This window comes from Sminthopsis crassicaudata, chromosome 3, assembly GCF_048593235.1.
Source record: "Sminthopsis crassicaudata isolate SCR6 chromosome 3, ASM4859323v1, whole genome shotgun sequence".
NCBI classification, from domain to species: Eukaryota; Metazoa; Chordata; class Mammalia; order Dasyuromorphia; family Dasyuridae; genus Sminthopsis; species Sminthopsis crassicaudata.
Genome location: NC_133619.1, coordinates 569,722,849 through 569,867,027, shown reverse-complemented (window position 1 = coordinate 569,867,027; position 144,179 = coordinate 569,722,849). Strand labels below are relative to the sequence as shown.

The 144,179-nt window shown below is 36.3% G+C and overlaps 3 protein-coding genes across 5 annotated transcripts; 1 reads left to right on the top strand and 2 right to left on the bottom strand.

Annotated features, from left to right (window-relative positions):
* Nucleotides 1-36,923: 36,923 nt before the first annotated feature.
* On the bottom strand, nucleotides 36,924-54,701 carry THSD1 (thrombospondin type 1 domain containing 1). The gene is made up of 4 exons (XM_074304812.1): nucleotides 54,322-54,701; nucleotides 47,094-47,244; nucleotides 42,313-43,275; nucleotides 36,924-37,778 (listed from the first exon to the last, which is right to left on the bottom strand). Exons 2-4 carry the CDS (start codon nucleotides 47,149-47,151, stop codon nucleotides 37,522-37,524), a joined length of 1,278 nt encoding a protein of 425 aa, XP_074160913.1. The 5' UTR covers nucleotides 47,152-47,244; nucleotides 54,322-54,701; the 3' UTR covers nucleotides 36,924-37,521.
* A 2,959-nt stretch (nucleotides 54,702-57,660) lies between these two features.
* On the bottom strand, nucleotides 57,661-102,210 carry VPS36 (vacuolar protein sorting 36 homolog). Its single transcript, XM_074304813.1, has 14 exons — nucleotides 102,013-102,210; nucleotides 94,198-94,266; nucleotides 90,654-90,724; nucleotides 84,383-84,497; nucleotides 81,825-81,914; nucleotides 80,762-80,848; nucleotides 73,071-73,103; nucleotides 72,716-72,793; nucleotides 71,387-71,521; nucleotides 70,344-70,409; nucleotides 67,458-67,522; nucleotides 63,053-63,137; nucleotides 61,841-61,917; nucleotides 57,661-60,251 (listed from the first exon to the last, which is right to left on the bottom strand). Exons 1-14 carry the CDS (start codon nucleotides 102,106-102,108, stop codon nucleotides 60,158-60,160), a joined length of 1,161 nt encoding a protein of 386 aa, XP_074160914.1. The 5' UTR covers nucleotides 102,109-102,210; the 3' UTR covers nucleotides 57,661-60,157.
* Nucleotides 102,211-119,268: 17,058 nt separating this feature from the next.
* Nucleotides 119,269-143,529, top strand: CKAP2 (cytoskeleton associated protein 2). 3 transcript variants are annotated; one of them, XM_074304808.1, is made up of 9 exons: nucleotides 119,269-119,430; nucleotides 121,403-121,487; nucleotides 124,677-124,761; nucleotides 124,892-125,781; nucleotides 126,789-126,996; nucleotides 132,192-132,362; nucleotides 135,612-135,681; nucleotides 139,527-139,809; nucleotides 142,675-143,529. In XM_074304808.1, exons 1-9 carry the CDS (start codon nucleotides 119,373-119,375, stop codon nucleotides 142,934-142,936), a joined length of 2,112 nt encoding a protein of 703 aa, XP_074160909.1. In that variant the 5' UTR covers nucleotides 119,269-119,372; the 3' UTR covers nucleotides 142,937-143,529. The 3 variants fall into 3 exon arrangements, with proteins under 3 accessions (XP_074160909.1, XP_074160912.1, XP_074160911.1); XM_074304810.1 differs by lacking the exon at nucleotides 119,269-119,430 and adding an exon at nucleotides 119,595-119,656; XM_074304811.1 differs by lacking the exon at nucleotides 121,403-121,487.
* Nucleotides 143,530-144,179: the final 650 nt, after the last annotated feature.

The following is a 144,179-nucleotide window of genomic DNA, read 5'->3' as shown; positions in this document are numbered from 1 at the left end:
GAGTGCTAATCAATTAGGGAACACATGATATAGATAGATTGTGATAGAATTCTATTTTGCTATAAGAAATGCTGAGCAGGTTGCTCTCAGAAAAACCTAGAAAAATTTACATGAATCAATGCAAACTGAAATGAGCAGAACCAAGATTATACATAGTAACAATAATATTGTACAATGAAGAATTATGAATGACTTAACTATTCTTAGCAATGCAATGATCCAAGAAAATTCCAAAGATCTTATGATGAAAAAATAAGATCTATCTCTAGAGAAAAAAATTAAATAAATGTTTACAATTGTATTTAAATAGAATGGGGAGTGGGAAAGGGCAATAAAATATTAAATTTTCAAAGTAATTTTTTTGGACTTCCACTGCCAAGAAGTTAAGTGAAGAAGTAACCCTCTGAAGCCCTCTCAAATTTCCCCTAAACAATTAGAGAACCACTTCAGAATTGATCTAGGAGCAGGAAAGCAGCTTATTAGTATGACAGAGGTCTGTCTCCTAGGCAGGAGCCTCCTAGACAAGTTAGCAGTCTATGTAGCACAACAAGGCCCCACCCCAGCATAAGCCATCAGTGAGATTTGACCCCATTTCTGACAAGTAATGAAGATCTTCTCTGGGAACCCCCAATAATGGAACTCTGCCCTTGGGGTCTACCAGGTGAAAGACTGTTTTCCTAGCAACCCTCTGAAGTCTTCCCAAATTTCTCTCTAAATAACTAGAAAACCATTTCAGAAGTCAAGAGGTAAAAAGCTGGTCAACATCCTTCAAGAAATTATCAAAGTAAACTTGGTAACTTCCACATTAAAGAACCAGAGGGCTTGGAATATGATATTTTGGAAAGGAAAGGAGTTAGCAGTACAATCAAGAATCATCTACCCAACAAAATTGAATATAACTTTGCAAGGGGAAAATAGATATTTAATAAAATAGAGGACTTCCAAACATTCCTAATGAAAAGACTTGAGATGGATTTTTTTAAATGCCCTCTAATTATAAGAAAAGGGGGGAGGGGGAATATAAAAAGAAACAAGCAAGAGAAAACATGAGAAATTCAAAAAAGGTAAAATTGTTTATATTGCTATATGGCAAGATAATATTTGTAACTCGAGAATTTTATTACTATAATAACAATTAGATGGAGTATATATAGACAGAGGGTGTGGATATAAGGTGACTTTCATGGACTGATGTGCCCTCCCAAAAAAAAAAAAAAAAAAAATGAGAAGGTAATTAAAAAAAATGTGCTGGAAAAAGAAAGAAAGAAGGAGAAGGTTGAATGGGGTAAATTAGTCCACATGAAAGAGGCATGAAAAATAGATATTATAATAAAAAATTAAGATACATATGGGAAGTAAACATTTCAACCTTTAAATAACATTTTTTCTTCCATTTACTTTTTGATGCTTTGCTTAAGTCTTGTATTTGGAGATCAAATTTTCTGTCCAGCTCTGGTCTTTTCATCAGAAATTAACGAAGATCCACTATTTCATTAAATGTTCATCTTTCCCCCTGAAAGACAGTTTTAATTTTGTTGACCACTTGAGTTTTGGTTGTAATCCAACTTCCTTTACCTTCCAGAATAACATATTCTAAGCCCTCTGATTATTTAATATAGAAACTGCTAGGTCTTGGGTAATCCTTATTGTGATTTTTTAATATTTGAATTGTTTCTTTCTGGCTACTTGCTTTTCTCCTTGATCTGATAATTCTGGAATTTAGCTACAATATTACTTGGATTTTTTCTTCTTGGGGATCTCTTTCAGAAGGTGATCAGGATTCTTTCAATGACTATTTTGCCCTCTGATTCTAAGATATCAGGGCAGTTTTAAAGATGTTGTCTAGGTTCTTTTTTTTTTTTTTCATCATGGCTTTCAGGTAGTCCAATAATTCTTTGATTATCTCTCCTGTATCTATTTTCTAGGCCAGTTATTTTTCCATTGAGGTATTTTATATTTTCTTTTCTTTTTTTCATTAAAAAAATTGCTTGACTAATTCTTGATTTCTCACTAAGTCATTCCCTTCCATTTGTCCAATTCTAATTTTTAGTAAATTATTTTCTTGAGTTAGCTTTTTTCCTCCTTTTACATTTAGTTAATTATGCATTTAAAAGGGTTGTTTTGTTTAGTGGATTTTTTTTCCATTTTGCCAATTTCATTTTTAAAGAGTATTTTTCTTCAGTATATGTTTTCCATTTCATCAAATTTATTTTTTAAGGAGTTGTTTTCTTCAGTCAATTTCTGTACTTCTTTTTCCAACATGTTTCCTCTCCCCCCCAAATTTTTTTCCATAACTCTCCTACAATGCTCTCATTTCTTTTCCCCATTTTCTTCTCTCTCTCTTTTTAGGTCCTTTTTGAACTCTTTTGAATTGAAGATTAGTTTGTATCCCCATTTGAGGTTTTATCTGCAGGCATTTTGCTTTTGTGGTCCTTCTCTGACTTTGTATTCTGGTCTTCTCTGTCTCCAGGTCAGAGCTCTTTTTGCTTTTTTTTGCTCATTTTTAAAAGTTGAGGTCGCTCTTAGGGCACAGGGAAGATTGTCCCAAGTTTTCTCTGCAGGGCAACACTGTGCTAGGGCTAAGGCTTTCCCACTATTCTGAGTGGCCTGGTCAAGTCCTGCCTATGATGCTGGGGTTCAGAAACTCCCATCTTCTGTGGTCATACTGGAGGTCTCACAGCTGGTCTGCTGATCTGGCCTTCTGAGTGCCCAACAACCCTGTATTTTGGCTAAGACACCACACCAGGCTGGTTTCCCCCCCCCCTGCCCAATTGAAACAGACCTTTCCTGAAGTCCTTTCAAGATATCTTTAGCTGAGAAATTATTACACTCCAAATGTTTGTGGGTTCTGTCACTCTAAAGTCCATTTAGATTCTTGATCTAGTGTTGATTCTGATGGAAAGCAGGAAGAACCTGTTCTGTCTGCTTTCTGCCATCTTACCTTCACCCACCTATATTTTCAATATTTTATTCATATATAAGGCTGAATACATTTTTCCCCTCTATCTTTATAAAATGTACTATAGGGTTGACCAAAGGCTCCAGAAGCCAAATTTCATTTCCTTTCTGTCACATTTTTAACCAGCTATTCAATTTCTTGGTCTTGAGCTTTTTTTTTGAAGACCCTAACTTAAATCACTGGCAGCAATGAAGATATCACCTATGTCTTCAAAATAATGTTTCTTTCCAAGTATCTCATAATTCACAGAGGTTTATTTCACCTCTAGGAGTTTATTCTCACATGAACCACAAGCAATGGCTGAGTCATCTAATTTGATAGGTTTGGGGAGACTCTCTGTCATGTTACAGGTACAGGTATCAGGAAAATAACGTATCATATCATTTGGTCATATCAGGTAAATGTATGGCAGCTTCAGCATCACTCAGTAGGGATCCATGAATGACTAAGACTTTTCTCTCCTTATGATAAGTCCTGGATGTTTGTTGTCTCTCTTGGAAAGACCTATGGCTTTTCATCACCATTCTTTGAAGCGTAAGAACCTTCTTCCTTCTCAAAAGACCCCAGTCCCAACTTTTATGGAGGATTTGAAAGCTATTATATAATAACAACATTTCAAGAAATTGGTGAAAAAAATGTAATTTTTTTGTAAATGTTAAAGTATTATATCACCATCAACTATCATTATTATTTCAACAGTATTTTTAGACCATATCTATAATCATCATGAGGACCTCTGAGAAGGAAAACTCTCTCTAACAATGCAGATTGTCACCTGAGTGGCCTTGGCCACTGAGATTTGCCCAGGATCACTCAAGCAGTATATGTCAGAGTCTCAACTTGAAGCCAGATATTCTTCTTGCTAAGACCAGCTATTAATAATAATTAAGATTTATATAGTGCTTTTGCCAAGTGATTTACATACATTATTTCATTTGAAACTCATAGCAACTCTAGGGTGGGGGGGAAGGAAGGTCCTCATATTAGACCTTTTTTTATAGGTAATGAAATTGAGACTGAAACAGGTTGAATGAATTGCCCATTGTCTCACAAATAGTAAATATCTGAGGCAGGATTTGAACTTGAATCTTTATGATTTCAAGGCAAGTGTTCTATTCATTATGTCAGGGATGTCTAGTATCATAAACATCAATATTAAAGTATCATGATAGAATGAATAGAAGTCAGCCAAACCCTATCATGTGTTTATAGGCAGCATAAGATGACTCAGGAGAGTACAAGAAATGAATTTGAATGCAAGAGAGAACATAAATGCTATAATGATGTCCCAGAAGAGATGAGAAGGAAGGAGAATAAGGATATGAATGGAGAAGTCAGTTTTGTCAATTAAGAATGCTTTAAGAACAGAGCAAAATCAATCAATTGGTAATTTTTTATTGAGTACCTACTATCTGTCAGACACTCTTCTAAATGCTGAAGATACAAATGAAGGCAAAAGAACCTTTGCCCTTAAAGAGTTCATAATTTAATTGGCAGAAATAAGTGAGGATTAAGAATTTGATGAGTAAATAATAAGAAAACTCATCATAAACAGGCATTACTTTGTAAGTAAAAGAAACAAAAGTCATCTGCTCATAAAGAAAGGGATGGAATTAAATTAAGGGTGTAAGCAGAAGGGACAAAGTCTAAACAACTATATCCTGAAATACTTTCCCTCTTTGGTTTTCTTGTGTAATATATGTAGCTGCAAAGGACATTTAAGACATTGATTATCCAAAGAATAGAAAGGTATTCATCCAGTCCCTAAAGTTTTTCCTTTTACAGTGAGACCAACCTACATTTTCTAAACATGCAGTTTTTACAAGATTCAGGGAAATCTCTTTATCACCTTTGCTTGATCATTTACAGAAACTATGAGTGTACACTTAGATTTTGTTCCAAACTCTCTTCTTTTTGTATTCTCTGGGTGTCTGAGAAGCTCCCCGAAGTTCAATCAACCCAATGCAGACAAATCTCTATATTGAGCTCTAGTCTCCTATTTACTCTCAGATAACCAAATGCCTTCTAGACACTTTGAATTAGATGAACTTTATGACTGGGGAGCAGAGATGAAGATAACCAAACCCATAATATTATAGAAAAAAATCTGTACAGTTAAGACTATAACCTGGAGATTAAAGACATAATAGACTTTGGATCCTCCTTAAAAATGAAGTTTCTGGGAAAAATGAGTCAATTCGAGGGAGAAACTACAGGCATGGAACTTCTAATGCAAGAAATAATCAAAAAAAGATTTCTAGGGCATAGGAGAAGGCAAGATTCCAGCCAACCTTTCCAGAATTAGACATTATTCCTTCCATGTACTAAAATTTCCAGCCAAAACAGACTAGCTTGCTGTTCCTTAGACATGAAATTCAACCTCCTACCTTATTTTGCACACTCTGTTCCTATGCATGCCCTTGTCATTTCTATGTCTTACAATTCTTAGTTTTTTTCAAAATTCAGTTCGTGTTCCCTCCCACATGAGGTCTTTTCCAATGCCCACAAATTGTAATTCTCCCTTTCCAAAAAATTTTTTTTTATTTACTTATTGTATATATGTCCATGTCATTTCTCTTTGTGCTCCTAGTATTTATTGTCTGTCATGCAGTAGGCACTAAATAAATGTTTATCAATTGATTGAAAAACATTCAATTCTAATGGAATTTCTTTTAATGTAACTGGAACATCTTCAATACCCTCAATGTTTGCTGGAACTGAGCTACTCAATTTTTTATCAATTCTGTTGCAAACTCTTATGGTTTACTTGCTGTAACAAATAACTTTTTTATATAGGACTGCCTTTTCTTTCTCCTTTCGAACTTTTTGTCCAGGTATAGTAATCTGCAATTGCCAAGTTCCTGCCAAAGCCCTAATACAAATAGTGGCTACTTATTCCTAGTTAGGGGGAGGAGCAAGATTTTGAAGTACCACCTCACACGTCTCAGATTGGCTAAAATCACATGAAAAAATAATAATAAATGTTGGAGGGATTATGGGAAAACTGGGACAGTAATGCAGAGTTGGTGGAGTTGGGAAATGATTCTATCATTCTGAAGAGCAATATGGAATTGTGCCCAAAGAGCATGAAATTGTGCATACCCTTTGACCCAGCAGTGCCATTTCTAGGCTTATATCCCAAAGAGATCATAAAGGAGGGGAAAGGACCCACATGTGCAAAAATGTGTGTAGCAGCTCTTTTAGTGGTAGCAAAGAATTGGAAAATGAATAGAGCTGCCCATCAATTGGGGAATGGCTGAACAAGCCGTGGTACATGAAGGTAATGGAATATTAATGTCTTATAAAAAACGATGAACAAACTTATTATAGAAAGGTCTGGAAAGATTTACATGAACTGATGCTGAGTTGTTTAAACAATCAGACTCAGGAATACATTGTACACAATAACAGCAAGAATGTGCAATGATCAGCTATGAATGACTTGGTTTTTCTAAGTGATTCAGTGATCTAAAGCAATCCCAATAGATTTTGGACAGAAAATGCCATCTGCATCCAGAAAAAGAACTAAGAACACTGAATGTAAATCAACAAATGCTATATTCACTTTTTTAAAATCTCTCCCATGGTTTTTCCATTTTGCTCTGATTTTTTTTATCCCAACATGATTAATAAAGCAATGTGTGTTAAAAAAATAATCAATTAATTGAAAAAAAAAAGAATATATTGGAGTGAGAAGATGAAGAAAGCAGGGAGACCAATTGGAGGCTATTGTGATTTCATTGCAAGATAATTTTTACAGCTTTTTCTGTAAAAAGGTGGTCTGACAAATATATCTAACCAACTTCTTTGATTTCTCCTTTTCACTTTTTCCCCCTCACTTCTGATCAAACATCATTAGCTCTCTCCTGCTTCTTGCCTCTTGATTGTGCCATCCAAATTGCCCAAGGTCACTTGGCCAGTAGAAAGCAAAGGCAGGTCTTCAGAATCCTCGTATAATCTTTATTATTAGCAATGTTGGACAATTACTTGATGAAGTGAATGGAGTCATTGATTCAGATTTAAGAAGATCTCAATTCAAAACTTGCCTCAGACACCTAGTAACTGTGTGACCCTGGACACATCACTTAACCTCACTCTCTACCTCAGTTTCCTCATGTGTAAAATGAGAATAATAATAACAGCACCTTCATCACATTATTGTCGTGAGAATAAAATGATATATGAAAAACACTTTGTAAACCCTCAAGTATCAATTATTTTAATAATATATTAGCAACTTAAATATTAGCTATTAGAAATCTTTAAAAATCAGTCCTTTGAAATGAATTTAAATGGACACAAAGAAAATAATTCCAAGAAATCATGGAGTTGGCTAGAAACAGGACCTAAGCACTACTCTTTTCCTAACTACAATTACTACCTATAATACTTGGTCAGTTCATCTTTCTAGACAAAATGTCTTTATCTATTTAAACTAGATTAGTTTATTCCAGTTTTTAAATTTGGCATTTTATAAGATTAAATAAGACTAAGAGAATGCTACTTTTTAAAAGGAAGCAGTATGACATATGAGAAAGATAAAAGAATAAAGACTCTGAAGAAAAAGTTGGAATCCTTACTACTTTTTCAGTCATTTTTCTATGTTCAACGCTTAGTGACCTCATTTGGGGTTTTCTTAGCAAAGATACTGGAGTGATTTCCTATTCCAAATCATTTTACAAATGAAGAAACTGAGGCAAAGAGGGCTAAATGATTTGTTCAGGATTAGCAAATAAGTGTCTGAAGCCAAATTTGAATTCAGAAAGATGAGTCTTCCTGACTTTAGGACCAACATTTCCACCTATCTGCTCCATTAATTCCTTTTGGTGATTCAATTCAATAAGCAATGATTAAAACATTGCTTATATGGCATCACTGTGCTAGGTATTAGAATACAAAGATGAAATAGAACAAGCATGCAAGGAACTTTATGTTCTATTTGGGGAAAATCATGAGTATACAGATGAGTAAATATAAAATATAAAAAAACTAATGGGAAATCAAAGAAACACAACTGGGGACATTAGAAAAGGTCATTAATAAAATGTGGTGTCTGAATTGTACTGTGAAGGAAAGTAACTATTCTATGAGGCACAGTTGAATTCCAGATTTATTTTTTGTTTGGGATTTTTGTTCTTTGTTTTTTAGTGGTGTGATCTGAGAGACAGAGGGCAGTCTGCTTAAAAGCACAAAAATGGAAAATAGAATATTGTGTAAGGGAATAGCAAGCCAGTCAATTTAGCTATTACTGACTATTCACGAAATCAGTTTACAAAGAGCAAGATTGTAGTATTGTTTTTACACACTAGATATGAGGAATTTCTCAATTCAGATTCCTTAAGAATCAAAAAAGAATCTTACCTGATAGAAATTTATTAATGTGCTAAGGAAATGTGCTTGCTGGTAGCATTTTCAGCTTCCTATGGGCAGAGAATTTGGTTTATGTGGCATTTTCAGGACAGAGTACATAACCAATTATGAGCATTTTGCAGCATTTCATTGGCCCAAAACCTGATAAGGAAGTTGGTGTGTAAATTCCCTAGGTGTGTGTTAGTTACATGTATGACATAGTACAGGACCATTTGCTTTAAGCCTAAAAAGGAATTAGATAAAATGGATTTTCTTATTCGGTTCACCAAAGAATGGAGACAGAAGGTACAATTCAGACAGATTTAGAGAATTTAATTTGTGCAGAATGAATCATCCAAATAGTCAATTGGGCTATCTGTTGTCTCAATTCTCATCTAGCTGTTAGTCCCTGAATGGGTGTTGCCCCAGACAAACTGAAACCTGAGAAAGATCTAATTTGGAAAGACCAAGGTCACTCACTACATCCTGGGCCATTACCCATCTCAACTTTTGTCTTGCCATAGGACTTTGATAATTCTGAAAGGGAGAGTGAGGCTGTTAATTGTGTTCAGTTCTGCTTTATTTAACTGCAAGTTAAGACATCACCTTTGTGATGTCATTGATCCTCTTCTAAATAGAGGAGGAGCAACAACATTGTGATAACAAAATTGTTTTTCTTCCTCACCAGAGACTTTTGCATTATTTACTAGACACAATAGTGAGCCTTCGAGGTTTCTTGAGAAAAGGAGTGATATAATCTGTTTTTTCTGTTAGGCATACCAGTTTGGTAGATGTTTGGAAGTAGAACAATCTGGAAGCAGGAAAATCAATTTGAGGACTACTAAAATAGTACAGGCTGAGGTAATGAAGAGCTGTACTATTGGAATGACTGTGTAGAAACAATGGGATTGATGAAAAAAAAATGGGGTTAAAAGTGACCGAATTTGGCAACTGATTGGATATGGAGGAAACAGTAAAATAGAAAGAAGCGCCCTGAGGAGAGAATATATTGATTTTGAGATTCATAAGGGTCATCCAGGATTCAAATGTCCAATAGACAATTGTCAAGACAAGCTTGAAATTCAAGAAAGAGAAGGCTAGATATATACCTTTAGGAGTTGTTTATTTAGAGTTAATAATTTAATCCATAGAACGGATGAGATCATTAAATGAAAGATATAGATATATGGGTAGATAAAGAGAAGAGATCCAGGATGGAACACAACTGCAGAGAAACATAGATGATGCTCCAGCAAAGGAGACTGAGAAAGAAATATCATACACATAGAAAAGGAAATTTTAAACTTCTTTGAGCTTCATGTGCAAAATGAGAGGATTAGACTAAATAATCTCTAAGGTCTTAAAGCCTCTGATGTCAAAAGTCATTTACTCTAGTCCTTAACTGAATTATGAATCACTTCTAGGAATTCCTCAAAAAATGGTCATCAATCTCCATTTACACATCTACCATAAATAATAATAATAAATAGCGAATATTTATGGCATTTTAATTTTGAAAAGCACTTTGCATTTTTAGTGTTCAGTTATTTTTCATTTATATCCAATTCTTCCTCACCCCATCCAGAATTTTCTTGGCAAAGATACTGAAATAACATTTCTTTCTCCAGCTTGTTTTACAAATGACAAAACTGAGGCAAATAGGATTGAGTGAATTGCCTAGGGTCACACATTTAGTAAATGTTTGAAGCCAGACAAGAAGGAAGAGGAAGACAAATCTTCCTGACTCCAAGCCAGGTATGCTATCAGCCAGCTGCCTGTGCTAGCACTTTGTACAGATTATCTCAAAAGATGTATCATTCTCTAGAAGTGTCACCGTTCCCTAAAGCTGTGATATATCTTTTAAAATATATGTTTGGAACTAAAATATTGCCAAGATTTGAAATTATCACTTGAAAAGTTAAGTATATGAAATAATTTCATAGGAAGTTCTTTCTTATAACCAATGTTTTTAAAATACCACATTTTTAGCTTAGTACAAAAATTTAATTTACTGAAATTCATTGTTTACCTCTCTGATACCAGTCAACTCTAATTCCCTACAATGATGTTTAGCTAGAAGGGAAGGTCACACTAGCTTTACTTTGATATCTGATTTGTCCAGATATACACTTTCCCCTTTTCTGTAATGTTGATGGGCATAAGCATTTGAAAAGACTACTGTGTTTCTCTCCAGAATTTCTTCTTATGAGCTATCTAAAGCCTCTCATTCAGGTCTATACTGAATTAGGCTTTGAAAGAAAGGCCTTAAAACTCTCCTGCCCTTCCTATGAGATTCAAGAGTAAGCTTTGGTTGCTTGTCACTGAATACATGCTCTCTCAGGCTTATCCCATTTTCAATCATTTATTAAACAACACTTAATTATTCTTAAATAGTGAAATGTTCAGTAACCAAATTAGTTTTAAGACCAGAACTGTGATTTTATGGGAATAGAAAAATCTCAATGAGGGTACTCCTTCCACCAGGTTGAAGATTGGTATTTGCTCTGTATCCTGAGCAGCATGTTGACTGAAAACCAAAAAATTAGATTATTTATGTTCTATTCTATTTTTATTTATTTTGTTAAGTATTTCCTAATTACATTTTTAACTGGTTCCCAAAGTGATCTGGTGTAAGAAAGCTGTGTGTTAAGACTTGCTAGAGGTCACATGGCCAGTATGTATCAGAAAACAGATTTAAAAGAGGTTTTCCTGGTTCTGAGCCTGGCTCACTATTCACTAAGCCATGATTGTCTCTCAGCAATTGTATCACCAAGCAAATGACTTCAGATTCTATTCAGGCTGACTCCACATTGAGGATCTTTATCATCAGTCCTGATAGATAATGCCCATCACAAAGAACATCAAGAAGCGGGTCCATGGGGATGGTCGTCAGTTGGGGAATGGCTGAATAAATTATGGTATGTGAACATGATGGAATGTTATTGTTCTAAAAGAAATGACCAGGATGCTTAAGGAAAAACCTGGAAGGTCCTCCATGAGTCAAGCAAAGTGAAATGTGCTGTGTATATAATAGTGGCAATTTTGTAGAATGATCAGCAATGAATGACTTTACTATTCTCAGAAACACAATGATCCGACTACTCTGAAAGACTTATGATGAAAAGTGCTATACATACTCAGAGAAAGAACTGATTGTGTCTGAATACAGACTGAAGCACAGCTTTTTTTAACTCTTTTTTTCTTGAGTTTTTGGGGGTTTTGTTTTGTTTTGTTTTGTTTTTTGCTTTTTGTTTTTTGTTTTTTTGGAGGGGGAGAGAGATCTAATTTTTTTCACAAACCTGACTTTTATGGAAATATTTTGCATAATTTACATGTGCTTTCTCAATTGTGGGGAGAGGGAAGAGAAGGGAAGGATCTGGAACTCAAAGTTTTAAAAACAAATGTAAAAATTGTTTTACATCTAACTGGGGAAAATAAAAATATTAAATAAAAAATAAATTTTCTAGAAAAGAAAAAGAAGAAGAAAGAAAAGAAGAAAGAAGCAGAAAGAAAAGAAGAAGGAAAAGAAGAAGAAAAAGATGATGATGAGGAGGAAGATGAGGAGAAGGGTGAGAAAAGAAGAAGTTGTCCATGGTCAGCTACTAGGAGAGCAGAGAGTTCTACCATCATGAGTCAAGTTTTCTCTTTTGCTTTTTAAAAAAATTTTACAGCCAAATCCTCCTTCATTATGAAATAGAATTAAAGACATTTAAAGCTCTCCACCTGAAGATCCACCTGAATCGATTCTATCTTTCCTGCTTTATTATATATAACTCCCCTCCATGCCCTATGCCATCCAGTGAATGTGTCCTTAATATCCCTCAATATCCAGATTTTGATTTATTGACCTTGGATCTTTGCATTGACTATCCACAGCACCATGAAAGTATTCTTCTCACAGTCCTACCTCTTACTCTCCTTCAATACTTGGAGTCTATGAACTTTTTGAAAAAAAAAATTTTTGATAATTATATTTCAATATGATTGGTTTCCTTTATAATATTATATTTTTATTTTTAAGCATTTAAAAACATTATTCTGGCAAAGCATTCATAAGTCCAGATTGGCAAAGGAATCGAAACAGGTAAAAAATTTAAAATTCCTTGGGATTTTTCTTATGAAGCTTTTTTCTGAAGCCTCTAGCTGCTAGCTCTAACACTCTCTCATCCTCATCTTGTATTTATTTTGCTTATATTTATAAATATCGATGTATGCACAGGCTGTCTCTTCCAATAAAATATGAAATTCTAGAAGTCAGGAACATTTTCACATTTTTCTAACATGTGGCTTGGCACAGAGTAAGTATTTATTAAATGTCAATTGATTAAATTGTTAATTGATTAATTTATAACTGTGGTCTAAACTATTTATGAACAATTTGGAATGATCATTTTGTTTCTCCATCTTCAGGCAATGTGCTTTGAGATCATTTGTTTTAGTTTGTTGGGAACTGTCCATTGTATTTAAACAAAATATCAAAGAAAAAACAGAAATATTTTTATCTAAGTTGCTGGGTTATTATTTTTTTCAAAGCCTTTCCTTCAAACTAAACCAATGGGTGCTTATCCGAATTGCTTTTATCCCTAAAGGAATACCTCCTAATGGACCCATAATCTCTTCATAAATGTGTTTTTAAGAACATATCCTATTCCTTAGGTTCAATTCAAATGGAACCATTTCCATTTTCAGCCTCAAAACAAGTGCTGTTCTTTTCCTTAGTCTGGCTCAGCTCCAAGAACAACCGCTATGACAGCCTGAGCATCTGAATAGGTTCTGATGTACAGTAGACAAGACTGTAATGATATTCCAGGCTTCTGTAAACTGCAGCTCCTCCATCCTTAAAAAAAGGATAAAGATGAATTATACTGTATTTCCTCCAGACAACTTTTCAAAGACGAACGATTTTGATTTATGATGCCCTTCTAAACAACAACCTTGCAATGCCTTTTACTTATTCACACATAAGACTTATTGCAGCCACATCAAGATCCACATTAAAAGTTCAGTATATATGCCTATTTATGGGATGATGCTACAAGCTTAATATGTCTGTGCATAGCCCTATACTGCAGCCAGGTAGTATAACATCAGAAACTTTGCCCTAGCATTTAGCTTTTATTACCACCATATCCTATTTGTGCTTAAAGAATCAAATTGAGGGGAAAATGATATTTGTTGGCATTTATATCTCTATATTTAGATACAACCATCCCAACACTCTAGCCACGAGTTTCTAAATGACTTGGTAAAGAGTTCTAATGACTTGACTCTGCCTGTGCTGCACTTACAATAAGAGGAATTTTTTTCATTTTTTCATTATTATATCTTTTTATTTACAAGATATATGCATGGGTAATTTTTTTCAGCATTGACTTTGCAAAACCTTCTGTGCCAACTTTTCCCCTCCTTCCCCCAACCCCCTCCCCTAGATGGCAGGTTGACCAACACATGTTAAATATGTTAAAGTATATATTAAATATAATATATGTATACATATTTATATAGTTATCTTGCTGCATAAGAAAAATCAGATTTAGAAATAAGGTAAAAATTACCTGAGAAGGAAAACAAAAATGCAAGCAGACAATAACAGATAGAGTGGAAATGCTGTGTTGTGGTCCACACTCATTTCCCATAATTTTTTTTTTTTGCTGGGTGTAGTTGGTTCTCTTCATAATTGAACAAATGGAACTGATTTGATTCATCTCATTGTTGAAAATGGTCACGTCCATCAGAGTTGATCATCATAAAATATTGTTGTTGAGTATATAATGATCTCCTGGTCCTGCTCATTTTACTTAGCATCAAAATATGTAAGTCTCTCCAGGCCTTTCCGAAATCATCCTATTGGTCATTTCTTACAGAACAATAATATTCCATTACATTCATATACCATGATTAATTCAACCATTCTCCAATTGATGGGCATCCATTCATTTTCCAGTTTCTGGCCACTTCAAAGAGGGCTGCCACAAACATTCTTGCACATACGGGTCCCTTTCCCTTCTTTAAGATCTCTTTGGGACATAAGCCCAGTAGTAGCACTGCTAGATCAAAGGGCATGCACAGTTTGGTAACTTTTTGGGCATAGTTTCATCTTGCTCTCCAAAATGGCTGGATTCTTTCACAATTCCACCAACAATGGATCAGTGTCCCAGTTTTCCCACATCCCCTCCAACATCTAGCATTATCTTTTCCTGTCATCTTAGCCAATCTGAGAGGTGTGTAGTGGTATCTCAGAGTTGTCTTAATTTGCATTTCTCTGATCAATAGTGATTTAGAGCACCTTTGCACCTTTTCATATGGCTAGAAGTATTTTCCTTTTCTTCTTCTGAAAATTGTCTGTTCATATCCTTTGACCATTTATCATTTCGAAAATGGCTTGATTTAGTAAGAGGAATTTTCAACATGGATATGAATCAAGAAAATCTCAATGTTTCCCAATACTTTTTTTTTTTTTTTTTTTTTTTTTTTTTTTTTTTTTGCTGAGACAATTGAGGTTAAGTGATTTACCCAAAGCCACACAGCTAGAAAGTATTAAGTGTCTGAGGCAGGATTTGAACTCAAGTCTTCCTGACTTCAGAGCAGATGCTCTATCCACTGTGCCATCTAGCTGCCCCTCCCAATACTTTTTAATCAGTGGATTCTTTCTCTATATTTAAATACTTTTGTGTGTTTATTCATTCTTCTAGCCTTACCTGTTGAATTGGGACTTTACATTGGATCCTGGCTTCTGGAGAGAATGTTTGAGCTTTGTTTGCTACTCATAGTTATTCTTCAGTATCCTGCTTCTCTTTTCTATGAGTGAGTGCTGTGTACTTCAAGGATCTTAGACCTGGGACCTAAAAGCTTTCAGTGTACCCAGAGCTCAATGACCCAAGGCAAAGATGATCACTGACTCCTTCTTGTTCTGAGTTTTGCAACCCCCTGAGTGTGTGACATAAAGATTCTCATCATCCAGAATTCATGGCAAAGTCCTCAGACAGCTTTCAGCACAATCCAAATATCAAGACTTCTCTACAGATACACGCAATAGATCAAGCAATTTTTAGTCATCTTTTGTGTCAAGGATTCTCTTTTGAATGAATGCATAAAATTAAATACAAAGGATTCCAAAAGAAATCAATTATTCATAAATAATTATCAAAATATATTTTAAAATATATTCAGAAATGCCCAAATAAGAACCCCCACAATAAAGGATCATAAAATCATTAGAATTCAAGCTGGAAGAGACTGAAGGGGTCTTCTGGTCCAATCTCTTAATTTTACATTTGAGCAACTCAACAGGTGAGGACAAGTGATAAAGTCACATAATTAGAAAATGGGAGTGTGGGGGTGGAGCTCATGTTCTCTGACTCTGAATTCAGTTGTATATCATACTACAGAAAGAGAGGCGGGGGGAGGAAGAAAGCCAACTGACATCCCTAAAGCATTACTAATCTGTCTCAAAATGCTGTCTGTCTCCTGGCTTTCATGTGTTCCCTTTTCTCAATACAACCACTGCAGAAGCTATCCTGTAAGAAGCATTTTAAAAATACTAACCCAGTAAGGAACTGGAAATTGAGTGAAAATTCATCAGTTGGGGAATAACTGAATGGTATATGAATATAATGGAAAATTATTGTTCTATAAAAACAATCAGCAGGATGATTTCAGAAACAACTGGAGAGACTTACACGAACTGATGCTGAGTGAAGTGAATAGAACCAAGAGAACCTTGTACAGGGCAACACAAAATTATGTGATGGTAAACTGTGATGGACAGGACTTTTTTCAGCAATGAGATTCTTCAGGCCAATTCCAATAAACTTGTGATGGAGAGAGCCATCTGCATTCAGAGAGAACTATGGAGACTGAACATTGATCACAACATAATATTTTCACCTTTTTGTTTATTTGCTTGTTTGCTTATTTCTCATTTCCCCCCTTTTGATCTGATTTTCTTTGTGCAACATGACAAATGTGGAAATATGTTTAGAAGAATTGCACATGTTTAACCTGTATTAGATTACTTGTTGTCTGTGGGAGGGGAGTGAAAAATTTGAAACACAACATTTTGCAAAGGTGAATGTTGAAAACTATCTTTGCATGTATTCTGAAAAATAAAAAAACTATTATTATTATTACTTTTAATACCAGCCCAGGGATCCTGAGTCTCCATGCTCATATCCATTGCCTACAAGGAGTCTGAGAAGGGAAGAGAGACTGATGCACTTGTCAGCTATGTTGGCAGCACCTGCTGACTATGGGTTCCTATAGTTCAACTGTCCTGCCTGGTTTAATGACTCTATATCCTGAGCTTTTATTATCTTTTTAAATTCTCCAATCTCTCTCATGGATTTCTTCATTCATAGCTCATTTTTCTCTGTGGGTTTTATCTCCAGGGAAAGCCTCACACAGCAGCAGATTTTTTTCCTCATTGCTGTAGAAAAAAGTCCATCATTCAAGTGCCTCCATGAACTTCTGACCCTTCACTCCATAAAAGTTATGAGATCACTCATTCTACTTCTTTAGGATGGGAACACTCTGAGCTGAGTTGGTATGTTTTACACTGTGAAAGAGAAAAAAGAAGAGAAAGATCCACTTTGTAATCTTCATGGTTGCACAGTCCGTATCATCACTTCCCTATGAGTTCAGCAATGCAATTGGGAGAACAAAATAAGGAATAAGAATAAGAATAAGAAGCAAGAATGGCTGAAGAAATTGGTAAGCTTGTCTCCATTTTCAGGGCTTCTGAAAAGGCACAACTTATTAAATGAGAAATGGAGAGGAGAATTTAGCATGGGTTTGTGCCAGTTCGAAGTTTCCCCTGAGATTAAGTAGTCTCAGTAATTGTCTCTCATATTGAATCAGCTCCAATTACTCTGTTATACTTGAAATGGGGGGTGGAGAGAGAGAAATCAGGCAATTTCCTACTGGGAACAAGGGCTTTAAGAAATAAAGCCATCAAATTGTCTTATTATAAAGGATCCTTAAGACGTACTAACTACCCTTAAATATAAAGCATCATTTATAATATCAGCAATCTGCTTCCTCCAAACTAACTTTTGCCTGTTGACTGAGACCCTCTCATTTTTCAAACCTAAGACTAGAAAGGATTCTAGAATCTATATAGTCCAATCTTTTTTTTTTTTCATTTTGCAGCTAAAGAAGCAGGAAGTTAGGGATGTGATGTGACTTAGCCAAATTCATATTGGTAGGCAAGGTTTGAAACCCATATTCTATGATTCCAGAGACAATATCCATTCCAAGTACCAAGCTGACTACATGAAAAATAATGAGTGTGTGTGTCTGTGTGTATTACACAATGATCTCCATTGTCTAACTCAGATCTATAACACATACAGAATCTTGCACAGTACTTTGCACACAGTCAATGCTTAATAAAATGCAAACCTCAAAAAGAAGTCAGAAACAACTGGCAAAATTAGCCTCCTTATTAAGCCTGTGCAGTTTCACTATTCACTTAGGTACCCATTTAGAACTCACGTGTCTACCACTCTAAGCATCCATTCATTTTCCTTTTACCATTTTAATGCACATATACTCCCTATATCAGTCTGTCAAAATGCTGCTCTCCAGTTGTTTCATATATGAGTATCTCTTTTGGTCTATCAGACTCAATTTCTCTGGACCAGAATCTATCTTCTAATTCCTGATACTATGTGTTGCCAATGGTAAATGTTACAGACTGACTTGTTGAAAATGAACTGGCTTCCTACAAACTAAAGAAGTAGTGATTTCTTTTCAGTGTCTGAGAATGGCAATGCTTAGGGCTTTTATTTTAATACAATCCAAAAAATACTTTTATGCCAGGCATTGAACTGTTCTGAGAACAAAAAATAATAATAATCATGGGAATCCATCTACATACCTAATTGGGAGCAAATAGGCAATACATATTTATTTGCATATATCTGTATAATAAATATAAAATAACTTATTTTAGGAGATTGCCCTTAAGCCTTGAAGGGAAGTAAGGATTCCGAGAAGTAGAGATGAAGAGTAAGACCATTCCAGGCCAGCACAGGCAAAGGGACAATAATGAAAGATGGAACCTAAACAGAGAACAAGTATGGCAATCTGGCTAGCAAAGTAATTTGAATTCATTTCTGGTAGGTTGGAGTCCAGTATGAATGACAAACAAAATGATTTGAAATTCATCCAAATGGTGAGAGGGAATCCATTTTATAAACAGATTTACAATATTATATCAAACATAAAGGGAAGCTCACAAACCACTGGCACCAATCCACACCTTTATAGGTCATTTGTAAAGTTAATAGGCCTCCAAAGTTATGGTTCTTCCATGAAGTAGAAAGAGGACAGGGAGAAAAAGGAAGGAAACAAGCATTTATTAAGCATCCACTCAATGCCAGGTATTGTGCTAAAGGCTTTTCAAATATAATTTCATTTGATCCTCACAATACTCCTGAGACTTGGTACAATTATACTATTTCATTGTAGAAAAACTGGAGGCTGACAGATTTGTTTGTTTGTTTTTAAATAATATTGTATTTTTCCCTCAATAACATATTATAGACAGAGTTTAAGTGACCCTCAGGGTTATATCATTATTAAGTGTCTGTGGTCAAATTTTGAACTCTGATGTTCCTTATTACAAGCATAGCACTTTATGCATTGTTCCTCTTAATTGCCAGGGGAAGTGGGGAGGGAAGAGAGAGATGGAGAGATGCTGAGAGAAATCAGTTTGCCTTGTTTCTGAATCAGAAACAAAAAAGAAAATCTTATAAAAGAAGCCCATGTCAAATATAAATATAGCACATCACAAATTTAACATATCTATTACACACAGTCTGTGCAAATTGTGGTGACAAAGTAATAGAGGAGGTTCAAATAAAATAAGAATAAAATTAAATATTACCTACTCTCATTGAGTTTTTGAACCTACTTCCAGATAGAAGTCAATTTCTTAAATTCTAAGGTTAAATTCATTGTGTAAAAGAATAAATAAACAAATAAATTAAAAATAAATATTTTAAAACTTCTTATGTTTCTTAAAGGTACAGCTGTGTCATTAAATGTAGATTAGTGCAAAAGAGGATAATAGGATTGAGAGATATTTGGTAATAGAAATAATCCTGGTTTTTGAGCCAAAAAACCTGGATTTGAATTCCTACTCAGCTACTTACTCAGTAAAAATGTAACAAGCACTACGGAGTACCAGACACTGTATTAAAGACTTGACCTATCTAGATCTGTTTTTTTTTTTTTTTTTTTTTTTTTGTCTACAAAAAAGAAAAATTGGATTAGATCATCTACTCTCAAATTTTTTGATCTCAGCATTCCTTTTATTTCTTAATGAGGACTCCAAAGAACTTATATTTATATGAGCTATATTCATTGAGATTTATCATAGTTAAACATCATAGTATTAGTTTTGACCTTGGATATTTCCTGCATGGATCTTGGGGATCCTCAGGAGTCCTTAGATTGGGTTATTGATCTTTCAAAAGATCCTTTACAGCTCTAAATTTTAGGATATATAGTGTTTAGGATCATAAGGCTAAAAAAAAAAAAAAAAAGCAATTGATTTATTTTATTGTGCCCTTATAGGTTAAAAAAATCTTTCTGGTGAAGCAAAGGTCAAAACTTTTGTTGCCTGTTAATTTTTTTTCTTTAGACATAGAATCAATCTTCAAATCTAGCCAATCATTTCCTAAATGCATACTTCTAGTTACAGGAAGAACTGGATTAGAGCATGTGACCAATTGGTGAATATAAATCCATCATTGAAAATGGGAAGATGACATCAAAAGATATATCTGACTCCAGAATGTCATTTTGAATATTGAAAGCAGTATATAATTACATAAAAAATATTACATGTCCTTCCATTTTCTCTCTTACATTCTTAACACAAATTTAAAACCAAGAAGTTGAGTCAATGAGATAGTAGGGAAATTGGATATGAGATTTCACTATCACTTGAGGAAATCTCTTCCTGAGCAGCAATTAATGAGCCATAAAACTAAAGGTTTAAACTCAAATGAGCAATTATATGGTAGGACACACAGAGAAAGACCTTTGTCCTAAATTATTTCCATAGAGTAATCTAGTAGTACTAATGTAATGTTCTCTATCAGAAGACAGGCTTTAAAATATGCCTGACCTTAGATAAATCCCTTAACCTTTTTCTACTTTAGTTTGCCCATCTATAAAATGGAGGTAGGTGGCAGAGCGGATAGACTATTGTGTCTAGAGTCAAAAAAGACTCATCTTCCTGACTTCAAATCTGGTCTCAGATACTAACTAGTTATGTGACCTTGGGCAAGTCATTCAATCCTATTTGCCTCAATTTCCTCATCTGCAATATGAGTTAGAGAATGAAATAGGAAATCATTCTAGTATCTTTGCCAAGAAAGCTCCCAATGGTGTTGCAAAGAATCAAACACAACTCAAAGTGACTGAATAACAAGAACAACAAACAAAAAACAAAAATGAGGAAAGTACTCTCAACTTAATTTTATTTCACAAAAAAAGAGAGACAAAGAAACAGAGACAGAGAAAGACAGAGAAACAAACACACAAAGAGAAACAGAGACAGAGATACAGAGTCAAAGAGAAAGAGTGAGAGAGCAATCTCCACAAAGTCAAACTTTCTAAAAAAATTAAAAGACAAGGAGACCTAAGAAAGGAACAATATACAAGCAGACACAAAAGCAAGGACAATTGCTTTGCTTTTTTTTTTCCATTATGTTCATGTGGTTTGGATAATTATGCAAATGTGAAAATTAAAGAAGGGATAAGGCAAGAATATACACTACTCAATGACTGCAAAACAGTAAAATAACATATCCTAGGCATTTTCTAGTTTTTTTACACTTTATTCTTAAACCCCTACTATATATCTTTTTTATAGTACACATTTGTATGGTCAGATTAAATTGTATATATACATCTGAAATAAATAAAAACAAGTTGCTATCAACAATATCATAATATCAATTCTGTTGCCAAATCCAATTTTAACTTTTTTTTTCTAACTGTGAATAAAGATAGTATAATTTTTGCAATTCTATACATTTTTATGCTATAATGCAACCACAGCTAGTAAACTAGTAAACCATTTTTTCAAAAAATTTTGCATGATTCAAATAATGTAGTTGATTTTTTTTTCCTTTCAATAAATTATCCAGATTTTTTACCCAATGGAGTCATTTTCTCTATTAGTTTTGTCTTATCAGACACAAATTATACTGTGTTATTTGTGTTTTTTACTTACCTTATTAACATTTCCCCATCACATTTTAATCTGGTTCAGTCTGAATTCAAGTTGATAATTAAAACCATGAAAGCTGAAATGGTTATAATAAAGGAAAAGTATAGTTAAGAGAAGAGATCCCAAGATAGATTCTCAGGGAATACTCAGAGTTAAAGACATGACATGAATGATAAAGCAATGAAGGAGGCTAAAAAGGATTCATCAGATAAGTAGTAGTTAAATATAGAGAGAGTAGTGTCACTAAAATTCAGAGAAGAAAAAGAAAATTGTCAAATTTAGGATAGTTTGAGAAAGATTAGGATTCCCACCTACCCATACCCATGGCCCATCCCAAAAATTGGCAATTAAAAGATTAAAAAATTGTCAATTAAACAATGAAAAGATCACTGGTAACTTTAGGGAAAGCAGTTTTGTTTCAGAGATGAGGTCAGATGTCATATTGAGGCATAAGTGAGTAAGGTGGGAATAGAGTCAGCAAGTATTAAGAATTTTTTAAAGAAGAAGGGGAAGAAATATATAGGATATCTTGAGATAAGGTGTAGTGAAATTTGGGATTTGTTTGTTTGTTTGTTTTTGAGTAGGAAAATTTTAGACCTATCTTAAAGCAGAAGGGACCAGTTCAAAGAGGTTAAAATTTTAAGAAGTAGAGGATGATTGAATACAAAATTTATTGGAGCTGATGATCGAGGATAGAATTAAATATCTATGTAGACATATGGGTCTTGGGTCTCAAGCTTTGTCAAATTCTGGGGTAAGGGAAGAAAGAGTGGGAAATATCAAGAGTTTTTAAGATGAAGAGAGGGGAAAAGAAAGAGCTCTTGTACAACATCTTCACTTTTTTTTATTTCAGAATCACCTTGACTTGGGCCTGGGAATGAGAGTGTGGCTTGGGCCACATGAATGGACAAGGTCCTTCCTGCTGGACTCAGTTTACCCAGAAAATCACCTGATGCACAAGCACTTTTTTAGTCTTGCTAGCAGAATCTCCAGGAAATTGCCCCCAGATTATGAATAAGGGCAATCATGCTCGGATTGGTCACAGGAGGGACGTCCACAGCTGGCTGCTTAGGACACCCATTCACAACAAACAAATCTCTTCTAGAGGAAGACAGTTTCTAAGGGGAGTAAAGCCTTCCTCTGCCACGGGGCTCTGACCCAACTGTGAGTCACTCCTCAGAGGATGATGCTTTGGGTTATTTTCTTTGGCCATAAAATGTCAAATGCCCCAGGCTGGTATTTTCCTAGAATGCCTGCTTGGCAAAGCCAGGGCGTGGCATTGGACTCAGTTTCTCTGAGAGTGCCTTCTTTCTAAGATGACTAGTGTGTAGTCAGCTTGTTGACTGAACAGGTCAAATGCTTCCCTGCTTGGTCTGGGTGAGGGAGAGTGTTATAGGAATCGGAGGCATCATGTCACAAAAAGGAACCCTTGTTATTTCCCTACTTAGAATTGGCCTTTTGAGAGTGACCCCTGAGGTGGCTACCCTTTTAGGAGGGTGGGCCATCTAATTTCTCCCTCTCTTGTTAGCAGGGGGACCTGTGCTCTTAGCACTGGGAGTCCTGGAGTCTCCAATGGGAGATTCATTGAGCAAGATTGACTTGGCACTGGAGGCAGAGGGTGACCTCCTCAATGGAGACACTTGCCAGGACAGAACTTTGGGAGCCTTGGCACTAGGAGAGAGAGAGAGAGAGAGAGAGAGAGAGAGAGAGAGAGAGAGAGAGAGAGAGAGAGAGAGAGAGAGAGAGAGAGAGAGAGAGAGAGAGAGAGAAAGAGAGAGAGAGAGAGAGAGAGAGAGAGAAGGGAGCTGGGAAGTGTTCACTAATTATTTTTTTTTAATTAAAGCTTTTTATTTTCATATGTATGGATAATTTTTCAATATTGACCCTTTGTAAAATGTTGTGTTCCAATTTTCCTTGTTTTCCTCCCACCTCCTCCCCTAAATGGCAAGTATTAGATTAAATATATAATATAATATAATAATAAATATAATATAAATATATATAACACATAATGTATAAAATAATATAAATATATATTAAATATATAGCATATGGATTAAATATATTGGATTCAATATATAGTAAACATGGTAAAAATATATGTTAAATCCAATATATACATACATATTTATACAATTATCTTCTTGAACAAGAAAAATCAGATCAAAAAGGAAAAAAAATGAGAAAGAAAATAAAATGCAAGCAAACAACAGAGAGAGTGAGAATGCTATGTTGTGATTCACACTCAGTTCCCACAATCCTCTCTTTGGGTGTAGATGGCTTTCTTCATCACAAGACCATTGGAACTGATCTAAATCATCTCAATGTTGAAGAGTCAAGTCCATCAGAATTGATCTTTGTAAAGTCTTGTTGCCATGTATAATGCTCTCCTGGTCCTGCTCATTTCACTCAGCATCATTTCCTATCAGTCTCTTCAGGCTTCTCTGAAATCATCCTGTTGGTCATTTCTTACAGAACAATAATATTCCATAACATTCATACACTACAATTTATTCAGCCATTCTCCAATTGATGGGCATCCACTCAGTTTCCATTTTCTGGCCACTACAAAAAGAGCTGCCACAAACATTTTTGCATGTGGGTCCCTTTCCCTCCTTTATGATATGCACAGTTTTATAGCCCTTTAGGCATAGTTCCAAATTGCTCTCCAGAATGATTGGATCCAGAGTTCACAACTCGGCCAACAATTTCACTGATTAAAAAAAAAAAAAAAAAAAAAAAAAAAAAAAAGACAGCCAGATTACCCATGGGCTCATCTTCCTCGGTCCCTTACCATTAGTGTTGGTGCCACCTATGTTCAACAAATAGGATGCTATCCTTCAACACCAGGTGCCACACAGAGCTGAGGGGAAGCCTGGGTCCTATCCTCATGGAACTCAGTGTGTAGTGAGGAGTAAACCCCCAGCTGGAGAACCTCAATGCCCAGGGTTACATAATAACCAAATACCAGCAGGGCAGGAAGGTGCCAGAACGGATGCCAGGGGGTGAGTGACTCAGGCCTGTGGTGTGGAGTACTAATAACCACATGGCTATTTGTAATACTCATCTGTCAAAGGAAAACAATAGGGAGAGAGGTGCTGGTGTATACTTCAAATATAATTAGACGTCAGGCTCCTGGCTGGAAGATGGAATTGGTGCCAGGTCTCCTGACATTTTTGCAGAAAGATCCAAAGGACCTGGGATAGGTCCAGGACCCCTGCTCCAAAGAGGCTGATGGCAGCTAGGAGACTCTCTATTAGCTGTGGCCTGGACTTAGGGTCTTGGCTGTAAATGGTGGTGCACAAGTGTGAGTGTAGATGAGTCACTTCTGCCTCAGTTTCCCCCCTTGTAAAAGGAGAGGGTTGGAACAGAGGCTGTTCAGACCTCAGCTCTAGGGCTAAGAGCTCATGCTAGACATCATCAAATCTATTGAGTGTTTTACAGAGAGGGAAGACCTAGAGAGTGATGGGATTTGTCCAGAGTCATTTAACTTAGCAAATGGATTGCAAACCCCGGCAATGATTAGAATCTGGGTTCAAATTTGCTTCTGCCACTTCTTGCCTAGGTAACCTTGTTTTTTCTCAGTTTTCTCGTCTATTAAATGAGGAAATTGGACAAATAGCCCTTTGAACCTGTGGTCACTGTGTGACTTCCAAAGTGCCCCGGGTAAAGGTCATTTTCAGGTCCCATTCCTCAGTGGCGCCCATCTCGAGGGTGGCCCCGGGTGGGGGTAGCAGAGGTGGACGCCAGTACCAGGTGGCTACGGGACCCCAGAGATCCCTTAGCTCTTGGCTCAGGGCTGGGGTTTCCTCCCCCCCCATTTGTATCTCCTGCAAAAAATGAAGTCAAACAGGTTCCCCTGGCATGGCAGACAATAGGCTGGGCCTGAAGGGCTGGGTCGGATCCTCAGGGTTACCCGCGGGTCAGAGCTCCGAGGAGCTGGCATGGGACCTGCCCCTAGGCGTCCGGCAGAGGCCAGGCCAGGCGGGTGGGAGAAGGAGGGGAGAGGAGGGGCGCCGGAGCCCAGAGCCCGCAGCCATGCTCCCCTCCAACACTTCTCTCTCTTCTCCTCCCCCGCTCCCCAACACACATCCCCGTCTAAGGGCTAAACTCAGGAGGCACAGAGTCTACCCCGGGCTGCCGGGTGACCTGGGCCCCGGCCCTGGAAGGCCGGTTCTCGTGCTCTGGACTCCGGTCCTAAGGCCGTGACCCTAAGTGAAGAGCCACCCCCAACTCTGCGATCTGTGTCCGCCGAGCCATTCCGGGGCGCGGGGAGCCCACAAAACGCAGGGCCAGCGCTCTGGCCTGTCACCAGCAGAGTAGCGCTGGGGAAGGACTCCAAACACTGCGGGACACTTGGGGGTGGTGGGGAAGACCCAAAGGGGCGGGCACGTGGGGCGGAGCCCCAGGAGGAGGTCTTAGGGGCGGGGCCTTGGCGGCCACGGGATGGGGGCGGGGCGGCCGAGGTCGCCCAGGTGGGGACAGAGTGACCCCCGACGGAGGGTGCGCGTCACTGGCTGTCCCTGGAGCGGCTGGACGCTTTGAAATCGTCTGAGGCTGTGGCTGGAGGGCAGGAGCGGCTAGCCCGGCCCCGGTCCCGGCCCCGGTCCCAGCCCCGGCCCCAGTCCCAGGCCTGACTGAGTTTGGGACCCCGGACTCCGGGCTTTAGGATGGAGCGTCTGGCAACCCCGCGAGCACTCAGGTACGGCCAGGGCAGAGGAGGCGGAGGCGGGAGGGGCAACCCTGACTCCGTGGCTCCGTGTGCGCTCTGGGCCGAGTCCGAGGTCGCACTGCGGCTCTGGGCGCTCCGGCTTGGCTTCCGTGCGTGGCGGTGTTTGGGTGCGCGCGTGTTCGGGGGCGGATTGGGGAAGAGGGGCACCCTGCCCCGGGCACGTCTCCAAGGGACAGCCAGCCTGAGCACTCCCACCAAGGGGGACTTTAGCGCTCTGCTCTTCCCAGTCTCAGTTTACCCAGTTATCCATGGAGAGGTGTGGGTCAGCCTGTGCGCCAGCAGTGCGCTAGCAGACACACTCTGGTCCCGGAGCCCGCGGGCACCGAGCCCTGTGGGAGGTGAGGAGGGGTGCTTCTGCTGCCTCGCTTACGAATTGGGTTCCCTGGGTGCCAGCTCCCTGCGAGATCCCACATGTGAACCAGGCCAGGAATCTCCTCGCTAGCACGTAATCTGGGGCTTGAGACCTGGTAAATAGGTAACTGATCAGATTCCCCAGCCCGCCCTTCCCCTTCCTGTAATTGTGAGAAGGGGCAGGGGGCCCGAACAGCCCTTGAGTTCAAAAGTCGCCTTGGCCTGGGCAGAATGTGTGTGTGTTTGGAATCTGTGAGTATGGGGATGGGGATGGGATTCACCCCACCTGCTCCCAACCTCAGTTTCTGTATCTGTGAAATGGGAGCATTTCCCATTTCTATAGCAATGTCTTCCTGACCAATAGGCCCCCTCGGCCTTCAGTCTTCCGAAGACCTTAGATAATGCTTTCATGATCCTAGACAGAGGTCCTTCTCTTGGATCCCCATTTTCAGATGGGGACACTGAGGCACACACAGCAGCAAAGGAGCTTTCACCAGGGTTCCCCAGTCAGGATGGGCCTAAGGCCAGATTCTAGCCCCTATCTGGCAGTGTCTTCGTCTACCCTGTTCCCTTATCCCTACCCCGTGACTGCTTTCAGGGTTCCCTTTAATTAAGAGAAAGGGGGTCTGACTCCTTTCTAGCCAAGTTCTAGGGAAAGGCTTTTATGCCTCCTGAATCCTTTTATCAAGGAGAGTATGCTTCTAAGGGATGTTAGGTACTTAGAGCTTTGGCCCTGAGTCAGAAAACTTGAAGTTCAAATTCAGCCTCAGACCATTTTAGCTGGGATTCTGGACAGGTATCTCTACCTCTGTCTGCCTCAAGGAACAGTGATATAACATCCTCTCCATCCCATCCCTGGGTGGTCTGAGGACAGAATGAGAGTATTTGGGAAGCGCTTTGCAAACCTTAGGACCTACTATATAATGTCAAATATTAAAGTTACTCTTCCAAGTCTCAGAAGTATAAGTCTGGGAGAGCATCAGCTTCCTAAAGGCAGGAGCCCACCACCTGCCTCAGTGCCAGGCACAGGGAGCCTCCTAGAAAGCTTTGCTCTGACATCAATTGTGCATATCCTGAATGCTCCTCCCAGCCTCTCCCCCAAGGGTGCCTCAGCAAAGTCTGAGACTTTGTTTATAGCTTTCCTGAGCCTGGTGGAAGGCCACCCATTGATCATATGAGCACATTGAGACCTAAGGAATTAGGAAGGAATCTTTGGAGGCCTGAGAATGTTCCTTTCCTCCTGACTTTTGTAGCCGTGAATGACTTTCTCTTGTTGACCCCTTCTGGGACTGGAACTCTGGCTTGAGGCTAGAGAAAGATTTAAGGTGTGGCCTTTAAGACATAAATAGAAACAATAAATCTTCTCCAGAACTGAGCCTTCAGGTTTGGCTTGGTTTGCTTTGGTGTTGGTGGCAGTTGGACTGAGCTGGTCTGAAGCTCACTTTTCCATCTAGGAAGAAAAAGCTTTAATGGGAGCTTCTAAACTGATTCAGATTTGAGATCTCCTTTAGGTGGTCATTCTCTCCAGTCAAGCATATCACTATCCATTCCATCTGCGGAAGTATTTGGCTTCCTAGAAAGCTTGGTAGATAGGAGATTGTGTGGAAAGCCTGCTGGAATTTGCTAGGGGAGACCCAGGTTTCTCCATTTAGCCATTTGTATGACTCCTCTGGAAGTTTGGTTGCCCTGCCTCCATAGGGAAAAAGTATACTTTTTCCATGGGAAAATCACAGAAGGTGATACATACCTTCCAAGCACTTGGGTAAGGCTTTCAAGGCCACTATTACTATTGTATATGACCACCCAATGTGCTTGAGACTTTCCAAGCCTTGTAATGCTTTACATTTTCATATGAACAACTAGTACAGCCCAAAAGCTCTGAAGTCTTCCTTTTCTCTTTCTGACCACTGGCCTTTATATAACTCACAATACTTTTTTGGCCTTGAATTTCTTTCCCCCAAAGTTCTAAACTGTTGTGAGATACTATAGGGATGGCCACAAGGCCTTGCAGGCCATGTAAAAACTCTGCTGGTGCCTATTGTGGTGGAAAAGCAGAGGCTTTTTGAGTTGGTGACTACCTTGGTCGAAAAGCAGAGGCTTTTTGAGCTGGTGCTTACAGTGGTCGAAAAGCAGAGGCTTTTTGAGTTGGTGACTACCTTGGTCGAAAAGCAGAGGCTTTTTGAGTTGGTGACTACCTTGGTAGAAAAGCAGAGGCTTTTTGAGTTGGTGACTACCTTGGTCGAAAAGCAGAGGCTTTTTGAGCTGGGCCAGTGGTGAAAAGACCAACCTGGTGGACTTTGTTTTCCAGTTAGGAATGAGGTGGCCCCCAGCATCCCTGGGAAATGTATGACTTTGATAAAGTGGATGTGTATCTCTTACTACTAGCAGCTTCTTATCTATTCCTTCAGGCTGATAACCAAGCCCTTCTTCTGTCCTTTCTAGTTTGATCTAGTCCGGATACAAGAGGGCTGCCCAAACTGCCTCTCATTCATTTGTCTCCCAGTCCAAGTTTGGAGGAGGGGCTTACCTTGGGTTAGAACCTCCTTCTAGTCCACTTAGCTGATAAGACACAAATTCATTCTCTGATACATAGTAGGTACATTAGAGAGGCAGATGAAGAAAAATCATACCCAAGTATGACAAAGCTGGGTAAGGAGCAATGCGGGAGACCTCTGGAGCATGTAGGCCTCTAGGACGGAGGTCCTACTGGGATGGATCTCAGCCCTGTTTCAGAGAGGACAACCCTTTCATTTTATAGAGAAGGAAACTTATCTGGGAACAGGAGCAGGGACCAACTTGCCCAAATACAAATACTGTATAGAGTTGGAGGGAGGAGAAACCTCAGAGATCATCTCATTCAGTCACCTCATGTTACAGATAAGAAAACTGAGGCCCAGAGGGAATATAGGGAGGCCTTCTGATTCAAACCCCATTTGACCAGGGAGAGAGCTTTGGAGATTACCTAAGGCCACACATGTAATAAGCATCAGAGGCAGGTTTTTGAGCCTCTGATTCAAGGGGACTGGACTCTTGCCCCTCCTCCCAGCCTCCTCATTGCCTCCCTGGGGAGTGAGTGCTCCTCCCCTCTTCCAAATAAGCAAACAACTAACTAGTTGTATTTATTTATGGGAGGGAGGGAAAGGTGTAAACATTGATTTGGAGCCTCCGATGTGTCAGGTATTATGCTGAGTAAGCACTTTAAAAATATATCATCCAATCCTTAAAACAACTCTGGTAGAGAGCCACAATTATTGTACACATTTTACAGATGAAGAAATTGAGATGACACTTAACACAGCTGTTAAGTGTCTGAATCAAGATTTGAATTCAGATCTTCCTGATTTCAGGCCCAGTTTATGGAATAGGAATTTAAAAGGAAATTTAAAAATTAAAAATTTTAGGCAGCAACCAGTCCATCTCTGATTTGATAATGGAGGACACTTGAAAAGGTTGTAGTGGAATGTCCTGGAGGAGCAGCTCCAGGAGGGTGATTCAGGTCTAGTGGCTCTAGTGCACATTGTCTTTCCTGTCCTTCCCTGCTTTTCCTCTTTCTCTCCCTCCCTCCATCCAGTCATTTCTTCTCTAGACTAAATCTCTTTAATTCATTTTAGGCCAATTTAATAATTTCATCAGGGGGTGTGGTTTCCCATCCTTCTCTATTTTGTTTGACCCTAGTCTCTTGAAAATGTGGGATTCAAACTGTTCTAGGCGTGGTCTGATCAGATATGTAGCTTCATCCTGAGCCTCCTACTTGTCTGTATTAAATCAGCCTCAAGTTCTACCAGCATTTTCCTTCCTTGCATATTGAGGTTGACTTGAGGGGCTAGTAGTCCACTGAGACTTTGAGATCATTGTCAGACAGGCTGTCACCTTGCTTTGCCTCCCCCATCCTGTGCTTGTGAGGCTCAGTCTTCAAACTTCATGGTCTTAGATTTGATCCATCCTTTCTGAATGCAGTCACTTGTAGAGTAGCAGACCTTCTTGGCTTGGTATTGTTTGTACCCAGTACTGTGTCCAGGGATGGATAAAATTGTTGGCCTCTTTGATGAATCATAATCTTTGTTTGCCATCTGAATTAGAAACATAAGTGGACTCTTAAAATAGATATGAACATTCTCTTTTGAATAGAGAGGCTTAATTTTGGAGCTGGATAATACCTTAGAGGCTATCAGGTCCTTGTTTGACAGCTTGGGAAACTGAGGTACAGAGAGGAAGGGGCCCAGAATCATAGTAACTACCTGAGGTTTCCTGACTCTACATCCAGTGTCCTCTCTGTGTTTGAACCTGGAAGACATGTTTCCTTATGGAGTGGGTAAAATGGAGTCTTCTGGGCAATGAAGGAATAATTTAGGCCCCAAGTTTCTTGGGGACTTGGAAAGGGTGAGAAACACAATCCCTGCAAACCAAGTGAAGTGTCCTTCTGTGACAAAGTCTGTGTGGCCTTGAAGTGCAGATAGAGGGTTGGGCCCATGTGGTGTCTCAGACTCATTCCAAGCAGAGTTGCCTGGGGACAGATGAACAGTAGAGAGAAGGCAGCCTTCTTGGAGCAGAGATTCCAAGAGCCTAAATCTAAGAGTCTCTTCTAAGAGCCTAAATCCATAGGAAGATATCTGGAAGAGTTTATTTCTCTTAGCAGGATTCCTTTTCTTGGTATAGGATAGAGCCATGGTAAAGTAGAAGCTTGTGATTTTTTTTTTTTAAGAAAATTAATGTTTAACTTTTTGTGTAAATGGGTGATCTGCCAAAGTGATCTTCCAAAGTCCAAAATATTGGCACCTTGCAATGGCCCCAAGGCAGAGCCCTGGTCGGGCAGAGCCTAAAGCCTTTGGTGGCTTCTTGATGAGACGGTGACTGAGTTCTGGTCCCAGCACCTCCTGAATGCTTCTTGCTATTGTGGGTCCCAGCCACCTGTTGGATGGTAACCTGATCTTTCAAATGGCCAAGAGCTCTGGAAATATTTAACCCCAGCGAACCACTTCTCTGAGAGCTGGGGAAAAGGTGGGATCTTCTTCCATGCCCACTTTTCCAGAGGGCTGATCCATATGCTTTGTGTCTGCTTTGTGAGAAATGGTTAGGGAGGAAGGGCGGATTGGCCCCTTACTTTGGGGTACTGAAGTTGTGACATTTGTAAATCTAATTACTAGATCTTCTGTCCTTCTGGGCACTGTATGCTGGATGGAAATCAGTTAGCCAATGAGCATTTATTAAGCACTTACTATATGCCAGGCACTGACCTGGGCATACCAAGGAAGGTAGAAATGTGATCTCTGCCTTCAAGGGGATCTCCTTTGAAAGGGAACATGACACAAAAATAACCAGAGGCATTCGGAATTGATAGAACGTGCCCTACCTGATGTACCACTCCCTTGGGCAGTTCAGCTCTCAGGGGCAAGAAATAGAAACAGGGTGGATGGAAACCTTCTAATTAGGAAGAGCTGGTGGGGGATGGAACTCAGGCTAAAGTGTTCACTTGAGCTGGAGTTCCATGACACAAGTCGGGGTGGGGCTTCCCCTGGGTGTCCGAGTCCCCTGGAGTGGAATCTGTCCACAAAGCCTGCAGAGCTCAGGTGATGAGTGATGGCTGAGGCCTGGAACTAGGCCCCCTTCCTGGCCAGGCTGCTTCCCCATATAATAAATCAGCTTTCTTCTTGAGCATACATGAGTGAGGCTTGAGGAACTGGGCAGGGCCCCGGATTTGGAGGAATGAGGAGACTTGGTTAGAGGCAGCCCTTAGGGGTCACCTCTATTTGTTTTTCCTTCTCCTGGAAAGCCATTATAAATCCGGGTTTCATCCTGGATTGCATCATGCCTTGAAACCATTCAGATTGTCGGTGAGCAAAGCATTAACAATGGCTTTAGGGGCCCAGTTAGGACTCAGCTTGCTAGAGCAAATGACCAAGCTTTAGTGGTAAGGTGATGGAAGGAGTCTTGGAGAGCTTTTGGGCATAGGCACAGGGCCTTCTGTGACTATTGGGTGCAATTTCCTGTTTGACAGATTTGAAACAGACCCAAGGTATTAAGCATGATCCAATCCCCTCATTTGACAGATAAAGAAATTGAGGCTCTGAGAGGTAAAGACATTAGACTGCAAGCTCTGTGAAGGTAGGGACTCTTGTCTCTTTTGTATCTCCAGTACTTAGCACATAGTAGGTTCTTAACCATTGTGTATCAACTGACTGACTCAATAGTTGCTTGTAATTTAGACAGCTTACAATAGATCTGCGCAGCCTTCTTGTAATAAGTGTTTATAGATCTGCTTTGGCCCAATCTTACTTTGTGGGGAGCTGGAGGATGGTCATGACTCCCTCAGTCTCCTGTATTTTTCTTTTTTCTTTAAAAAAAAAAAAAAAAGACTTTATTGTAAATTTAATATTAAAATACCAATACAGCTAAAGTTGTTTAAAAAAACTCAAGTAAATGAATTGTAATGCATAATGTAGCTAAATCATTTCTCTAACTGAAGTGCCTTCTTTTATCTTTTTGTTGTCAGAACTTCTGCCATTTCTCTTAATATTGCTACTCTTGTATTTGTGCTAAGATATCTGCCATTGCTTCCATCTTCTGTTCATGCCTTTGAAATAAAAGTCCAAATCTGGAAAGTAACAGCTTAATCTCAGCAATCTTAGCTCTCCTCCCACTAACTACTTATTACACAAAGACAGTCACAGATCGTGAGCAAACCTATTTAGCAAAGCAAGCAGTAAAACAGTAATTGGGGAAGTTATAGAGATTCATTTGAGTCATAGAAAGCCTTCTGATAGAGAGATGGAATGGCAGCGCCAATGGGGAGAGAACAGTGTTATTGGAGAGGTTGGCCCTTAAAAGCCTTTGGGAGTGGTAAGTGGTGAGACACTGGGGACACATCGGGGGTACTCCCTCCCCAGTGGCTTTTGGGGCTTCCCCATTTGCTATTCAAAGCTTGTACTTTCTGTTACTTCTTCTCTGCTTCCAGAAATCTCTCAGCCACTCAGCAGTCCCATCCTGAAGAGAGAATTATGCATCATCTACACAAAGAGAATTTAAATCCATGGCAGCGTAGTCATAGCTGAGAGAATGTGGAGAGAGAGAAGGGAAGAGGAACCTTGGGAAACACCCACGGGTGCTGCTGTGACATGAGGGGGAATGAGCCAGCAGAGAAGGCTGAGGAGGAGCAGAAATAATGTTATGAAAACCCAGAGAGGGGAATGGAGGAGCCAGAGGTCAAGAGTATCCCAATCAGCTGAGGGATTGAGAAAGTGAGGAATGAGAAGACCATCACATCTGAAAATGAGGAGTTTCAGCTAAATGAGGTTGGAAGCCACATTGATTGCAAATAGTTGAGGAGGTGATATAGCAATAATAGAAAGGCTTTTTTTTTTTTTTCTTTTTTTCTCTAGAAGTTTGGCTGAGAAGACCAAAATGGAGGAGAAATATAGAATGATAGCTTGAAGGGATGGCAGGGCCTAGTGACATGTTTTGGATTTTTATAAAGGATGAGAAAGATTGGGCACCTTTGAAGCTGTGTTGCAGTATATTTAGGTTAATCCCCTGTGAGGCCATTTAGGGTTCTCTTGGCAGAAATAGTGAAGTGGTTTGCCATTTTCTTCTCCAGCTCATTTTACAGATGAGGAAACTGAGGCATACAGAGTTAAGTGACTTGCCTAGGATCACAGTTATTAAGTGCCTGAAGTCAGATTTGAATTCAGGAACATGAGTCTTCCAGATTCCAGGACAGGGCTTTATCCTCTGAGCCACTGAGCTGCCATTTTCAAAGGCAATAGGGAAGGAACCAGTAACTTAATAAAAGGGTGAAGGGACAATCTACAGGAGAAAGTGAGAGAAGGGAACCAAGAGTTTGTTGTTGGTGAAAGAAGTCAAGAGGTTATCAGACGTGGAGAATAGGAGAAGAGGCAGGTCACGTTAATAGCCTCATTTTGAGGGGTAAAGGAAGAAGGGATGTCCTCCACTGAGGGGTTGGAAAAGGGGGTGCTGTGGGGGCTGGGGAACAGAAGAGAAAGTTTGGAAGGGCTGCCAGGGGAGGAAGATGGGATCCATTGGAGGGGAATAAAAGGTGAGGGAGGAAGAGGGATTTTTTTTATTTCACCCCAGAGGACAAGGAAGTCCTGGGAATTTATGGAAATGGCAGATGTTTAGGATGGGTTTGGAGGGCAAGGCTGGGAGTGGGAGAAGACTGGAGATAAGGAGATCCATTAGGAAGCCATTAAATCCTTATAGGTGAGGACTGTGTGGGGGAGAAGATGAAATGGGGTGAAAGATATTGAAGGAAGTAGAATCAAGATGTGTGGCCATTGATGTGCTGAGGGAGAGTGAAGTTTTGAGGTTATTGGCCTAGGGGCCAGAGAAATGGCCATAGGAAATAGATATAACATAAATAAATTCAGGTGTGTTTTGAGAGGGGAAGGAGGGGGGCACTAGCAGCTGGATTAGGGGAGATGTTTAGGAAAAGCTGCAGGTGGGAGGCAGTGTCTGAGTGGTAAAGGATTCTAGGCATTGGAGGCAAGGAGAGAATGAACAGCAAATATAGGGGCCAACGTACAAAGGCATGGAGATGAGAGATGATGAGTTAAGTGTGAGCAAAAGAAGGCCAGTGTGGGTGGATCATGGACTACGTAGAGGGAAGTAAGGAGGCCTCCAAATAATCTTTGAGCCAGGGGCTGAAGGGTTTTGAATAACCCAGGAGTTCCTAGAGGTAGTAGGCAGCCACCGGGAGCTGGCAACTTAACAAATATAAAGGGCTTATAAAACCCAGGATCAGAGCCTAAGGCAGAGGCTTTATAGACTAAAGGGAATAGACTAAAAAGGAATGACAAAGCTGTTGCTCAGATCCAAAGCTTAAAAACTGAGCAAAGTTCATTGAGAATTAAGTTCATTTTATCAGCAAAGCATTTACTTGGTATCTACTGTTTTGTGCCTCTGAAATTTTCTCATATTAAATTTAGTTGTACTTAAACTCAATGTGAGTGTATATGTTTATTGAACTCCAGGATACAAATAGGAGAAGAGAAGAACAATTCTGATGGGAGAATATTTTTAAAAGAAATGAATGTGATGAATAAGAAATCCCTCCACCAACTTACTTAGATTTTTTTTTAAGAGATATATAACAGATGGACGCATATCTCCACACTCTGTCATTGTTCAGGTCATTTATTTTCATCATGTCTGACACTTCATGATCCCATTTGGGATTTTCTTGGCAAAGTGGTTTGTCATTTCCTTCTTCATATTATTTTTACAGATGCAGGAACTGAAGCAAGCAGGGCTAAGTGACTTGCCCAGAGTCTCACTGTAGGAGTGATTAAGGACAGATTTGAACTCAGGAAGAAGAGTCCAAAAAGTCTGACATAATGCAGCAAGAAGAGAGTCAGAAGTGTTAAATCTGAGAGTTGAAGCTGGTGAGGAAGGAAGGAGGGACCATTTTTAAGCCATTTCAGAAAAAAGAAGAAAGAGCAAAGAAGGCATAGAACTGTTGTTCACAATAGATGGCACCATAATAAATGGAGGAGTTAACCTGAAGCTTATTTTGCTTATTTTTTCTGCCAAAGAAAATGGTCTTTGTACTGCATGAGATAAAAGAAAAACTGGCTATAAGAAGCTGATATTCGAGACAAATAAAGTGGTGGTGAGAGAGTGTCTGCTTCCTCTTGTCACCTGGTCCTGTTGAGCTATATCTTTGGGTGCTCAAAGAACATGATCTTTAAAAAAATATAAAAATTGGAAAGAGGAAGAATGGGAGAAGAGCTAATGTTGCCCTGATTTTCAAAAATATAAGAAGAAAAAAGTCTATAGGAACAGTTAGGTGGCGAGCCCTGAAGTCAAGAGGACCTGAGTTCAAATGTTGTCTCAGACACTTAACACTTCCTAGCTGTGTGCTCCTGGGCAAGTCACTTAACTCCAATTGCCTCAGCAAAAAAAAAAAAAAAAAAAGTCTCTAAGCTTTAGGCAGGTAAGCCTGACTTCAATTCTTGACAGGAATCTAGAATCTATCAGGATATTTAGGGAACGTTTTGAGAAGAAAGCAGTGGCCACAAAAGACCAGGCCAGCATCCTCGAGAAGGAATCATGCAGACCTGTTTGGACTGATATGCAGTGAAGTAAGCAAAACCAGGAGAACAATATACACAGAAGCTATAATAACATCAGTAAAAACAACCTTGCAAAGCAGCCAAACTCTGACTAACTGTAAGGACCAATTTTGGCCCTGGACAAGCAAAGATGAAACTTTCTTCCTTCCTCTTAGTAGAGAGGGAGGACTATGGCTATATAATGTTGTATATGTTGGCTGCGTTTACTTACTCTTTTTGGTGTGAGAAGATGGGGATATTGGGAAATCCTGTGATGTACATTAATAAAACTTTAAAAAGGGAGAGGGGGGAACATTCAGAGAATCTAGAAAGTTGGAGAAAGGCCAGAACATAGGAGTTTAGCCTTTAATGGAAGGATCATCTTTTCTTTTTAGTTCTGTTTCAGTAAAAGAGAGAATTTAAGATTATTTATCTAAAGATACAATGAAGTGCTAGTGACACTCTACTTAGGTTTATAGATTTCTCACCACTGTCTCTAAACTTGTGACATGAAGGCATGAGGGGGAAAAAAAAAATCTTCCAAAAAACTACAACAAAAATCCTCAGGAAAAAATGGATGGAAAAAAAAGTTTTCTTTTCCTCAAATTTATCATGCTTCCCTTTTCATATTCTTTTCCTTCTTCCCAACACAAGGCAGTCCTTCGTATCTTTAATTCAATTATATCTCCTCACCAAGTTCCTCTGTTTTGTATCATTTACTCTTTCCTTGATCCTTTCTAGCTGTGCACCATCTTGGATAATAATGAGTATGTGCATTTGTTACTGGGACCATGTCTGTCTAACTGCCACTTCTGGCAGCTCAGGACAGAGTGACTCCTGGGCCTCGTCTCTGGTTCCATCTGAGACCACCATGAATGCCATGCCCAATGTGTTGGATACAGAACAAATAATACCTACTAAAGCACTCTTCCAAAGAGCACAAGGAAGTCTCTACAGATGTTCCCACACAGCCAGGCTTGGAGGGGGAGGAGGTGAGACAGATTCGCTGCCGATCCCGTACGCCGTCACCACATGTTACGCTGCACGGGTTCCAGGCCTGCCATAGGCTCCATGTTTCTGTGAGGGCACAAGGTCAAATATGTGATGCTATGTCCTCTAGAGAAAGTTTGGAAGTTTCCCCCTATTAGGGAAAAGGATAAAGAGAAAAAAGAATATGAGCAAACAAAGCAGAATTTGATTTTAGGTCTTCCTTACTCCAACTCTAGTCTACTATATCATGCTGTCTTCTGACCAAAATTCAAACAAATGACTGACTGAATGAATGCTTGTCTTATTGATAAATTCACTTTAAAATTTAAAACAGGCAACACTGGATTGCACTGACAGCTGGAATAAGTTTACAAAAACCATTTTAAAAAATCCAGCCTTTGTCTCTCCAGCCACCAACAGCTATCCTATAATACCTGAGGGCACTGCCTAGCAAAGGTAAGTCAATCCAGACAGCCCTCACTTCTGCTCATCAGCTGACCGAGAATTCCATAGCAACCCCCAGTGTTGGGGAGATGCACTCTTGAGCTAGCCAGGAGGTACTTTCTTTAGGATGAGTCATGGAACTTGAATTCTTGGCCCCTTCTGGTAATTAAAAGTCTCTGGGGACTTTCACAAGAGCTGGAACATTTACAAACTAATTCCCTGGGCCAGCTCCAACTCAGGTGTGGTAATTATGTTCCATCCAGCATTTCAACAGAACCCAGCTTTGTGCTCTACCTACTGGGTATCACAGTGGGGCCAAAGAAAAACCAGGAATATGGTTTCTCTTTTTTTTTGTTGGGTCTCTCAATTTTGCCCAGGTTGGAAGTGTGATGGCCACCCACAGGTCCAGTGATCACTGATTACAACCTTTAAATGCCCTATTTCTGAGGTTTGCCCCTTCTTAATCAGTGAGAAGGCTCTCTGCCTCTTAGGGGTCCACCATATTGGTGCTGAATTTAGCATGGACCTCTCACTTTATCTTGACCCTATGACAGCTCAGAGCTCTGTACTCAAGCACTCCACCAGCCTTCTTCTTCCCTCTATTCCCCTCCTATCCAATCCCCCATCCCTCCCAGTGGCAGGGATTTTAGGAGTGTGCCCCTACCATACTCAGAAAGGTCCTCAGAGGCAGTCTAGTCCAACCTGTACCTAAACAGGAACTCCCTCTACAACATCCAATCTTTGCTTCAGGAGAGAATTGATGACCTCTCTACTGTATTGGTATAGCCTTGAGCTTTAAGCAGTTTTTCCTGAGCTTCACCCTAAATCTGTATCTTTGCAACTTGTACCCAGTGTTCTTTTCTGCTTCTATTCCTTGGATCCAAACTGAATAGATGTAATTCATCTTCCTTCTATGTGACTGTCCCTCATGTACTTTAAGACAGCCATTATGGACTTCTTGAATCTTCTTCAGCTTTAACATCCCCAGTTCTGTCAAGGGATCCTAAGAGCTTCAGCATTATAGTGATACTTTTCTGCAAAAGGTAGCTAAAAATGCATTTTTAATAAAATGTTTTGAATAGAAAAGCTCTATGGAAGTTCAAAATATTATCATTAGTGTTCTAGTATACTATATTCTATACCATTATACTAGAATATATTATGCTATACTATATCATATTCTAAAATAGTTATATTATAAAACATACTATTATATCAATTTTTTAAATATTATTGCTGTTTTTCTTCTCTTTTTTTGAAATCTGCAAAGAATAAATACCACTTTAGTGAAAAGTAAAGCATCAACTAATATATTTTTCCCCTTTTCATCTTTATGCATTTGCAACTTTTGACTTCAGAACAATAAAATAGATTCCATAAAAGCCACACACACACACATACAAAGCAGCCTGGTTATTTTTCAGTCACACCACTCCATACATATGTGTAAAATAAGTCCAGCTGGCTTTTTATTCTGTGAGCCAGCTGCAAAAGCTAAAGACTCATTGATATTTCTTTAATCTTTTTTAAACTGCATATAAATGCAAGAATCTTTAAATATGGGTCAGTTAACCAAATTAATGTGTTTTAACCTAAAAGCAAGAATTCAGTTAGCAGATGTTTGCAAAGTAAGCAGTTTCTAGAATAGAAAAGAATAATCTCCTTCTCCACACCTCTCCCATTCCTCTCCACAGAAATATAAAATCATGAACTGGGCCTGGCAGTAATATTTTAAATTGGTGCACATAATCTGTCTGCAATTTGGGAAGAACAGACTTCCTTCCACTTCCATACGATACAAAGGAATTAGTCTTAGAAAAGAGTTGATTCTATGATATTTTTTGTTTGCTCCAGAGACCAATAACATCTAAACAAGATATGTTTATAAGAAATTCTAATGGAAATGGGAGAGTCCTACTGAAATGTTGTATTATAAAGTACAATCTATATAACTAGGGATGAAGAATCCTATCCTTCATCTACTGTGTTGGGTGTTAAGGAATACACACATGCACATGTATGCCTTTCTCTTGAAATAAATTCATGTCTCATGGACGTGATAATTGTTTTTGGTTAACATGAGGAAGCTTCATAGGAACATTAGTAATGGAGGAGGATATATGATGACAGAAGACAGAAGACAGTATGGCCAGAAGCAGCTCTGATTTGAGAGGGCTTTTTAATTGTTAAAAAGAAAAAGAAAGAAAAAAGCAAAGATGGGGTAAATAAAGTTGTGATTTTTTCCCATACACTTACTGTGTGTGAACTGAGCGAGAAACTCTCAATGGAGGACTCCAAAGAGCTTACATTCTGAAGTACCAAAAATGTTACAGAAAAGGAGACACAGACCTAGACACACACACACACACACACACACACACACACACACACACACACAACACAATATATTCTCTCTTTGTCTCTGTGTGTGTGTCTCTGTCTGTCTGTCTGTCTGTCTCTGTCTCTGTCTCTTCACCACTCCCTCTGGCCCCCTTTCATTCCATTTCAAAAAAATTTGGAGTCCCTGCCAAGCTAGTGGTTTATGGAGCACAAATACATCTACTTAGAGTGTGGTATTTGGGAAGAATTAAGCTGAGATGCTGTCTTGACTGGTTTCCTAGAGCATTAGTTTATATTTTAAAAATAAATAAGAAATAAAAGGGCACAAAAATAACAATTCAGGCACACTTGAACATTTGGTTTAGGAGGTGAAAGCCTAAAAGTTACTGTAAAAATCTGGGTAGGCACCATGTTTCTAAATTTACTGGGAATCATGTCTCAGCCACATAGATTCTAAGTCAAGATTTATTTTTATTATTATTATTATTTAAGTCAAGATTTATTGACAAAGGTAGGCAAAAGAGTGTAAAATCCAATCTTTAACTTCTTTTACCATCCCTAATTTGGCTGTTTGTTGTGAGAAAGATAACAATTCCAGGCAAAATGTTACATAACTAATAGAACACTTGAATTCATTTTTAAAAAAAATATTACTTCTAAAATTCAACCAACCTCCAATAAAATCCTACCTGATATTTCATTATGATATGTTACTTGGTTTTAGTTGCTTTTTAATTTTTTTAATTTTGTTTTTGTTTGTTTTGTTATACTACAATTATTTCTCAAATATCCCAGTAACCCCTTCTCTCTCTGCCTCCAAAGGCATATGAACTTAAACTAATTATAGGTCTTTGAAAACCATGGAAATCCACGCTAATAGAAAGAACCTGATTCTAAAGTCAGAGGACCTTAGTTCAAATCTCCCTTCTGATACTCTTTTCCCATGTGCCCTTGGATTAAAAAACAAAACAAACAAAAAAACAAAACAAAAAAACAAAAACAAAAAAAAAACCCTCTTTAATCCTCATTTTTCTTATAGGTAAAAAGGAGGGTTTGAACTAAATGACATCTGAGCTTCCTTCCAGCTAGAGATCTATGCCAACTGGAAAGTTCTCTTTCATTCAAATATGGCTCTAGTGATCAAATCAATGGCTGCCATCTAATTATGATCCTAGCAATATTCAGGGAAGTGCATCCATCACCCAAAGACTGGCCCCCACAAAAAGAATTTTTGTTTGCAGCAACAAATGAAAAGCTGAGACACAGAAGAACTATGATCTGAGAAGGAGTAAGCCCAAAATCACTGACTATAAAAACGAATTAAAATAGGTGTATTTCTCTCATTTATGATGGTAACTAGTTATGGCCTACTCAGATAAGAGAAAATTGGCAAGATAGGGGGCAGCTAGGTGGCGCAGTGGATAGAGCACCAGCCCTGAATTCAGGAGGACCTGAGTTCAAATCTGGTCTCAGACACTTAACACTTCCTAGCTGTGTGACCCTGAGCAAGTCACTTAACCCCAGCCTCAAAAAAAAAAAAAAAAAAAAGAGTTCAGCAAGATATACCAAGAACCAAGACTCAGCTCTGAATGTCAGTCCTAGTTCTGCCACAGATTTTTCATAGTTACTTTATCATTTACCAATTACTCAAGTCTCCTTATCTTCCAAAATAAGAACAATAATGATATAAATTGGTTTCCTGGAAGGAACAAATGACAAAATGGATCTGCCTCACTTGGAAAATTAAGGAGTCTTCTAAATGTTAAGTAATAAAGCTAAAGACAGGGAAGAGCCAATTGAAGATATTATAAGAAATAAAACAGATTACAATACCAACCTATATTTCTCTGAATCACCACACACTTCTCCCTCGAGGAAAACTGGCTTTTGCTTGAAAAGCTGAACTCAAAGCAGTATTTATTTTTCCCCATGGCAAACAAAGTACAGTTAAATGCCGTTTTGCTGGCTCCTAGGGGCACGATGTTTTCAGCCAGCCAGCCAGGTCTGTCCCCAGAATTCCTGGGGGTGTCCTTGTATACAGTGACCATTCCTTGGGCAAAAGTGCATGGAGGGGGCACAATGACCACATCCACCAAGGACTCACACGTTAGTTCTGGCAACGTCATCAGCTTGTAGCCAAATCTATGGACCAGGTCAATGGGTCCTACTGAGGTAATGACTGATTCGGTATTATGCAGTTTCAATAATACAGAGGCGTAGGCTTGGGAACCAACAGGAGCACAGTCAAACTCTATCCACTGAACTGGAGCAAGGTTAACCCTCTTGCTGATCCTTATTTCCAGTGGTTGATCCCTGCTGTCTTTCAGTTCTGAGATACTGTTAGTAAAGGTGACATCCACTGAAATGTCTGGTCTGTCTGTAGTGAAAGAGCACAGAGGCTGATTTGTAAAAAGTCCCACCTGCAAGATACTTCCTGTTGTCTTTGATGTCTGATTGAAATCAATGTGGAACACTGGCCACTCCACCTTCAGAAAAGCATGCTTCTCTTGCCAGGGGGCTCTTGTGCTATTGTCCATTTTTGCCGGATTCAGTAAGAACCAATAGTCACCTGCTTCCCTGAAATAGAAACACTCAAACTCCAAAGTGCCCTTGGACTGGTTGGTCAGGAGGTACTTGGTGGTGATGGTCTGATTTTTGCTGGCCTCCAGCAATAGGACAGACACATTCCTCATTGCCGTATTATTTCCATCCGAATACTGGAACTCTACAGACACCGAGTTGTTGCTTAAAGCTATGTGACCTGGCTGCCCCAAAAGGAGGTACTCAGCTTCACCAAGGACTGAAAGGAAACAACACAGAAAGTGTTTAATAAGCTTGATGAATATTTACAGACACCCGTGCATGGGTGGGAAAGATAAATGCAAGAAAAATGCCCCCAATCATTTTTGACAGCTCTATTGTTTAATGTTATGATACCGAGAGGTCCTCAATCAACTCAATTCAATTCTGTTCTACAAATAACTGGCATCATAGACTAAACAAAGGGTAAATGCACCAGCCCAAGCATCAAGATATTCAGCTTGGATCGCAGCACTGAGAACTTAAACACTGTGTAATTGGATCAAAGGCTGGATTACAGCCAAAAATGATCCAGAGCTATTCAAAGATGAGATGGGCTCCCCTGGTTGGGAGTGAGTTACACATCATTAGAAGTCCACAGATTCTTATCTAGGTGCAGATTGGGCTGGATGACTTCAGAGGTCACTTCTGAGATTCTATGATTAACCATTCTGTGGTTCCCTTCCATCAGTCCTAAAGGGATGAAACTAGGTCAAAACACAATGAGATAATAGCATGCAATAACCTCCCTTCATATATATATATATATACATATATATGGGGGGGGTGGATAGAGAGAGATGTCTATTTATGTGTATGTGTATATGTATATACATACAAATACATGTACATATATAAAATGCATGCACATATACAGATAAATACGTGCAAATAGGTACAGACATAAATACATGTATTTATAGATAAATGCATGTGCAGGTACTTACATACAAATACATGTACATCACAGGAACATACACATTTTAGAAAATGGCAAATCTTATTTCTAGCACTAATCATATTTATTGTTGTTCAGTTGTTTCAATCATGTCCGACTCTTCATGACCCTATTTGGGATTTTATTGATAAAGATACTAGAATCATTTGTCATTTCCTTCTATAGCCCATTTTATAGAGAAGGCAAATAGAGTTAAGTAACTTGCCCAGGATCTCTATAAAATGGGATCACACAGCTAGGAAGTATCTAAAAACTAAAACTTAAAAAAAAAAAACAAAAAAAAAAAACCCTAAAAACTCAGAAAGTTGAGTTTTCATGACTTCAGGTACATCACTCAATATATTGTACTGTCTATCTTGATTACTTGGGCATAGGATTTTCTGGTCAGTGATGTATGTATAGAAAGGATATTTAAGTAATAAAATTATAGGCTTTTGAGTTTTCAAAGAACCATAATATAATTTAATCATTTTACAGTTGAGAAAAATGAAGCCCAGTGACATAAACTCAGGTCTCTTGTGATTCAATTTGGTCCCTTTTCTACAGCATGATAAAGAATTAACTGTGGTGCATCTCTGTAAATGAAAAGGAGAAAAACCTAAAATTGATTTGAAATTCAGTTTCCTGAATAGATATTTCAAAGTCTTCTATTATGCTGGGAATTTTTGCCAGCAAAGAAACCAATGTCAGGCTAGCTGGATGTGGTGCTGAATTTTGGATGGCTATATAATGTTGGTGCTTTGTTCTGCCAGGCTAATAAAAGAGACACTTACAAAATCCAGTAAGGAATGAATAGATGCTGTGATGTTTTTATTTATAAGTTAACTAATCTTCTCTCTGGAGATGTTGGTGACTTTATAATAAATGATCTTATTATAGAAAGCACAGATGCATAGCCACTTAAGAATTAGTTATATATATATTTTTAAAAATCTAACAACTTGAAATAATTAAAGTGAAATATAGAAACAGAACCCATTGCCTACAACACACAAGTATCCTTGTTTCTCTTTTGAAATGTGTCCAAACACATATCACAGGAGACAAAATCTGGCTTTGTCACAATTAACTGCAACCCTGCTGGGATGAGAGTTTGTTCTAGAAATAAGAGCTTTATAACCTCTGAAGAATATCCATTCTGCTTTAAAGGGCCTATATATAAGCATGGACCTATTTTTAAAATTATTTGAATAGGAAAACAATATGATTTTATCCCTTCAGCTTATTTTCCTTTTCTCATTTTTATGTATATCTTTTTTTCCTATTAAAAAAGTACTTTAAGAAAAGTGTTTAGGAGGGTTCTTACTAATTTTTCTCCCAAGTCTTGTTATACTGTCCCTGCAAGATCAGTGATAAAATAGTAAAATGATAAATCAATCAAGTATATCATATCAGTGAGTTGATCAACTAGCATTTATTAAATTATGCTAAGCATTATTATTTGAGAAGTAAAACAGCCAGATGACAGATGACACAGTGGATAGAATACCAACTGTGGAGTCCAGAAGACTCAATTTTTTTTAGTTTAAATTTGGGCTCATATATTTATTAGCTGTGTGATCCTAGGCAAGTCATTTATACCCCTCTTTGACTCAGTTTCCTCACCTATAAAATGAAATGGAGAAGGAAATATCAAATCACTCCAGTATTCTTGCCAGGAAAACCCCAAGTGGGTCATGAAGAGACAGATAACTGAAAAACGACTGAATAACCAACAATAACAAAGCAGCCATGAAAGAAGAAAGAATTCAGCATCTACTTCTAAGTTTCTACTTCAATATCTTTTATCCCCATGCTTTCTGATTTTGGTCTCACTTGTCTCTCGAGTTTTTAACCCATAGCAACAGTTACTTGTATTTCACAGTTTTCTGTACTCCTAAAGGGGCTGATCTCTTCTTCCTTGTGACCCTCAAATGTATGGGGGGAAAAAAACACTGCAAAATCAAGCCACTTAACATCTAACAACATCTGTGCCTGTATCCTCTTGATATATAGAATCAGTCTTCCTTAACTGAGTCAGCCTTTTACCCTCTAGTCAGGGTTATCTGAAACATCACTACACAACACTCTAACTAGACTCTTGGTCACCATTTAATTGAAAACGATGAGAGGATGAAATTGCCTTGTTCTTTTTTTTTTTTTTTTTTAAGTTAAGCAACAATGGAGGGAAATCCTCCATTTGATTGATGGCTATAAAAGGCTAAAAAGGATGAGACAGGAGTAGATGGAGCTTAAAAAGGGTTTTACAAACCACATATACTCTGTTACAATCTTTCATTATTGGCAATCTTGGTTTATTTACCAATTTTGAAATAAATTCCTCTTCTACTTTCATGGTATTTTGGTATTTACATAGTATTTTGAAATCATCAAAAGAGCACATTAGCACAATGCAAATTGTGGGGTTTTTAAGCTAGTTCCCAAGTTTCAGACAATTTTTCTTTTCTTTTTTTTCTCAAAAGTATTTTATTTATTATTTATTACTATGTATTATTTTAGTTTATAAATTTATATACAATTTTATGTAAATTCATAAATTCTATAAATTATAATCACATACCTTTATAAATGAATTATTATTTTATGAATTATAAATTGTTTTATTTATTTATTGCTATTTGTCCATAGTATTTTGTTTTTCCAATCATGTATAAAGTCAACATCATTTTTGTAATATTTTGAGTTCCAAATTTTTCTCCATTCTTCCCAAGACAGCAAGAGATCTCTTATAGGTTCTACATGTACAATCATTTTAAACATATTTCCATATTATTCATATGGTGAAAGAAAAATCAGAACAAAAGGGGAAAACCACAAGAAAGAAAAAACAAACAAATAAAAAAGGTAGAAAATAGTGTGCTACAATCAGTGTTCAGTCTCCATAGTTCACCCTCTGGATGATAATGGCATTTTCCATCCCAAGTCTATTGGAATTGGTAAACAAGTTTTCTACTAAATAATATGATCTCTTATGCTTCAAAAAGAATTATCAATCAACATTATGAAGCTTATAAATTTCACATCCCAATTCCTTTTTGTTTTTAGCTTTGTATGTGTGATAACACTTGTGCTTTACTCACCATAGTCACAGAGGACCACTAATAATAGATTTGAAAAGTCTTTCAACATTTGTTTCATTCTGATCAGCAGCACCCCAAGTCCTTGGACTCCTCATGTCCTTTCTCACACCCAAGTCGCATGTACTTTTCTCAACAACACCTGCAATTACAACTTTAGAAAATAATAGCCCTGATCAGTACAGTTCATAAAATTGAAGTCCCTCCAACAGTTAAAGTCCATAGGATAGAAAATACATTCATTTTCGCTCAATAAATGTGACTCCATTCCCTTCTCTTTATCCCGTTATAAGTAAGTCACTTAAGTACCGTAGCACAGTGGATCAGGGCTTGAGGTCAGGAAAACTCATCTTCCTGAGTTCCAATATGCCCTTACACCCTCACTAGCTGTGTGACCATCACCTTGTCCTGCTTTCCTTAGATTTTCACCTATAAAGTGAGCTGGAGTATGAAATGGCAAATCATACCGGTATCTTCACCAAGAAAACCCCAAATGAGATTAGGATGAGTTGGATACAACTGAAATAACTGAACAAAAACCAATGAAGAACCTGACAGATAAGCCAAGAAGGTATTTCTGAAATTGTTGCTTGTCCTCCATGTTTAAAGAAGACTGAGAATTCACAAATGATGTCTTGACTTATGTGTGAGCTGGATTTCACTGAGGCAGAGTTGCACAAAGTCATCAGCCTCATTCTATCTTCTTGAATCATGGAATCAAGTGAGAAGACAACAGTCAAAGGGGCTTGTAATGGCCCAGCATGCGGTGAATGACACGCAGGTATCTCTGATGTCCGACCAAGCTCTAAGCCCGTCACAACACCTGTTTCAGCCACCTTTATGGCCGTTGGAATGCATCGCTCTTACCTGCCCACTGAGGGAAGTCTTCACAGATATCCCCCTAACTCAAGAATAGATACCCTCAGCCCAGTTTAGTGCAAATGCTGATATGGTTTCCTAGGGGATGGTTTCATGCTACAGCTTCTCGGAGCCACAGATGAGATCTGAGTCAATCAAGTAGATACCAACAGATGATCAGCTATGGAAAGGGTTCAACAGCCTTTTCATCAGAGATGACAGTTCCCCTGAACACCCCATAGACCCTTATTTCTAAGATATAAAAGTTATGTTCTTAGAGCACAGAGTAGAGGCACAAATTTTACAATTATCTGTCAAATTTGATCAGTATAAATCTCTAATCAAAACAATATGGTCAGTAGTAATAGGCAGGTAAGTGGTATAGTGATTACAGCAGTAGAATCAGGAAGACCTAAATCTAGCTCAGACACTCACTAGCTGTGTAAGTCTAGGTAAGACACTTAATGGCTGCCTGTCTCAGTTTTTTTATTTGAAAAATGGGGATAACAACAGCCCACTCTCCTTAAATTGTCTTGTGAGAATAAAGTTAAGATTTGTAAAGTGCTTTGTAAGTCTGAAAGTGTTGTGTGAGTGCCAATTGTTATTATTATTTTAATCTAATATTTTCTTGTTAGACTGCTTCTTGTTGTTCAGTCCTTCAATCAAGTAGGATTCTTTCTTGTTAAAGATACTGGAACAGTTTGGCATTTCCATCTCCAGTGTGTCCCCATTTTACAGTAAAGAACTGAGGCAAATAGGGGTTAAATGACTTTGCCAAGGACACACAACTAGTAAGTATCTGAAGTAAAATTTGAATTCAGATCTTCTTGACTCCAGACCTGATACTCTGTCCACTGTCCATTGCTCAAATTTCTAGATTTTTAACTAAACTTCCAATTCAATCCAACAACCATTATATTAAGGATCTATTATTATGCATGCAATATGGTACAAAGACAAAATAAAATCCCTTCCCTCAAGAAGCTTATATTCTACTAAAAAAATACTACATGTAAACAGATAATCATACACATGATCATTTGAGAATAGGGGAGAGAGAATGATCAACTAAAGAGATTAGGAAAAGTTTCATGTAAGAGAAAGCCTAGAAAGTAAACCTTAAAAGAAGCTAGGGAGGAGGTTGTTTGCAATAATTCAAGAAAGAAGTGATACCTTCTTGAATTCTTGACTTGAATTCTTGTAGTGACTATATGAGTGGAGAGAAAGGAATGGATGCCAGAAATGTGAATACAGAAACAAAAAGACTTGATAAAAGATTTCAGACACCTGTAAGGACATCCACTTAGAGATATTCAAATGACAGGCAATTAGTGATATGAAACTGGAGCTCAGGAAAAAGTTTACAGCTGCATAGATAACATGCATACAGACAGATATATACACACATATACACAAATACATATATAAATATATACCCACACATATATGTATGTTTATGTATGTGTGCATGTATACTTTATATTCCTCAGAATTATCTACACAGAGATTGAACCATGAAAGCTCATGATTTGACCAAGAGAGAGAAAGTATAAAAAGAGAAAAAGGAGGGTCCAGGACAGAGCTTATGGGACCCTTCATGGTTGGAGAGGAAGGAACACTCAAGACAAGAGAATATTTAGAAGCAGAGAATGTTCGATGATGTCAAATGCTAGGGAGGTCAAGAAGGAAAATCAACTCCACTTCTTCATGGGAAGTAAAAAGAAAACTAGTCTTATTTTCCTAGCCTCAATCATTGGTCCACTGGAGCTGAATCAGTAGTCTATCTGTTCTGTTGTATAAATTTTGTTAATAATAAAAAAAAAAAAAAAAAAGCCAGCATTTATAAAGCACTCAAAAGTTAGCAAAGCACTTTACATATATAGTATGTCATTTAATTTTCATAATAGTCCTGCAAGGTAGTTGCTATATTAGCCCCATATAACAGAAGAGAAAATTAAGTGTGAGGGCAAGTGACTTCTCCAGACTCACACAGATAGTTAAGTATCTGAGGCACAATTCAAATTTGAGTCTGTCACTTCAAGTCTACTAGTGTATCCATTATACCTCCCATAGTAAAAAGTTGAATCATAGCTATTAATTTTTTTGATACAGTGACAGTTTTAAAAATAATTATTAAGCTATATAGTTTTATTTAGAGGAGGATTTATATCTCTTTTGTCTTTTTCTTGTCCTTGGAGCTTATCATAAACTGGCAATCTGGGTTTGGTACAGGAATAAATGACATTTTTGTCCTTCCAAATAACTAGACTTATTTAAGGTGATATCATCTAAAGAAGGACTAAATGAATAGCAAACATCTTGTATTCTAAAAATAATTTTTTTTTGCTGGCTTTTCTTTTGTCAATGTTCCAAACTTTGCTCTTGCTGAAGCATATCAGTATAAGGATGATTCATGCACCATTTAAAAAAATTTTTTTTACTGACCACCTGGGAGAACAGGGAAAGTCCGGCTGCTTGTGGCTCAGAATGATTTAAATGAGAATCTCTCTCTCTCTCTCTCTCTCTCTCTCTCTCTCTCTCTCTCTCTCTCTCTCTCTCTCTCTCTCTCTCTCTCTCTCTCTCTCCAACTATATGACTGTAGTATAACATCTAAGGTATTTGGGTGCCCGTTTCTTCTGGGGAAAAAAAAATCTGTTTTTCAGATTTTGTTAATATGTTTATATATATGTAATACATATTGTTAATTACATTTATATACATATAATACATACATGTATTTATATATATTTGTAAAAAAGTTATAAATTGTTTTAAAAGCTCTCTGTTGCATCTCTAATGCATTTGCCATTTTAAAAATATATATTATATATGATTGAAAATATTTACAGGTTATCTATCAGATTGCTTGCTGTCTTGGAGAGGGGGAGAGAAAAATAAAAGAAGAAAAATCTGGAACATCAAGTCTTACAAAAATGAATGTTGACAACTATATGTATTTGGAAAAATAAAAAATATTAAAACAATTTGCAAATTAGTTTTAAGGCCCCCACATTATTAACTTTTAACATTATATATCTACATACATATATGCATACATTTCAAAATTGTCTATTATGCTCCTATAGCCAAAACTTCCATCATTGAAATTAAGAATAAATCCAATTTCTCTCAGTGATGGATTATTCAGTATTTAAGAAAAAAAGAGATTTACATCAGAATTTTTCTTTCTCATTCAACAATAATGGATTGAAAGAAAAACCAGATGTTTTCCAGCACTTACTTGCATGAAAAATTAGAGCAAAATAAAAGTTCTCTTAGCCAGAATGATTGAATCCTTACAGAATTTCTCACCTTTACAACTGAAACAGCAAAGTAAGCCAAAGGATGCAGACAAAACATTACAGAAAGCATCATTATGATAATGGGCCAGTATAAGGCTTTATGAATTAAGATGTGTGTCTGACACTCAATAACATAGATTAGGAAAGATTGTCCAGTTTCAAAAAGTTTTGCAGCTTTGCCAAAACTGCATGTTTCATAGTCAGGACCATTTAAAATAAACTCTGTGATTGAATGATGGAGATTGTGATAATAGCAATGATGACTAAACTCCTCATCTTTAAATATGATGAAAGTCTTTCTGAGATTTGTATTCTATGACTCTCATGGAGGAATTCTAGGCAGACTCCTCTGAATTACATTCAAAAAAGAAGAAATATGCTTTCAGAAGTAAATGTGGAAATTCTGCTAACTAGACCACCAACCAAAAAGTAACAGGACACCCAGAAAAGGAAAGACTTTAAAGAGTAAGAAACAAACTTTGCTGAGTGCTTTCTCATTAATTTTTTTGTCTAGCTGGTTCTTATTGTATTTCTTCTAACTTACTGTGCATACCCACCACTGAGTCATTTAGGAATGTTTAGCTTTAAAAAATTGTTACGGAAAAGAGAATGTTCATATGTATACTATGTATACAAATATAAGCTCATATTTAAAGAAAAAGCAATTCCAAATGTATATGCTGGGAATGGGGAAAGGAGCTGTATGTAAATACTCTCACTGGCCAAAGTATCAAGCCAAAAAGAAAAAAAAGCCCAGCAAGAAAAATATATTTGGACCAAAAGTAATAGCTTGGGTCCCCCCAGACTGCTTTCATAACTGGGGGAAATGAACTAACCCTTGAGTATTTTCCACAATATAGATATGTGATATCATCTTTTCAGTGACATCCTCAACTGAGAGAAAAAGTATATAAATTGGTAGAATTGAAGAAAAATTTTAATTCCACAATCTTACTTAAAAGAGATCTCATTTCATGCTCCATGTGTTCAAATTTGTTTTCCTTGTGCCCGGCTTCATTTGAGAGTATACCTAGTAGAGAAGTTCCTATACCTGCTCTGTGTTACAAAGTTATACACCTTTATGTTCTAAAAGTTGCTAAGTTGTGTCCAACTCTTTGTGACTTTGAACTGTAGCAGAACACTGCTGTCCATGGGGTTTTCTTGGCAAAGATACTGGAGTGGTTGAGCATTTTCTTTTTCCACAGGATTAAGTGTCACATAGGTAGTGTCTTAGGTTGGATTTGAACTCATCTCTTCTTGACTCTAGCCCCAGCATTCTATTCAGCAAACCATCCAGCTCCCTCATTCTAAGGGTACATCACAAATCCCTATTTTAGCAGTGATTCTTTGCTTCCAAAATGTCTATATCATGATCACAAGGTCCTTTTAAATCACCTTCATGGTAATGGAATATTATTGTTCTGTAAGAAATGACCAGCAGGAGGAATACAGAGAGGCTTGGAGAGACTTATATCAACTGTTGCTGAGTGAAATGAGCAGAACCAGAAGATCGCTGTACACTTCAACAACAATACTGCATGAGGATATATTCTGATGGAAGTGGAAATCTTCAACATAAAGAAGAGCCAACTCACTTCCAGCTGATCAATGATGGACAGAAATAACTACACCCAGAGAAGGAACACTGGGAAGTGAATGTAAATTGTTAGCACTACTGTCTATCTACCCAGGTTACTTATACCTTCGGAATCCAATACTTAATGTGCAACAAGAAAATTGGATTTACACACATATATTGTAACTAGGTTATACTGTAACATATGTAAAATGTATGGGATTGCCTGTCATCTAGGGGAGGGAGTGGAGGGAGGGAGGGGATAATTTGGAAAAATGAATACAAATGATAGTTATAAAAAAATTACTCATGCATATATACTGTGGAAAAAAAATTCTAAAAAAAAAAAGAATACTAAAAAAAATAAATAAAATAAACAGCATATTGTAGGATTCTTAAAAAAAAAAAAATCACCTTCATATAGTAGGTGCTTAATAAAATTGGCTGAAGTTCTCATGGAGCCATTCAATGCTTGATGTCCCAAAGACAAAGATGGGAAACTTTCTGCCAGTTCCTGGACCCCAGAGCTTGATGATTCCATCTGCTCGGGTATTCCCTGGGCTGGCTGATGCAGCTCCACTTTAACGAGTTGTGACCAAATAGTCATCACCTGGTGATGAGCTGCTCCAAATGGAGCAAGGTGGTCCTCAGAGTCAACAAGTAGTCTGCCCATTCTTTGACAAAAGCCTCACAAAGCTTGCACCTTTCTGGCACACCTTAGGAGAATCCCAGGTTACCTGTCCAATATAAGCAACACCAGACGTGGCTTAGTACTAAATTTCCTCAATATTTCCATAGGATTATTATTATTACCAACCATCATCATTATTATTAAGCACACTGGTGATTTCATCCATGTAGGGAACTCCCTGCTGGGCACTGCCTCTACCCTTACAGATTAGCACTCCTTAGTGACTTATAATTTCGGAGCTGGAGGTGGGTTTGAAGAGGATGGCTTGCTAGGTTCAGAAATCTAGTTGTGTGTCAGAAGAGAACTTGAATGGAAGTAATCCGACTCCTCTACAAGACACAATTTAACAATCCTGCTCCAAAGGTTGAATGACTGCATACTTCGGGTATTTCTGATTTCAGCCAAACTCTAGTGCCCGTACCACACGGCAAAGCAAATGTGAAGGTAAAATCTTAGCCACTCGTGTGCGCGCGTGTATAATGTGTCCTCGTCCAGAAAAAGGCAAATGGGAAAGTCAAAGGAATAGAAAAGGGGCAGTCGGAAAAGTAAAGGGGAAAGGGGGGGAGGGGGACTTCACTTGAGGTTTTTGATGTGCAACTCGTCTCTTGACCGAGAAAGCTGCTAAGATTCAGATAAAATTACTGAGCACAGCAAGAGAGGAAGTCCCAGTAAATCCGCGCGTAACCAGGTGGGCACCACGCATCCCAGCGCAAAAGCGCACAACTCCCCAAGTGCCAGGAGGCTGAGAACAACTCCTGAACTGGATTACTTCAAGAAAAAAAGCCAGCCAGCCAGGTCTCTTACCTCCGCAATCTGCAATCTTTCAGTGCTCTGCTGGGATGTTTGGGCTCTTCTCTGGGCTAAAGAGCTTGTTCTTAGCCAGGGCGACCTAAGAGCAGAGACGCTGAAGCCAGCCCCGCTCGCTCCGCCCGGAGGGACGTCTTGGCCCTGCGGCTGCCCCGGAGCATCTGAGAGTCAGTCCTCCCTCCCACCGCACCTCCCCGGCTCTAGCTAACTGGGCAGCCAGCAAACAGGAAAGGGGAGGCGAGGAACGCCCTGCCCTGCTCAGCCCCGGCCCGGCCCGGCCGGCACGCCCCGCCCGCGGACTGCCCTCGGCAGCTGGCTGCACTGGATGGGAGGGAGGGAGGGAAAGAGCGAGAGGGCGGACGCGTAACCTAGGCAAGTTTCGTGTGCGTGTGTGTGTGTGTGTGTGTGTGTGTGTGTGTGTGTGTGTGCGCGCGCGCGTGTGTGTGTGTGTGTGTGTGTGTGTGTGTGTGTGTGTGTGTGAGAGAGAGAGAGAGAGAGAGTGTTTCTTTTTCTCTGCTGTGCAACGCATCCTTTCCTCCTCCCAACCCTAGCTCCGCAGGAAACTGGACAGGAAATATGCAAGACCATAGAGAATTCTGCCTCCAGTCTCCCCACTCCCAGGGCAGCCACCAGAAGCCAAAGTCAGCTCTTTAGCCCTTCTTCAGCCAGGGGTATCCCTCAGTCGGACGCTTAGTCTATCCCCAATTCTCCAACTTCAGGAGTTTCAGGTCAGCGGTGGTCTATCAGGACCTTCGGAAATTCTAACACTTACCTCTCTCCCTAAGACTTTCTTACTTTCTAAGAAGGAAAAATAAATCTAGCGGAATTGTGGAACGCCCGCTTCTCATGTTGAGTGGCAAATGCCATCAACTTGAATGCCAGTTTCTGGGCACTGCTCTGATCCGACCCGGGAACTCTGATATCCTGTGCTTCTAAGGGTTTCCTGATGAACCAGAAGTAATGGAATTTCCCACTAGGAAAATTAGGGATGTGGCCCTAAGTTGAAAAGACGATTCGCGGGTGTGGTTTGAGAACTAGAAAAGCATCAATCATTTTCGACTTCGGTATCTTTAAAAAAAAAACAAACAAACTCATAGACGCCTTAAGGTTATCTACATGCCCCTAAAGCAACATATTATAGTTATTTGCTCAAAAGTACAAGGCAACAGAAGAAAAAATTCTCTTATAAATCCATTCACATATGTAGTAACTTGTGAGTTGAACAATTTGGGTTTTTCCTTTTTATCACCAGCATCGAGCAGAGCCTTGAACTAACAGGTGCTTAATAAATGCTAAATTGAATCGAATTATATTACACTTTAGTGTTACATAGCCTGCTTACAATTTCTTTGCTTTTATATAAAGTATTACATTTTTAACTTAAGTTAAAACCTAGCTTTGGTTCCTTAATATTTTCAATGACCATTACAACCATTTATATCATCTTAAGTCAAGAGAGTTTCAAAACATTTTTACATCATCTTTAAGAGTCAAGAGAGTTTAAAAACACTTATCTTTTAAATTAATTTAGCCAATAGCACTAATGAAATTTTTCAACTGCAAAAAAAAAAAATGGCATCACCGTCCCCTTTAACTCCTATTAGGGGTTAATCTGTAATCAAGTGTTCCTTGTATAGCATTTTTAGTTCAGTCTGTTTTCTGGAATATTAAAACACAAAAGAAACATCCTCCTTTCTGTAGGAAGAATCAGGTATAGAGAACCAAATTCATATTGTATGCAATGTTATAGGTTAAGGTAAATTCTTTCTGAATAGGCTTTTTGAGCAAACCATACTTAGCTTTTAAAAGTGATAAATAAAATTATTAAAATGTATTAAAGGATTAAAGTGAAGAAGAGTAGCACATTAGTCTTGTCAACATTGGACTATCAGGGTATTTTAAATACCTAGTTCAATGTTCCTAGTGCAATGGGATATTTAGCAAAGCTTTGTAGGATTAGTGATCATGCTCCACTCCTTATCCTCAAAGAACTGTTCTGAAGACTATATTCTTCCTCTCTCCCAGTGATCTTTTGTGAACCCCATAGGTTCATTTTTCTAAAAATAACTCATAAATTCAAACACCTACTCTCTATTTCTCTCCTGAGTTCACTCCCCTATCAACTGTCTTGATTGCCAGACATCTTCACCCAGACATTTCCAAACTCATATACAAAATGGAAGTCATTATCTCCCTTCCCTTTTCCTCCAGATCTTTTTCTAATTTCCTTATTTTTGCCGAGGGCATACCCTCTTTTTTGTTATCCAGATTTACTTTAACATCATCTTTCTCCTTCACTCCTTTCTCCATATCTATTGCATTACCAAATATTATGAATTTATTCATATGCACCCCTTTTTATCATTTACATGGCCACCACCCAGTTAGTCCTTCATCATATTTTGGATGAATTATTGCAATAGGCAAAACTTCTATACAATTGCTAAATTGATATTCTTAATGTACATCTGACCATACTTCTTTTCTCCTCAAAAAACCTATTGCTTCCAAGATTAAATGCAAAACACCTATTAAATTTTTGAAGTCCCGAAGTCTTGTTCAATTCTCTGTTTCCAGGAATTATTATTATTCCCTCATACAGTATCTACTTTCCAGCCAAAATGGCTGGAATTTCTTGGTACCCATAAAAACATTCCATTTCTTACTTAATGTCCATTTTGCAAAGGCTTTTCCCCATCACATCTAAACTATTACCACTAAAACAGCCAGCTATTTTTCAGATAATGCTGTTTCACTATCCCTCTAGACCCAATATATATGAAGGTGATTTTTTTGAATCCAAATTTAAGACCTGACTAAATTTCATTTCATAGGATCCGATTCTCTTAGTCTTTTTCTGGATTGTCCAGTACTAGTAACTCCTCTTAGTATTTCTACAAAGATCTTTATCCCAGGCAATAGGCTATGGGTTATCAACGATTATGGTTCAGCCATAGGGAAATGGCTAAGGAATGATGAGAGGTTGGACAGAGCCAAATTATAGAAAGGCCTTGAATAAAAAATAGGAACTTGAATATAAAATCTTTATAGTCTTATGCAAGGAAATAACTTAAATGAAAATTATGTCTTGGAAGGACTGTTAGAAGGGTACAGGATGGATTAGGGTCATTTTAATATATGCTCACTTATATAGTCATAGTAAAACTGTTTTTTAATAACAGTTCATTATGAGAACTCTGTTAATATAATTAAAACAAAGGGTTTATAGTATCTTTCACATTTGTATTAGGCATCTAACTATCTAGAAGGAAAATGGTGATCATATTTTAGATTACTATCTTTTTTTCCACACTTATAAAAGAAGAGAATGCCAACTTAGGAAAAAAAATCTCTTTATTGTGATGATTTATTAATATATATTATATATCAATCATTTAATTTAACCTTGAAAAGATCTTTACATACACAAAGTATAAAGTTTTGTTTTGACAATAAGTGGCTCAAGAAGTGCCATTATAATAAAGCTAAGGATACAGGTCTGTGTCTTAATGCTCCTAAGAGGTAAGTCATGAAAGCACTAAATAATAAATATATCAAATAAGAAAAGCACCGAGACAGCATTTTGGGTGGGAGTCATAGTTCAATAGTTCTTATTTCAACATAAGCCTACTAAGAACAAGACCTGAATGATGCCCCAATAAGACAGTCCAAAGTCATAAAAAATAAGGGTTGGGACAAGAAATAGTGGAAAGATGTCCAATTAAAAATAATGCAAAACAAAAAATTCTTAACGTATCTAAACATTGATTTTTAAAAGATAATAATGCCTCCAGAATAGTGTCCATATGTGATTTGCCCCTTTTTTTCTAGTTTCCTTCACTTTATAATTAGTTATTGGCAACTCATTCATGTTTTGCCGCTGTCTCATGAGGGTAAATATAATAGATGAATTGCATTAATTTGATGTGACTGACCTAAACCCTTAAAGCTCGAACCACTGTTTAGTATAACTATAATTCATCAGTAAGAGAATAAAGTTGACACATCAGTAGTTTAAAAAAAAAACCTAAAACTTGACAAATGAGATTTTCTGAGTGTCATGTATAAAAGCATGCTTTGCATCTTTGGAGATCCAAAAATCACAGGGAGCAAACCTAAAGTATAAACTTAAGGGTTTTAATAATGGAGGCAGAACAGAGAATTCACCCACTAGTAATCTGACAGCAGAACAAAATAGGTGAGTAAAACAAAGACTAAAACAAGGTTCTCTAGAGGCAGCACTTCTGTTGATACTCTACCAATATTAAATAACTAAAGCTGATGTCCAGGAACTGACAATTATGTATAGAGAATGGCTAGCTGGCCTAGTAGGAGGTATTTTCTGAGTGTGAGGTTGGAAATTCCTTGAGATCTTCACACAAGGGTCCTGGAATGGCTACTAGCAGTGATACACAAAGGGACCCCACATATCTCATAAGTTCCTTTGAGAGACTAAAGTATAAACTTGAGTTGGCTAAATACAGTCATTGAAGATTGGTTCTTTTATAGGTACTAATCATCCTGTAAAATGGTGTACACATACAATGAAAAAGTCTCCTAATCTATCTCCTTGGCTAAGCATTGCAGGGAGCTCTGACCTTAGGCATATGTCCTGAATTTTAAGTTATGCTGTTACATGATATGCTGTACAATTGTAAAACTGGAATCTAACTATTTTCATTAGTGGCGATGTGTTTTTGGTCTTAAAATAATCCACAATGTATTTCTCTCAGTAATATTTTTCCTTACAGAGCAATAATACAACGGAGCAGGCTTTTTTGCATGTTGAGTAAATGAGGGCAAACAAAAGTAAAAAAATATTGCTGGAATATGGTAGAATGACTTGTTAGTGGTGCACTAGAATTGTTCATTGTTGAAATTTTTTAAAAGGAAGAAAAGGTGTGTGTGTGTGTGTGTGTGTGTGTGTGTGTGTGTGTGTGTGTGTATCTCTGTATTCTAACTTTCTTCTTTTTCCATTTCAAAGAAAAAAGGTAATCAAGTTTCCAGGTTCTTGATAACTGTTTCAAGATTTTCTATAGCAGATTAAAAAATCCCTAGGGCGGCTAACTTCCAAATTTGGAATCATCTCTCTAAACATGTCTAAACAACTTCTAATTCAATTTCAAAATCCAATGCATTTTAGAAATAAAATGACATAGGTGCATTCTTTAAATGCCAGTCATGAATTTACCACTTAGTTAAAAATAAAGAAATTACTGTATCAAGTCTCTACATAAGTAAGCCAAATAAAATACTAAAAAGGATATTTGATCTGGCCTCTGGATGACTGCTTCTAAAATCTCCTCAAAGGAGCTATGTGTTATACAGCATTATCCAGTATCACATTATGTTTCCATAGTGTCACAGCACTCTCACTGCAGATACAGCATAGTTCAGATATTTCTAAAGAGTAAACATTTGACATGAATCCTATTGCGATTCAATCCATTTCAGTCATATTATCAATATAACTATTACCTGGGTTAACCCAAGTTTATTCTCATGAACTGAAGTCTTTTCTTTCAAAGCAGTTGAACTAAAGAATTCAGTTATAAACTCTTATTTCACATTGACCTAAGAAAGGTCAACATAAACATAACATGATTTAATTCTCATGACAGCTTTGACTTTTTTCTTTAGTACATTTCCATATTAATCCTAAGTGAACTTTCCTAGAACATACAATGTAGGGAAAAACATTAGAAACGCTGTCTTGTACTGCAGTGTTCTACCAAAATTCCTAATTGAATAAAAGTTTATCTCATAGTTGTCTGTCATTCAGCCAATGCATGATGAAAGGGTATGGGTAAAGAATATTACAATTACAAAATATTTAACTCTGGGTCATGAACAAATTTGGATAAAACCTCAAGCCTTCCACTGAATCATCTCTGCAAAGATGGCCCATCTTTTCAGCAAGAAGCAACCTAAAAGACAAAGATAAAAAGAAAATTAAATCATTTGTATATCCAATTAATCAATCCACTAAGATTTATTAAATGCAAACCAAGCTACTGCTAACTACTAGAGACATAAAAGAGGAAAAGGGAACAGTTCCCTCCTTCAAGAAGCTTAAATTCCATATGGAGGAATCATGTGTATCTACAGGGATATATGAGAAAGAAGGGGAAGGACACTAACACCTGGGGAAATCAGAAAAGGCAATACATAAAAGGGAGGAGCACTTAGAATGTAAAGTAAAAAGTCTAAAAGGCAGGGGGAAAGAAGAAATGCATTCCTTTTGGTCAGAAGACCCAGCTCAAAGGCACAGAGATGGAAATGGAATAATAAAAAGATTCATTTTAGATGACTAACAGAATATGCAAAGGGGAATGACAGACAAAAGATTCAACAGGCTGGAGTGAAATTTTAAAGGTTTTAAATGCCACAATGAGCACCTTACATGTGTCCAGGTACGGGTAGCTCAGTGGACAGAGCACTGAGCCTGAACTCAGGAATAACATAGTTCAAATCTGGCTTCAGACACTAACTGTATAACCCTGGGCAAGTCACATATCTGGAGAAGGAACTCTAGAATCTTTGCCAAAAAAATTCCAGAGAGCACTAGCATGCTATGGTTCACGGAAGTGTTGGACACAACTAAATGACTGAATAAGATGTAAAGATGTAAAGATAGAAATATAAGTGACTGGAAGTTACTGAACAGGATAGTGACACAGAGCCAACTATTCTTTAAGAAAATCCCTGGTGGATGAAAGAGTGGTGAGAGAAAATCAGGGAAGGGAGAACAATTACTGTTATGGTCTGGGTAAGGGGTATTAAGGGGAGCAGGGAAAGTAGATATGTGGAGGGTGAGAACAAGACAGATGCAAGAGATGCTATGGAGAGAGATGGACAGATCTGGCAATCAAGTGGTTATCTATGGTGAGAATTAGTTGAAGAGACCCTAAAATTTTTAGCCAAGGTGATCAGAAGAATCTAGCTGGGAATGATAAGTTTGGAAGAGAAGTGGATTTGGAAAGAGAAAGCATGAGTTATTTTGGATAATTTGAGTTTGATGTATTTATGGGGCATGCACTTCAACATATTCAATAGTCAGTGATTTATGAACCAGAGTTCAAGAGAGACTAGAGCTGCAGGCATGCACATACACACACACACACACACACACACACACACACACGTTTTTAATGTGTATATCTGGGAGTCACATGCAAAGCTTCCATAATTAAGTCCATGGGAGTTAATAAAGTCACCAAGTGAGAGAGTACAGAAAGAGAAAAAAAGGTGGCCTGAGGCAGAGCTTCAGCGTACATCTACAGTGACAGAGACGGATGATGATCCAACAAAAGAAATTTAGGAGCACTCAATTTGGCAAGATAAAAACTGAGAACAATTCATGGCAACCCAGAGAAAAAAAAGTATCCAGGGGAAGAGGATGGTCAGCAATGTCAAAATGGATAGGGATTAAGTAAAAAAAGCCTTTAGATTTGGCATTAAGAGAACACAATGATAAATAGTAACAAAAATGGGCACTACACCCAACATAATTTACCTTTCTTTGGCTAAAAGAACAGACATTCCTACAAGTTTGGCAAATTCTTCAGATGTGAGAGATCCCTTTTCCGATACCTATCACAAAGAATACCAAAATAAAATGTGTTATGAATTTAATTGGCAAGACACAACACAGTCCCATGAATCTGATTTTAAGACACAGAATGTATTACACATATTCAAATAGTATTAACAATTAATTTAAATCTTCTTTACTGTTGTTTTGACTCTACCCATCTCACAGTGTTATGAGGAAAGCATTATGGATGCAGAGAAAGGAACTTGGTCACTCTCCTCTAGGCTTAGGGAGTCCTGTGCACTAAGTAAGCACCTAGTCTTGCTGCTGAAATGAACTGAAGCAAACCTTCTGACACAGTTGCCTGAGTCAGTAAGTGATTCCTGTACTCACTACTGTCAAAGCTCAATCACGTAATGCTTTAATTCAAAACCAAAAACAAAATAGTCAAAGCTAAGCCTAACATTAACCTACTTTTTCACTTATTTCCAAGGAAAAAGGGATCAGTAAGCTGATGTTCCAGAGAAGTATTTAATTATAGGTTTGATCCACACTATCTCTTTAATATGCCAAGGTACAAAAAATCTGTGATTTTGTGTGTGTCTGGAAAACTCCCAGACTGGGACTATCCTATTCCAACACAGAATGAAACCCATCAGTGACTTAGCAATAAATCCATCTCTCAGAAAGCTTTTTATTAAGTGCCTAAGATGTTCCAGGTATCAGGGAGTGAATACAAATAGGCTTTAGCCTCTGTCCCTCTTGTGTTAGTGAGTAAATAAGAACACAGGATGGATACTCCAATATTTATACTGGGGAGTGGTGGAAGAGGTATCCATTGGGGGAATTAACAAAGACTTCAAGAAGCACGTGGTACCTGAGCTGGCAAGGAGGCCTGAGGGCAGGGAGCCTAGGTAGAGCTACAAAAGTCAAAAAGTTGCCCAGGGTTGCACAGCTCCAATAGTCAGAGGTGAGACTGAAACACAGGCCCACAGGATTTCATGTCAAGGGGTATTATCTACCATACCACAATGCCTCACTTCTTAAGAACAATTTAAAATATTAGAAATTATAAATCTGAAAACAGTTTTTTTAATATGGCAAACTTCAAAAGGATTTTGTATTCTTCAAGTTTTACACTTAACAAGCTTAAATCATCTTTGCAGACTGTGAAAGGACATCCAGGTCACATACCGTCTCTAATGCTGAAGCAAGCATTTCCTCCTCATTGTGGGACTGAAGTTCAATAACCATGACACCACTGTCAAAAATTCTGAGTCTGAAAACAAAAGATGAGAATAAGAATAAATCATTTGGACTCTTCAGCAGCTAAGTAATCTCAGCAGTTGAAAACCTGTGGAGGGTTTTCATATCAATATGTAGGAATGATGTCACAGTAGAAATAATATTTAAAACATAATATCCCCACCTTCCAAATACAATTCTTCCTTTGCAACAACAACAACAAAATTCGGTTCTGCACATATATATTGTACCTAGGATATACTATAAGATATTTAATATGTATGGGAATGCCTGCTATCTAGGGGAGGAAGTGGAGGGAAGGAGGAGAAAAATTCGGAACAGAAGGGAGTACAAGGCATAATGTTGTAAAAAAAAAAAAAAAATTTTACCTATGCATACGTACTGTCAAAAAAAAAAGTCATAATTATAAAAATTAATAAAAAAGAAAAAAACATAATATCCCCTAAAAAAATGTGAATATTTGATCAGTGAAGTAGATTACTTCATGACTTCCTCTCATAATATATTCTTAGTGGAAAAAAAGGGATAACCTGAAGCCTGACTTTCTTACTTGTAGATTATACAGATCAACCCTATGTGAGAAGAGCTAATCATTTTGCCTTTATTTCTTATTTCACTGCCAAATCTTCCAAAGAATCTGTTCATCTGTCCAATTCCCACCCTGCCATTAATTGTATTATTAACTATATGTCTACTCCTGCCACCCTCCACTAAAATCTATTACTATCATGTCTAATGTGGATATGACCCTTAATTATTATATTTTAAATTCTAACTAGGCATGGACCCACACTTAACACCACATACACCACATAAGATCAAAATTGGTCCATGATTTAGGCATAAAGAATGAGATCATAAATAAATTAGAGGAACATAGGATAGTTTACCTCTCAGACTTGTGGAGGAGGAAGGAATTTGTGACCAAAGGAGAACTAGAGATCATTATTGATCACAAAATAGAAAATTTTGATTATACCAAATTAAGAAACTTTTGTACAAACAAAACAATGCAAACAAGATTAGAAGGGAAGTAACAAATTGGGAAAACATTTTTACAGTTAAAGGTTCTGATAAAGGCCTCATCTCCAAAATATATAGAGAATTGACTCTTAATTTATAAGAAATCAAGCCATTCTCCAATTGATAAATGGTCAAAGGATATGAACAATTTTCAGATGATGAAATTGAAACTATTTCCATTCATATGAGTGTTCCAAATCACTACTGACCAGAGAAATGCAAATTAAGACAACTCTGAGATACCACTACATACCTGTCAGATTGGCTAAAATGACAGAAACAAATAACAATGAATGTTGGAGGGGATGTGGGAAAACTGGGACACTGATGCATTGTTGGTGTAGTTGTGAAAGAATCCAACCATTCTGGAGAGCAATTTGGAATTATGCCCAAAAAGTTATCAAACTGTGCATACCCTTTGATCCAGCAGTGCTACTACCAGGCTTATATTCCAAGGAAATACTAAAGAAGGGAAAGGGACCTGTATGTGCCAAAATGTTTGTGGCAGCCCTTTTTGTAGTGGCTAGAAACTGGAAAATGAATGGATGTCCATCAATTGGAGAATGGTTGAATAAATTATGGTATATGAATGTTATGGAATATTACTGTTCTATAAGAAATGACCAAAAGGATGAATACAGAGAGGCTTGGAGAGACTTACATCTACTGATGCTGAGTGAAACGAGCAGAACTAGGAGATCATTATACACTTCAACAACAATACTATATGAGATGTATTCTGATGGAAGTGGAAATCTTCATCATAGAGAAGAGCTAATACAATTCCAATTGCTCAATGATGGACAGAATCAGCTACACCCAGAGAAGAAACACTGGGAAATGAGTGTAAACTGTGAGCATTTTTTGTTTTTCTCCCCAGGTTATTTTTACCTTCTGAATCCAATTCTTCCTTTGCAACAACAACAACAAGAAAATTGGGTTCTGCAATATATTGTACCTAGGATATACTATAAGATATTTAATATGTATGGCAATGCCTGCCATCTAGGGGAGGGGGTGGAGGGAAGGAGGGGAAAAATTCGGAACAGAAGGGAGTACAAGGGATAATGTTGTAAAAAATTACCTATGCATATGTACTGTCAAAAAATGTCATAATTATAAAAGTAATAAAAAAAAAAAGAAAAAGCACACACACACACACACAAACACACACACAAAGAAACAAAAAAAAAAAAAAAAAAAAGATTCAGGACTTTGAAGGATACAATAAAGGATCCTGGCTGCCTCCAGAAGCTCTCAAAGGGGAAAAAAAAAAAAAATATATATATATATATATATATATATATTTATATATATATATATATATATATATATATATTTTTTTTTTTTTTAATTCTAAACAATTTAGTGACAAAGAATCATGACTTAAGGTGTTACAGTACAGAAGCAATTATAGGACAAGATTAACTACTTCTAAACAATATCTATAAGAAAATGCTACAGAGTTATGATTATTTTAATTCTTCCCTTTGTTCAAAACTGAGTTGAAAAGATTAACAAATGCAAAGTTTTCTTTTAATTGCAATGTTGATTAATGACAGTGCAGACCATAATAACATCTGAAATCATAAAATAAATTTTGAAAGGAGATTTGCATATCTCCTGGTAAATGAGAAAACTCTGCAAACATAGATAACTGTGAACTAAAAGGTAAAAATTATATAATGATGATCAACATTAAGTATCTTCTTGTATCCCACACCTAGCGAACATTTAATCAGCACATTTTTTCCTTGAATTCCAAATGCCCCAATCTTTTGACTAGTTCTCTGTTAGCAGTTCTCTTGGACATTCTGGAATTGTTCTCATCCTCAAGGTAACTGAATGGGGATCCTCTTCAGTAGAGTTGGCTGTCTAATTTCATACATTTTACAGATTATTAGGAGTTTTTTTTATAACCTTTTCTTTTTTTTTTTTAAGTTAAATACAATATATGTATACATGCCCAGTTATTTTGCTGTACAAAAAGAATCAAACTTTGAAATAGTGGACAATTAGCCTGTGAAGGAAATCAAAAATGCAGGCGGACAAAAATAGAGGGATTGGGAATTCTATGTAGTGGTTCATAGTCATCGCCCAGAGTTCTTTCGCTGGGTGTAGCTGGTTCAGTGACCCTTAATTATTCAAGGATTGAAAATTCTGGTTGAGTTTAACTACCAAAGCAAGAAAAGTTTCAGCCATGAACCTTGCAACAAATCATACTGTAAACATGCTATCCAAGGATCAACTTTACTAAGAGACATTCATCACAGAGAGTTAACTATCCAAAAACCTCAATTAAGGCTTCAAGAGATTAAAACTTGAGCTAATGGGAAGAATATGCCAAGAAAATTAAGAGATTCTTGTACTCCTGCCACATACAATCTCAGTGGAAACTCAGGAGATAGAGGAAAAGTATGCATTTAGGGGAAGCATTAGGGAACTACTGGTCCCTGTCCAGCTATTAAAACTTGCAAAGTAACCAAATGAGGCTCAAGTGTCCCTACTCAGTTCATCCTCCATTCAGCTGCCAAAATTATCTTTCTAAAGAGCAGGCCTGACCATACTACCCTTCTACTCAGTAAACTCCAGTGATTTCTTATTTAAATATTTGGCTTCTCTCCACACCTTCCAGGATCCAGGAACACTAGCCTTTGTGCTATTGGGCCTTTGTGCCCTTGCTTATATTTGATGTTCAGCATCACATGCAGGCCAATTTCACTGGTCCCTCCTTTATCATCTCTATCTTCTCATTTGCCTAATTTCTTACAACATTCAGTTTAAATTCCAGTTTCTTCAAAAGATTTTTCCTGGTTAAACCCCACCCCTGATCCCTATATCTCAAGTGCCTTCTCTCAGAGAGCAGGGGCCATGGATCTTTTTTTCCCCCTTTCTTTGAATACCTAGCACTAGCATATAGTAAGTGATTAATAAATATTCATTGACACAAAGAGAAATCAAAGAATTAGTCAATTTATTCAAGTTCCTGCAAAAAATCAGTAATAGGCTTTTAATTTCTTTTTTGGTTTCAAGATCACGACCTTTAAAATATAGCTATAAAAAGTTTAGCCAAAGACTCCCTGAATCACTGATGGAATATACAAAAAGAATCTGGGAATGCAGAAATAGTCTTTGAAGGTTAGACAGGCTATTGAAACAGATTCAGTCAACATGCATTTAGTATGGCAAGCATGATTTGGGGTCTTTGCTGTGCATTAGTATAAAGATCACATTAGTACAATAAGCTTAGCAAGCACTATCAGAATTCAAGTTGCAAAGATTTATTGTCCATCTTAAGACTTTTCCTTACCTGAGAGGTAATTTCAGTGCTTCCAACATCTTACAAGCATTTACTAAGTCCTCTGGTGAGAGTAGCTAGTAAAAAGAAATGACCTTGTTGACATTATAAACAAACATATAATGTTATTTAAAAGATACATGAACCACAAACAAGAGAGAAGCTTGTAACCCAAAGGCATATTTATCAAAGATTTTAGGTAACATGGCCTAACCACCTAAAGGGCAATATGAGCCTAAGTGGAAATTAATCCACTCCCCAAGGAGGAGATATCTAGATGTTTACCACTAGCTTCTCTCTTCCGTGATCAAGTCCTATGCCATGAAGTGAGGATGCAGCTCCCAGTTCTCTCTGGCAAAGAAGGGAACTGAGGAGCATTCCTGGATGGGCCTCCATGCAGTTTCCACTGTGTCAAATTCCAGGGAGTAACTCCTTTAAGATGCAGCTCAAGTGCAACCTTCTATGGAATGCCTTTGACCATCCCAATAGCTGGCAGCTCTCTCCTTTCCAAACTACCTTGTACTAAACCACTTTGTATTTATTTTCTTTATACTTATTCCACAAGGATTATTTTACTTGTACTTGTTTCCTCTGCTTTACATATAGCAGGTATGAATAAATGCTTTACTGAGTAAGGTAAGTTATGTGAAGATGAAATTTCAACTTTCCTATTATATGTTAGATGGGATTAAAAAAAATTAGTAAAGACATTTACAAAATGCCCAACAATAGTTACCTTAAATTAAAAAAAAAAAAAAAAAAACAACACATCAAGCTTATAGAAACAAAATCCCTTTTAGCAAATGCTATTAAGATATCCAAATTACTTTATTTTTAATGGAATTCCATTAAAGGGTTACAATGCTAGACCATAAGATTCAGAACTGGAAGAATCACTAAAAATCATCTAATTCCAAATTCTGACATAAAAAAACACAAAGAGAAATCATATTCCTAGATTGCAAGAACTAGAGAAGAAATGAAGCTGATGTCTATCAGAAGTATGTTGAACCAGGAGAGGGAATATAATAATAGTAACATAAAACATATTAAATGCCTATTATAAGCCAGGCCCTGACTAGGTAATGGAGACACATGTACCAAAAATAAAACAATTCCTAGTCACAAGAAGTACATGTTCTAAGGGATGAAACATATACATACATATAAATATATATGTAACTTTAATGTAAAGTGAATAAATACAAACAAATATAAAGTAGTTAAATTTAAGGCAGGAAGAAAAACACTAGCAGCTAATGAAATAAAGAAAGGCTTTATGGAGAAGATAGTACTTGGGCTGCGACTTTTTGAAGGAGGTAAAAAGGAAGTATTTCAGGCAACCAGCAGAGCACAGAACAAAGGCACAGAGATGGCAGACAGAGTATTGTTGCTGGTGGTTTTTTTCTTTAAGCATTTAATTATTATGTTTAGTTAAATATAGAACACAATAATTTAAAATAGAATCACTCTGGATTTTACATGTTCTAGTAATTTTCTTTTTTTCTCTCAATATCATTTTATTTTGCCAATTACATGTAGTTTTCAATGTTCATTTTTTGTAAGATTTTGAGTTCCAAATTTTTTCTCCTCCTTTTTTGCTTCTTCTCCAAGAAAGCAAATAATCTGATAAAGATTATATATATGCAATCATTTTAAACACATTTCCACATTTGTCAGGTTGTTAAAGAAACAGAGCAAAAGGGAAAAATCACAAGAAAGAAAAAGCAAAAAAAAAAAAAAAAAAAAAAAAAAAAAAGTGAAAATAGTATGCTTCAGTCTGCATTCAGTCTCCATAATTCTCTCTCTAGATACAGCTAGCATTTTCCAAGAGATGTAGTATTATGTGTATAGATCAGCTAGAAGAACACTCTGGCTGTGTTAGAGAGGTGTAGGAGGGTAGTATTGTCCAGTGAGACAGAAAAGTAGGGTGGGTCAAGGTTACAAAGGCTAAACAGAAAAATTTATTTTATCCTCAAGGCAGGATGAACTTGGGGAGTTGAATGATTAGGGGAGTCAAGTAGTCAGATTTATGCTCAAGGAAAATTACTTGGAACATGGAGGGTGGATTAAAGAAATGAGAGACTTTAAGGCAAGGAATTTATCTAAGGGGCTATAGTCAAAAGGTGTTAAGAGCCTAAACTAAAGTAATAACTCTATGAGCAGAGAAAGAAGGGGTGATATGTGAGGGACACTGTGAAGGCAGAAGGTAGAAGGCCAGACTTGATAACTGAGTGAATAACAGGGAGGGGAACACTGAGGAGTTAAGGATAATGCCAGAGTCATACAGCTTCAAGAGAAATAGGGAAGTTTGGAAGAGGGAAGGGTTGGAAGAAAATAGGAAGAGTTCAGTTTTTACATGTCTTAGGCTTAAGATCTGTCCGGGACATCCAATCATATTTACACCATTTCAACCCTTTCCTCATCCTAGATCCATATGGCACCTTTATTTAGGTGGTTGAATTTTTAGACATGGAAAAGGACGGGAAGTCAAAAAAGAATGAAGAGCTTTTAAGTATAATTGCTACTTTGATGAAAGGTAAAAATAAGTTCTTCTCTTTTCATTACTACCTACCATTAGTACACATTCAAGATCTTTGGTACAGTAAGGAACCAGACCAGAAGCTTTTTATGCAGCATTATCCAATGCATTGAATTTGATATAACTAAGTTAACAAAATACTGCTCCTATAGGCAATTCTTCATGAACATATTTAACATTAAAATTTTTAAAAAATTAAAATCTTTTAAAGTATTTTAATCTTATTAATAATAAAAATTAATATAATTTTTTAAATAAATAGAATTATTCTTGAGAGAGATTCATTATAATAGGATTTCCCCTAGATTACATCAATGTCTAGATTCAGAAGGAGAATGTCACAAATGATTCCTTACTTCCATTCCTCGAGCTCGGTTCACTAAACAGTACACCTCTGTGAGCGACATTATTCCCCCTCGTTCCTGTTTAAATATGAAATAAATAAATTTAATACAAAATATTGTGGCAAAGCTTCCTGAAATTCATATAACAATAACCAGAAAATAAATATGAATACAAAAATACTGAGACAAATTCCATATTCAAATTTCAAAAATTCCTTTTCAAGTTCAAAAATAATGTTAAAATTAATGTTTAATATTTACTAATTGGTCAAGGACTTATAAAGTTCTATAATTATAAGGTACAAGGGGCATTAGAGATCATCCAAGAAAGATATCCCTATTAGAAACAAAAATATATTCTACAACAACCTTGACGAGTGGTCATCCAGATTTTTTCAACACCTCTCCAGGCAGTCCTTTGCTTTATTATATTAAGACATTTCTGCTTATAAGGAAATCTTCTTTGCAACTTCCACCCTCTGTTAATAGTTCCACCCCCTTGAATCACAAAGAATAAATCTAATCTTTCCATATAGCAGTCCTTTAGGCACTTGAAAAATACTATCACCTCCACCTTCTTCCTAAAACTCCTTTCTTCAGGATTAAGTGCAATATAAAGCCCTTTTAGAGAATATAGATGGGGAAAAAATGTACATTGCCCTTGTATGTCAAATTAGAATATTTATAACTATCATATAAAATACCCTACTAATCTGTCTTAAAGACTAGTTTGTTTGGGGTATTTGGAGATGACATGAGTTAGAGATAAAAAACAACTGAACCTGTAATAAGATATATTAGTATACTTTTTTTACTAAACAATTTGTATTTCTAATAATAACCAATAAAGTATAATTATGGTAAAAATTAAATGTAAAAAAGTAGAAAACTGTTACATTTCATTCAAACCAATTAATACTTATTTCAGAAAGATACAAATTAATTAGCTGAATGCTAATCAAAATATGAGAAGGGGCACCTCTATCAAGGTTTCTGATGACTTGACATAAGGAATTAAACACTACCAAAAATAAGGAATTTTATTTTGCATTTACCTCTAAAGGCACCTGAAGTATTCCAGCTAGTTGTTTTGCCAACTGCATATGGTAATGTGTGCCTGAGCCATGTGTTTCCCTGGTAACTGGATTAGCTATACCCATGCTCAGCAAGTAAGATTTAAATCTGATAGTCTAAATGGGAAAGAAGAAAAAAAAATATATATCAAACATATGGCAGTTAGTTTTTTTTTTTCCTTTTAAAGTTTAAGATCTTTATTTCTCCTGGCCATCAATTAAATGTTTAAATACTTAACTATTACTCTTTCCTCCCCACCTCCTTCAATTTATAGAACCTTGAAATGTGAAGGGATCTTAGTAGTCAAGTCAGTACATGCTAAAAAATCTTTACAACAATCTCAACAAAGCACCATCTAGCCTCATTTCAAAAACTTCAGTGAGAAAAACTCACTATTTTTCCCAAGGTAGTCCATCACTCTTTTGTTTTTCAGTTATTTCAGTCATTTCTCATTCTTCATTACCAATCTGGCTTGGTTTTGTTTCTGGCAAAGATACTATAGTGGTTTGCCATTTCTTTCTCTAGTTCATTTTACAAATGAGGAAACAAAGGCAAACAGGGTCAAGTAACTTACTCAGAGTCATTCAGCTACTAAGTATCTGGGGCCAGATTTGAACTCTGAAGGATGAGACTTCCTGACTCCAGACTTAGCAGTCTATCCTTTGCACCATCTAGCTGTCTATCATTCTGGATTAGTTCTTTTTGCAAGGAATTTTTTCTTTACATTAAATAGTCTAAATCTCCCCCCCCCTTAAAAATTCCTACACTATAGTTATAATCTCTCATTATTTGTAATAGGAAAAGGATTAATTTAATAATATAGCTTCCCCTTCCTTCAGTTTCCCCTCACTTCACCAGTCTGGAAATTATGAACATTAAGGTAACAACAACATTTTATACCAATCACAAAGTTATCATTAGAATACATATCCTCAAAAACCTCAACTTCAAACAATTTTGTGCCTAAAAACTGATTTTCAAAAAAGTTGTAGAAAATGATTTTTTTATCCCCTCCTATAATATTCCTAGCATCCTCATATTTGTAGTTCAAGGAAAAATGATTTAAAAATCATCTATTACCTGTTATAGTTAAAACAAGGACTTTAAGTCAACACTCTTATACTTCTGAAATATTTTCATTCAGTTTCAAGTCCTCAGAAACAAAACTCTCTATTAAAAGGTAGACCATCAAAATATTCATACTGTTTACTTGTTTAAACACACACACACACACACACACACACACACACACACACACACACACACACACACACACAGCTTTCAATCCTTAAAAAATGCAAAACACTTACTTCATCTTCTGTAATATCACCTTGTTTATCCTTAATTTTATTAGCTATAGATTTGGATAATTCGACCATTTCCTTTGCCTGTCAGAAAAAAAGTATCCATATTTTCTATTTACAAAAGAAGCTTCATGTTTAGCATATACTCGATTACTTGCTGTCTAGGGAAGGGAGTGGGAGGGGAGAGGAGGAGAAAAATTTGGAACACAAAGTTTTGCAAAGGTGAGTGTTGAAAACTATCTTTGCTTACATCTTGAAAATAAGAAAATATTTTCTATGTACAAAATAAAGTTTTTAAAAAGCAAAATATGCTTCAAAACAATACAACTATTGTGAATATAACAAATGTAAATTAATATACCTTGACCATGAGCTTGCTGAGGTCTTCAAAAGCCTGAAGTAAAAAACAATGACGTTTTAGTGGAATGGATATAAAAGGAGCCAAATATTTTAAAATAATGAAAGAAATGTTCCTTTGATAGCTTCATTATGATATAAATTGAAGATGAAAAGGTCTTTATAAGAAATTCGTAAAAGTTTTGGAAAAAATCACTATGGGTAAATACAAATATGCTAAAACTTCAACTAAAATGAATAACTTTTTCTTTTTTTTTTTTTAATTTCTTCAAAAGCACCAAAAGAGTGCTGGACCTGAAATAAGGAAGACTCCTCTTCTTGAATTCAAATCTGACCTCTGTCACTTACTAATGTGACCCTGGATAAATCACTTACCCCAGTTTGCCTCAGTTTCCTTATCTGTAAAATGAGCTAGAGAAGGAAATGGCAAACCACTCTAATCTGTCAAGAACATCCCAAATGGAGTTACAAAGAGTTGGACAAGACTGAAGCAATTAAACAACAAAAATTTTTATTGGTTTAAAAAATAAAAGGGCACTTCAGAACTAGTTAAGTTATTTTCAGAAAACACAATTTAGTTTGCCTTGAAGTCAGTAATAAAATACTGTCATTTGACTTCCCTCGTTAAGAATTTAATGACCAAAGGTGTTTTCTGTGGGTTTGCTTTGTTGGCCAAAAATGGCTAGTACAGATGCAGAAACATTCAGTAGAGACTTTTTTACCTTTAATAGAAAGTGGGATTTTGCACTTACATATTTTGAATAGTTAGATTTTTTAAATAGTGATTTGATTTGAATAGTGACAATTGTGTATGAGATTTTTATAGTGTGGTCTTAATACAAATAATGAACCTCAGTGAAGTGGTTACATGTAATAAAACTTGTATTAGCAGAAGTTGTAAAATTATGTAAAATTTCATAATTGGTTCTTATTTGATGAAAATGCACAGTAGAAATTTGAATAATGTAATCCATGCAATTCATTATTCATTTATTAATCAAGCTCTGGTTCCATGTTTGTAGTGCTGTGTATGATGGAAAGGATTAGATTTAAAAAGACATACATACTACATACATATATGCCTACACATTTGCACACATAAATGACAAAAACGTATTACTAGAACAACAGCTAAATAACCCGTTTCAATGATTCAATAATTAAGTCAACATTTAGTATCACACCTCAGTATATTCTGATCTCATCAATATGGATATTCCCTCCAACAATGCCCACCATGACCCATGCATTTCATTGTTTAATTTAAATGAACATAAATTATCTTAATTTACTGAAACTTTCCTTCAAAAAATCACTATGAAATTCCACAGTGAAAAGGACAGATTTTGTTGTTCAACCTTCACTCAATAACTATGCCAGCAAAATGTAAAACTTAACATTCTAACAGGAAGTGACTAGTTATTGAAGTGGTAATTATTTCTGGATCAGTTGACTACATATACTTGACCACAGACATGTTATAGCAATAATCAAAATATAAATTAGATACTAAATTAGAAGAAAAAAAAGATATGACATATAATTGGGGCAATGCCAACCTGATCTATTTAAATAAGTTCTTGGAGCAAAAAAAAAATTGGATAGAAAGCAAATATTAATGTAGATATGACTATCCCTAAGGAAGTTTAACCTATATAAATCAATCACCACAAAAAGGAGATTAAAAAAGCCTTGAAACCTTCTCTGGTAGCACACACTTGATCTCCCTGCCAAGTAAAGAAATAAGGCAGCCAAGGGCAATACTAATTGAGAATATAAACTCATTTGTAGAATCCGATAGAGGAAGATGATGGAAGATAATCAGGAGTTAACTCATAAAAACAACAAAATGTTAAGGAGAAAAATCAACTCTACAGAAATCTTGAAAAGTGAACCAGATTTTAGGGATATTTGATGACATTAGAAGGAAAACAACAGATGAGGAGTCAAAATAATTTCTAAGGTTTTTCATAACTAACCTTTTCCTCAATCAAAGAAAATAAAGGCACCCCAAATGGACTCTAAAATCACAGTTCCTGATGAACTACCTGAGGACGGAGAAATGGCACTAAAGAAAAAACAAAGATGGAATGAGCAGATATGCCACTGACTGAAAGGGGTAAAGAATAACAGATGTGTCCATACTCAATTTTTGTCGGCTCTAAAAAAATCCCACCATTTGATTGAACAAAATGCTACTTCCCTTTCTTAAAGGCTCGCTACCAAAAGGGCACACTCCATTTAATTTTCAAAATCATTTAATAGCTCTTGAAAGATAAATCTTTATTCGGTAATTCTATAATTAGTAACAGCAAATGAAGCATAAAAAAAGGTCTACAAGCTAAAGACATTTATCACTGCTATGGAGAATCTTCAGTGCAAAATCCAAATAAAAACATGTTAAGGTCTTTCAGAAGCCTCTATTTGCATATGAGATTGCTGTTAACTAAAAAAAAAGCAACCTCCAGAACACTACACTATATAGACTCTCCTAAAAAGACCCATAATCTCTCAGAAGAATTTAGGCTAACAATCTATGCAAGAACCAAAAAGTGAAAGAGTGCTTTATCCAAGCTATGGCATGCAGCTGGATGCAGGAGGCCCATGCTGCTGGTCCTTATATCTTAGATCTTATTGCAGATGGACAACAAATTGGATATAGAATTAAACAGGAAGATATAAGACAGGATTGAAACAAAGACCTATCTTTAAAAAAAAAAAATCAACATTCTTTTAGTGATGCTGTGTGTCAAATCATAAAAATATTAAAAAACTAAAGCTGTAGATCACTCAAACAAAGGGGAGTGAAAAGACAAGCAGGTAATTAGGCAACAACCTATCACCAAAAATAAATGGTTTAAAGGATGTTACCAGAGAGAAACATAAAAAGAAATAAGTTGGGTTGCTCATGTATCAAGAACAAAGGCTAACTGGACAACTCACATCCCTGGTCAGAAAAAGTCAAGCGTAAAAGCATTTATTAATAAGCATCTCATACTGCTAAGTGCCAGGAGTGCTGGCAACACCGAGAAAGGCAAAACAGTCTTTGTTCTAAGGAGCTCACAGGCACTACTAGGGAAACAAGATGCCAACAACCATGCACAAATAAGATATGCACAGATATAACGGAAAACACAGATATAAACAAGAGGATCTCAGAAGGAAGACAATAAGGGGAGCAGGAAAAGCTTCTCACTGAAGGTGGGACTTTAACCAAGACTTGAAGAAAGCCAGTGAAGGGGGCGAAATAAGCAAGGAAAGGAGCGAGCCCAGGGGACTTCTAGTGAAGAGGCACCAGACCAGGAGGAGCATCGTGTAGGAAGCTCAGCAGGAGGGCTGGTCACTGAGTCACAGAGTACTTAGAGGGGAATGGGGTATAAGAAGCCTGGAAAGGGAGGTTTTATGAAGGGCTTTGGCTGTCAAACAAGCCAGAAGAAGCCCGGTATTTTGGATAGATTCCACCACAGAGAGTCTGTGGGAAGACGTGGGCAAAAGTCACCCACACTAAAAAGGAATGGGTAAGTTGTAATATGCATTACTGGAAGTCTTCAGAGCATTGAGACTGCAGATTCATCAAAGTATCAAAAAATATTGAAAAATTACACTGAGTACAAAAGAGCACATAAGTTTCGGTGAATCTTAGTGTTTTAAAAATCAGAAAAAACTTTTGGAATCATTTAATCCAATTCTAATCTAAAGCAGAGAACCTTTCTATGATCCTTCAATGAATGTGTAGCCCACACAAATATTATTTCTCACTTCACCAACCATTTCATATTTAAAAATAACTGTTCTGAGTATTTTTTAAAATAATTAAATAGCAGTAAGTTTATGGCTATTTCTATATTAACAGAATATCATCCATCTGCAAAAAGATTTTGCTAATGAATAGTATGTTCTATAAAATTCTTCTGCCTACCAAGGGCAGGCCTGGAAACAAAGGGGAATATGCACACACCTAACAGGAATTTCCTCAGATAAACAAAGGCTAAAACACTGGATTCTTATCAGCAACAAACAGCAGATGCAGGAAACCTTTTGTGGGAAACTCTGGGCACCAACTCTGAAATTAAGTCATTAACACTGAAAGTCTTCCTGGGGCAAACTAAAAAACCTCTTTGAACATATAACACCTACATGGAGATTTCACACACAAAAATTCTGGAAATACAAAGTATTAACAATATCAAATTACTGTATTAATAAAATACACATCTTTACTTAGAAAAATATCATCTATTATATCTAAATACTAGTAAATCCACAAGGAACACATACATATGAATGTAAGTGATTTCTAATTTATAAACATTTAAAGTTGGAAAAACCTTAGAGGTCACCTGGTTTAATCCCCTCATTTTAGTGCTAAAGAAATTAAGGTTCCCCAAAATGAAATAGCCTGTACAAGATCACAGACAGCAAGTGTCAGAGCTGGAACTTGACCAGAGGTCCTTTGACACAGCATCCAGTGTTCTTCTTCTTAGCCATTATAAATTAAAAATAGATTAAAAATTATTAGACTCTATTTTAGTAAATAACTAAGTTATTTAAAATGATTATAAAAATCTAAATGAAATGGTTTCTTGCATCCCTCATTCCTTTAATATTTAAAAGTCATCCTTCCTATAAAATGAATGAGAGAACTTTATCCCACATTTAAGCAAAAGCAATTTACCTACTTAACCATGCTAATCATCTGTTATAATCTGATTTTCCAGTTTTTTAAAGGTTTTTTTTGCGGGGAGGAGAGGGGAAGGAACGAGGAAAAATTAGGTCTGCACTTATGATTTCATAGATTTAGGGCAGTTCCAATGAGGAAATTGCCTCTTATTGATGTGGGTCTACAACTATTCTTAAATGTAGTTTTTGACCTTTGAAAGGAAAGTTTGAGTGACTTGCCCAGCATCACCATCAGAATTATCAAGGAATATGAATTGCAAGTACAAAAGGTCCTGCCTGTAGGCTATCTAGTCTCAGGATCAGATCTTCTAGCCCATGTCCTTTTTCATTTTCCTTTTACCACATCAATTCCAAGTTTCCCCTGAAGATGTGAACTGGGTGTTAAGTGCACACAGCTATAAAAAATGAGGTATATGAGGGAATCCCTGGCACAGTAGACTCAGCACATCTGGTGTTAGGAGAAACAACAGACCCTTTGATATTCAAATCCATTCTGCTCAAACAGGGCATCATTTCTCTGGGGCTTATAGTGACTAGATTCAATGACCATGGTGTCATGTTAACTAGTAAGGTAGCACTATGTATGGAAATAAATGCTAAACGACTCAGATTTAACACATTAGCTGTGTGTTTCTGGCCAAGTCATTTATCCTTTTACATCCCTGATTTCTTTGGCTAAAAAAATCCTCAATTTCTTCAATTATAAATAGGTGAATCGTAATACCTCCCCTACCCTCAATTTATTATTGTTATTGTGAGGATCAAATGAGAACACATTTTAAAAAGCATTCTATAAACTGTTTATTTTGTACAAATAAAGTACTATCACTATCATTATTACATTTATATCAGAACTGCAAAGCTCCTCTGTTCCTGGAATGCCTTCTCTTACTTTTCTTCCAGCTATAATGCTACCCATTTTTAAGGCTCAATTAAAATTCTTCCTTCCCATTCTCATGGTATCCTTTCACAATTTACTTTGTGTGTGTGTGTGTGTGTGTGTGTGTGTGTGTAATGTATATAAATCTCCTTACTACACAGAAATTGTGCTTTATTTACCTTCAGCTCTCCTAACAAGTTTTATAATATAAGACTTGCTCAATAATTACATTTTATATTGAACTGACTTCCCAAACTTAAGGCACAAAAAGTTAATCAGTGGAATCAGCATGAATAAAATAAAATCGTTATCTTCTACATTTTATTCACTATTAGAAATTTCCTTCAAGAGCACAATGAAAAACTTCAAAAAGATCCTGGAGAGTCCAGGTACAGAAATCAAGTAGCAATGTTATCTATAAGTAGAATAGATTTCTTCTAGCTAGCAGATTCTTTTAAAACAAAGTAAGACAGTATGCGCTGTCTTATTCATTCACATATGATATAAAAAATGTATGCAGTAAGATGGCAATATGGACAGATTGAGCACAGGCTTTGGAGTCAGGGAGATCTAATTTCAAATCTAGCCTCAGATGTTTATTAGTCATGTGTCCCTAAGAAAAGCATTTAATTACCCCATATCTCAGTCCACTCATATAAAAATGTAAAATGGGGAAATAGCACTCACCCTACAAGATTATTGTAATGATTAAAGTTAACATGGATCAAGTGCTTTACAAATCTTAAAGCACTATAAAAATGCTATTATTACTAGTACTATTATTACTATTGAGCATATTCATAACTAAGGTAGAGCAGATAAACATGCTATAAAATGAAAAATAAGAGATGAACTCAACAGTATAAAAGTAGTCTAAGGCAATAAAATGATAAGAAGAATTCTAGTTTTGGCAAATTCCCTAGCAGAGGATTTATGGAACAACAAGGCAATAGTGACATAGGAGGAGGGGCAGATGTGCTATGGAAAAATCATTACATGATGCACAAAAGTGATGATAAGTGGTAGGCTTCAAAAAAGTCAGAAGTATAAAATTTGTTTATAGATGATACTACCAGCATGAGAAACTATCCTGTAAGCCCAGATGCCAATAAAATCCTCATTATTATGTCTTTTCTATTTTGGTACTTATCTGAAAACTGTAGAATGATACTGAGACACAAAAGTAAATCTAATATAAATGAAGTATACAGATCAAATCTTACTATAACAAAAAATATTAGATTTCCAACAACACAACAAAGTTACCAAAAACCAAGGTAATTTTAGTTGTTACTAGGAAGTCACTCATAAAGGAATCTGGTTTTGTAAAAGTTTACAATACAGAGTATGTATAAAATGTACCAATAATCTCTTTCCTTAGCCTTAGCCACAAACTGAACAATGAAATTTTGCTATATGTGAAGTAACCACTACTATTAAAGTTTAGAATTATGGGGCATATGCTAAATAATTTTTTGTGACTTTTTATTACTTTAGATTCTCATTTTAATGATGTATACTTTTAGAAGTATCAGCTGAAAATGGAATTAATGTGTTTAGAAAGATTTCTTTTAACTGAATCACATGGGAATCAAAGATCATTTAGATATATCATAGAAAACAAGTAATCTTACCTATATCAACTACTATATAATTTAATTCAAGTTTTGTTTTATTAGATAAGATTTCTTTTAAATTTTTATTTCTATGTTTTATTCCATATGGTCACTCTCTATTCAAATATCTCTTATTTGGTATCCCCCATTACCAACAACCCAAACTTGTATAAAACATGTCAGGGTTAATACTTATGAAATGGAATTTTTCCTCTAAATTAAGTCAACTGACCTGAAAAAAGAATTAATATTTGGGACCTTTTACTCAAAAGCACAGCTTTAACCAATTAAGCTGAAACTTCAAAAGGAGTTGATGTCTTCCCTTCACTTCTTTCTGAAAAAAGTATTTGACTAAATCATACCCAACTAAAATAGAGCTAGATGTATTAAAAACAGAGGTGACTATGCACCTACATACATGGCACTAAATAGGATAAAATGAGTCACAGTTGTATCTAAAAACAATGAATGCAGACAGGCTCAAAGGAAAAAGTAACCTGGAAGCAGAGCAATAATTACCTCGGAAATGTTTTTGTCAGTTTCTTTTCTCTTTTCTTCTAGTTTCCTTTCAATCCCTACAATACCTACGGCTCTTATTCTTCCTGGCTGAAAAACAAAAATACAGATGATTCAGGAAGGAAACTTCAGACCTTTTTCACCCACCACACTGTTTTCAATAGAGGAAAAGGGTCTACAAAGAACCAAAATAAAACCATGCATTAGCCTGTCAACAGTGTACTCTTTTCATCCAACTTCCTTTCAAAACATTCCCTTATCAGATGGCTAAAAAGCAGAAAATAACTAAGCATAAACAAAAGTATATATTAACCCCTATTTTTTAGGTAATTATCAAAATTTCCAACTTTCTCCCCATGCTTTTATTACTTGTGACTCTTTGCTGAGTGTAGTATTATAAGCATACTAGAGTAGAAGTCAGGAAGATTTCAAAATTCATCTTCAAAATTGACTGTGCCACCATGAACAAGTCACCTACCCCCTTTGTGCCAATTTCTCCATTCATAAAATACCTGTAATATCTATCTCACAAGATTATTAAGAGGATCAAAAGAAATAATATATGTAAAGTGTTTTACAGACAGTAAAGCCAAAACTCCACAGACATATCAGTAATTATTGGTACATTATTATCTGAACTGACAATATAGCATATACAAGATTTTTAATGAAGTATTCCCTGGGCCTCAAATCATCAGCTCTGTCTTTTGTCATTGCAGTAATTACACAAGTAATTTTCAAATACGTCAACATCTCTATATAATCAACATGATTAATTTAGACTAGTTAGAAAAGTTACCTTCTATATAAATTTTTTTCTGAAATAATTTCTTTCTATGCATCAATAAAAAATATTATTAAAAAAATAAAGTTGTCTATTTCCATTAGCAATATATACCTGTACTTTTTACCATGAATCAGTTAGAAGAAATTATACTGTGTCAGAGTAAACTGGTATTCAAAATGTCTTTGTTCCTGTTAAGTTCTGTTTATAATATGTATTATTCCTTTTATGATTATATAGAAAAGCATTTTCTCTAAAATGTCAATGGTTTAAAAAAAATACCTCTTGTCCACTTTTTCTCTGTATTAGTTGAGACACTGGCATATTCTCCCATCTTCTGTGAGTCATTTCTTCTGATAAACGCCTATAAAACTGTGTAAATATGTAAAGTTGAGATCACCAATCTGTAGAGCCCTTCTATGTCATTACTTAAAATCTCTTCACTATGATAACAATAGCTAGATACTAACTTCAATCACTCTGACTGGTGCTCTCATAAATGATTCTTTTCTGAGGGCATCAGCGGAAGATAAACTAGTTGTTTATACTACTCTCAACAAAAATGTTCTAAATTACAAAGATTGCTTAAAAATAACATTTCATTTACCCATCATGCAGTTTGTATTAAAGTGAATACTTTAGAGACTGCTAAAATAATGTCAGAAATAATTAATAACCATTTTTCAGAAAGGGAACTTTAAATTAATGTATCAAGTTAAAACGTAAAGGCAAAAATCAGGAACCAAAAAGATGGTACCTTTCAGGTACACTAATGACTTCAGTCACTCAATATTACTTACTATCTACAGTATACTAGGTGTCCTAGAGAGATAACAAAAGGAGGCAGGGAAAGGGAGGGACATGAAAAAGAGAGCCAGAGAAATCAAACAAAAGAAAAATGACTTGTTAATGTTTTTAAAGCAACATACCAACAAGTATACATTAATGGTATAGAAACTAAGTTAAATCAAGATGTCTGGGTTGGGGTTAATCAAAAAAGCCTTATAGAAATATGTTTTGGTAAAGTCTTTAAAAAATAACTACTTCTCCAGAAGCTGTGGACCATGGTTTTGAGAATCAGTCTGCAGATAAACTCTAGGCAAGAGTGCACACAGACAACACATGTGTATGTATATGTGTAGTTAACTAGCCACAGTGTGTGTGTCTAAATCTACTTATTGTCACAGTCTTCTCATAAAGGTATTATAAAGATTTTCTACTCTATTCTTTTCCACACTCTGTCCTTCCCCATGTCTCTTCAACTCAACTACTTAGTGTATAAACAAAGGCATAATTGAAAAAAATTACCAACCTCCAGCCCTCTTTGGGCCTTCTGCTCTTACCATGACCTTAAGCTGATTATTTCTATTCTGTCAGTGTTCTTGTGATAACAAAGGACATGTGCTTCTAAGAATTAGCCTACCATTCACAATGAACTCTCTCAGACTGGTAAAAGGACAGTGGAGTAAGACACCACCAAGAGATGATCCATATTTCATGGGTGTATTGCTGGGTGAGTCCCACATTGGAGAGAACCAACACTTGCACCTACATGCTCAAGTCTCAAAACTCCCTTAATCACCTATTGGGTGCCAGGCACTGTGCTGGGAAGCAGAAGTACAAAGAAAGGCAAAAGATATTTCCTATACTCAAAGTAGGTACAATCTAATAGGGGAAAACAACATGCAAATAACTATGTACAAACTCCATACATAATAAATTAGAATTAACCAACAGATGGAAGGCACCTAAATTAAGAGGGAGCAGGAAAGGTTACAGGAAAAAAGAAGGATTTTAGCTAGGACTTAAAGGAATCCAGGGAAAGGAGGAGCAGAGATGAAAAGGGAATCAAGAGATAGAGTGTCTTCTTTGAGGCAAGGAGGTCAATGCCACTGCATCAAAATGAGGAGTGTGTATGTGGTTCAATCATATTTCACTCTTCCTGTCCCCATTTGGGGTTTTCTTGGCAAAGGTACCAGAATGGTTTGCCATTTACTTCTCCAGCTCATTTCACAGGCAAGGAAACTAAGATAAACAGGGTTAAGCAGCTTGCCCAGGATCACCCTGCTGGTAAGTGTCTGAGACCAGATTTGAACTCAAAATTCAAATTGGAACCTGACTCCAAGTATAGCACTCTATCTACTGACCTATTTAGTTTCCTTTGGGTGTATGTATAAGGAGTAATCAGAATGAAAAGGTTGGAAGGTTATAAAGAGTTTTGAATACCCCAAAGAGGATTTTATATTTGGTCCTGAAGGTAACGAGAGGTCACTGGACTTTATTGGGCAGGAGAGGTAACACAGTCAGACCTGTGGTTTAGGAATATCACTTTAATAGATAAATGGAGAATGGACTGGAGGAGAGTGAGATTCATGGTGATGCTGCAATTTGCAAAGATTAATGTGCCACAAGCAAAGCGTCTAAACCTTAAATGACATAAAAGCATCTGTTGGCTATTATTATCTGCTCTTTGCCACAATTAGTTCTTTGCAAATTACAATAAAGAGAAATGAATAATTATTAGTAGTATAAAAAGAATATTAAAAATCTTTAAAATAATCGTGAAAGAACGGCACACTATAACGGCGCTAAATTCTTTTTTTTTTTTTTTTTTCCCTGAGGCTGGGGTTAAGTGACTTGCCCAGGGTCACACAGCTAGGAAGTGTTAAGTGTCTGAGACCAGATTTGAACTCAGGTCTTCCTGAATTCAGGGCTGGTGCTCTTATCCACTGTGCCACCTAGCTGCCCCAACAGCACTAAATTCTTAAATGTATCAGGGACTTACACCAAAGATAATGACATATATACTTCTAATCAAACCAACATCTACACAACCTTACCTCAATCTGGCCATGTTCTTTGAAAGAAAGTTTGATATAGGAGCTCTTGCTGCTTTGAAAAGGACCAGGCTCTTTGTTGGAAGAAGCTGGGTGAAGATGAATCACTATTTTGGCACTAAAGAAAAAATATCCATTAAATATGCCAATGCCTTTAATACTTCCAATTCTATTTTGACTAATATTGAGAGTATTTCAGATCACCTCTTGTGAAAATTTAATATAAAGAAATCCCAGGAGAAAAGGGGATCTATAAATTGATTGATAGATTTTATATATATATATATATAAATCTATAAATTTATCTATAAACTTAGTGTCAATGAACAGATACAAATGCCATTCAAATCAAAACTTATAGAATAAAAATCAAGAGTCCAAGAAATAGGCTATGATCTACAGATTAAATATGATAATTCAAAGTGAAATTGCTATACTTTTAGGTGGTGCTTATTCAGAGTTTTCCATCTGTAAAACTGTCCCTAGAGGTACAAAATCACCTTTAACTTCAGCCAAAGCATACTACCTTAGCTAAATGGAAACAAACTAGTTTCATTAATAGGACATTAACTTATCTGTATAAAAACAGCAAGCTGATATTTTATTAAATTACATCCAAAACTAATATTTTACATTGTCATTTATGGGAAAACAATACTTCATAAACAGCATGATATAGAAAGATACTTCAGAGCAAAAACAACTCTGAAAATATTATTGCTATTTGTTATTTAAAAACCAAAACAATCCAAAAAAATGGTTCATAATGATCAGGAGAGTGATCCACACTTCTAAGTTACAGCCCTCATAATTCCTTTACCCTTCAAAAAGTCCTACTCCAGGAATGCTCCACTGAGACATGGAAAGAACCTGGGGCTCTCAAAGGTTAGACCAACACAGAACAAGCTCTGGCAGGTCCTTCCTACAGGCAAGCTGAGAAAATGTCAAGTATAAGCCTCTCAAAAGACTTTATGTCTGCTAGCTCCCAACCTAATAAAGCAAGAACCATATTACCAAAAGGTAATGAATTTTTTGAGCCAGGGAAATCCGTGAAATCATCTCCTAAGGCATGGAGGGGCCATGACAATACCTGATGAAAAAAAATCAAAGATCTTTTGATATATTAATTATAATCCTTGCTTGAAAGAGTAGTGGACTAAAATGGGCCCCACTGTGTAACTACTTCTCTCCTGGATCAGATCCCATCTACACAAATGCCCATAAAACTGACTGCATAATACCAGGCAACTGAATTTATTGAGTAAGCATTACACCAAGCCTACTTGTAGTATCAAACATCTTAGTATTGTCAACAAAGACAACGTAAAATATTCTGGCACTCAGAAACTATGTGATACTGGACAATTTTTTGTTTAATCTCTACAATTCTTGGTTTTCTCATCTGTAAAATGGAAATAAACCACTCATACCAATTAGCTTACAATTTATAACACTCAAGTGAGATAATATATACAAAACAAACTGCATCGTTTAAACCCCTATATTTTAATGTTAATTAAGATTATTAATTTGGACCATATTTGTAATGATTCTTAAATATAAGTTTCCTGTAAGAAGTGGAAGAAAAACTAGAATGAAAAAATTGAGCAATACATCTGAAATCACTAATCTAGCAAGGTACCAAAGCCACAGACATCAGAATCAGAGGTAATCTGGCTCTGACTGGACAAAAGTATTAGCAGTCTCTAAAAAACAATTGTGGAAACCATCTCCTAAAGTAGCTGTGGGATGTGCCAAAGGCCACGAGGAGGATCAGAATAGAGAAAACTAGACAATCTGAATGATATGCATGAAGAATCATAAGAGTTGGTCAAAGGAGAATAATTAACACAGGGGAATGACTGATTTTTTTTTTTTTGGCCTTTCTCTGAAAATATCTGAAAAGCAGGGAATAATTTAACAGTAAAGAGAAATGCAGGATTTTCTTCCAATATGGCAGAAGGATAATTCTTTAACTTCCAAGGCCTCTTCACACAGAATTTTTTTTTTTAATCCTCACTTTATAAACTAATTTGTTTTCTCAATTTAAATGTAAAAACAATTTTAACGTCCTTTTCCCAAAATTTTGAGTTCCAAATTCTCTTCCTCCCTTACCTACATCCCTCATTAACAAAGCAAACAATTTGGCATAGGTTATATAATATACAATTTTTATTATTTAATTGAGAAATGATAAGAAAGGATAAAAAAAGGTAAAGATCCAATGTATAGAAGTGTTATACAATTTAATTCTTCCAATAAATCAGTGCAAGACTCCTACCAAGATGACTGCCATTTGACATGAGGGAAACTACCTACCCAAATGGCCCAAACCTACTCCTACTGTCACACAAGATTGAAAGAATGATCAAGAAATTTACAGAGAGGGGCAGCTAGGTGGCGCAGTGAATAGAGCACCATCCCTGAAGTCAAGAAAACCTGAGTTCAAATCTGACCTCAAACACTTAACATTTCCTAGCTCTGTGAGCCTGAGCAAGTCATTTAACCCCAATTGCCTCAACAACAAAAAAAAAAAAAATTACAGAGAAACTAAACTAGAACCAGTGAGTTCTTCCACCTCAGAACCACTCAGAAAGGAAACAGAAATGTAAGCTGTGAACAAAACCAATGTCAGGACAAAGAAGCTTCCCACATCACCAGATGGACATAGAGAGAGCCTGCATGACTCCATGTTCGGAAGCAGGAACGTGATTCCTTCGAGAAAGCCCTAAGAAGGGGGCAGCTAGGTGGCGAAGTGGGTAGACCACCAGCCCTGAATTCAGGAGGACCCGAGTTCAAATCTGGTCTCAGACACTTAACACTTCCTAGCTGTGTGACCCTGGGCAAGTCACTTAACCCCAGCCTCAAAGAAAAAAAAAAAAAAGAAAGAAAGAAAACTAAGGGGCTGTCATGAGAATCAAATAGATTAAAAATTAGGGGCAGCTCAACTCACTTCCAGTTGATCAATGATGGACAGAGGTAGCTACACCCAGAGAAGAAACACTGGGAAGTGAATGTAAATTGTTAGCACTAATATCTGTCTGCCCAGGTTGCATGTACCTTCGGAATCTAATGTTTATTGTGCAACAAGAAAATGATATTCACACACATGTATTGTACCTAGACTATATTGTAACACATGTAAAATGTATGGGATTGCCTGTCATCGGGGGGAGGAAATAGAGGGAGGGGGGGATAATTTGGAAAAATGAATACAAGGGATAATATTATAAAAAATATATATATAATAAAAAATTATTAATTAAAAAAAAAATTAGGGGCAGCTAGATGGCACAGTGGGTAGACCACCAGCCTTGAGTTCAGGAGGACCCGAGTTCAAATCTGTTCAGTGCTGCAGCACTGAAACCAATCAATCCTAGGGCCATCCAAGATTCCAAATATCCTGCCCTAAGACACCATAGGGAACCCTTATTATCTAATGTTCCATACCTCAGAGATCATGGGGGAGGCTATGAAGGGCCAAACAAGACTTCACAATGGATCCTGGAGGGAACAGGGAAAAGCTTGGTGGGTGAGGCATAGAGAGGAATGATCTGGCCTTAGGAACCCCTTTTTTTTGAAGATCACTGAAAAAACTGGGTGCAGGACAGTTTAGAGTAAGGAGACAGTAGGGGAAGAGAAGTGAACAAGGAAGGGGATGGCAAGAGTCCAGGCATGACGTAGTGAGGGTCTGTACCCAGAGGAGGCTGTGAGGGGGAGAAGCAGGAGTTTGAGATGACAACAAGGTGGGGAAACTGGAGTGGCAAACTATGTATCAAGTCGTCTTGACAGGCCATGAGTGGGCAAGCCTGGAGGTCAGGAGGGAGCTTATAGATAGGTGAGTAGATCTGATAATCACCTGCAAAGAGATGATAATGGAATCCACATTTGGTCATCAAGTGAAACAGAAGAAGAGAAAAGAAGAGGACCTGGACAGAGCTGGAGAGATTTCACCACCACCACCCCCGACCATGGTTAAGGGGATAAACCTGGACAAAGATGCAACAAGAGAGACTGAGGAGTGTTCAGACAGGCAGGAAGGCAAGTCCAAGAAAGCAGCATGCCAAGAACTGGGAGAAGAGAGGGAGGCTGAGAGCATCCCAGACTGTAGAGAATTCCAGGACAAAAAGCGAAGAGGCTACTTGATGTGACATCTAAGAGCTGGGGGGGGGGGGGTGACATGGCGAGAAAGTGTCAAGTGAAAGCTGAACTTGCAGACACCAAAAGGAAGGGCCAATAATAAAGGCTTCTAAAAGGAATGTAAGCATGAAAGGGAAGAGAGCCAGGAGGACAGCTGGTGAACATGCTTATAAGAAGTGAGAGTTTTTGGCTGAGGGGTAGACAGAGCCTGCAGATGAGCAAGACGGGCTGAAGAAGGCAGACCAGGATGCTCCCCCTTGGGCTCAGACAAAAAACTAGAGAGCCACCAGAAAGGGTGTAGACATCTGAGATGAGGAGCAAAGCAGAAGAGAAAGTTTAAAACATACAGACAAGGAGAGGGGAGGAGGAGGGAGAGCTAGAAGAAGCATGAGGAGGGTTTGGAGAAACTGTGGTGAGCAGACAGTTGTCCAATGGGGAGACATAAACAGCAAGCAGCTTGCTTCAGAGAAGGCCAGTTTGCATCACACAAATTGGTCCTGGATTTGGTCAATACAGTTTCATAACTTTCTCCACCTTCATTCAGCAGGATGGGAATAGGAATGAAGGGAAGAGAGGTCATGTTGACCACAAAGAACTAATTTCAGGTTGCAAGGCAGAGAGAAAAATAGATGATAAAAGATTATGATCTGATAAAGACATTTCAAAGTTCATGAAGATGTTAAGTGGAATGAATACTGTGCGTGATGGTGGATTGGATATTAAGTAGATCATGGGAAATGAGCAGACTGAAGAAATGAGGAGTCAGGAAGTCCCTTAATTTCATGCTACCAAAAAAAAGAATCTAAACTTATTGGTTTTGGGCATATTTGGTCATCTGAAGTTATTTAAGCCAGTAATTTCACTTATAATAGCCTAAAAAGTTATTTGAGCGAGTGATTTCACTTATAATAGCCTAAGAAAAAGATTGAGAAGTAAACATTATAATTACCTATAAGAAGATATTTAGATATTTCGTCTTTCTTTATATACTTTTATAGCTTGTAATACAAAAGCTTTAAGATATTATTTCATGTCAATAAGGCAAGTACAGAAAACTAATGCATGCAGGACTCTCCCTGACCAATGTCAGATAGCTAATTTATATAGAATCAAAATGCTATGATAATAAAATAATAATATATGGCTAGTACTTATACAGTGCTTTAACATCCTCAAAGTGCATTATCATATCTCATTTAATCCTTACTACACTTTTTGCAAAGGCAAAAGTCTTATCCATTTTAATTTTAATTTTTATATAATTCCATTTTACAGATGAGGGACATAGGGGTATATAAAACTGGATTCACACTCTAGTTTTTCCTGTTCCAAATCCAGAAACCCATTCACTGGGCCAACTGGTTGCAATTCATGATATCATAAAAGGAAATTATCCACCAAAGAGAGAGCTTAATAAAAACATATTCCTATTGTTTACTGGCTCACAAATTTTTTCTCAAATGGTATTTAATTTTTTCTCCAGCTACATGTCAAGAGAATTTCTAGAATTCCCTTTTATAAGATTTTGAGTTCCAAATTTTTTCCCCTCTCCTCTTCCAAAAATGATAGGCAGTTTGATACATACGTATGCTATTATGTAAAATATATTTCCATCTTAGTCACAGTTGTGAAGAAGGGGATCAAAAAGGAAAAAAAAAACATGAAAAAATATCCTTCCATCTGCATTCAGAGTCTATCAATTCTTTATCTGGATATGGATGCCTTTTCTCTTGTGAGTTCTTTGTACTTGGTTCACTGCATTGCTGGGAAGGGTTGAGCCATTCATAGTTGGTCTTCATAATGTTGATGCTGTGTGCAGTGTTTTCCTAGTTCTGCTCACTTTGCTCGGTATCAGTTCAAATAGGTCTTTTAAAGATTTTCTGGGGTCTGCGTGTTGGTCATTTCTTATTATAGACTGGTTTTCCATTACATTCATATAGTGACTCATTATTTTCTACATGCCTCAGAATAAGATTGAGTCTTCTTAATCAATCTCAATCCATTTTTTGTTTTTCATTTCCTTTCATTTCATTGGCCTTCCCTCCTTGCAAGCTGATTAAAGACTTTTCATTAAGTTAAAAATAAATAAATAAATGAAAACATATTTAACAAATAAGATCATATAAAATCTTACCTTTTTCCAATACCAGCTGCTTGTTCTTCAATGAATACAATTTGGGAAAGAGGAATAGCAATGCAACAATCCTATGACATAATTAATAAAAAATAAAAGAAAATGAGATTAATCTGGGTGCTTTGCTTACAGCATTCAGTACTCATGGTCCAATAAGCATTTATCTAGCAGCTACTCTGGGCCACCTTAGGAATGTAAAAGAGCCCTGTGGGAGGGAAGAGGGAGAGACCAACACAAAGACAAAGCAGAAACTCGCCACAGTCCATGAGGTGATGACAGAGAAAGTTAACAAGAGCAATTCCTTAGACTTTAGATTCAAGATTAATTTTATTTGATTTATTTAAAAAAAAAAAAAAAAAAGACTGACCAGAACCTAAGTCCTCAACACAAAAATGGTATAGAGAAATAAAGGCAATAGAAAAGAAGCAAGAAAATCTGAGGATAGTAAAAAGTTATCTTGGTGAAGGGATCTGGGTTCTCTGTTAGTTCTGCTACTGTGACAAGGACCACAATGTAATTAGATAACAAAACAAGGTATTAACAATTAAATTAATTAAATTAAAACAATTAAAAACAAGGTGAGGGGTTGAAATGAGTTACAGAAGTTCATTCAGAACAAGGAGAAATCAATGACTCATAAAAATAATTCTTGATTTTTAAAACTATTGTCCTTACTTTTCACTACAGCTTAAGTCCTTCTTACTAACAATACTTACTACCTGGATATAATCTTGAAAACAAACTTTTAGAAGGGTTAAAATGACAAAAAAAATTTAAAAATAAAAAACAAAAAACAAAAACAAAGAGTTAAAAGACCTAGGGTGGCATAAATAGATTTTGAATGAAGGACATGCAAGGTCAAAATATAAGACAGGCCAATAATAGAATGAGGATAAGAAACCAAATGGACAGAAAGCATCTCTGTGGTCATTAAGTATCACTAAGATAGTTAAAAAAAAAAAAAAAAAAAATTCCCCACCATGCCTTGAAAATAAAGATAAATAAAATTTTAAAATCACTAAAGTAAGTTTAACTAACAATTAACCTCTTCTCTTCTACCTCCTCCCAAATAAGAAAATGCAGACATCAGAAGAGAATTGGGGAGATGAATAATCCACAACCCGAATAATACACCTTTGAATAAGAAGAGTCAAATGGTTCTATCAGGGAATCTTAAGAGTTGTAAGGAGCTGCCAAAGCGGATGGGTTTTCCTCAGTCCTTGTGCACTTTGATTTATGGGCTGCCCTTGACACTGCTGCCCCCCCTCTTGTCCCTCTCGGGGTATCCATGGTCCTATGTGACCTTTGCCAGTCCTACCTTAACCTCCTAGTAACCATGGCCCACCCTAAGCCCCAACTTGTCCAAAATTGGACTCCTTTTCCTCCTAAATCTGTCTGTGGCTCCACCACCCTCCCAGACTCTCAGGTTCACATCCACGTTGCTAACCCCAGCTCCACACTTCCCTTTCCTGGACCCATCAATTATTATTCTGTCTTCCCCACATTTCTCCCCCAAGCTCAAGTCTCTGCTTCCACAGCCACCACTCCCTTGGATCACTGCGGTAAGCAGCCTCCCAGCCTCAAACCTCTCTTCCCTCTAGTCTATCCCCCTACCCACCCTAACAAAGATATGACCCATGGTTCCCCTGCGCCTCCTGCTCTAGAGCCTTCCTGCTGCCTCTAGGATAAAACAACTCCTCTGTTTAGTTCCCTCCTCAGCCTGGCTCCCCAGTCTTCCTAGCCACCCTCACAACTGCCTCCTCACTGCCACCCAGCCACTCTAGCCCTCCTCTCTGTCCCTGTCCCTCACTGCCTCTCTCTGGCCTTCGCCACTCCCTGAGCCTGGAATGGGCTCCCTCATCAGCACTGCCTCACAGAACCCTTTTCTTTAGGGGATCCCCAAAACATGCTCTTCTCCATGAAGCTTTTCTACATGAAGCTTTTCCTGATCTTCTCAAGCACCAGTAACCTCCCTCTCAAGCTTCCTTGGACTGACAACTTGTACTTGTTTATTTTTTATACTCATTTAGTCACTGCTGTCTGCCCTATAGGTTACAAGCTTCTTGTCAGTAGGTTTCATTTTTTGGATTTGTCTCCCCAGTGCCTTGTATAATCAATGTCTGGCATATAATAAAACCTGATAGAGAGCTCTGATTTTCCATGGAAATCTTTTAAACTTCAGAACAACTCTAATCATTAGGAATTTTTTTTTTCTTTTCAAGAGAACCAAAATCTGCCTTTCTTAACTTTGACCTATTTGACCCACTTCTTCAAATTCCACCTAAAGTCTTCTCTTCTTCAGGGTAAACATAATGGGTTCTTTTAAATGATTCAAGTGACTTTATTCCAAGTTCCCTCACCATCCTGACCTTGAATAGCTAACTCCTGCTTCCCAATGTTGTTCACAGAATAGATTAGTTGGTTGAGGCTAATTGGTATTGATAAACCAATTTTTGCCAAAAAAAAAAAATTAAAAAATCCAAAGGCAGTTTTAAAAAATATAAGAATTTGTAAAAGTCCATAACCTGTTTCTGTTCCAGAGCATTATAAACTATTAGAGAACTATAAAAGATCATATTCTTTATAATACTTCCAAAAAATAAGCTTATATTTATAATACTCCCAAGAAATAGCTTATAATATTAGAAGGACTGGACCTAATATCTTTGAAGTGTTTTAAGCTACTCAGAATTAAGGTATTAATAACATAAACAAAACTCACCCAGAATCACCCTGTTGAAAATTCTTTTAAAATGGGGAAATTTTTTTTATCTTACTAAGTTAACTCAAATTTATATAAAAGGTTTACAAATATTTTCATTATGATTATTATATTAGATAGGTATTGAAAGCATTATTATTCCCATTTTACATATGGAGGAACAGAGAGCCAGAGAAGGTAAGCAACTTGTCTCTGTCATCCAACTAATTAAGTGTTAATCAATCAATTAAAAGGTATTGATTCAGCACCTACTCTGAATCCTCAAACTAGATCTCAAATTCAAGTGATATTTTGACACAGAGACCAGGTGCCCTACGGCAGGAGGGAGGAATACAAATGATAATCGTTCAAGACTATTACAAGAAAGGCCTGACATTATCCATTTCATTTTCAATACCTGTGGGAATGAGAGGAGATGGGCAATCTTGTTTTGTGTCATTCCTACTAGGGAAATAACCATTTTCCTACCACATTTATGGTAACACTGTGCCTCATCTCCATAAGAGACAATGTATTTCCAACAGTTAGGACCAGTGTGGAGAACTGGAGAGCTTCCATTATATTTCCTATTTTCTACAATAGATTCAACTAGCTCATACTCTTCTGGAGTTGAATGAAAGGAAGTAAGAGCAATCAACAAAATTTCGTGTCAGCCTTTCTCTAATCCGATTCCCTCAAGAATGTCTTATGAGATATGATCCCTACAGGCTAAAGATAAATAAATATTATCTCTCTACAAACTTTAACCACTGGGGGAAAAGGGGAGGAGGAGTTTCAAGTAGGTGAGTCACATAAGAACATATGCAAAAAATTTAAACTTACATGATTTTTCTGATCTCTCCAGATTAGTCGGTGTGTACTGAGGAGGAGGACTCCAGCATCAAATTTTATCTAGAAAGAAGCATAACATAATATAGATAGTATTCAAAATTGTCAAAATTCTTTTATTTAATTAGTCAATAGCATTCTCAAATACTCAATTGGAACTGTTATCTAATTAATTAAAGCATTTTCTCTAAGTCTGTCCATTGGTTCTTTCTAAAATTCACCACAGGTGTTCAACAGAAATACAGACTTTTAACCATGGCAATCCATTTCTACATTAAAGTGAATGAATATAATGCTTTATTACTATATAGTAAATATTTTAGAAATAGTTCATCACAAATTTTGCATAGGAAACACTGTTAACTATTCAAAAGATAAGGAAAAAAAGACAAAAATGCCTAAACATACATACATATAGACAGACAGACATACTCTCCTTTTGATAACTGTTCCTGAATCAGACAATTTTGCTTTAAGTAAAGGAAGACAACTACTGGGGAATCTCTTATTGGAAAGGATTATGATATTTTAAAAAACCCTTAAAAAATAAAAACTAAGCTTTTTAAAAGAAAAAAATAATTAAAATAACATGCTTACATGCTGTTAATAACTTGTAAGATAAATGGGGGAGGAAAAAAAGTATTAAAAGTTAAAAAGAATAGGTTTAGTATAGGAGGCAGGAAATATTGGTTATGTATGGAGAAGACAGAGTAGTCTTGTTTGACTGGATCATAACAAATACATGAAGAAGAGAAGAATGAGATAAGATTAGAAAGCAGGATGGTACCAGTCTGCAGATACTTTGGAGCGTTAAATAACTACAAACATTTTTCAATAGGCAAGAAAAAGTTATGGCAGATTTTTGAAGAAAGCAATGACCAGACTGATATATGCATAAAGAAGATCAGTCTGACAGTATTGTGAAGGACAAATTGGAAATGAGAGAACAAGTTTAGAAGTAGTATTATAAAGGTATTACAACAGTAACAGTCCAGTAGGAGATTAAAATAGTCTAGAATCGTGACAATGAGAGTATGAACTGAGATGGAGATTGTAGGAGTATAGGAGGAGAGAGATATGAGAAATATTACAGAGGCAGGACTAACAAAACTTTTAAAGTGGTAAGAAGTGAATCAGAAGGAAGAGTTAAAGAAAAGAGAAAAAATTAAAGCATGGAAAACTAGGTAGCTAATAGTGCCACTGAGGGAAATGATGAAGTGAGAAGGAACAGGTTTTGGAAAAAAGTTATAATTCAGTTCGATGCACATTTATTAAGTACCGATTATATCCACACATGGGGCTATAAACTGAAGAGGCAGAGATAAAAAGGAAACAACTATTGTCCTCAAGAACTTTATATTCTATAGTGTCAAGATAAAATAGCAGGGAGTCTACTTGACTTGTAATAAGTGCTTAATAAATGTGTATAGACTGACTAGGTACATGTACACATAAGTACATACTAAATAATTTTAAGAAGAGAGAGAATTAGTAACAGTGCAGGGAGAGGGGAATAGGAGTTATCAAGAGAGATCTTATAGAGGTTGTACCTGAATCTAAACCATGTTTGGAACAATAGTCAAGAGTCTATGAGGCAGTTACATAAGCTAGCTCTATAAGATAGATTCCTCAAACAGAAAAAAGAAGGGAGGCCCTTGTGCAATTAGGAAGATGGAAAGTCAGGTAGAAAAAATAGCCAGCATTCCAGTATGATTGGACGGGAAGGGGGTGCATTGCCAAGGGGAGAGAGGAAAGAAGGGGAGAGAGGGAAAGGGAGAAAAAGGGAGAGAGACTTCGGGGGGAAAGGGGAAGGGAGTCCATGGGAAACAATCTGATATAAGGCTGGAAAAGTAGGTGAAAGCTTTAAAACCTAGACTAAGGATTTTTTATTCTATCACAGAGGTGATAGAGAGCCATTAAGAATGTTTTTTTAAAACAAGGTCACAGGTGTATTAAGAATACTAATTTTTTAAAAAATAAACATATTTTTTAAAAAAGAATATTAATTTGGCATTTGATCAAATGAGTTAATATGTAAAGTTCTTTGCAAAGCTTAAGTTGTGTGAAGGATGGACTATAGTGGTAAGAGACTGGAGACAAGAATAATTAGGAAGCTCCTTCAAAAGTTCAGGAAAGAGGATTCAGACCAATAAATGGAATGAAGGGCATATGTCAAAAAACATTGTGGAGGAAGCAGTAAGCTTGGCAAATGATTAGATGTGGAAGGTTAGGAAGAAATAACAAACACAAATCTCCTGGGTTTTGAACCTAAGGACTGACATGATATTGAGGCAATCAAAAGTATGGGAGCTGGGAGGAGGTTTGGGCTGAAATGAGTTTGATTTTAGACACACTGAATTTGAAGTGGCAGATAGCAGATACATCAGTTCCAGAGAAATGATGTAACACATGCTTATTGGCAATATAGGCCTGGAGTTCAGAAAAGTAGTAATGTGCAATCATAAACTAAGGACAAGAAGACACTAAGAAAACCAGATGGAAATATCCCAATAGTGAGTTTGGTGTAAAGTTTAAGAGATATGTCTCTGCCACTGTGCATCATTGATATTTCCTAAGAAAATCAATCAGCAAACAATCATTTATTAAATACTTACTATTTGCCCACACTGTGCTAAGCAACGAGGAGAGAAAGAAACAGCCCCTCTCCTCAAGGAGTTCACATTCTAAAGCAGTAATTTGTATAGACCAAGTGTTTAAAGAGTAGGTGGACTAGCAGAGGGCCTAACCAGGAAAGGCCTCCTGTAGAGTCTTGAATGAAGCCAGGAAAACTACGGAGAGGACCAGAAGGAAAGCATACTAAGTCAGAGTATTACATAGTTTGAAGGTACAGATGGGCACCCTGTGAAAGGAACAGCAAATAGGCCAGAGGGCAGGGATAGGAATAAAATCTAATACTGGATCACGAGATGAAGAGTTTTACATGCCAAGGATAGGACTTTATAGTTGACATGGGAAGAAATAGTCACTTTAACATGGTCTATGTCCAATTTAGGAAAACACTTTGGCAAGTATGTGGGAAGATGGATTGTACAAGGAAGTGACTTGAGGCACAGTGACTAATTAGAAGATGATTGCATCAGTTTGGGAGAGAAGTGATAATAATAATAATGTGATAGCTGTGTAAGTGAAGAGAAGAGGACACAGACATGAGATGTTATGGAGAAAGGAATGGCAAAATTCGGCAACAGATTAAATATGAGGACTGGACCAAGTAGTCCAGAATGACCCTTTGCAGGACTAAGTGACTGAAAGGATGCTAGTATCCCCAAAAGCTATAAGGAATTTTGGAAGAAGGAAGGACTAGGTGTGAGAGATGGAGATAATGAACTGTTTTGGACATGGTGACATTGAGAAGTCCATAAGACATACATCATTTTGTGATATCCAAAAGACAGTCGGTAAATCAAGAAAGAGGCTAGGGCCAGACAGTTCTGGAAACTATGTGCACAGAGATGACAACTGATCCATGGGATCTGATGGGATGTCAAAGTGAAACAAGGAGGGAAAAGATGTGAGGGCCTAAGACAACTTGAGGAACACACGCAATTAGGGGGAGTCATATGAACGAAGAATCAGCAAAGGAGTCTGAGTATCGGCCAGACAGTTAAGAAGGGGACCAGACAGAGGAGAATAGTGTCCTGAAAATCTAGACAGTAGGGAACATGAAGGAGGAGGTGGTAATCAACAAAGCCCAAGTTTGCAGAGAGCTCAAGAAAGGTGAGGATTGAGGAAAGGTCATTTAGAGATCATCAATAAAAGGAGTAACTAACTCCCTAGGGGTGGAAGGACTCTGACAAATGAAAACAGTGGAAGTCAATTTTTTTCCAGCTAAATAGACACTGCCAACAGTCATTTATCCATTTCCTCCAGGCTGGACCATAAACAAGACACTCCATCTCTTGGCTCCAGGCATTTTCTCTGGCTATCTGCCATATTTCATATCCACCTACTGCTTTCCCTGCTTCTTTCAAGTCCCAACTAAAACCTCATCTTCTACAGGAAGCTACATCCAAGTCCTCTTAATAACTGTGCCTTCTCTCTCAATTATTTCCTATTTATCCTGTATTTTAGATTGTTTTCCTCCAAAAAGTCTGAATCGCACTTGGTACAGAGTCCTTTTATCTTACTGTGGAAATGCTTTACCCAGCTTTATGTCAGGATAATTTTGAGGATTTATAATTACTTAGTCATCTGTTTTTCTACAATTCACATTCAGATTTTTTTAATGCCATAAGGAATATGTTAAAATTTATTATAAGGATTTCACTAAAATGAAATTCCCTTCATCAATATGGAGTGCAAATTGTCTATAATCTTGTCTTGAAACACAGTGATGAGAATTTGAATAGCCAACTAGTGTTAAAGACAGGATTTGAACTCATTTTTTCTTTATTCTGTGTCTATGAGATCATGATGCCCTAAGAAAAACATAAACTAAAAAAGAATAAGCAAAACTATTTAAATGGTCATTTTCTACTGAAGTATAGTAGAGAACGCACTGGGCCTAAAGTCATGAAGATCCAAATTCAAATCTAGCCCATACACTTAATATCTATATGAACCTCAGCAAGTGATTCAATCAGTTTGCCTCAGTTTCCTTAACTGTAAAATGAAAAAAATACTAGCACCTACTTCACTGGGTTGCTGTGAGAATCAAATGAGACAATATTTGAAAAGCGTCTTATACATAGAATGTATTTAACAAATGCTTTTCCTTTCCCTTCCCTTACAGAAATTGTATTTATTGCTGTGGTGGAAAGAATATTAGATTTCAAATGGGAAACCTAGGTTTAAATTTCAGCTCTGATATCGACTACCCATATGACTACAAAGAAGTCATTTAATCTTTTTCATAGAGATAATATATCTATACTTGTCAGTCAATAAACAGTTATTAAGTCCTTTACATGGGCCAGATACTGCTAAGTACCAGGGATACAAAAAGGCAAAAGACAGTATCTGTCTTCAAGGAGCTCATAATCTAATGGAGGAGACAATAAGCAAACATATAAAAACAACGTACATAGAGGATAAATAGGAAATAATTAACAGAAGGAAGGCCCAGGAATTAAGAGCAGTTGTGAAAGGCTTCCTATAGAAGAGATTTAGTTGAGACCTAAAGGAAACCAGGGAAGGAATGAAGAAAGGGTAGAATAACCACAGAAAATGCCTAGAATAGAACTGGAGTGTTCTGTTAGTGAATCAGTCAGGCCAATGTCACTGGATTAAAAACTGAAGTATAAGATGACTAATAAGAAAATGGGATGTATACATTTTAAAGCACTCTATATGTGAACCATCCATTTTTTTCTATTGAGCTAAATAGATTTTTATGATTAATAATAACTTTTCAAATAATCTTTTCTGCTTAAAAAAATAAAGTCCCAGCACTAATGCATTGTTGGTGGAGTTGTGAACTGATACAAACCATTCTGGAGCGCAATTTATAACAGTGTACAAAGGACAATTAAACTGTGATACTTTGATTCAGCAATACCGCTACTAGAACTGTGTCCCAAAAACATAAAAAAAAAAAAAAAAAAAAAAAAAAAAAAAAAAAAAAAAAAAAAAGGGAGGGGGATCTACTTATACAAAAATATTTAGAGCAACTCTTCTTGTAGCGCCGAAGAATTAGAAATTGAAGGGATGCCCATCAATTGGAAATACTGGAATAAGTTGTGATATATGAGTGTAATAGAATACTGTTATTCTATAAGAAATGATAAGCAGACAGATTTCAGAAAAATTTTGAAAGACACATATGATTTGATGCAATGGGAAATGAGCAGAATCAGAAGAATATTGGACACAGTAATAGCAACATTATATAATGATTAACTATGAGTGACTTGGCCATTCTAGTAATACTATAATCCAAGACAATTCCAAAAAATGAGGAAAATCCTGAGAAAGAAGTGATAAGAGTCTAATGCACATCAAGGCATACTATTTTCATTTTTTTTTTCATATTTTTCCTCCTAATTTCTCCTTTCATAATATGACTAACATGGAAATGCTTTACATGATTGCACAAATAAAACCTGTATCACATAGCTTACTGTCTTGGAGAGATGAGATGTGAAGAAGGGAGAAATCTGGACCTCAAAAAATTTAAATGGAAAAGTTAGGTGGCTCAGTGGATAGAGCACCAGTCCTGAAGTCAGGAGGACCTGAATTCAAATCTGACCTCAGGCACTTTATACTGCCTAGCTTTGTGACCCTGGGCAAGTCACTTAACCCCAATTGATTCAGCAAAAAAAAAAAAAAAAAATTAAATGAATGTTTAAATTTATCTTTTTACATGTAATTGGAAAAAACAAAACAATATTTTAAATTTTAAAAAGTATCATCCCAGGGATAAAAGAAGTTACAATCCATTAAGTATATTTTAAACTTCAAATTTTCAATATTCACTGGGTTAAGTGACTACAGAATGACCCCTTGTTCATTTATAAGAACAAAAAAGGGTGGAGGATAAGCTTACTATATAATTACTGTATACGAAAGAATGTTGTTAGAATTATTACTAGTATTTTTTAAAATATGAGTACCAGTGCATTAGGATTATTTTGGGAGGATAAAGAAGCACTAATAATCAATGGAGGCTGAAAACAAATTAAAAATCATCTGATTTAATACAGAACTGGTCTCTCGGGGTATATTCTAGGTATGCCGGGGTGGGTCAGGGTTAAGCCATTTCCTTTACAGTGACTATTTTATTTCACTTTCCTAAAAGAATCACTTAATATTCTACCTCTTAGAATATTTTTGTATATGCTGAATTTCTTGTCTTGCCTCCTTCATTAGATCATTAACTTCTTGGTAATAGGAATTAGTTTAAATTTAAAAAAAAAAAAAAACTTTGTACTTCAGGTATAATAAATAGGCCCTTAAAAATTCGAATTATATGACTTGTTCTAGCAGAGGGAGGAAGGAGAGAGATACGAAATTGGCTTTGGCTGGTGAGGACCAAGCATCACAAATATAAGGGAGGTGAACACATGTTTAATTAAACCAGAGGCAACAGGGAGGACCCGCAGCAGAGATTCGAGTGTGTTCCCTTAAGGAGATGACTGACCCCATCTTTGGCACTCTTGCCCCATCTCCATTTTTTTGTTTTAGTCATCCCTATAGTTCAAACGGAGGGGACTGGACGGGAGATCAAGGGGGAAAGAGTCAGAAATGGAAGGAGGAGAAAGGATGGGAAAGAAAGAAGAGAGGGAAAGAATGAAAGAAGAGACGGAGAGAAAGAAAGGAGGGAGAAAAATAGTGGAGGAGGAAGAAGTGGAAAGGAGGAAGGAAAAAAGGAAAAGGGGAAGAAGTAAGAAAGAGGAGTAATGGAGAAAGAAAAGGAAGGAGAAATGAGAGATTTAGAGGCAGGAAAGAAAGAAGAGGGGGAAAGGATGGGGAGGGGGGCGGGAGAGGGAAGAGAGCCGGCGGTCCCCGGCCGCGCAGGGGCCACGGTGGGAAGCCGGAAGGGCCGGAGCCAGTATTCAGGGAGGACACGGAACCAGGCTGGGCCGCCTGGGGATCCCGGGGCGTGCAGGGGGCGACGGGAGCAGAATAACCAGACGTTTGGGACTGGGCGGCCCCTCCCCCCAGTTCCTGCGCTCGGGAGGACCAGGGCTTCCCGAGAACCCCCCCCCCCAGGCAGCTACACGAGCTCTGCCAGGCAGCCCCCCGGAACGAGCCACAGGCAAAGCCCCGGCCCGCTCCCGCCTGCTCCCGGCCTGGCCTCTTCCAGCCGAGCGGAACCCGCCGCCCGCTCGCCCCACGGCGGCCGCGCACCTTCTCCTCGCCATCGTAGATGCGGACCCCGCGCTGCTGGATCACCAGCGTCTCATTGATTTCCAAGAGGCCGTTGGTCCACACGAACCGGTCCATGACACGCCGCCGCCTCCGCAGTTCCGGGCCCGGCCCAGCCTCTGCCCAGTCTCTCCTTCCCGGGCCGCGGAGCCGCCAGACCGGCCGCCTCCCGCACTGCGAGGGCGTGGCGCCCTCTGGCGGCCCGGCTGCTCAGCGGGAGCCGCAAGCTGGGGGCGGGGCGGGCTGCGTGTATTTGCGGGGAGTGGGGGAAAGAGGGGAGGTTGAGGGAGCGAGGAAGGGGATTCTTCCAGATCCGCTGTTCTTAAACTCTTGGATTCTACCCCGCCTACACGCATTTCCCCCTTCTATGGAAGGCATAAGAAGGGGTGATAATACTGACATTCCCCCCTCCCCGATTAATAGCAATCTAGTCCCTCCCCTTCCCCCGCCAAGAAAGCCAGCCAGCCAGCCAGCACTTGTACCAGGTTGCCTATTTGTACTGGAGCTAGGCATCCGCCTCGTTCGGAAACGCCTAAATCTGCACCTTGCATCTGTCACGTCCTTGTCAGTTACCTGGGTTACCTGCTTCATCGTGGTCCTCTGGAATCCTGGGTAGTCACTGAGGTTGAGCAAAGTTCTTAAGCTTTTCAGAGTTGTTTCTCTTTGACTGTTTATTAATTTTTTAATAAATTAATGATTATAATTAATTTACTAATAACCAGATTATTCTGGTTCTGTTCACCACCTCCTGCTTCAGTTCATACACGTTTTCCCAGGTTTTTAATAACCAACATTTACATAATAAGTTTGCAACACTTATGCGCATGGTCTCATCTGAGCCTCATAATCTTACCAAGTAGGTGCTAGAGCGTACAAGTATTTTTCAGATTTAAAAAAAAAAAATCTGAGTCCAGATACTGTGTTCCATAGATTCTATTTCTAACAAATGACCATAGGATTTTTGTTGATACTGGTGAGAGTACCAGTAATAGCTTATAGTTAACAAAGTTTATTGATTTTACTTACAGAGAGGCTAATTTTTAACTCTGGAGTTTGTAAATAAAATTTTGAAAGTGTGGCGGATAATTAATAGTAACTGAGGAAACAATCTGAGCAAAAGGTATTTACTGGTTAGGCTGTCAGAATGAATGGGTTAGTGGGTTCGCCCATAGGTCCAAAGATCCTGAATATCGAGTGAAGGAAATTTTTAGACTTAAAAAAAATAAAACTGATTACAATAACATTAACCAGTATACACAATTAGGTAATATAATTTCTAATAAGAGGATAGAGGCTTTCCAATTTGGGAGGACGGGATCAAGAACCAGCACATTTCAGAAACTTCTATATATAAAATGAAAAGATGTTGATTAATTTCAACCACCTGAAGGCATGAAACAACAGATGACATATATAATCTAGCTGCCCATAGATGAATAACAGAAAAAGAGGACAAAACAAATACACGCGGCAGGACTAGATGGAATCATCGTTCATAAGATAAGACTCTGATTGGTTCTTTTGATTCCCCAGCGAAGCAAGTCTATTTTGTAAGTGATCTTCATTTTAGGTCCAGCAATCCTTGATTAAGTCTTGATTAAGGGGGGAGGAGCCAATCCACTCCCCAAATAATCACTTATTTATGAGCCAAACCAAATCCTAGGATCAGAATTAGAATTGTCTAAAAAGAAAAGACCACTAGGTGTCATTGTCTCACAGGATAGGGGAACAATTGATCCATAGGACAAAAATAAAAATTAAACTTGAAAAGAAAAAAAAGAGCCCATTTGCCTTTGATGTTGAATACATTATTCTGTAACCAAGTAAACTGAGAGATTCCACCGAGGGTCTTGTGGGTCAGGAAATAGTGTTTCTTCTGTAAAGAGTTGAATTTAATGAAGATTGATTAGTGTCTATTTACAGATTAACATCGGAACTAGAAAATTGATTAATCATACACAGGCCCCTCCTTGTGATGCTGTAATAAGATCAAGAACCAAGAGATTTTATAAAGCTAATTGTGTTAAGAAATCAACCTTCATTTGGAGGGAGGAATTCACTAGTAGGATGGACAAGTTTCTCAATTCCAAGTGATTAAATTCCCAGGGACCTGATCTAATGGTGACACTCCAAAGAAACTTCTTCTCTAGCCCATTTTCTTTCACAGGGTTATTCATTAACTTTTTTTTTTTCACAGCCATATCACCACACATTAAGATTTCTAGTGCTTCTTCCCACCAATCCTGCAGTATGAGACTGCTAGGGCAAAATAAGCGATCCCACAAATTCCAAAATAATTTGGGGGAAGAGAGGAATAAGTTTTATCTCTGCCAATGAAAAATTACCAGGGAATGCTAAATTCCATGGAAGATTGGTTGTAGCTAAGCTTTGTTCAACCTAAGTGCTGTCAATTCTAATCTGATCTAAACCCTTTCTGGTGAGATTTGCTTGGGTTTACAATCTGCATAGCTGTTGTAAAAACAAACTCTGGCACAAATGAAAAAAATCTCCCCTGTTTATATCAGGGAAAGTAATGCTATGGTTACAATTGATTTTTTTTTTTTTTTTTTTTTGAGGCTGGGGTTTAGTGACTTGCCCGGGGTCACACAGCTAGGAAGTGTTAAGTGTCTGACATCAGATTTGAACTCCCCGTCCTCCTGAATTCAAGGTTGGTGCTCTATCCACTGCACCACCTAGCTGCCCCTACAATTGATTCTTTTGCCAAAGTCACTGGTATTATAGGGACCAGACTCTCAGGTGATACATAAAGAGGCATATACATATATCTCTTGTCACAATTAAGATGATTAAAAATGTGACCATAGAACAAGTGCTAAAACAAACAACTTTCATCTTATTGAATATGTAGAATATTCAGAAAGATAGGTGCTGATTGCTTCTTCATTCTCTAAGGAAGAGTTAACAGACTGGGTAAAATTGTCAGTAGTTAAAAAAAATAAGTGACAAAGTAAATCACAAAATGCATTATGAATCTAAATAAGGAGCAGGTTTTTCATGAGAATAGTGTATCCAAGAATCCCTCTCTCCAATCTCGATTGCAGTAGTCAGCAACACTTTGGAAAAGGCATCAGGAGAGCTGAGTTCTGCTGTTTTGCTAGGGATTTTTAATGCAGCTTCTGTGTCATGCAATTCTTTCAGTCTCTTCTGTAACTCTTGTATGTAAGAAGCAACAAAAGTATCACCTCCTAAAAATATGTATACTGGGTTGAAAGATTTTGGGGAAAAAAAATTCAAAAGGAAAAACAAGTAATTCCTCCTGGGTCTGCTCTTGAGATGGAATTATGAGGGATATTATGAAGGGTAAATAGCAGGCCATTTAATGTTCTGAAACAATACAACTTGCAAATTATAGTCTTAAATTCTTTATTCATATGTTCAACTTGACCAGAACTCTGAGAGTAACAAGGGGTATGAAATTTAGAAGTTATACCTAGACAGGAATAAAGTTGAAAAAGATTGTGTTAATGAAATGAATTTCTCCTGAGTCAATATGATATTGTAGGACCAAACTGGAGGGCAATTTCTTTGGGGATTCTTTTAATTACAAAACGAGCAATAGCCCTTGACTTAGGGACAAGTTTCTATGTAGTGAGTCAGCTGATCCACAACATTGGGGCAAACTTTGTAGTGGCCAAATTTTGACGTGAGAAGCACCATGAAGAGCAGAAGCTGCCCTGGTGGTTGAGAAACTGGTGGTTGGATGGAAAGGATTGAAGAAGAGTAGGAAGTTCAGAATATAAAGAAATAACCTTGTGGGGAGGGAGGCAGGCAAAAACCATCACTCAAAGCTATCCAGAAAAACCAAAAGTTCATTTGCTCAATAGATTTTTTGAAGGCTAGCCTTAATTTCTTCAATTTGCAATACTAAAGAGATCCAAATCAAGGCCAAAACAAATGACATACCAAAATGTACACAGTTGAATTGCTTGCTGTTTATTCATTCCCTTAAATATAAAAAACATCACCTGATCCCATGATATTAAAATTCTATTCAAGGAGGAATCCACAGGTATGTTGTTATTTCTGGAACTGGTTTCCTTTCATGACTCCTAGAGAACATCATCATCATCATCATCATCATCATCATCATCATCATCATCAAATTAATTCTAAACCATCTTATTATCTGGGGCAAATATAATTTGGCCTTAAACTTTCCCAGTGAAATTCTAAACTTTCCCAATTCCTGAGGCCAATCTAATCTTCTCCAGTCCCAACTTAATCTAAACCTAAGTTTAACCCAACCCCTACCACAAAAAGCTTGGGGAAGTACCCTTTCCATCCCAAGAACAGAACTCAACTATAAAAATAATGAAATAGGTTGGAAAAAATGAACAAAAAGCAAAAATAGAACCTGACCATAGAATGTTATTATGGTGAAGTGAAGATCAAAACACAAACTCAGAAGAAAACAATGATAAAAAGTTTATATATATAAAAAGCCTTAAAGAAAAATGTAAATTGATCTCAAGCTCAAAAAGAAGTGAAAGAAAAAGGATTTTAAAAATCAAAAGAAGAAAGGTAAAAGAAAAATTGAGGAAAGAAATGAGAGTGAAGCAAGAAAATGAAAATTAAGGAGTCAACAACTTGATTAGAAAATGGAAAAGATACACAAAAACAAAAATTTACTGAAGAACATAAGTCTTTAAGGAGAATTGGCCAAATAGAAAGGGGAGGGGGGTAAAAAAAATTAGCTGAAGAAAATAACAGCTAAAAACTAGAATTAGACATATGGAAGCTAATGATTCCATGAGACATCAAGAATCAAACAAAATTGGGGAGGCTCTGTGGCATAGTGGGTAGAATACCATCCCTGAGGTCCAGGAGTATCTGAGTTCAAATCTGGATTCAGACACTTAACATTTTCTAGTCAGTATGATCGTGGGCAAGTCATTTAATGCTAATTGCCTTAGGAAAAAAATAAGAATTGAAAAAATAGAAAATATGAGCTATCTTATTGGAAAAGCAACTAATTAACTAATAATTGGTTTTATTTGTACAAAATCTTTTAAATATCAGAATTATCCATTTATATCTTACAATGCTTACTTATTATCCTACAATACCTCACTTATTCATAAAAATTCTTATTTATAAATCTAATAGGTTATATGTTTCATGCTTTTCTAATTTACTTATATCTATTTTGACCATAACTTGGTAAAAAGCTTAAGATACTAATCTATACCTAGTTTTTTTGCCAGATTACTTTTCAATTTTCTCAGAAAATTTTACCAAATAATGAGTTCAATGCCAAAAGTTAGATCTTATCCTTTTTTCAAAAAATGAAGTTATTATAATCATTTATTACTGTGCATACCTAACGATTTTACTGACTTTCTTGGCCAGTATCAGATAATTTTGATGATTACTGCCTTGTAGTACAGTTTAAAATCTCATACTATCAGACCTCCTTTATTTACATTTCCCCCATTAATTCCTTTGATATTCTTGGCTTTTTGTTCTTCCAAATGAATGTTGAAACAAAAATGTCAACAAAATAATTTTTGGTATTTTAATTGGGATGGCACTGAATAAGTATAGGTAGTATTATCATTTTCATTATATTGGCTCAGCCTGTCAATGAATGTAAGTGGATTAGTATAGATTGAATTATCATTATCATTATATTAGCTCAGCTCATCAACGAATAATTCATATTTCTCCAATTGTTTAAATTTGACTTTTATTTGTATAAAATTATTTTATAACTATATTCAAATAATTCCCAAGTTGCTATTGACAGGTATACTCCCATGCATTTTATATTGTTTATAGTTATTTATTATTTGGGCATATAGATATTCAGTCCTCTACTGTGAGGACTGCCAAGCCTTTTTTAGGACTATCCTAAAGTATTCACTTGATACCCTTTCTTACCTGTAGTTCCAAGCTGCTAAAACATGCATGGTAATCCTACTCTAATAAGGATAACTGAGGGATCTTAGACCCATAGGTGAGTCAGGATATTTATACCCTTAATATGTGAAGAACTGCACTGGCAGAATGGGTAGATGAGAACACTTTGTTCCAAAGGTTAGAAGTTGAGTAGACATCAAAGATGATAAAGTCATCCACTGTATCCTGAACCAAGAATAGTTTGGTGGAAATGATGCAGAAATTCAGAAGCTGCTCAAATGGAAAAGACCTCCACAGCTGAAAAGTTCATCTATCTCTAAGCATTTTCTTCCATCAAAAATAAAGTGCAAGTGAAGCTTAGAAATATATAGGATTGCTGACTTAGTAAAGAGCAAATGAAATTTAGTTTTATGCTGATAATAACAATCCAAAGTGCTTTTGTGATGCCTTGAGGGCTAATTATAGGCAAAAGATACGTGGTACATCCCAGCTACTCAGTGCTGATGCATCCACATGGATTGCTGATGGACATAATCCTGGAAAACTGAAGTGAAGAAGAGATTTTGAATGCCATTAGGCTTCCCTCAGTTGGCAAAATATATGGTGCTCATTCTATTCCAGCTGAGCTTTTTAAGGTAGAAATCCATTGCTTATATAAAAGCTATTGGAAATCTTCTGGATTACATGGGAAAAGGAGATTAAACTCCAGGAGTCAAGGTTGTGTCCAGTGTCCATCTCTATCAATGTCTGTAACAATTATAGGGGGGAAGAGGTAGTCTCCCTCTTATTCCTCATTGCTGGTAAGATATTGCCAGAATCTTCCTAGAGAGATAGACCCTTCACCCTTGAACATGGCATCTACCTGAGACCCAGTGTGCTTTCCAAAAAGGCCGAAGACTGTGGCCCTGGTGCTTGCTGCCTGACAAATCAGAAGATGTTTGCTGATCTGCCCATAGCCCTTGACAGCCTCAGTCATGATAGCTTGTGGAAGATCTGGATAAAATTTCGTTTCCCAGACTAGTTCATCAGTATAGTATGCAGCTGCATGATGACATGCTTGCCTAGTTCTGGATGTCGGACAATGATCTCCTGCTTCCTCAGTCACCAATAGCGTGAAACGAGGATGGTGCTTCCTCCCATGCTTTCTAGCATCCTCAGATGCCTTCCATGAGGATGAAAATGGCATTATGGTTGGATATCAAACTAATGGTAAATTATTGAATTTGAAAAGGTTACAAACCAGAACTAAAGTACATGGAGAGTTGGTGCATCTTTTTTTTGTTCACAGATGATTATGTATTTAATGCAACCTCTGGGGCTGAGATACATTAGAAGATAGAGTCAGCATTGCATTAATTTTCTTTTTTTTTCTGTAAGTTAAAAGAGTTAAAAGTGACTTGCCCAGGGTCACACAGCTAAGTAAGTGTTAAGTGACTGAGGCTGGATTTGAACTCAGGTCTTCTTGACTTCAGAGCTGATGCTCTATCCACTGCATTATCCAGCAAATAGAAAAATTTTGAATGCTGTGGATGTAAGCTCGCTTATATTGGCAACATGCTTTCCAAGGATGTACCTGCAGATGTGAGGTTCACATGCTCATTGTCTGAGAAGCTCAATGTTTGGGAAGCTCTGGAGGAAAGTGTGGGAGAAGAGAGATATTAGGCTATCTAACTGAAAGCCTATAAAGCTATTGTGTACCAAGGAAACTTGGACAGTATTCTCAGCACCATGCCTGAAAATTGAACTGCTTCCTCTTGAATTGTCTTAGGAAGACTCACGTTGTACCTGGCAAGATGAGGTACGAGTCACCAATGTCCAAACTCCAATGGTTGGCCACGCCAATGGCCAAATAATGTTTACTTCGATGTAAAGGGTTGAAATTCTTAAAAGGTGTGTTTGAATCAGACAACCTTAAGGCTAATTACCTATTGGACAATGAATCTATTAGCATGTATTTGGACAAATGGCCCTTCTCCTTGTTCTGTGCTGGCTCGATGTTTGGTGTATACAGATAATTGTAGGAAGGATTAGAGGGTGGTGTGAGAAGAGCCAGACTCACTTTTCCGCAGGAGGAGGAGGAGAAAGGTTGGTGGCAAGCTGGTGGCAGTTTGTCTGTCTTCTTCACTTCTCCCCCTGAAGACCAAGGACTTTTACTTATCCTGACTCCAGCTGTTCTTGAGGCCTCCAGGGAGCTAGCTTAAACTTTAAAAAGACTATTTTACTGAGAACTTGCATGAGGCAGTCACTCAGGAGAAACACTACAAGGACAAGTCTTTCTGAAAAACTGTGGAATCAATGGTGAGACATGGAAATCACTGGCACAGGACTACCCAGCATAGTGTGCCCATGTGAAAAAAGGTACTGAGTTCTATGAGCAAAGCAGTATTTCCGTATCTTAAGGAAACACGAGATGGGCAGTTTAGAGACATCTCCACTCTATGTGCTCACATCAACAGTCTGTGCCCAATTTGGGGTAGTCTTTTGAACTTATATTGGTCTGATCAGCCACAACTGGACACCATGACCACAACGCATAAGTGTCATTTTGTTTTTCTTTAAGCACAAAGGATAACAATCAAATGAAATATCTCTTATTATATCTTCTTTCAGAACTTTGTTGGTTAATACATAGAAATGCTAAAGATATATGTGGCTTTATTTTATATCTTCCTACTTTACTAAAAATATCAATTCAACTAATTTTTTATTTTAGTTTCTAGAATTTTCCAACTATTCCATCATAGATTCTGTAAAAAGAGAGCAACTTATTTCCTCACTACCCATTTGTATTGTTTCAATTTTTCTTCCCTTATTGCTATTTGCTAGCATATCTAGTACAATATTGAATAATAGTGGTGATAATGGGCTTTATTTCTGATCTTATAGGGAAGGCTTCTAGCTTATCCCCATTCCAAATAATTTTTGCTGATGGTAGGTAGATGCTTCTTGTCATTTTAAGGAAAGTCCATTTATTTTTAATAGGAATGGGTATTATATTTTGTCAAAAGCTTTTATAATCACAATTTTTATTGATTTTGTTAATCAATTATGTTATCTTTTCCTTATGCTGAACCAGCCCTACATTCCAGTTATAAATCCTCATTAATCAAATGTATAATCTTTTGTCATTTATTGTTGTCTAGCTAGTAATTAAGAATTTTTTGTATCTATATTCATTAGTGAAAATGGTATATGATTTTCTTTATCTGCTTTTGCTGTTCCTGGTTAGGTATCAACATTATATTTGTTTCAAAAAAAGGAATTTGGTAGGACTGTTTTTGCATGTTATTACAAATAATTTATTTATTTAATCTTGAAGTTAGTTTATCTTAAATGTTTGGTATAATTTATCATCTGGTCCTGATGCTTTTAAATCTATCTGCTCCTGATGCTTTTTTTTTTCCTTAGAAAACTTATTTATGGACTGTTCAATTTCTTTTTCTAAAATAAGTTTGATATTCTATTTCCTCTTCTGTTAAACTGGGAAATTTATATTTTTGTAAGTGTTCTTTCATTTCACTTACATTGTCAAATTTATTGACACATAATTGGGTAAAATAATTCCTAACAATTGCTTAAATTTCATCTTTATTAGTAGTATCTTAGTTATGTGACCCTGGGTAAGTCACATAATCATGAGCCTCAGTTTAGTCAACTGTAAAATGAGCCTGCTGGCAGTATTTGCCTCAGAGTTTTGTTGTGATCATCAAATTAAAGTTATAATATGTAAAGTACTTTCTTAACCTTAAAGTGCTACATAAATGCTACAATTATTTAGTTCTTATTTTGTACCTGTGGAAACTGAATTCCACAGAAGTTATCATTTGCCTAAGATCAGACAATTAAAAGACTAAACTAGGATTTCTTTTAAATGTATTTTTTAAAAATTTAAATACAAAAATAAAACAAATACAAAATAGAAAGAACAGACAAAAAACTGTCATATGCACAGCAGAACATAAGAGAGGACTCAAAATATGTAACAATAAATTTCTATTTCAAGAAAGCATACATAAAAATAGAACACATTGTATTTTGCTCATCTTTTCTTTGCTTCCCTGGAGTTTGTTTTTTTGCTTTCTGCTGTGAAATTTTTACTTTATTCTTTTTTTTCCCCTTTCTTCCTTTCCATCTCACCCAAGAAGATAGTTAAGCATGAATATATATTTATGTACACAGACATATACACATATATGCACACATGTATATACATAAATGTACATAGATACCTTTAATCATTGATATATATCCACATAGATATATATCTACATAAGATTATACTATATTGGTTTCCTATTCCTGGGGATTCCTCTAATTCTACCTATTACTTTGCCTTACTATTACTTAACCTATACCACCTCCAGGGATCTCTTTTTTATTCTTTTTCCCACACTTTCTTCCCATCTTTCCCCTCTCTTTTTATGCTATTTCATTAATCTACACATCATACCTCATTCCCAATAATCTACTTCTATATCCTTCTATATCCCCAGTTCTAACCTTGCCCCTTAATTCTTAATAAGTTTAGAAGACTTTATATATATATATATATATATATATATATATATATATATATATATATATATATATATATATACATATTTATTGTTCCCTCTTTAACCCATCCCTGATATTAGGATTCCAGAACTAAGAGCTCTTCTCCCCTAATTCCTCTATATCAATTCTTGTTCTTGCACTTAATGCTTTTAATCTAATTAAACCTTTTTTGCTTTTCCCTACACAGCTCTGCTTTTTAGAATCACATTATATTCATCTCTACACCAACCTTTTTTCAAACTACCCACTTACTAATGACAATCTTAGACATATGATTTACATTTCCACATATAAAATATAAAAAGTTTGTCCTTATTGAGTCCCTTGAAATTCATCTTTGATATTTACCTGAAATTTCTCTTGGCTCTTATGTCAAATTTATGTATTAAGCTTGGACATTTTTTTGCAACAAAATCCTTAAAATCTGACAATTCATTAAATGTCCCTTTTTTTTTCCCCAGTCAGAATTATGTTTAATTTTGCTGGTGATATATTTTTTTAAATAAAGCTTTTTTATTTTCAAAACACATGCATAGTTTTCAAAATTCATCCCTGCAAAAAAATTCCATTTTTTTTCTCCTGCCCTTCCCCTCATCCTCTCCCCTAGATAGCAACTAATCCAATATATGTTAAAAAGGTACAATTCTCGTATACAATTCTCATATATCTATTTGCACAATTATCATGCTGCACAAGAAAAATAAGATCAAAAAGGGGGGAAAAAAGAGAAAGAAAATAGAATGGCAACAGCAACAATAATAAAAAGGTGAAAATGCTGTGTTGTGATCTATATTCAGTTCCCACAGTCCTCTCTTTAGGTGCAGATGACTCTTTTCATCTCAATACCATTGGAACTGGTCTGAATCATCTCACTGTTGAAAAGAGCCATGTCCATCAAGTTGATTATTACATAATCTTGTTGTTGCCATGTACAATGTTCTCTTGGTTCCATAACTTCATTTAGTAACAGTTCATATAAATCTCTTTCTGAAATCATCCTGTTGGTCATTTCTTACAGAACAATAATGTTCCATAACATTCATATATATAACTTATTCAGCCATTCTCCAGCTAATGGAGATCCACTCAGTTTCCCTTTTCTTGACACTATAAAAAGGGCTGCAACAAATATTTTTGCACATGAGGATCCCTTTTCCTCCTTTATGATCTCTTTGGGATATAGGCTTAGTAGAAATACTGCTGGATCAAGCATAGTTCCATATTGCTCTCTAGAATGGTTTGATCAGTTCACAACTTCCATCAAATGTTTTCCAACATTCCCTCCAACATTAGCCAATATGAGAGATGTGTAGCGGTACCTAAGAGTTGTCTTAATTTTCATTTCTCTGATCAATAGTGATTTAGAGCATTTTTTCATATGACTGAAAATGGTTTTAATTTCTTTATCTGAAAATTTTCTGTTTATATTCTTTGTAGGTTTTAGGTTCTTTGATATATAGTATTCCAAGATCTGCAATCTATTAAGGTAGCCACTACTAAGTCTTGTAATGAGTCTTATGTAGCTCAATCATATTTGAATTATTTTTTTCTTGTGGTTTAGAATATTTTCTCCCTGATCTAGGAATTTCAGAATTTAGCCACAATGTTCCTGTAGGATGCTGTTGTAGGATCTCTTTCAGGTGATAACTGGATTTTTTTCAGTTTCTACCTTCCTCTCTTATTCTAACACTTAGGGACAATTTTCTTTAACTATTTCTTGTATTATTATATCAAGATTCTTTTTTTTTTTTTTGGTCATAGCTTTAACATAGTTAAATTATTCTTATGTTTTCTCTTCTTGATCTGTTCTCCAGATGTTTTTCTTATTAGATGTCTCATATTCACTTCTATTTTTTCATTCTTTGTATGTTTTATTATTTCTTGGTTTCTTATAACTTAAGTGGTTTTCCCTTGCTCAATTCTAGTTTTCAAAGAGTCATTTTCCTCCTTAAAATTCTGAAATTAAGGTTGATTGATTTTCTCTACACAATCTTTTTCTTTTTCTTGGATTGTTCTTTTTTTCTTTTCTTTTTCCTTTTTCCTTAATCTCTCTCATTTAATTTTTAAAGTCTTTTTTAACTTCTTCTATGAATTATTTTAAAGCAAGTTACAATTGAGCATTACTCTATAAGATAGGAGAAGTTTTATTATTTCAGTATCATCTTCTGAAGATGAATCCCCATCTTTCCTATTCCCATAGTAACTTTTCATGGTTGGGTTCTTTCTTCTTTGATAACTCATATATTTACTAATAAGAGTTTGTTAGTATAATTACCTCTAATCCTGGTTCCTCTGGCTTTAGATCTTCCTTCAATTCTCTCCTCTGGCCCAGAACCCAAAACCAAGAACTCCACCCTCTTGTAAGCACCTACAGCCAGTAGCATCCCTACCCTTCAGCTTCTATACTCACCAATTGAGTGCTGGTTTCTTCTTGCTCAGGGTTAAGTCTCAACAGCACTACTAGGCCTGCCATTCCTTATCCAAAGAGGTTCCCTCAAATCTCCCTCACTCAGATGTCCTGCTTCCCCAAGACACAGGTAATCAAATACCCCACAGCTAATAAAGACCCTAGGACCTTCCTGGCTAAGCGGACCATTGGCAGGAGAAGGCTTTTGTTGAATTTAAGTGGGCCTTTGTGGCAGTAGGCCCTAGTTGAATCCCCAAAGTTACTCCCCAAGGCAAGAAGGGAGGAAAATTGACCGGATTATCTTGATTGATGCTTTTGTTGTACTTAAGTGGGCCTTTGTGGCAATGGGCCTTTGTGGAATTCCTTACAGTGACAAAATTATCTGACCCCACAATTAGTGTATGAAATCAGTGGACCAAGCTGTAGGTGTTATTTTTCTCCTATAAAAGAACTTTTTTGTACCCCATTTCTTTGCTAACTCTTTAGATAGGTGCTTAGCCCACCTTATGGCATCTTCTCCCTTGTTATGGTGTTTCTCCCCTTGTTAATAACCAGTTCCTACAAATTCTTTTAAGACACCTGGTCACATGGGTCAGAAAACCCAACACCTACATTGTCAGGTGAAAGTCCCTGGGGCTGGAGCCCAGGCTTTACTCTTGGTGTTTCAGAGAAATTGGCCTGGAAGTGCTTACATCTCATAAGAACCAAACCTGGTCCTGATCTTTCTTTGTTCTTCTCACACTGTCCCAGGAGGACCACTGTTCTCCAAATTTTTTTTTTTAACCATTCTAAAATCCCTCTGAGATGCAATTTTTTCTTGTTTGTGGAGGAAATCTGAAAAGCTTGGAATTTTCTGACCTATTTTCCCATCTTCCCAGAATCATTTCTCCAGAGCTGGGATTCTTAGATTGTGTGACTTCATGTTCAACACTCCAAGCTCAGCATTCTTTCCTCTGATTTGTGCAAGGGGTTGCTGTATTGGGGATATTTTACTACTTTGCCTATGTCATACTTTGAGTCTGAAAAACAGGCCTATTCTCCCTCCTGGAAAGATCTATCTAAATTACAGCCTACAATCAATCAATCAAACAACATTTATGAAATACCTATTCTGTGCCCAGCACTGTGCTAAAATTAAAAAAAAAGAGAGAGAGATAAAACATAAATGTCCTTACCACTAAAATAATGTTATTTCTAGTTTTGAAGGAAAAAATAGAGGGTAGGTAATGGGGAAAAGTTTTTCTAGAGAAAAAGCTATTTGGATAGTAGTGGTGATGAGGTTTAGATTTGGGGTACCCAAATGAAATTAGGGTTTCTGGTGGTCAGGGAAGTAAATGAGGTTAATGAGGTCTAGTGGTAGCTCAAGAGTATGGAGTTAAATATAGAATCCCAGTGTGAAGTATGTAGGGTTAGGTATTCAGGGGGTGGGAGAGTTACTTTTACAGTCAAGATATTGAAAGAGTCCTCTTTAGAGTGAATTAGTAATCAATTGACAAATGAAAAGTGCTTTGAATTTAAAAGGGTAACAGAAAAAATTATTAACAATATTAGCAGCCCAAGTGAAATGAATAGAACCAGAAGATCTCTGTATACTTCAATACTGTATAAGATGTATTCTGATGGAAGTGGAAATCTTCAACATAAAGAAGATCCAACTCACTTCCAGTTGATCAATGATGGACAGAAACAATTACACCCAGAGAAGGAACACTGGGAAGTGAATGTAAATTGTTACCACTACTGTCTATCTACCCAGGTTACTTATACCTTCGGAATCTAATACTTAATGTGCAACAAGAAAACAGTATTTACACACATATATTGTATCTAGGTTATATTGTAACACATGTAAAATGTATGGGATTGCCTGTCATCAGGGGGAGGGAATGGAGGGAGGGGGGGATAATTTGGAAAAATGAATACAAGGGATAATATTATTAAAAAAAATTACTCATGCATATATACTGTGGGAAAAAAATTCTAAATAAAAAAAAATTAATAGGAAAAAAAAAAGAAAAAAAAAAACAATATTAGCAGCCCAAACTCTGTACTTGAATTCTATGTTTGTTATTATGAATTATGGTTTGGCAATTTATGTTGATTCTTGAAGGTGAGGAGAGTGGTAGACTTTAGGTAGAAGGAGAAAAAGCCAATAAATTGAGATTGATGTGGGTTGAGGTCCCTTTAAGATTCCTTTCTGATTCCCAACCCCCCCCCCCCCATGGCTGAAGAAGCTAGGATCTTTGATTCACAAATCCTGGTCAAAAGCACTCTTTTGAATTCCAGTAATATCTGGGCTTTCTCAGCCTCCACTGGATCTGAGCTAACTTGGGCTTTCCCAGCCCCCCACTATCTGCTCAGGTTTCCCCAACCCCCACAAAGAGCTTCTTCCTTATCTAAAAGCCCATTGAATTCTATTCAATACTAGCCCTGGCCTAAACCAGCCAGGAGCCTGGGACTCCACCCACCTTCAAGATTATAAAAAGGGGAGCTCTGGAGTCCACTCTTTGCAGGAGCCCGAACATAGCATCTTTACATCGGCCATGCCAAGGGTTCCTGTCTGCCCGGCGACCAGCTCTGGCCTTGACGTCTTTCTACTTTTACCTTTACTTCCAAACCCCTACAATAAGCCTTTTTTTTTTTTTTTTTTTTTTTTTTAATCAATCTAGGTTTTAGAATCTGTAAATTCCTTTACAGGGGACTCTGCGCCGTCACTGGACTGTCCTTGCGCCGACCCAAGAGGGGTTCCCCTGTTAGGGGCCGGGACCGTTCACAGGAAACCTCAACAGTGACTGCCTCTTCCAGGTTCCGCGACCCAAAGGGGCTTCGGACGTCTCCGGCCCTCCTCATGGAGATGGGAGGAGGGAATCACCAGACAGAGAGCCGAGGTGGATAGAACACAGTGATGTTTATTGGAGTTACAAGTCAGCAGTGTCTCCCCGAGCCCTTCAGGGCTCACTCTTTTATAGCCCATTTGTCTTTTTTGCATATTTCCCCATTAGAGTTTGGACTCCTCCCCGATTCCTCCCGGAAGGTGGAGCCAGTCCTTACTGTGCCTCCCCTGCACCCACCCAGATCCTACCAAGTCAGTTGACGTGACAGATCCGGGTTCGGGTGGGTCCTGACACAAAGGCGTCTCAACTCTCCCCCAGGAGGTTCAGGTCCAGAGCCTCTTACATTCCCCCTTTCCTAACTCTCATCAAATCGATAATTTTTTTTCATCCCCATCAGAGAAGTACCTTACTTTTGCTTTTTTCTTGTTATTGCTGTGGATTTTATATTGAGGCTTTAAAGTGAAGGAAGCATCTCTTCCTGGGAGGCAGCATGGTAGAGGGCAAAAGTACTAGTTTTTGTCAGAGAACTTGACTCCAAATTTCTCATCCTGAAAATGAGAAGATTGTACTAGATACTTGGTGCCCTTTCTACATCTATGATGCTATTCTGAACTCTCTTCATCCATCATGAAAGGAGCTCTCCATACAAATGCTGCAGGGCAAGGGAAACTGGACCTCTCCCTTTTAATAGAGAAAATTTTGCCCAATTATTTGTTAAGAAAACCAAAACCTTTTTTTTTTTGAGGCTGGGGTTAAGTGACTTGCCCAGGGTCACCCAGCTAGGAAGTGTTAAGTGTCTGAGATCAGATTTGAACTCGGGTCCTCCTGAATTCAGGGCTGGTGCTCTATCCACTGCTCCACCCAGCTGCCCCCAAAACCAAAAACTTAAATGAAATGGATGAATATCTACAAAAATATATGTGCAACATGTAACATGTATGGAACTGCCTGCCATCTAGGGGAGGGGGTGGAGGGAAGGAGGGGAAAAATTCGGAACAGAAGAGAGTGCAAGGGATAATGCTGTAAAAATTACCTATGCATATGTACTGTCAAAAAATGTTATAATTATAAAATGAATAAAAAATTTTAAACAATATATGTGCAACTTAATAGAAGAAGAAAATATTTTAAATAAACCAATGGGGAGGGGGAAGGAAGTCGAACAAATCACAAATAAAATTTCAAAGAAAAAAATCAATCCGCATTTATTATATATTATATATAATAGCATATCACATATAACATGCAATTATATAACAATATATTATATAATGTAATATTACATATTATTACTACATACATTGCGGATAAGGCTTTTCTAGGACTAGCTCCACCCCCAAGTTCCCACCAGATTAGGAGAATCCCAGAAAGGGAGAAGACTTACCCCGGTTTATTTTGGTTTGAAAGTCCGTAAGACCCACCCCCTAGCTAGAGTACTCGCCGGGACGCGACCTAGCAACCGCAACTTCCCTCAGCCCATTGGTCCATTCAATTCAAGCTCCGAGCCAATAGGCGGAGAGCATGTGAACGAACGAGCGAATCGGAAGGGGCGGCGCGCGGGTCGAACGCTGCTGCCTGTCGTCTGCTGGGGTTTAGTCAGACGGAGCTGAGGCGGCGCGAGCTTGCCTTCTGAGGAGACGCGGCCCGAGGCGCCCCCGGCCATCATGAGCGCCCCGCACCTGCAGCTGCCCACCACGCAGCGATCCATGCCGCTGTTCAAAGGTGAAGGTGTCGGGGCCGCGAGGGGAGATGGGGGAGGGGGCCGGAGGCTGGATCGTGGGGCGTAAGATTCGGCAGAAGCCTCGATCTCGGGTGGGCCTGCGGGGGTGTGGAGCGGCAGAGGGCGTTGCTTTCCTCCTCACTTCCGGTGAATCTTTAGATTGGGAGCTTCTTGAGGGCTGAGACGACCCTTTGCTTTTCTTTGTTTCCCAGCTGAAACCAGCACCTGGTGTGTAGTAGGTGCTTAATAAATACTTATTGACTGATTGACTGACTGGTTTGTGATGGGGGGTTCGGGGAGTGGGAGTAGGTCAGTCTGGGGAAGACACTTGGTTCCGGCTGTTCAGAACTGTTTGTGGCGTATGGTCGATTGAACTGGGAAACTGAATGAGGGGTGCATGGGGGCAGGGCTGCCGGGATTCCTAAAGGAGCCCCTCTCTCTCCCCTCTCCCTCCCGTCGTGTGCCCATTGCCTTAATGCATCTGCGCTACAGACCCGGGGAGCCAGCGTGATCACCACCTGCTTTCTGCTGTCTTCTCCACATCAAGGGGGATTCAAACGGGGGTCTGGTCTGCCTACAACCTACGTCCAGATCTGGGGGGGGGGAGGAAGGGCGAGGGGAGAAGGGAAGAGGGGAGACAGCCTACCTTTGAAACAGCATTTTACAACCCTTAAATGTTAGCTATTTTTACTACTATTCGTAGTTATATAAACACTAGTCATTATACTATTTATATATTTATGTCGCTAATTATGTTTACATTATATTAATACTTGTTACTACGTTATGTCATCAATGCTAACTATTCCTTCCTTCATTTATATTATGTAAATCCTAATTATAGTTTCATTCTATAAATGCTCGCCACTGTCCATCATGTAAATGCTAGTTATTTTATTTATATCACAGTAGATGCAAATTTTATTTATGTTATACAAATGCTAGCTCCTCTATAATAAATATTGGCTATAATATGCATGTCGTGAGTGAATTATACTTACATTGGGCAGATACTGGCTATTCTATTTATATCATGTAAATGCAGATTTATGTAAATATGAATTTTTATATAAATGCCAGATTTTTATCATGTAAATGCTAACATTTGTAATTATGTTTTATGTGTTAGCTATTATTTCTCCCTGTTTTGAGGGTAATTGTATTGTTTTGTGGGGTTTATTTCTTGTGCAAATGGATGGTAGGCATTTGAATGTCTCCTACTTCTTAAGTTATTAACTTTGAGCCAGAGCAATGCCATGGAAAGGAATACTCAATGGGTGTTTTAACCCTAGTGGTACTGCTTAATGAGAGGCATGTGAGTAGTAGGGTCTTCTAGGAGAGGGTGCACCTAATTTGAAGTCAGAAAGATCTGGGTTCAAATGTTGTTTCAGAAACTTGCTAGTTGATTGACCCTTTTGTAATTTGTATAGATTGGTTCTCCAAACCCTACCTGAATGAATTGCTGTATTTAAAAATAGATTTTCATTTTATTTCAACCATGCATTCTTCTTTATGATGTATCTGTGTCTCAGTTTTTTTTATCCATAAAGTAAGGGGTTTGGACAGTGGTTCTTTTTTTGATCATGGGTAGAGAATTTTTTTTTTTTTTTTTTTTTTTTTTTTTTTTTTGAGAATCAGCACATTAAAAAGACAGTTGGGAGAATTAATCGTGCCCAGTTGATAGCAAGTTTTGAGTTCCACATAATTAATGACAAGTTCCATACAGTTCATGACATACCTAGCTATTGTGCCCTGGCATATCTTGTAAGAACCACTGGCTTCTAGCCCTAAATCTATGCTGCTGTGATCTTGTTAGATAAAGCAGAATCCATTAATTTCTACTTTCCAGTTATATAGAGGCTTTACTTTGAACAAATATTTCTTTGAAGTACGTTAGTTGAAAGAGCTTTAATTTGTTAGTATATTTGTTGAAATTTCAATGTAGTTGATTTTTCTTTTCCATTTATCTATTAGAACAAAGAAGACAAAAATTAGAGGAATATCTTGCAAGAAAAAAAGCCTTTTCTTCCTTAAATTTACAGGAAAAGCAGAAAACCAGGTAGAGTAAAGCTTATTTGAGTTTTATAACATGTCACTTAAGACAAAGGTATTTCTTTTTTTTTCCCTTTATTAAAGTTTTTTATTTTTCAAAACATGAATGGATAATTCTTCAACATTAATTCTTGCAAAACCTTGTGTTCCAATTTTCTCCCCCTTCCCATACCCACTCCTCTAGATGGCAAGTAGTGCAATATATGTTAAACATGGTAGAAATATATGTTAAATCCAATATATGCATACATATTTATGCAATTATCTTGCACAAGAAAAATCAAATCAAACCAGAAAAAAAATTAAGAAAATAAATGCAAGCAAATAACAACAAAAAAAGTGAGAATGCTATGTTGTAAACCATACTGAGTTCCCACAGTCCTCTCTCTGGGTGTAGATGGTCTCTTCATCACAAGATCACTGGAGCTGGCATCAATTATCTCTTTGTTGAAGAGAGCCACATTCATTAGAATTGATCATCCTATTTTTTGCCATGTATAATGATCTCCTGGTTCTGCTCATTTCACTTAGCATCAGTTCATGTAAGTCTCTCCAGTCTTCTATGAAATCATCCTGCTGATCATTTCTTACAGAACATTAATATTCTATTACATTAATATACCATAACTTATTCAATCATTCCCCAGTTGATGGGCATCCACTCAGTTTCCAGTTCCTTGCCACTATAAAAGGGACTGCCACAAACATTTTTGCACATGTGGGTCTCTTTCCTTCCTTTAAGATCTCTTTGGGATATAAGTCCAATAGAAACACTGCTGGGTCAAAGGATATGCACAGTTTGATAACTCTTTGGGCAGAGTTCCACATTGCAGTTACATCAATAAAGTATGTGTCCCAGTTTTCCCATATCCTTTTCAGTATTTATCATTAGCTTTTCCTGTCATCTTAGCCAATCTGAAAGGTGTATAGTGGTATCTCAGAGTGGTTTTAATTTGCATTTCTCTGATCAATAGTGATTTGGAGTCCTTTTCATATGACTAGAAATAGTTTCAATTTCTTCATCTGAAAATTGTTCATATCCTTTGACCATTTATCAATTGGAGAATGGCTTAAATTCTTAAAAACTTGAGTCGGTTCTCTATTTTGGAAATGAGGCTTTTATCGGAACCTTTGAATGTAAAAATGTTTTCCCAGTTTATTGCTTCCCTTCTAATCTTGTCTGCATTAGTTTTGTTTGTACAAAAACTTTTTAACTTAATATAATCCAAAATATCTATTTTGTGATCAATATCTCTAGTTCTTTGATCACAAATTCCTTCCTCCTCCACAGATCTGAGAGGTAAACTATCCTATGTTCTTCTAATTTGTTTATAATATAATTCTATCTAGATCATGAACCCATTTCGACCTTTTCTAGTATATGGGGTTTGGCATGAGTCAATGTCTAGTTTCTGCCATACTAGTTTCCAATTTTCTTAGCAGTTTTTGTCAAATAGTAAGTTTTTATCCCAAAAGCTGGATCTGTTAAACACTAGATTACTATAGTTATTGGCTATTTTGTCCTGTGATCCTAATCTGTTCCACTTATTGACTACTCTGTTTCTTAGCCATAACCAAATGGTTTTGATAACCACTTCTATATAATACAGTTTTAGATCTGGGTACAGCTAGGTCACCTTCATGGGCATTTTTTTTTTTTTCCCATTAATTCCCTTGAAATTCTTCTAGATTAATTTTGTTATTATTTTTTCTAGATCTGTAAAACAATTTCTTGGGAGTTTGATTGGTATAGTCTAAATAAGTAGATTAATTTAAGTAGTATTATCATCTTCATTATATTCGTTTGACCTATCCAAAAGTACTTGATATTTTTCCAGTTATTTAGATCTGACTTTATTTGTGTGGAAAATGTTTTGTAGTTGTGTTCATATAGTTCCTGATTTTCCCTTGGCAGATAGATTCTCGGATATTTTATACTATGGACAGTTATTTTGAATGGAATTTCTCTGTATCTCTTATAGCTGGACTTTGTTGGTAATATATAAAAATGCTAATGATTTACATGGATTTATTTTGTGTCCTGAAACTTTGCTAAAGCTGTGGATTGTTTCTAGTAGATTTTTAGTCTATTTTCTAGGGTTTTTTATGTATACCATCATATCTGCAAAAAATGATAATTTGGTTTTCTCATTACCTACTCTAATCTCTTTAATCTTTTTCTTCTTTTATTGCCAAAGATAACATTTCTAATATGATATTGAATAGTGATAGTGGACAACCTTTTGTTATCTCTGATCTTATTGGGAATGATTCTAGTTTATCCCCATTACATATGATGCTTGCTGATGGTTTTAAATAGATGATACTGATTATTTTAAGGAAAAATTTTTTAGTGTTATTATTGTGACAGGTGAAAAACCCTGTGAGACTTCATTTTGGAATGATTGATAATCTATTAAATAGACTAGCTAATACTCAATAAAGTGGTGGTCAGTGGTTTTTCTCAGCAAACTAAAGACAAAAACATGGAGAGCCTGAAAGCCTTAATTTTCATTCATTCATTCATTTATTTATTTTTGACAAAGCAATTGGGATTAAGTGACTTGGTCACACAGGTAGGAAGTGGGATTTATTTTTAAAATAAGGTAATAAAGGTGTCATGCCAAAACGTACCAAAACTAAAATTCATGTCAATGTATTTTATTTTTATTTTATTTTTTCCCTGAGGCTGGGGTTAAGTGACTTGCCCAGGGCCACACAGCTAGGAAGTGTTAAGTGTCTGAGACCAGATTTGAACTCTGGTCCTCCTGAATTCAGGGCTGGTGCTCTATCCACTGCACCACCTAGCTGCCCCATATGGACTCTTAACTACTTAAAATTTCCAATGTCAAAGGGAAATTGGAGGCTTTTATTGACTTCAACTGCTTAAAGTCGTCAGTGTATTTTAATATAACTGTTTATATGTAGTTTGAATTTCTTGCGTGAAAACCAGTATGACTTAGCTTTTTTTTTTTTTTAATTAAAGAAATGCTAAAGTATCAGATATTATGATACCTCAAAAGTGTTATCTGTGGTAGTTTCTAAAGAAATATACTTAAAGGAATAGAAGTGATTTATAATTAACTCAGACTTTTTATAAGTGAGAGCTTTTAAAGTATGTGGGGGAGTAAGGAATATGTATATTTAAACAGTTCAAATTCTTAAATTTTTTCCTTTTTCTTTTTCTTTTTTAAAGCAATACTACTAACTGTAATAAAAAAGTAGCTGGAGACTCAATCAAGAAGGTGCCAAAAGCACTAAAGCTTACCAGCACTAAAATGGTAAGTTTAATATTTAAATCCTTTATTTTTAAATTTATATATATTTATAATTTAGTCCTGTGCTTGTTTTTTTTTTCCTCTGAAAGAAATTAATCATAAATTAACTGACTCATCTAATTAACTATTTCAGGATGATAAAGAAAATGTTAATCGTCCTATATGGAGAAAAAATATCCTGACGGTAGAAAGAAATGGCATTCCTTTAAAATCTACCAATACATTAACAAATTCAACTGTAGAAGTTGATGTCTGTTGTTTTCCTGAGAACTGTGATCAAACTATACAAGTGTTACCAAATGAAGAAGACCCTAAAATTCGCTCTGTGTCACTTAGTCAAACCTTTCGCCTTAAAAGAAATAGTAAGGAGAAACAACTAGCTGCAGAGAAGTTGAAGCAAGATGCTACTTTGCCAAAGAAGCCAGTCCTTGGTTCCTATCGTGGTAGAGTTGTCCAGTCTAAAGTTAACTCATTTCGAAAGCCATCAGTGGTTACAGAAGAAGGTTCTATGACAAATAAGACAGCTTCAACTACTATTCCTAAAACTCAGTCTGTAAGCAGAATCGACATATCTGTGAAAGGCGGTAGAACAACATCTATTACTAGTTCCACTAAATCTAATAGTATTGCTTCTTCCCAGAATAAAACAGCCTTTCAATCTTCTCGGAAAAACCAGGTTGATGCTATCCAGAACAAAGAGAAAGAAGCCACTGTTAGAACAGCTGTCAATGTTACTATCCGAAGAGAGCCTCTTAAAAAGAGATTACCTCTCTCAAATCCAGTTCTACCAAATGTCAAGACTAATCTGATTTCTAGTGTAAAAGAAAATGAAGCTTCATCAAAATGTAGAACATCTGTAGCTGTAGCCATTCGTAATTCTGAATCCAAACCTGCCTCAACTTTCAGTAGTAAATTCAGAGAGGATTCCAAAATTGTTGATAAGAGAAGATACACTTTAACAAGACCACCTATCAATACAGGACAAAGAACTACACTAACCAAAGAATCAGCAGAAGAAAGAAGGTAAAAATGAATCACCAAAAAGGCTTACTAAATTATTTTCATAATAGTTTACAAACTGCTTTTTAGTACAGTATAATCTACTAGGCATGTATTTCCTTTTCCATGATTTGCAAATAACTTTAAACTAATCTAGAAAGATGGCCTCTAAAGCAAAGCATATGTTTAGATGTTTTTATGTTAATGCTTTTTTAAAAATAATCTAAATTGAAACTTGGTTCTTTTGGGATGGCCCTTGAGAATAACAGCACCTAAATTTCAAAGCCTGGCTATATACAACTTGAATACCTCTTTATAGTATTGAATCCTTTCCACATTGCCTGCCTTCCTTCCTTCCTTCCTTCCTTCCTTCCTTCCTTCCTTCCTTCCTTCCTTCCTTCCTTCCTTCCTTCCTTCCTTCCTTCCTTCCTTCCTTCCTTCCTTCCTTCCTTCCTTCCTTCCTTCCTTCCTTCCTTCCTTCCTTCCTTCCTTCCTTCCTTCCTTCCTTCCTTCCTTCCTTCCTTCCTTCCTTCCTTCCTTCCTTCCTTCCTTCCTTCCTTCCTTCCTTCCTTCCTTCCTTCCTTCCTTCCTTCCTTCCTTCCTTCCTTCCTTCCTTCCTTCCTTCCTTCCTTCCTTCCTTCCTTCCTTCCTTCCTTCCTTCCTTCCTTCCTTTCCTTCCTTTCCTTCCTTTCCTTCCTTTCCTTCCTTTCCTTCCTTTCCTTCCTTTCCTTCCTTCCTTTCCTTCCTTTCCTTCCTTCCTTTCCTTCCTTTCCTTCCTTCCTTTCCTTCCTTCCTTTCCTTCCTTCCTTCCTTTCCTTCCTTCCTTCCGCATGGTACAGTAGAAATCACTAGCTATATAATCAGAGAACCTAGGTTTGATCCTGACTCTGACACTTAGAATTTGGGTAAATTATTTTACTCCACTGGGCTTTGGTTTCCTCATCTGTAACCATAGGTGACTTAATGTAGACAATCTCTAGGATCTCTTTTAGTTCTATGTCTATGACCTAATATATTTTCTTTCATTGTAGAGCTCGTCTGGTTGAATGGCAAAATGACAAAAGAAGAGTAATTAAAAGACCACCTATATCTGGTGTACCTGCCCCCTCTAAGATGGAATTACCAAAAGAAAAACCAATTGAGTCTTTCTGGACCACCATTGCAGAAGAAGATGAGCAAAGATTATTCACTGATAAAGTTAACAAAATATTTTCTGAATACTTGAACTTAATTAATAAGGTATTTTAGAATTTTAATTTATTTAATTCAGTAGTCTACTTCATTTGTATCACATTAGTCTTGTTTGTCTAAATTTTCAGTCATGTATCATTTTTGAGATTAAAACTCTTGTATAAAAATAATCTTATATTTTTGAGTAAACCAATTTATAGGACAATCAGTTATAGAAATAGAAAAATTAGTCTCATTACTTGAGTGACAAAAATTATTTATCTTACTGGATTTTTATAGATAAATATTTGTGGCAGAATGGTGATGAGATTTTCAAATTCCTTTTTTTTTTTTTTTTTTTTTTGCCACTGATAGTCTTTTATCAAAAATATTTAATAAGCACAAAATCGATAATACTGAGAGAAATTAAAATATTATGTATTAAAAGCACAACCACATCTTTGAAGACCATATAGACCACAAAGCCTGTTTCCCTAGCTCACCAATCTTTGTAATTGAATTCTTTTGAAAAAAAATTTTTTTTTTAAGTATTGATTTTAAATCACCTAGTTTCCCTTAGTGTCTTTTCCCCTTTACCTCCTAGAGCGCTATCTCATGCATCAAAAGTTTTTTTTTTCTTTTTTTTTTTTGCTGAGGCAATTGAGGTTAAATGACTTGCCCAGGGTCACACAGCTAGTTAAGTGTCTGAGGTCAGATTTGAACTCAGGGCCTCCTGACTTCAAAGCTGGTGCTCTTTCTACTGCACCACCTAGCTGCCTCAAAAGTTCCCCCTCCCCCCCAAAAAAAAGAGAAAGAAGAGGAAAAAAATAGGATAACTGATCAATAAAGTTCACTTAAAGACCAAGAAAGTCTGAAAATATTTCCAATATACAACACTTGTAAGCCTTCCACCTCTGGAAAGAGGGTAAATTGGGAATATTTCATATCTTCTTTTGCCTTGCTTTTACTTTATACTTTTGCAACATTCGCTCATAATTTTATTTGTATATTTGTTTCCTATGTTGTAATTAATGTTTACATTGTTTTTGAGCTCTGCTTAATTTACTCAGCATCATTTCATATTGCTATTTCCATGCTTTATTCATATTTCCCCTTTCTTAAAGAATAATATTCCATCTCATTCCTGTGGCACAGGAATCTATAGCCATCTACTTTGTTTCCAAATCTTTGCTATCACAAAAAATACTGCTATAAATATTTTGGCATATATAGGAATTTTTTTCTTCTTAATGGTTTTTTTGGGGTATAAGATACAAATGGAATTTCTGAGTCAAAAGGTAAATACAATTTAGATATTTTATTCGGATAATTTTAAAGTGCTTTCCAAAATGATTGTATTGATTTATTATACAATGTACTAGGATACCTATCTCTGCACAACATTCCACTTTGACTGTTCCCATCTTTTGTCACCTTTGGCCAATTTGCAGAGTGAAGGGTTCCTCAGAGTTGTTTTGATTTGCATTTTTGTTATTAGAGATTTGGAGCATTTATCTCTCATTTGGTTTAGAATAAATCTCATTAACTGTGAGAGATATGTAATCTGCTTCTCTTCCAATTTTTTTTTTTTTTAAGTATGACTTGAAATAGTAAAATGACATACACATTTAAAATTAGTATGGAATATAAGATGTTGGCCTAAGCCTAATTTTTGCCAAAATGTTTCCCAATTTTTCCAGCAGTTTTTATCAAATGGAGTTCTTTTTTAAGAATTGGGCTGTGTGCAATATTTAAGAAGTAAATAATTTCTTCTTTCTAGGAATATTTTTTTCCTAGGCATATTTTTAATACTTCTTTTAAGTTGAACATACAAATTTTTTCATTAATGGGCTTAGATTTGTCAGAAAGGTCACCTTGAGCTCCTTTGCTCTTTGGGACAAATGCCCTTTTTTTCCTACAATTTCTTGTGGGTGCAGAATAGTCTTGTGTTATTAGAATTTTCCTTCTTTGTTTTATGTATGATGGGGATTTTCCTGGTTGCTTGCAGAATTTGTTGTTTGGTAGAATTTAACTATGATGTGTTTTGGAGTTTGTAGTCTTATATTTTCTTATGAAGAAAATACATGGATTCTTTTGATTGACACTGAGTTTTTTTCCTCCCCCAGAATTTTTGGACTTTTTTCTTATATTATTTCTTACATGATGGTGTCAGGTTTTTGACTTGTCATTTTCATTTAGGAAATTTAAATCCTTAAGTTGTTTCTAAACATCTTGTCTTCAAGATCAGTATTTGTATGGAGAGCATACTATTTTTTAATATTATTGCTTTTTGATTCTTCTAAATCGTCCTTTATTTCCATATATTTGCATTCCTAATTAATTATTTTCTTTTATTTCTTTGTAAGACTTGCCTCTATGAACTCAGGTTTTTTCTGTTCTACCAATTATTTCTGTTGCATGGACCATAAATTCTGCTTTCAGAATCATTCAGGAACATTTTAATATGTTTCTTTTCTCTGTTAGGGATCTTCAGGATCCCTCTCCCTCATCAGGTATTAATTCAGTTTTCTTTTGTTTTGAGATATATTTATGAATGCCTGTGCTATTTTACCTGATCTAAAGACCATATTTTCTTCTGTTATTATCATTTTCCTTTTTGGCTTATCTGTTTATGCTCATGCCCATTGAGGTTTTTTTCTCCCTGAGCTCTTAAGTAGTATGAGTCTTTTTTTCTTAATTCCCCCTATTGTTCACTTTCTAACTCTTTCCCTTTTGATGGAAGTTACTATGGGAGCTGGATCTCAAAGCTATTTTAGCTTCTTTATACACTAGATAATTGACATTTCACTAACCTTGATCTTTGCCCCAAGTAATTTCTGGGGGTTTTGAACTAGCCTCACAAGGATGTTGGGCTCTTTCCTACAAGTTTAGTAGGTTTCCACATAATCTTTAGTGTGTTCTGTCTCATTTCTCTTTTTTCCTCAGTTCTCTGATTAAGCTCTAAAGTGATATATCTGCTGTCACAACCTAAGCCAGTTTGACTTTCAGGTTTCTGAGATACTAGAAGAGGTTGGAGACTGTTCACCAGCTGAATTCTTGATAGAATTTGACTGAATGAGTAAGCATCCCATGAGAACATAGGGAAGAAGTCCTACTTACTTTAATTCTTGCTATACTGTAGAACTTTGACCTCTGGCCATATGGAGACACATGTAATAGTTTACATGTTACTTTTTCTTTTAACTTTTATCTTATTTTTAATTGATAACTTTTGTTTTTATATTTCCTTCATTTCCAGAGACAGCTAGGTGGTACAATGAATAGAGCACTGGGCTTGGAATCCGGAAGAGCTAAGTTCAAATTTGGTCTCAGACACTTAATAGCAGTGTAATACTGAACAAATTGCTTAAATTGCCTGCATCAGTTTTCTCAGTTGTGAAATGGATTTAATAATGGCATCTAAATCCCAGGATTGTTTTGAGGCTTAAATAAGAAAATATTTGTAAAATGCTTATTAGTACAGTTACCTGGTACATAACTGATAATAAATGCTTGTTTATTTACTCTCAATTTTCTTTTTCTTCTTTTTTTCCTTCCTCCCTCCATCTTTCCTTTATTTCTTCCGTCAGAGTAAATGTTGTCCATCTCCCCTCCAGTAAACCATGTCTTGTGACAGAGGTATAAAAAGCTGTTCAACAAAGCCAGCCAACATATCAACTGTGCATTATATTCTAAACATGCAGTTTCCCACCTCTACCAAGAAGGGAGGGAGGTATAATTTCTCAGTTCTTCAAGATCTAGTGTGGCCATTTCATACACCTACTTTTTCATAGAAGGATTTGGTAGATCTCATCTTTTCCTACTTTAGTAAAAACGTTTGTACAGTCTTATATTTTTTCTTTGAATGTTAGAATTTTCTTGTAAATCTTTCTAATCCCAGATTATTGTTTTTCCTTTGAGAACTCCTTTTTAACTTATTCCTGCATAATGCTGCTTTTTCTAAAACTTCTGTGGTCCTAGGAAGCTGTATATATATAAATATATATATGTAAATATATATAAAATATATATTTAATAAAATATAAATATATATATAAATATATTTAAATATATAAATTGACTATTTATCTTCTGAATTAAGGTTCTTTACCTTAGTATCACAAGAGATTTTGTACTTTTATTTAACTACATAGGGTCAGGTTAAATTTCAAAACACCAAAATTCTTCTCATTTTTCAAAGTGTTTAAAATTGTTATTGATTAGACTTAGAGATCCATATTGGCACCGTTCTTTTGTTTTAAATTATGAATTGATTGAAAGGGATTTAAAGGAAGAAGCGTAATATGCACATTTTTGCAGTTTCAAAGTAAGTCAAGATATTGGTTCTTTTGGAAGCTAGATAAAGATTTTTCTTTAAAAAGAAGCTAAGATATTAACTTACAACTAAGAGTAGTCCCCACTTTTCTTTTTTGTATATACATGTATTAAAGGAAACTTCACTGAGAAGTACAATTGCAGAAAAACTAGTAGGTGGTTTCTTTTTATGTTGACTTGGTCACCATCTAAAGTATAAAGTAATGACTCTTTATTATTAAGTCTAAATATTAAAATTTTAGGGAAATTTACAGATGGGTTACAGAATATTAAAACTAGAAGGAACTTTGGAAGGAAATCATCCATTTCAAACTTTTAATTTTATAGATGAGAAACCAGTTCTGGACAAATGAAATGCTTCACTCAAAATTATACTGTAAGTGGCAGAGCTAGAACTTGATCCCCACTGAATATTCTACTATACCAACGATTGATGATTAATCACCAAAACTAAGGCTGAAATACTTTTTTTTTTTTTTTTTTGCATTTTTGGGTATGTAGACATGTAATTCTTGAGGAAATTAAAAGCTGTTGTGCAGCAAATCTCAAATTTATAATACTTCAGCTTTATCATTTACTTTTTTCATGGATAAAAAATCAATTACAGGAAAAATTCAACTAGACATTTTACACACATAATTTTTCTGGTCTCATAACAATTATGATAGTTAACTTTTTTTTTTTTTATTCAAGGTTGTTATTCAGACCTTTTCTATCACCTCTTTTTTTGCTCTCTCAGACATTTTGTATTAATAAGCATCTCAACTATTACATAAGAGAAAAAAAGTAAATCATTTCTACGATTATGTCTATCTAGTGTCTTTAAACCCGTGTATATAGTCTAACCATTTATCAGTTGTCCATAATGTTTTAAGCAGGAAAGATAAATATATTGTCATTTATTTTACTTGTGTGTTCTCCAACTTTAGGGATGTGCAAGGGAAGAGGTACTTTTAACACTGGAGGAGCTTATTGTAAAAATTCCAGATGCCAAGAAACTTGTTAAATACTGGGTGTGTCTTGCACGCCTTGAACCAATTACAAGTCCTCTTGAAAATATCATTGCAATATACGAAAAAGCCATTCTTGCAGGGGCTCAGGTAAGAACTACAATTTATTAGTATTTATTATTGTATGATTATCGCAGTTATTCTAGAAACTATTGGTGTAAATTATAGGAAATTAGTTATTTATATGGTTTGGAAAGGATCACAAAAGCTCTGCTGTTAACAATATTGATTTATTTTAGAAAATTATCATCTGTTTCCCAAAGATGATCAGACATTGATGACTGAATTATAAAAGTTACATAAAGCAAGAAGTAATTTGTTAATTTGGAATGAAAATGTAACTGAAAAGTACAGATTGCATATTTGCTTCTCAGGAGGAGATATATATGGGAAACAGAATTGTAACTGGTTTGTATACTGAATCTGAATTTTAAATTAAAATTTTGTGTTCTTAAGGAAATATTTTGCTTTCATGGAAGGAAACTTATTTTGGCAGACTGAACTAGAACAGGTTTGCATAATAAATCTACTTTTTAAAGGAAAAGAAATTCTATGATATAAAGGAAATACTTTGAAGAATAATTCCTCAGACAATAATATTTTGAAAATATTTTCTGAGAAATTACTTTTCAAATAGAAAAATACTTGTCCAGCATGCTTGTTAACTGCTTTAGAGCAGTTTTACTGCCTTTTTCTCTCAATACATTTGCATCCATATGGTGTGGGCAATAAAGTAGCATTGTTTTTTCAAAAATATATTCCATATTCAGATAATTCTCTCATTTTAAACTTTTGTCCAAATTCATCTTTATCATTTCTAATGTACATCCTAGTATATACTATACATAATACTTATAATTGCCATACTCTTTAAAAAAATGAAATTGAGAACATGGTTTGTGGCTTGTATAGTCACTTATATTTAAATGGAAGGTAATTCAGGCCATTTATAAGAATTAACATCACTTCATTCTTCACCCCAAATTCTATTCAAAATAGATCAATTCCTTGAAAAGTCTTTATATGATTAATTTTTGGTTATGAAAAATGGTGCTAATAATCACAAACGCAGAAGAATCAGCTTTACTAAGTATTTTTAGGTTTATTAATCAGAATAAAGTTGTTTATTAATCAGAATAGTGGTTTTCATAATGGTCTCAATATCACTTGACAGTCTTTAAATTTATTGAAGTGCTTTTATTTGTATCAGTCATGTCTGTATTATGAGTTAAAGCATTTTAATATTATTATAAAATTAATATTAACTTGTTGGAACCACTGAAAGGATCTTGATCGGAAAATTCCTCTGTGATGATTGAGACTGGTTCCAATGATCTTGTGATGGAGAGAGCCATCTATACCCAGAGAGGGGACTGTGGGAATTGAGTGTGGTTCACAACACAGCATTTTCATTCTTTTTGTTATTTTTACTTGCATTTTGTTTTCTTTATCACTTTTTTTTCTTTTTTTAACATGTTTAACATATATTGGATTACTTGCCATCTAGGGAAGGCAGTGGGGGAAAGAGGGGAAAAATTTGGAACACAAGATTTTGCAAGGGTGAATGTAGAAAAATTATCCATGCATGTGCTTTGAAAATAAAAGGCTTTGATTAAAAAAAAAAAAAAAAAAAAGGAAATTACTCTGCTACAATTGTTTTTGATTGCTATACTAAATGGGATAAATTTGTCAAGCATCTTTAATAAGTAGAATTGATAGGAAAATGTTTGATAATTCAATTAAAATGAGTATTGTTTTGAAGCATTCTTAAGACAAATTAAGAAGTAAATCAGTGTCTACTCTCTTATAGCCTTCTGAAAAAGTTGGAATCTAAGAAACAATTGGCATCTTTGGAAACATATATTTCAAGTCTTCCACTCCGACATATGAATATAAATGTCCCACAAAAGTTTGTTAATTAAAACTTCTGACTGTATTGCAGTATGTATGATCATAAGCAATTTTCTCCATGGGCTCTTATAGAGCATATTTCCAAAGCTTATCTTCTTATCTTTTCTTGAAGGATTTGGCCAACAACTCTGGTCTTAGCTAATTTAGTTTTCACATATATTTGAATATATCTCTGACTATACATGGCACTCTATTCATACTGGGAAATATGAAACTTTATCAAACATAGACCTTCAAGAAGCATACAATCTAGTGATAGTATTAAGGGAAGAAGGGAAATTTAAACATTTATATAGCAGCTGCTATGTGTCAAGTGCTTTGCTAAGCTTTTTGATCCTTACAATCTTACAAAGTAGTAACATTTACATAACACTTACTCTATGCCAGGCACTATACTAAGCACTTTAAAATTATTCTCTTATTTGGTCCTCACAACAACACTGGGGGATACATATTATTATTATCTGCATTTTACAGTTGAATAAATTGAGGCAAATTAAATGGCTTACACAGGGTTATATAGCTAGTGTCTGAAGGCCAGATTTGAAGTCAGGTCTTTTGACTACAGACTTCATTTTCATAGAGCTTATAGTTCACAAAGTACATTTTCATGGATTGTCTCATTTAAACTTTCTAGTCCTGTGAGAAAGATAGGTTGATAGATGAAGTTATTCTCACTTTACAGATGAGAAAACTGAGGTTCAAATTGGTTAAATGAACTTTCCTTAGTCATATAATATACATAAGTGAAAAATATGAAACGATGCTTGGGTCTTTTGATTGAAAATCAAGTATTCTTTCAGTAATGAAGAAACCTCAGTAATATGGTAGAAATATAAGCATTTAGAGAAGGGAAAGACAGCTAGGTGGCACAATAGATAAAGCGCTATGCTTGTAGTCAGGAATTCCTTAAATTAAATTTGTTCTCAGACACTTACTCTGTACTTGCCTCTTGGCAAGTCACTTTAAAAATAAAACTCTGCCTCAGTAAGGGCATTGACCTGAATGTTAGGCTAAGAATCTAGAACTTGTGCAGAATATATTGAAAAACAGGAGACGAGGGAACCAAATTAATGTTGGATTATTGTTTGTATAATACAAACATGGGGTCATAAAAGCCTTGATTTTAGGATGATAGTAGTAGGATTAGGAAGGAAAATAGTTATGAGATTAAAAACCCAAATGTTCATGTTTATGTATATGTATATATATATATATATATATATATATGTGGAATTATACATATATGTACATAGGAAGGACCCTTATTTCCTATCTTAAATGTTTCTGGGTATGAAAATGTACTCCCTTAATCTTAATGTTTACCATGGTCAACTTGTGGTTGGTCAACTTAGTGTTTTGAGACTAAAAATTTTGTCTCATTCTCTGTTTTTCTTTACTAAGAAGGATTAATTTTGTTTTCTTAAGCCTATGGAAGAAATGCGACACACATTTGCAGACATCTTAACAATGAAGAATCAAGTGACAGCTAATTCTGGTAAATTACAATCTTTTATTTCCCTAAAATAATTTCCTATTTCATTAGTTTTTATTAGAATGGACTTTTGTTTAAGCTTTTAACTTTGTTTTAGTCCTATTCTATTATTCTGCTAGCTAAATTTACAGCATTTTTTTCCTTGATTCCTTGTAAGCAAAAGTGAGCCTCTTTGATGTTTAGTGAATTTATTTTCTAGAAAAACTTACCAGTTAACTGACCAACAGATATTTCTGCTCCAGAGACAGTTTATAGAAGGGATTTTCTAATAAGCAAAAATAGGTAGACATTTGAGCACTTATTTTAGGTTATAAGTCATCATCTGCCTCCTTTGAAATTCCCACGTGAACAGAGGATGGAGTAGCCTTTTACATCAGTGTATATTAGACCAAATGATTTTCCATTTAAAACAGAAGAAAAGAGATGTAGATGTAAGTAATGTTTTCATAAATGGGACTTAATCTGGCCTAGGAAGAAATTTCAGTGATATGTACTTTATTTTTACATATTAAAAGCAAGGTTGCTACTGGTGTGGTGGAATAAATGTCTTAAAAATTTGCTATACTTGTAAGTCATCTGCTTTAGTTAACTAAGTATTTTCAACTTTGCTCTTTATCTTTAATCTCTTTACTAAAGGGAATTTTATGTCCTATCTTTTTCTTCATCAGTATAAATAATGAATCTGAAAATAATTTGGAGGAAAAAAATTGGGAAGTAGTGGAATACAAGAATTACCAGCATTAATAAGACAGCATGGCACTCTAGCCCATTGCAAGTTCAGTATTTTGGCTAAATTAAATATTTAACCTGTATTAATGTTTCACTCCTTCTTTTTGTTAGACAATGTGAAGATTGTGTCTATGTTTTAAAATTTTATGAGGTCTAATCAGTTAGGAAATCCTAGAGCTAGATCATTTAATTCATCTTTTACTTTAGGCAGGAATATAGGCAAATTCAGATAATTTTAATTGGCTTTGCAAAAGCATGATATGAGGAGGAAATGATATTAAAAGGGGCAGTTTATAGGGAACATGTAAGTGGAAAGACTAACAGGTAAAGTGACATTATAGGTTTTATGACTTTATAATGGTGTTTTGATGTTAAGTGGTTATTTTCAAATAATAATTATAGGTAACATTTGTAGATCACTTTCAAGTTGATAAAGTTTTTTACATATTATCTCATTATATTCTCAAAATAACTCTTTAAAGACAGTACTGCTATTTTCCCCATTGTATAGGTGAGTTTTTATTTTCCTTATTTGTATAGGTGAGGAAATGGTTTTAGAAGGTTTCGGTCAGGGCCATACAGCCAATATCGGAGTTCAGATTTGAACCAACATTTTTCTGACTGTTCTATCCTCCACACTAAATCATTTAGGTGACTTGATAACCTCATATGGAATTTGCCAGCTTCTAAGAATAGATTTTCATGTGTCTATTTTTTGATATTTTAGACTCTGGTCTCTAAGATCACTTAGAACTCAAGATTCTATGATTCTTCATTCAGGAAAAGAGATTTTTCAAATTCAGCTATCTATCTTCAAACTATTCTTTTGTTAGCTAAATCAGCTGCTTATAAGCTTGATGGTAATTATCACATGAGTATATTTTTTTCAAATTATTAAATTTTATATGCAAAATAACTTCACTCAGAGAAATCAGTAACATTTTATTTTCATTTAACTCAGAGAACACATTTTCAGATTCAGATTTTGAAGGAAAGAGGGGACATTAGTAAACTGTTCAAAGAAAGTATTAGAAATTTTTTATCCAGCTTGGGCTTCAAAAGGATTTGGGCTTTACAACCTAATATCTTTACCTTATTTCCTTTAATATATCCATTTCAAGGTTTCTGTTGCCAAATAGCAACATCTATCCAGCCTTCTAATTTTTTACTGTTTTGGGGTATATGGTTTATTCTTAACCTTTCAGAAGAAAGAATTATGGGAAAGATCATGAGTTTTGTTTTGAAAAGACTGAGATACTTCAAAGGCATCACCTATAAGGAAGTGGAAATGTGTACTGTAGCTAAAGAAAGAGAGTAAGTCTGGATATATAGATTTGGGAGACAAAAGCAGAGGTAAAAATTAAACAAGTGGGAGCTGATGGAGTCAATAAATGAGACAACAGGAATTATCCACAAGTAGCAAAAAAGGCTGAGAACAAGTAGTCGAGTTAGGAGTAGAATCAAGAGAGAGGAATGTCACCAAAATATGAAACTGAGGATTATTCAAGATAAGAGTATGGCATTCAACCATTCTGGAGAGCAATTTGGAACTATACTCAAAGAGTTATTAAATTCTGCATATCCTTTGATCCAGCAGCATTACTACTGGGCTTATATCCCAAAGAGATTTTAAAGAAGGGAAAGGGACCTGTATGTGCAAGAATGTTTGTGGCAGCCCTCTTTGTAGTGGCCAGAAACTGGAAACTGAGTGGATGCCTATCGATTGGAGAATAGCTGAATAAACTGTGGTATATGAATATTATGGAATATTATTGTTCTGTAAGAAATGACCAACAGGATGATTGCAGAAAGGCCTGGAGAGACTTACATGAACTGATATTGAGTGAAATGAGCAGGACCAGGAGATCATTATATACTTCAATGACAATACTATGTGATGATCAATTCTGATGGACGGAGGTCCTTTCCAACAATGAGATGAACCATATCAGTTCCAATAGAACAGTAATGAATTGAACCAGCTACACCCAACGAAAGAACTCTAGGAGTTGACTATGAACCACTACATAGAATTCCCTATATTTTTTGTCTGCCTACATTTTTTTATTTCCTTCACAGGCTAATTGTATACTGTTACAAAGTCCAATTATTTTTGTACAGCAAAATAACTGTTTAGATGTGTGTGTGTGTGTGTGTGTAGTATTTAACTTATACTTTTTTTTTTTTTTTCCCCCCTGAGACTTGCCCAGGGTCACACAGCTAGGAAGTATTAAGCGTCTGAGACCTGATTTGAACTCAGGTCCTCCTGAATTCAGGGCTGGTGCACTATCCACTGGGCCACCTAGCTGCCCCCTAACTTATACTTTAATATATTTAACATATAGTGGTCAACCTGCCATCTGGGGGAATGGGTGGGGGGAAGGAAGGGAAAAGTTGAAACAAAAGTTTTGCAATTGTCAATGCTGAAAAATTACCTATGCATAAAATTTTTGTAAAAATTAAATAAATTAATTAATAAAAATTAAAGAAAAAGAAAACCTACCCCCCAAAAACAACAACAACAACAAAAAGATAAGAGTATGGTCAACAGCCAATAGGTTGAAAAGAATAAAGATTTTTAAAAGGCCATAATATTTAATAATTAGATCATTTGTAATTTAGGAGACAGGAATTTCATTTGCATATCAGGTTGGGATCCAGATTTCAAAGGGTTAAGAAGTGAGAAGAGATTGAGTAGAAGCAATTTTGTATAGCCAGCTTTTTCCAGGATCTTGACTTGAGAAAAGGAAGAGACATACCAGATAGAATAAATTTTAGAATCTAGCAAGGCTTTTTTCAAAGTGGTAGACATTTAGGTGTGCCTGTAGGAGGAGGGGCTAATTATACATGTACTTATCCTCAGCAAGAAAATGAGTTGCCTCATCATCAGATAGAAAAAGGGGGAGGAGAGAATGAGGGTTGGTATCAAGGAATTTTGAGGTGTAGAGTAGGAGAGAAAGGAGCTGACACTTGATTATGAATAGGATGCTTAGTTGCTAGAATTTGTCCCTTATTTTTGGCTTAAAAATTCAGTCATCTATATGTACGTTTTCTTTAACCAGAAAGCTTTATTGTAACATTGACTAAAAGTTTCTCATTTATAAATGAATTTTCTTCAGGGGAGAATGCTGATGAGGTTTGTTCAACTAATGAAGAAATCAGCAAACTATGTGAAGAAGTTATAAATCAGGGTAAAATCGGTGTAGTTGGGACATCAGCAGTGGAAAATTCAGAATCAAATGATAAAGATCATAAAACAAGGAATGTAAAAATTCAAGTGTTTGAAAAAGAGCAAGAGGATAAAACAGAAGATTCAAACAGTGATTTGGAGACTCCTGACAAGGAAACCAGGGGTTCTTATGTCATTAAATATAATGTATCAACTACCCCATATTTGCAAAGGTAAGTCACAGATTTCCAAAATTCAGTGTATCAAAATTTAGTGTGCAGAAATTTACTTGAAACATTTAGTCCCCAATTTCACACAAGTAATGTAATATAATGCAGAAGTTCCCAAATGTTATTGATTCATCTTTTAATGTCTAAGTAATTTTTTTTATAGCACCCCTAGACCAAAAGAAAAACCTTAATAATTCCATTTGGCGTATGGACCTAAAAGGCCAAAGAAGTGGACCTCCAATTTATAGCTAAGTTAAAAAATAAAATTTGAATTACTGACTATCCAGAGATGACAGATATTTATATAAAATTTCTAAGAAACAAGAAAATTCTAGTAGTTGTTGACATAGCTGAAAGGATAAATACACAAAAATATTTCAAACATTTGAGACTCATCAGAAGAAATGTAACATCTAATGTTAAAAGATGAACTCCTTTGAGCTAGTAGTTATCACACTGTCCATAGATGGACAGATGTATTAGACTATTAATTATTACTGTTTTGCTGGAAAATTTTAAATATCCTAAGGGGCCCCTTTGAATTCAGTGTGGTATTTTGGACTATGCACAGTTTGGGAACCAAGACTGAATGCTTTAAAAAACAAATCAAACGTACCTCTAATGAAATTCACTGAACTTTAACTCGGTTTAAAACATATTTTCTTCCTCAGAGGTGTTAAACAACATAACTCTCCACATTGACTGACAATGGGCAACTCTTGTGCATCCTGTACTAGGTTAAAATGTAATAGGCAAATAGTTAACTAAATAAAAATATAATACCTCCAGATAGCTCCTACTCTGTACTCTGTACTAGCCTGTCAGGACTAAAATTACACATAGAGATAAGATATGGTTTTCTAAGTCAAGATGTAGCCTGCAGAAATCCTTGTGTATAGTTTAGTGGCCTTATTTCTGTTTGAATTTGACACTACTGATTTAGCTAGTCTTTTAAAAGATTTTGAAATCCAAAATGTTGGGATTGTTAGGAGAATAATTTCTAAATTAAATAGTGTATCATTTTGTGACCCTTACCCTTGAAAACCTCTACCTTTGAAGACCCTTACCCAAAATGACTACTCAGAGCACTCAAAATAGAAAGCAGAAAGGTCATTTATTATACCTCCAGAGGATGAGCCCTTCTATCATAAGATAAGAGAAAACTCTGGTAGGAGGACTAAAGAAGTAGTAAAGATACACAGCTTTTATACAAGAGATTACATCACAAATAAGAGAATATTGAGAAGGGGAGAGTGAGGCATCTAATTGGTTGTTGCTATCTGGAGAGATTAGAATGTAAGGTTTCTGTTTCCCCGAAATCACCTGATTTCTAGGAAACAGAAAACCAGGTCTTCAGGCTTCAGATATAGCTGGCCCAAGGCTCAAGTACATATGGGCCTGCACATACTATACAGGTCATAGGGGAAACACAGAAATAATGAAAATAAAATACAGAAAAAGAATTCACATTCATAAGTTCTTCACCTTATCTCTATTCCACACAATTTCGAGTTTTCTGCTTGAGTGTTTGTCCTGTTTAGTTTTTTTTTCCCCCCTTCTCTAAACTTCCCCACTACCAAAAGAAAATTTTTTCAGGTCATTTTACTTCATTGTGATGTTGATGAAACTTTTGTTTCTGAAAATACATTTATGTTAGTGCAGCATCATCTCTAGTATGACGGGAAGCATGGTGTAGTGAATAGAAAACTGGTTTTACAACCAGGAAACTCTGGGTTCCAGTCCTCCCTCTGACACAAACTAGCTCTGGGCAAGTCCTAGCCTCTCAGTGACCTGGAGCAGTAAGGTCAAACTAAACTAGAAATGGTGGTTACTAAACTTCCTAAGGATCACTGAAGGCCACATAATGAATTAGAAAACCATATGAATAACACTGCTTTATTTTTATTTATCTTGTTATATATATCCCAGTTACATTTTAATTTGATTTGGTTTACACTCAGGAGTGTTATGACTACATTTGATATATTGGAAACATCTAGATTGGCTAAGATGTAAACTGAAGAGCTGTCCTCACTAGAAGCTCCCTACCCAGGGTCAAGTTTAAAAAACAAAATAAAACAAAAAAAAAGGTCTCAAATATTCAAATGGATTTATGAGTTCATCGATTTGTAGATTCCCTTCAGCAGTCTGCCTATTCTCTTTGACTCTTGCCTTGTGTCTTCCCATAAATTCATCACAAGGTATTAATCAAGTATTCTGGAGGCCCTCATTAACACTGTAATTGTATCAATGGGAGCATTCTACCACTTCCCCTGTCATATTTTCTTGTTGTTAACCTCCCATCATACATTTTTAAAATAACATGTTATCAACAAGTCTTATCTATGTAACACTTTTAGTTGAAAATTCTTTTTTTTTTCCCAACAAACAATAATGGTATTAGTTCCCCCTTGTACAGCATGTACATATATGATATTATTTATGATATATGATATTGTTTAAACTTTTAGTTGAAAATTCTTTAAGTAATTGGGCTTCCTATATATCAGATGTTCCTAATTTTGTGGCAGGAAACAACACAATGATGAACTCTGTTAATTGAAATGAAAATATATAGACTATAAGGTAGAAAGAAAGATCAAAAAGAAATTTTTTTAAAGAAATAATTTTTAATCCTCTAATTTGACATTATAGCTTTGAGTTAAGAGAGTAAGAGGGGAAACAGCTTGTGTTTGAATGTTAAATAAGGTATGAGTTTTAATTTCTCCTTTTTGAGATTAGCAAATAGTTATACTAATGTTCTTTTAATGCTACTTGAAGATGAACTGCCTCCTAAATCTTAGCACTTAAAAAAGGGTAATATAGTTTGATATGAAACTTTAGGAATAACTTTGTGTTCTCCTTTAGTGTGAAAAAGAAGATGAATGTTGATGAAAATAGTTCTTCATTTAAGGACTTGAAATTTCTGACACCAGTGAGACGTTCTCGACGTCTTCAGGAGAAGATTTGTAAATTACCAGATATGTTAAAAGACCATTATCCCTGTGTTTCATCATTGGAACAGTTAGCAGAGCTGGGAAGTGAATCAAGCGCTTACATATGCCGTCCAAACACTGCACTTTTTGCAAGTTCTCTTGACGAAGAAACAAAAGAAACAGAAGAAAAATGAAGCATTAACAAGAGAATTAGAAAATTTATCTGCTGATTGTGTTTCATATTTCACATTTCCCACAGATATGTAGAATATTACTTAAGTTATTACTACAGTGAAAATATAATTGATAAGGTACTTTATATAGCACAATTTGACTTTTATAGATTAGTAAAAGATTTATTCTTACTTTCAAAAAGTAACAAATTAGAAACTGCTCTTTGAAACAAGACTATTATGCATTTTATATTTCTTAATTACATTGTTTTGAGCAAGAAGAATCTCAGTTCAATTAATTAAAGAATAACAAAGCTATTACTTATACCTATATTTTTTTGTGACTATTTAAATGTATACAATCTAAACAAAAGAACAGTGTTGGAAAAGAAACTTTTTCTACAAATGTGTATGCTAACGTGATATTTTTTTTTTTCTCATTAGAGGAAATGTATTCTAATTTAGTAAGATTTAAATAATTTAACTGGGATTTTTGGAGTAGAATCTACATTCATTTAACACTAGTCTTCCAAATATTTCTCAGTATTTAACAACTAAAACTGAAATTTTGTTGAGCTTTTTTAAGATAAAAATTGCATTAAAAATTTTATCATGAATAACTTTTACGAATGTGACCCTTTGTTACACATATTTAAAGTTTGCTTTTTCTATGTTAAGAAAATCTGTAGGATCTGTTTAATCTAACATTGGGGAATATTATGGATAAGTAAATTTCTCAGGTAAAGTTTTAGCACAGCCATAGAATTGGTAAAGACTTAACAGATCATTTAATCCATCCTTACCCATAATCAAGTTGCTGAAATACCCTTTTTTTTCTGTTTGTTTTTTGTTTAGCTCCTACAATATACTAAACAGAATACTAAATACTAGGGATAAAAGAAAAAGCAAAAACAGCTCCTGTACAATTTTAAAGGAAGAGGTGGTGTGTGTGTGTGTGTGTGCGTGTGCGTGCGTGCGCACGCACATGCAGAATTAGATGGAAGGTAATCTTAGGCTCTAATCTTAAGTGACAAGGACCTATCATCAAGGCCCCTTTCCCCTGCCGTTTTTCTTTTTGTTTTTTTTTTGTTTTGATAGGTTTGTTATAATGGCCTTTAATATACCTCCCTATAATTTCTGCCTGGTAACTGATTCTGCCCTCTACAGTCCAGTAGAATAAATCTAATTGTTCTCATTGCTTTCCATTTCACTGCTAAAATTCTATAAAGGATAATAGAGAGTATTGTTTCCATTCATATTTCTT

What these genes read in the sequence shown, in the direction of transcription:
- CKAP2 (XM_074304808.1), top strand. Translation starts at nt 119,373, where the DNA reads ATGAGCGCCCCGCACCTGCAGCTGCCCACCACGCAGCGATCCATGCCG. An exon ending in ATCCATGCCGCTGTTCAAAG is followed by an intron (nt 119,431 to 121,402) that starts GTGAAGGTGTCG and finishes TTTATCTATTAG; the next exon opens with AACAAAGAAGACAAAAATTA. An exon ending in CAGGAAAAGCAGAAAACCAG is followed by an intron (nt 121,488 to 124,676) that starts GTAGAGTAAAGC and finishes TCTTTTTTAAAG; the next exon opens with CAATACTACTAACTGTAATA.
- VPS36 (XM_074304813.1), bottom strand. Translation starts at nt 102,108, where the DNA reads ATGGACCGGTTCGTGTGGACCAACGGCCTCTTGGAAATCAATGAGACG. An exon ending in GTGATATTACAGAAGATGAA is followed by an intron (nt 71,522 to 72,715) that starts GTAAGTGTTTTG and finishes TTTCCCATTTAG; the next exon opens with ACTATCAGATTTAAATCTTA. An exon ending in ACCGAGCTCGAGGAATGGAA is followed by an intron (nt 67,523 to 70,343) that starts GTAAGGAATCAT and finishes TCTTTTTACTAG; the next exon opens with CTACTCTCACCAGAGGACTT.
- THSD1 (XM_074304812.1), bottom strand. Translation starts at nt 47,151, where the DNA reads ATGAAACAAATGTTGAAAGACTTTTCAAATCTATTATTAGTGGTCCTC. An exon ending in AGTGGTCCTCTGTGACTATG is followed by an intron (nt 43,276 to 47,093) that starts GTGAGTAAAGCA and finishes GTTTCCTTTCAG; the next exon opens with TCCTTGGTGAAGCTGAGTAC. An exon ending in GGTGATTCAGAGAAATATAG is followed by an intron (nt 37,779 to 42,312) that starts GTTGGTATTGTA and finishes GTGCCCTCACAG; the next exon opens with AAACATGGAGCCTATGGCAG.